Below are 121,278 nucleotides of genomic sequence, written 5' to 3'. Positions count from 1 at the left end.
ATGAAACTCACCCCTGCATTCGACATTTTGTCACATGGAGGGCAAATTCTTCTTTGGGCATGCGCACCGGAAGGCGATAGTACGATGTCACAAACACGACAGTACGATGATGAAAACGCGACAGCACGATGATGAAAACGCAATAGCACGATGATGAAAACGCGATAGTACGATGTTAAAAACACGACAGTACGGTGACAAAAACGCGACATTACGATGATGAAAACACGACAGTACGATACGATGTTGAATATGCGACACCACGAAACTACGATGGTGAAAACGCGACAGTACGATGGCGAAAACACGATAGTTTATCGCATTATCAGTATCGTACTGAAGTATTATGGCGTTTTCGATATCGTACTATCGCGTTTTCATTATCGTCCTGTCGCGTTTTCACCATCATAGTTTCGTGATATCGCGTTTTCATCATCGCTCTATCGAGTATTACGTTTCAGATCGACACATTCACAAGCGGTGGCCCTAACGACATTCCGAAGGAATGCCCTAGAAGCACGCAGCTGAAGTAAAGAGAAGCGTTGGGCGAATTCCAGAAGCAGATGATCCAAAAATGGGATCGTGATAACTCGTTTTTAATACTCCTCCGGTGTATCAGCGGGGGTGTTGGTTCGACGAGTCTGTCGGTCACACAAACGCGGTACAGCCGGCACAATATCGACGGTTTTACAAATAGAAGCAGCCTCCCGAAATGCCCGGCTATGAAAGTCGTCCACCATCTGCCGCTTTTCTTGGAGGGTTTCCTGGACTGTCTTCACTGCTTTGAGAGCACCAACAACACCAAGAGCTCTTGCTATGAATAACAACAGCAGATAAGTGCATGTCATGAGTCTTAGACTTGTATATTAAATGTATGAACACTGTTTGAAATATAAGGGAATATAGTATAGCACCAACCAGTAATGGTTTATAAAGTTTTGCTGAATTCAACGTGAACCTAGTCATCGTCCCCGAGATATATAATATTTGTGGAGAATATCACATTTATTAGTTTTGAAAATAATCTGACATACCATTATCAGTACTGCATCGAACACAAACCGCCAGCTGCTCTTTGTTTGAAACATCCTGGACCTCATCAGCAGATATGGAGAACCAACCACCAGCTTTGTTGATATATCTCACTATTTTTCTTTGAATTTGCTGACCAATGAGTTCTACTACCTGATTTTGGATGGTCTTTGACCGGTAAGTGGCATTTCGTGGCGCAGTTTTAAAATGGTCGCCAAAGATTTTGTCTCCACTGTCTACGCGGAAGTTGAAAAGAGCTTTCAAGTTGCCTGTGTTTTTGCAGGTATTGTCTTAATATTAACTGTCATCGCGATGACCACGCAAAGCAATGTTTTGGCGTCCACAAAACAGCACACACTTCGTCAACGACTCGACAACCTTGCACTTCTTCAGTATTTCTTCCGCCATTTAATTTGCCATTTCAACAACTACATTTGTTTTCTGTTTAATGTAGGAGGAACTTTTCTGCAGGGCACCTGCTATTCATATGTGGCTCGTAACCCTTTCCACTATGCTTCTTTGATTTTAGAATGGTGGACGATGGTCGCTCTGTCTCGTGAAAGTGATCCCGGAAACCTCCTTCGCCTTCTTCCAATGTTGATGTGGTGCGCGTGCAAGCCCAACTCGTTTAAAATCGGTGTCACATAGAAAGGAAACACAAAACTTGTAGAAAGCTCCGTCGGTCTTGGGACTATACACGAAGCCTTCAAACTCACCAATACTTGTTGGCACAAACATCCTTTTCTTTGACCCAAACATTCGAATTAGGCATTTCTTGGGCACCGGCCAGTCGATGGTCAGCACATGGGAGCGTTCCTCTGTCGTCAGTCTGGTGGCACCTGCATAACCACTGATATCGCATGCACGCATTTCTTGTTCCTCAACTTCATCCACTAATACATCGTAAGCTACAAGCATCAGTATATCAGTACATTAGTAAATTAGTGTATTAGAACAACCACTGCTATTGTTTTAACGATTTGTTCAGTATGTTAGTTAGATGATAACACGTTTATAAGAATGCAATTTAATATTATTTTGACATTTACCTGTATTTTAGTACATATATCTTTTTACATATTAAACACACGTTTGTATATTTTAGGTTGTAGGTGTTTGAGAACGGACATCATTTCAATCTGACGGCGAGGGCGTAGGCCTGCTTGAGTCCGACTCGACATTATTAGTCTGCCTAGTAGAGGAAGTGTCAATTGTTGACGATAGCATAAAATTTTGCATAGTCATTTGTTTCATTTTTTCCCGCATCAGACATACTACTACTATCGCAACGCCGCTTCACCACATGATTTGGTGTAAACATTGAGCTTGCATTATCAAAGTTGCCATCTCGGCTCCAAAGAATAATGATCTCATCTTTTACTGTAGTTTCTGTTGTTGTTGAAGATACCGCGTCAGTCACGGGAATTACAGTTCCGTGAAACAGGTCACGATGACACCAGTCGACGTCAGGATATAACGACGTGATGGGCACATTTAAAACAGTACTGAGCGCCATCACCTGCAACATACTTCTCCATCGATTGTCGTTGTTTGTTTTTGAACCCTCATTTAAGTACTCTGTTTCAAGTTGCCCAGATTCAAGTTCAATGTGTCGTCTTCATTGCTTATTATGACCTGATATAGTAAAAGAATTCCACTTTCATCAAGATGTAGTTTTTATTGCAGCGTCTTGAATGTGGGGATGAGTCATACAGTATCTCTCCGCATTCATAACTAACTCTTGCGCAGCCATTTCTCCCAGAATATTGGAAAAGGACTCGTCACTTAATAACAAGTATACACTCTCCTAAATATATGAATGTTAAAGAAATGAGATTATGAATTGCTTCTTTGTTAGTGTAAACCGTTTACTGACATCGCGATTAAATAATATACCTGCTATACAGTTCATGATACGTTTTTGAAAACTAAGGTCTACGTCTCAAAATGAAATATTTATTACATTTAAGTTCGCTTAAACATAACCCAAGGTTTTTAAAATGTCTTTTTTACATATTAATAAAAGAGTTGGCTATAAGAAATATTTAAGTAATGCATCCACAGAAGAAAAATGAAGTAAGTTGAGTAAAATAGTTTTTTTATTAAAACTGCATGTCTTGAGTTTATTATTGTTTAGTCTATGATAATCTAATGGCATACCCTTGATTGCCAATGAACAAGCGTTAAACAAACAGTTTCCATTTCCAGTTGTCTTTGTTGCCTTGTAGTCCGCGACATTGATGTTGCTGCCGTCTGGCCATTTCTGTGGCACCAACACAGCAGATATTTCATCCTGTAATTACAACCATCTACGTAGTCTCAAAGCGACATAACCAAACGTATTCAGCGCATTAATGTTCTCAATATTTTAGATCAATTGAATTGAAAAGTTAGCATTAACTGATATAAGATAAACCCTTCAAAAAATCATGCTGGCTTGGGGAATCGAACCGGGTTCAACAAAATCCGACACTGAGTAAGCAGGGTACCAGACAAAAATATCTATGAATAACTGCAGTTGAACAATGACAGAAAATTTAGAAATGCCTAAATAATTGATAGTTAATAAAATTCAATCTTATCGAAAAGTTTTGAGTACGTAAAACATGCAAAGAAAAGTCCCGAAACGAAAAGTTGCAACACAAAAAAATGCAGCCTATATGCATATTACCCTCCAATCTTTCAATAACAAGCACAATTGTCACTTGCACATCCGTATAGTTGAAGAAATTTGTTCAAGTTTCCGGAAGTATCCAAAGAAATATCAACACAGCGACCCGGTTCACTTAGTAGAGTCTCTTTTAATAACTGTACATAGTGTTTCAACAACCCGATTAAATACATGTTCGATATAAGGATAAGAAAGGATGGTCATCAACACTTGATGTTATTTCTGTTATATAATTGACAATATAAGGGAATGACAAATAGTCTTCATATAAATGATGATAAGAAGGGAAGTGTGTGTTTTTTAATTAAGTGTTGTTAACATTTAGGCAAAAGTTATAAACAATGATTGTAAAAGGCACTGATCTATCAGTCAGGCTTCATTTGTTTACACTATAATAATCTATTTAAAAGATCGTGTCTAGTCAAATTTAGGTCAATGAGTCAAATATTAGGTTTCTTTAAAACATTATTCAATATTTATTCAATATTGTACAAAAAAACATTTGTGATCTGTGAAATGTGATTGAAGTTCGTATTAAACAAGGTAAAAAATGTTTCACTAGAATAACGTTTTTAGAGATTGTTTTAGTGAAGTAAAATTGAAAACCAGTAATGTTTTTCTTCCTGAAATAATTCGAACTTTCAAGTTTGTTCATCCATTCTTCATTTTATTTGTCAAATTGTTTCTGAGTGATACTATCAGACCTCTGAGTCAAGATTGTGTACGAGTCATGTCTGGTCAAACGTAGTTCAAACATTTATATATAAAAATGTCTGAAGATTTTATAATCTGCGGTTTTTAACTTTTTTTATACATATAATCTATTTAAAAGATCGTGTCTAGTCAAATTTAGGTCAATGAGTCAAATATTAGGTTTCTTTAAAACATTATTCAATATTTATTCAATAGTGTACAAAAAACATTTGTGATCTGTGAAATGTGATTGAAGTTCGTATTAAACAAGGTAAAAAATGTTTCACTAGAATAACGTTTTTAGAGATTGTTTTAGTGAAGTAAAATTGAAAACCAGTAATGTTTTTCTTCCTGAAATAATTTGAACTTTTAAGTTTGTTCATCCATTCTTCATTCTATTTGTCAAATTGTTTCTGAGTGATACTATCAGACCTCTGAGTCAAGATTGTGTACGAGTCATGTCTGGTCAAACGTAGGTCAAACATTTATATATAAAAATGTCTGAAGATTTTATAATCTGCGGTTTTTAACTTTTTTTTATACATTAAACTAACAATTTACGTTATCGCTCATGGAAGTGCCGAAATATTTGTAGATCAGCATGTTAACTAACACAACCCGGAACTATTTATTAAAATATTTTATTCCGAAACATTTATTACTGTTTGCAAATTAACTTATTGTCTCAAGCGGTAGCATTTGAGTGATCGTCACAAGTCTTGAACTCCGCCCAATCGACGTAGTAAATTTCAAATCAAGCGCAACATCTATCGCAAGTCAATCGAGTCACAACTGAATTAACCGACTGCCGCCATCAGCGATTTGTCCGATTATTTTACGTTTCATGTGGAACTAACTTCTGAAGAGCCGGACGCATACCGCCACAACGCATCATTGCACGCATTCTCATAAAGATCATATTGTGATATTAGCTTCATATCATTGCGCTGTTTATGTCTATAACGTCATAATGCGAGCATTGGAGGTTCCCATAATAATGAGATTGATTTTCACCTACGGTTTGCATAGGTCTCACTTCAACAAACATATTTAATCGACGTTGTAAGATTCCAAGAACGGCGGTGACGCTGGAAACAGTTTGAAGAGTTTTAACGTACTGTTCTAGCAGTCGATGGAATGTTTCTTCAGTTTCGATTATGTTTAGTTTAAATTGTTGCTAAATTCATAGTTTTGAAACTATACCGAAAATGAAACTTGGTAAAAAAAGAAAGTAGAGCTCTTTTTAACTATTTAAAGAGTCCGGTCTTTTAATATTCGAGACAACTTCGATATGACCCTCGTCAAAATGTAAACAAACCTTTTAATCACAATTCTATCAAAAAATATGTATATGTATGCGAAATGCTTCAAAAACAAGCTCAGTAGCAAAAAGTTTGAATATAAACCCGGTTAATGGCGCTGGGCAAACGCCAAAGACATAGAACATAAAATCAGAAATCAAGAAACATGGAAGAACAGCACAAAACGCCACAAGCAGCACAGTGTATACATACTATATATAAAAAAACTAGGTATGTTTATCAAGGATTGTTAGGTACCGCCTTGGAACGATCAGTAAAATGTAAATTTACTGGGGGATTAAACCAGTTTGTGTGCACAACCTTATTCATAATGTAAAAATCTAAAATCCCTTATACAGAGAGTATCATGTGATTTATCATTTTCTTTCATGCTTTACGATGAAATATGGGGTTTTAACAGTGAAATAACAACAGTGAAAATATCAAATAAGAAGAATGGTTAAAATCCAATGAGTATCCTCATTTGTTTTGCTAACACATTTGACCTTCCAAATTTTCATTCTTTCAATCGCGGCGTAGTAATTTGGTTATGTATTCATGCCCATCTTAAAATAAAAAGTGTTTTCATTATTTTTTGGAACATATGTGCACTAACAATACTTCATTGTTTACTGTTCATAAAGCTTTGCAATAAAAAACGAGCGAATATTAAGATATAAGAATGAAAAGCAGAGAACTATTTCTCAGCAAACCGAAAGTAGAAAAGTTGACAGCTATAATTATGCATGAGGGGCGCCCCGCGGGTAGCGGCGTAAAGCCCACCCTTTTAAAAAAAGGGGGTATTTCAGAAATAAATAAAAAACAAATAAAACTCCGAAAATAAGCATAAAAGAAACAGAAAATTTGTTTTGAGTGCTTCGCCACTCGTGAAAATATGTTTTTCTATGACACCCGTGAAATAAAATACGATCTTACACTGAAATAAACAAATATCCTCTATATCATATATTCATTGCAGAATTTCTTGATTTAATCCTCTACAATCCCCAATGTTTGTCTAACAAAGTTAATACCCCCCAGAAAAGTAAAGACATTTTCGCCTAAATTTGTTTGAGAAACAAACAAATCTATTCGAACAAATCTAGACCCCTTCTTCATCTTATAAAGCTGTCCTTTTGGACAGGCTTTTCAAATCTTAAGTACATGTTGAAGTGAAAAAAATTATACTTTTTTGTTAAAACAAACAATGTTAAGTCACTAACATTTAAACTTCAACCTATGGCACCTATGGCATCAAACATATAGAATGTTAAGGTAAAACGTAATAGATATTGCCACAATGTAGTTGAACAAACAGCCGAATTAAAAAATTGATACACATTTGAAATATGCAAAGTTGAAGAATTTAGGATCACACATCAAAATACTGTTGTTTTAAACGTTCTTATTGAATCATACGGTATACAATATAGTACATATAAAATAACTCAAGTAATCTACACTTCAACTTTAAGCTGTCTTTTAGCCTCTTATTTATAAATATGTTTTCTAAATCAGATTGCAGATATTTTTAACAAGAAATATCAGCTCTGTTTTACTTTTGTACTATTTACTCATAACAAGCATCAAACAATGCCGACATAGAAAAATATCCTCAAAAAGATAATATACACTACGATGTCACTTAATCTCGACGTCCACGGAAGCTATAATAGAAACGCCAACAAAAACCACCCAGCGTCACGTGTAACAGGCTCGCTGCGAAGGTTCTCCGACGTCAACACACGCCATGACGTCACCGGTGACACCAGACCGGAAGAACGAATTCCGACGTTCCTGGCACGCACGTCATGCCGAAGCCATAAAACAAAAAAAACCATAGTAACCTGAAAATTTTAAGAAGGAGTCATAAGTATTTTCATAAATATATCAGAAATGTATAAACAAAAAAACAAAAACATCAAATTTAAGAATTCTAAACGGAACAAAAATCTTGACAGTTACATTTAAAAGAATCCCTCATATTTTATACCAATAAATTATATAATTTATCAGAAATATGCGATATACAATCATGGAAACTCAAACTAACTATCCTCAAAACGAAGTAATAGCGAATACTTCGAAGTATTCAATTACTGTTGAGAAAAGCTCATTTTTTTATAAATAATCTACATTACGCAGCAATATAATGATACAAACTGTTATATAACAGTTTACTTACCCTGGTTTCAGGTGTTTTAAAACAATTACTTTAGCAATTAAATATCTATACAATTGCACTGCAGACATGTGCTATTTTAGCAGCCTTTCCGCCCATCTAAAAATGTTCTCCCAAAGGCAAGTATATACATGTCCAGTGTGTAGTAATCAAACTGGCACATAAATTGGTCATACAGTGTAGATATAATCATAGGAGTTAGTTAAGCATATATTTTAATTGGTAGAATGAGTAGATTAACCACTATACCATATAAGTCATTTTGCAGTGTTTTTTCTTCACTCCAAAAAATGAACCCCACATCACTAAATAAAAAACATAAAGTTTAAAAATAATATTTGTAACATTGATTTTTTTTTTTTATATTTCATAATAGTTGTCCTTTTCTGCAATCAGTGTCTGCTGCATACATAAAATACTGGTTTGACATCTGTATGTTCAAAAAGACAAAGAAAAAAGCGTTACGGAGGAATAACAAAACAAATCACATATAAGTTTGGCTACCAGTAACCATGCAAAACATACATGTTATGTTGGCAAATTAAAGTGTACTTCCATTTATTCTGGTTTCAGGACAGGTGGTTCGAGGCCTAAAGGGGGATTTCTTCAGTGCAAAGGACCTGAAAAAGGGACCGTTTTGGGAGAAATAGCCAGTTTTGGCGACTATGGAACATTAAATCAACAATATTAAAGAGTTGGAACCAAATATGTTAAGCTGTGGTATGATAGGATCATGTTCAATAAATTTCGGGCAATTTAAGAATCGTACATGGTGACATGCAAAATGAGCTACCCTAGTATGATATAAAGCGACTGCAGATTCAGAAAGATTTAAGGTTTAAAGTCACTTTTAATACATTAGTATTTTGCTGAAGACTTCATTTTCTTTTTTCTTTTTTTATTAACTTTTGTATATATTATTACATCAGTAAATATTATACACATAATACTGTTGAACTAGTTGTATGTTATTAATATCCATGTATATATATATTTTACAAAGAAACATATACAGGTTATGTTAACAATATTTAATGCTGTTGAGGAGAATGTTAGATATAGATTAAAGTTAGGTTAATTATAGAAAGAATGGAGAAAAAGAGAAATATAGTCCGGTTCCGGGTGAATAACTGAACAAAAATTATCACAGTCAGCTTTGTACGTAGAACTGCAATGTTCATTCATGTATATACTTTTTTTTAATAATAGAAAGAGGCAGAGGGTATGTTTTGCAAAGAAAAAACTTGAGTTTTATGTAGTTATTCCAAGACCAGTCGATTCCATTTTCTTTTATGTATGTTCAGTTTGATTTTAGTTAAGGCTATATGTGCTTTCTTTCTTTTCTTTCTTTAACGAATTTAATAAAATATTCGTATTTAAGATGAAGTTGGTTCACCTTACAATTGTAGATATAGTATTTTGCTGCTGATATAATGAAGTTAGTTATTACGGAATAATCTGTTTTGGGCTTCATTTTCATCAAAATCGTAAACATCTGTATGCTGGCATTATTTCGACAGATTTATAAATGTTAATATACTGGCATCGACACATCTTCAAATTTGTATCAAGTATTTTTATCTGACTTATCAGCGCATGCTAATCTGATTTAAAACCTTTATCTGTTAAATCGAGTATCCAATATTTGTTTTAGATATTTTTACTGAAATTGATTTGCGCTTTGTTTCTCGCACACGAAATGATACGATATTGATTACAAAGTAAGATTTACAAGGTGACTCTGAGGACAAGAGTGAACAAAGGCATATTATTACGTCGGATACAAAATGTGAAATTCTGAAATATTACTCTTCAAAATGTCGAAAATGAAACAATCTGAGACTCACCGTGGACCATGTCTTAAATTTGGTGAAAGGAAGAAGGCGAAAGTTTATTGTGAGATATGTAATGAGTTTCAGTGTCGCGTATGTGTCCTTGTTCACGACCAGTACGCCCTCATGGCTGGACACACATTTAAAGACTTGATTTCCCCGATGTCACTGATCGAAGCGCAGTCGAAAGTCCTTCTCACCTGCGAGGTCCACAACAAACCGTACGAAATATTCTGTGACGATCACCAACTTCTATTCTGCTCCTTTTGTGCAGTGGAGAGTCATAGGGCTTGTAAACATATCCAGGCAATTGGAATGTGCCAGATTCAGAAAACGATCAACCCATCGGATCTTATTGAAAGCATTAAAGAAGCACACGAGCGTGTTTATAAAACGTTAGAAAGCGTTCATGGTATTTGTGAAGCGTTACAAGGGAAGCTAATTAAAGTATCAGTTTTCCTGGACTCGTTAAAGAACAAAAAACCATTGCATGTTTCAACTTGTCAGGATGCCAAGACCAATAAGCTCCAACAACTTGAAAATACGCAACTTTCCAAGGAAAAAGATTTAACTGATATATGCAAAAAGATGAATGGTATGCCGTCCATGTACAAAATCGTGATATACCGTGAAACCCTAGAGAGGTGTTTTGTTGTACATAAAGCAATCCGTCCAAAATTAGCTGATATGGTAGAGGAAACCAACAAACTGTTGTCTGACTTTCAACAAATCGTTGTTGCAGTATCGCTGGATAATCGTTATTCAAACGTTATCCACGCAATACATGTCTCCAATATCATTCTCAATAAAACTGCACTCAGAGTCTGTGCAAGGAAATCAGAATTCACTCCATTGCAATGTTTAAAAAGTACAAGTGAACCTATACAGTTGAAAGAGAACTTCAAAAAAACTTTTTACAACAAAATCGACTTCTTACGGGAAGGGAGATTAGTATTGACTGAACAATGCAACAATCCCATTTTGGTTTTAAACGAGAACATGGAAGAAATCGTTCCAGTTAAGACAAAAAGGATACCTCTAGACATAGCAACGATCAACGAATGCAAAGCAGTAGTGTCTGTTTTACCCTTTATGTATGATGATACAATTATTGTACTCGACATAGATAACTCAGACAACATAGAATCGTTAAGAACGCTAAGAGGTCACTCCCAAGACTTGGCTCACGAAAACATTTACAATCCCATATGTAAATACACAGACGACACTCTTATAGTTTGTCCTGATAAATCAAACCAAGTCGCACATTTGTTCAATTTTAGTAATGGTCTAAACAGTTATTTCCAGAAAGTTCTACCAAAGAAGAAATGGAAACTGACTGAAGAAACGGCAACATTAGCATTCATTAAGAATCGGAACTTGTTAGTGGTGGCAGAGAGAAGAAAGAGCTTGATTTACATCTGCGATTTGTCTAACGATACTGCCGACCACATCACAGTTACTGATGAAAGAATCCAAGATCCAAGAGGAATGGCTGTGGCATCCAATGAGTGTGTGTTTGTCTGTTGTTACAAATCCCACAAAATCGTCCAGATATCACCAAATGGGCATGTATTGTGCGCATGCCGTCTACCTGGCCTTTTCTACCCTACGGATGTTTGTTTTTCTTCGGATGGAAAGAAAATGTTCATTCTTTCCAGTGATTTGGATAAAGTGTTTGTATGTGAACTTCGTAATTAGGAGCGGTTTTGTAGAAACGGAGTTACAAATATCGTTGTTGGCAATATCGTTTTTATTGTACGTGATCGGCTAAATACCAAATCATTGTGCTACGTGTCATATTATACATAGCCATACATGTATATATATGTATGCGCGGTCAGTCCAAATTTATCGAAGTACATTAAGCGTAACAGGCTTAAGTATCATATTTCACTTAGACAAATAAGTGATTAAATTTGATAAATAAACCACTTGAACCAAACCATATCTTATCATGATTATCATGAAAATTATTTCCTTTCAAAGTCCAAAAACCTTTTAAAACGAGGAAAAATAAGCAACTTCTAACAAAACCAATAATGTGAGCTTATATGGGACTGAAATGATATCGGTCATCATTACGTTCAGCAATTGTATGTATTAGTTAGAAGATATTAAGTACAATCTTATTGGTAAAAAAGGGGCTGAGCGAGCGCAGCTATTTAGTCATTCTTAAAAAGGACGGCAAAACAGATTTACGTTTAATTGAATTTTCTAACCACATTTCGTACTTTGAATGATTGTTGCCTTCCACGTCATTCCATAGGATTTGTTTAATCTACAGTGATTTTAGTTTAAAAAGAAGTTCATTCAAGTCTCGACATGACAAAACAAAACGCTTGATCATCCAAAAATCCAAAACTTGTTTATTTTATTTTTTTACAAGAAAGTAACTTAAGTAGGATCCTTTTAACATGTTTTTTGAAAAAGGTACCTGATTTAGAAGAATTGCTATTTATAAGCTGTCATGATACTATATTTACAAAGTACGTTATTTATTTGAAGATATTTGCCATTATTCGGTCATTTTACCATTCATGTAGGTTCTCAAACACATTATTGTTAAATTGTTGCAAACACATTTTTTATGCATTATTACGTTTAACTCATTTGATTTTAATGATCAAAACAAATCATAAAGCATAATTATTAATTGTGGTAGCTATTAATTAAAACAAAAACATAAATAAAGGCTAATATATATTTATCTGAACACAAATCATATTAACTTGTTTTTGTTTCGATCATTAAAGTCAATTTAATGATTTAAGCGTAATAATGCATTTAAAATTAAAATGTTATTTTGGCATCAAACCATATTGTGCCCCTTTAAGATATTTGCCATTATTCAGTCATAATACCATACTTGTAGGTACTCAAACACCATTGCCATTATTCAGTCATAATACCATACATGTAGGTACTCAAACACCATTGCCATTATTCAGTCATAATACCATACATGTAGGTACTCAAACACCATTGCCATTATTCAGTCATAATACCATATATGTAGGTACTCAATCACCATTGCCATTATTTAGTCATAATACCATACATGTAGGTACTCAAACACCATTGCCATTATTTAGTCATAATACCATATATGTAGTACTCAAACACCATTGCCATTATTCAGTCATAATACCATACATGTAGGTACTCAAACACCATTGCCATTATTCAGTCATAATACCATATATGTAGGTACTCAAACACCATTGCCATTATTTAGTCATAATACCATACATGTAGGTACTCAAACACCATTGCCATTATTTAGTCATAATACCATACATGTAGGTACTCAAACACCATTGCCATTATTCAGTCATAATACCATATATGTAGGTACTCAATCACCATTGCCATTATTCAGTCATAATACCATACATGTAGGTACTCAAACACCATTGCCATTATTTATTCATAATACCATATATGTAGGTACTCAATCACCATTGCCATTATTAAGTCATAATACCATATATGTAGGTACTCAAACACCATTGCCATTATTTAGTCATAATACCATATATGTAGGTACTCAATCACCATTGCCATTATTAAGTCATAATACCATATATGTAGGTACTCAAACACCATTGCCATTATTTAGTCATAATACCATATATGTAGGTACTCAAACACCATTGCCATTATTCAGTCATAATACCATACATGTAGGTACTCAAACACCATTGCCATTATTAAGTCATAATACCATATATGTAGTTACTCAAACACCTTTGCCATTATTTAGTCATAATACCATATATGTAGGTACTCAAACACCATTGCCATTATTTAGTCATAATACCATATATGTAGGTACTCAAACACCATTGCCATTATTTAGTCATAATACCATATATGTATGTACTCAAACACCATTGCCATTATTCAGTCATAATACCATATATGTAGGTACTCAAACACCATTGCCATTATTCAGTCATAATACCATACATGTAGGTACTCAAACACCATTGCCATTATTCAGTCATAATACCATATATGTAGGTACTCAAACACCATTGCCATTATTCAGTCATAATACCATACATGTAGGTACTCAAACACCATTGCCATTATTCAGTCATAATACCATATATGTAGGTACTCAATACCATATATGTAGGTACTCAAACACCATTGCCATTATTCAGTCATAATACCATATATGTAGGTACTCAATCACCATTGCTATTATTTAGTCATAATACCATATATGTAGGTACTCAAACACCATTGACATTATTTAGTCATAATACCATATATGTAGGTACTCAAACACCATTGCCATTATTTAGTCATAATACCATATATGTAGGTACTCAATCACCATTGCTATTATTTAGTCATAATACCATATATGTAGGTACTCAATCACCATTGCCATTATTCAGTCATAATACCATACATGTAGGTACTCAATCACCATTGCCATTATTCAGTCATAATACCATACATGTAGGTACTCAATCACCATTGCCATTATTCAGTCATAATACCATACATGTAGGTACTCAATCACCATATTGTTATATTGTTGCTGTATTGTCCAGTGGTATGTGTTTATGAACTTGACGTGTAATAAGATATAATTTAAGTTCATTTATGTTCAGAATTTTTGGTTACATGGTGTTAAGGCTCTTCTTTTCTTTCTAGTTTCACTAGGAATAATATTGATCAAAGCATCGTTATCAGTGTAAAAATGTTGGTCATTTAATAACTCGAATATGTCTTTAGTATGAATCCTGTTTGTCGAATTATACGACCCACTTCAAAATTTATTGTTGCAATTTAGACAAAAAAGGTTGCTGCAAAACCTATATAATATACCGTACATCTAGTCTCTAGTCACAATGTAGGTCACAGGTACTAAAGTTTCTTTCTAATCTTCTACCTCATTCGAAATGTTAATCTTCATAGATTGACATTTGACGCTAGATTATAAACACTAAAAATAACTTAATTTCAACAATGGGTTCCAGTATGCGATTAACTATGTTTTAGGAATTTCCACAGGGAGTAGAATGGGTTTAAAGGGGAAAACTCTCCAGAGAATTTAGTAAGACTGGGGTTATGTTTGTACGTGGCGTGTCAAATCAAACCTAAGCTTTGTTTAATTTTATTGATGTTTAACCGAATTGGTTTTAAAAAAACCCTCAAAATTAGCCCTTCGAAATTATAAACGTCTTTTTTAAGTTTTAATCCATTCCATGTTGCCCATACGCATGTTTTCCAAATTAAAAGATCATCAGACTAAAGTTCCTGGAGTTACAACGAGGACACCACCAAGTTTGTGTAAATTAAGTTATTTTAGGCCCATAACTCTGACTTTGAATTGGGCATCACAACTTCTCGAGTTAGAGTATGAAGCATCGCAAACCCCTGTACCACCATCACACAAGAGCACAAGAACGTACGTCTTAACAAATTGATGGTGCTCCACATGCATGAGAACAGAATTGATGTACATGACTTAAATCAGGTGGTACATGATTTTAAAAAAGGGTTTCTAGGGAACGTTGTCGTTGTGTGTGTGGCTCGTTTGATGGCTCAAAAATGCAAATATATATATTTTCTCATGGTAAAAATCAGTCGTAACAACTCGGCCATCTCCGGCAAGCTTCGCGATATCTGCTTGATACTAGCCGAAGAGTTCCGATTGGGTAAAAATGTTCTTGCTTATCCATGCCCAATACTTATGTAATGTTATTTACATGTATAGATATGTGATGTATAAACCGTTGCTACATTTCGTACACACTTTTTACTTTCAGTAAATGCTAAAACGAAATAGTCTTAAAACAAATCGCATTTTATGAATATCCCACTAGATTATGAATGAACATACTGCTCTAAAACGTAGCCATTATAGTCTGAAATATGCCTTAAAACGATCGTTCGCGCATCCTCCAAAAACAATTCCCGAAGGAACATGCCCCCTTTGACACCCCATCCTACATGTATATACTAAACACCACTCTTAAAATGCCGACAACAGAATGCAGTAGACGAGCGAGCGGCTTCCTAATTTTGGACAAAGTCCGCCCGTCCGCTGCACATTAATACATAACACGTCTTGTGACGAGTGTAAATATGTCTATATCAGCAAGATACCAAATTGAACTTTACCGTTCAGTTATATATATATTGCTCTATTTCATGCTTATGTCAAAATATGTGAACATCTTATATCAGTATGTATGATAACAATATTATCGTGAAGGCTACGTGCAATTAAGAGAGTATTTTACCGAAACAGAATTGTGAATTGTTTCTTGTACAAAAAGGAGTATTTATATTCAATTAAAAATTGAAACTTTAAACGATGTGGAGACTATGAGGACAATCGTGTACACGTATAACTGTCATATTTGTACGTGATATTTAAAAAAACTGAAATTCTATGATATATCTCTATCAAAATGGCGGATATCAAGCATTCGGAGACTCACTGTGGACCATGTCTTAAAATTGGTGAAAGGAAGAAGGCGGCAGTTCATTGTGAGGTATGTGACGAGTTCCAGTGTCACACGTGTGTCCGTGTTCACGACCAGTACGCCTTCATGGCTGGACACACCTATAAAAACTTGATTTCTCCGATGTCACTCGTCAGAGCTCAGTCAAAAGACCTTCTCACCTGCGAGGTTCACAACAAACCATATGAAATGTTCTGTAACGTTCACAAATTCCTATGCTGCTCTAAATGTGCTGTCGAGAGTCATAGAGCTTGTAAACATGTCCAGGAAATCGGACGCCTGATCCAAACAATAAATCTTAGCCCATTTACCATCATAAAACGCGTTAAGAAAACAAAGGGGCGAGTTTGCCAGGCGCTAAAAAACGTTCAGAGTGTTAGTGACGCGTTACAAGCAAAGCTAGTTAACATATCCGTTTTCATGAACTCGTTAAAGAACAAAACGCCATTGAATATTTCAACTTGTCAGGATGCCAAGACCAATGAGCTCCAAGAACTTGAAAATTTGCAACTTTCGAAGGAAAAGCATTTAACTTACATATGCCAAAACTTGTACGGTATGGTGTCCATGTACAAAAGCGTGATATACCGACGAAACTTAGAAAAGAGTTTTGTTGAACTTAACGCAATCCGTCCAAAATTCGCTGAGATGGTAGAGAAAACCAAAAAACTGTTGTCTGACTTTCAACAAATCGATGTGGTAGTGTCGCTAGATACTCGTTATGTAGACTTTATCAACGAGACACAAGTTGCTAATATAATGCTCGCTAAAATTGCACTCAAAGGCTGTGCAAACAAATCTGAATTCACCCCTTTGCAATGGTACAAGACTACAAATAAACCTATCAAGTTGAAAAATGATTTTAAAAAGACTCTCCATAAAAAAATCGACTGCTTACGGGAAGGAAGATTAGTATTGACAGAGTATTGGAACAATCTTGTTTTGGTGCTTAGCGACAACATGGAAGAAATCGCTTCTTTTAAGACCAAAAATCCTCTAGATATAGCAACGATCAACGAATGTACAATTGTAGTGTCTGTTTCTGACAGCCGAACAATCATTGTACTCGATATAGACAACTCAGACAAGATAGTATCGTCAAGAAGTCTGAAAGGTAACTTCAATGAAAGCTTTTACAATTCCATATGTAAATACACTGACGACACTGTGGTAGTTGGTCCTCTACTAGTAGACCGAGTCGCTCATTTGTTCAATTTTGTAAATGGTCAGGAATGCAATTTCCAGAAGGATCTACCAAAGAAGAAATGGAGTTGGACCGAAGAAACAGCAACAGTAGCTTTCATCAAGAATCGGAACTTATTAGTTGTAGCAGAGAGAAGAAAGAACTTGATTTACATCTGCGATTTGTCTAACGATACAGCCGACCACATCACAGTTACTGATGAAAGAATCCAGGATCCAAGCGGAATGGCTGTGGCATCCAATGACTGTGTGTTTGTCTGTTGTTGCAAATCTCATACACTCGTCCAGATATCACCAAATGGGCACGTTTTGTGCGCATTCAAACTTCAAGGCCTCCTTTTCCCTACGGATGTTTGTTTTTCTTCGGATGGAAAGAAAATGTTCATTCTTTCCAGTGATTCTGATAACGTGATTGTATGTGAACTTTGTAGTTAGAATAGTTGTTTTAGAAAACTGACTTACAAATTTCGTTCTTGGCAATATCGTATTGATTGTACGTGATAGGATAAATACCAATTTATAGTGCTACGTGTCATGTCATTCATAGCCATATACATGTTCATATATCTGCGGTTAGTCCAAATTTATCGAAATACATAAAGCGTTTCAGGTTAAAGTTTCATAATAGACAACTTATCCAATTATTTAAACTTGACTTAATAAACAACTTGAGCCACAAATAATTACACTTAGTTTCCTTTAATCTTAAAACTTATCAATTATAAAAATACACAATGTCTAACAAAACCATAATAGTGAACTTATAAGGGACTTTAATAATTATATCATAATATCGATGTCGTTATTAAGTTAAGCAATTGTACGTAGTTGGAAGATATTAAGTAAAATCTTACCGGTTAAGATGGGGCGGAGCGAGCGATGCAATTTGGTAAATCTTGAAAAGGACGGTCAGCTTAATCTAAGAAATTTAAAAACATTTTAGACTTTAAGGCATTGTTACCTTCTGGGTTCTTCCGTCTTCAGTGAATTTGGTTAAAAGGGGGTTCATTTGAGTGTCGCCCTTCAAATGCTTGACAATCGATCGAGCTGTATTTGAAATTGTAAATCAGTGGTTGCTATATTTTTTCCCAGTTTATTGTTATACTGGAGATTATTTTTTAATGCCAATTAAAAAAAAAATCACCAAGAAAATCGTTCGCGCATGTACTCGTATATCACGAAATAAGAGTATATTTAAATAAAATAAAACAAATTTTCCAAGAGCTAAACTTTGTGTGTGACTGTTTATCTGGCTTTGGTATGATTAAAACTCTGTTACAAAAGAAAGTTGATGCATGGCATCAATGTCGCCGGGAAACTGTGCATTTGTAGAGGTCTTTTTAATAACATTAAAATTACAATTCAAAAGAACTGACTTGAAACAAATACTCAGAATATATTATCTGCGTGTTCCATATACCTTCTGTGTGGATGTTACCCACGTATTTGCCGAACTAATTTGCGCTTCTATATCTACATGTATTCTGCGGTTTATATCAACGACCTGTAATTGATTATTATAAACTATTTAAAATAACAGACACCAAAGTATTATCCAATATATACAATATCTAACATATACAAATATTTTCAAATCAAATACAACCGTTTATATAATGGAGGCAATTAAAGGTAGTTTATTGTATTCTTCTGAATAACAACGTTTCCTACCAAAAGGAAAAGGTAAAAGGAATATAAATAGAGTCGCCGCCTTCTGACCGGCAGAAATTGTTTTCGAAGATTTCTGCGATTTGGTTAATCATTTTTTAACACAAATAATTCTAGGAGTGCGTCTCGCTTTCATGATGCATGGCATAGGTTTAAAAATAGGTGGGTTTCTACGTGGTCCAAGTATCAAGGTGACTAAATGTTTAACATGGACATTTTCAAAATACATTGAATCACATTTTGTGATCAGACTTTTTGCAAGTTTTTTTTACATTTGTCATTCTATTCCATGTTGTTCTAATTCTACACGGATTTATTACATGTCTATGTCTGACAGTAACCTTGTTTTGTAAACTATGAATATGTATAAATGTTTGCGTTTTTATTAGATGCTTGAAATGTGCACTTACATTTAGAATGATTGTATAATATTGTGTTGTCTTCTTGTTAGATATAGATTTATTGTCTATTGAAAATTATTGCTTTTGTGAGGAATAAATTTATATCAGTGACTGTTTTTAAATGATGTTTTAGCATGTGTGTTTGTTGATTCGAATCGCTTCAGCTACATTTGATAATGATTTCTTTATATAACATTTGGAAAATTTGTGAAATAATTTGGTATTCTTTTAAGCTGTGAATAAATGTTTGGTTTACTTTTTACTTTTGTTTATTAAGGGTACATGAAGTTTGCTCGTTTTTAATAGCTAATATAATATCAAGCTGCACTCTCACAGATTGACAGTTTTGTCCTTTTTTAGCTTTTGTCGTAGAACTGGAACCAATAAAAAATCGCATATATAGCGTGAATCATGTTTTATCAATTTGTTTCTTCTCCCTTTAATCCTACTCCTAGCTCAGAATTATCTGATTTTGGTATCATGCAGTGCTTTCAATTCAGCCATATAAGATTACTCACAATAGAATACATCCCAATTGCTATGAAAACTGCCGAAAAATCATTTATTATTAAGCGTTACTAACGCTATTAGCCATAAAACATCAAATTCGAACGGAATAATGAAAATATGCGATTTGATCTTTTGTTAGCAAACTTTCAAAAGGGTTCAAAACAAATAGTATAAAATACCCCTAAAAGCTCTTCGGATTCAAACCTTTTCTATTGCTATTTTCACATGACAAATATATTTAAGGCACAGAAAAAGGCGCGAATGTTTGACAAACGCTTTTCCTAAAAATAAACAGATTAATTTTTAAAATGCCGAGTCTATTGGAAAGCTGTAGAGATGAATTTGGTACAGATGACCTATATAAAGTGTTAGGTGTGAATAAGAAAGCTAAGGAAGGAGAAGGTTTGTATTTGTAGACCTCGACTTAGTTAATTTTTATTTGTAGACATTTTACATGTTTTAGTTTTATGTTCAGGGTTTCCGCCAGCCCTTTATGGCTTGTCGGGCCCGACGTGCCTTCCGCTGGCAAGGCTAATTACCGACATGCGTTAATTATGCCGACATCCTTTAATCCGCTTAGCGACAACCCTTATCAAAACAATCATCAGTTCTGACAATACACAATTTTGTTGCGATTGCAACGGTTGACTGACAGCCAGAAGGCGTGTCGGGACTAATACGGCATTTGTATCAGTCATTCAGGATCGACGACAGCATGAAGGCGTGTCGGTGAGGTTCAACAGTGCAATTAACCAAACTCCTATTCTTTATCAAAATGGGAATGTGTGAAAAACACCACTGTCGTAATTGCGACCTTCATCACTATAATCATCTATGAACACAAAGTAAACAATATCATGTCTTAATTGAGTTAGGTAACATAAATCATGTGTCGTTTTATTTTGTTTCTTAATCCCGAGTCCGTTTGTTAACCAATTATTAAATTATTATTGAGAACCGTGTGAAAATATCTGTTATTATAAACAAGGGTTATGCTATGTCGTCGTATGTAATTGAGTCGCGTTCCCGTCTTAAGTTTCAAAGTGTAAAGTTATATTTTATGTTGCTTATTATTAAACTTTGATTATTTTCTTTTTCTTTTAATTTATTAAGAAAAAAAAAGATAAATAAATCTGAAAATGCACATTACATTCCCTTTAAGTTATTATTTAGCCGACCCGGCTTTAAAAATATTAGCTGTAGCAGCTTTAAATACGAATACACCCACGAGCAGTCGCTTTGCTCCGGGCTCTTTTGTGTTCCAGCATGCAGCGTGCTTTACACGTTTTGCTGTGACGTCAACGGTGTCAATATAAATAATACCCGCACTAAACGAAACATGAGTCGATCGATATCGTCGATATTGTATTGTCGGAAAACTTGAGAAATACCAATAATTAATGAAGAGAAACCATTAAACTTTTTCACAAATATTTTTAATGTTAATCGGACTTGAGTTGGTAATTCTAAATCATAGGAACATAACTGTAAACTTGTTTAAAATGCAGGAAATTGCACCATTTTGGATACGAAAATTAAAAAAAATCGACGTGAGGGGGGTAAAACCCTCCCAAACCCTCCCCTTCCGACATGCCTTATGAAATTCCTGGCGGAAACCCTGATGTTTTTGTGAAATATGATATTTAAGACTATTTATTTTTTATAATACATCGTTCATTACGAATACTCGATCATCGGACCGGTGTCACCCGAAATATTCTAAATATTGCAGTATCTTTTTGATGACAGAACCTTTCATGTAGATAAAAAAGAAATCAAAGTTGTAAACCAGGGAAGTTAAGTAGTCTTTTGAGGAAAAGTGCTCTTGGTGTGGGGCTCAAACCCACGACCGCCGGATTACTAGCATGGCGCTCTAACCAACTAAGCTTATTGGACGGCTGGTTCTAACCCCCACACACTACAGAAGGTGTACCAGGTTTGCCACTCTAACCCATAACCACAGGTACACTCAAAGCATTTTAACTTACTGAGCTAACCGGTCAACAGGATCCTACCAATTCATCTGGGTTGTCATTTGGAAAAATGAAAGTTCAAATGAAATTTATCTAAAGAAATGTTTCCTTTTAATAACTTTACTAAAATTGAAGTGATTTTTTTTTAGGTTCTGCATGTTAAGTCTGCATGCATTTGCCAGTTTTAGCAAAACAATATGACTGTACTCAGAGCTCTCACGAGGGGGGCGACTTGGGCAAAGTCGTTGCCTAAAATTCCCAGACTTCGCCCATTTGTATCATCAAAGCGACATTGACTTCGCCGACAATTTTAGCACATTGTAAATCTGTCAATCAGCGAGTATTTGGCCAATGTCCCATTAGTCAAAACATCGCAATTAGCCATTCATAAAATTGTGTAATTTCCTAATCTGATAATTGGGCCATGTCATCCAATTACCAAAACATTGCCAGTAGGTGGAGCTATTGCAAGTTAACCAATCAGAGTGTACATTGAGAAGACCCTGATCAAATGATATATGTTCGTTTAAATGCTAAAGAAAAGGCAACATAATTATGAAAAATCCTGTCAAGCATTAATCAAGTAAAAAATAATTGATAAATGTATTGAACAAACAAAGCAAGACATTTAAAACATTGTTGCTTTTGCATACATGCCATATCCCCCGGAATTTCGATCCATCCCCCGGTCTCCCGGTGGGAGATAAAAATCCCCCGGAATTTAATTGTCTCGAAAACATATTTTTCCAATGACATATTTTGTTCTGCAAGTGCATTACAGTATGACATGACAGTGTATCATAAAAATATGATAAATCATGACATAAAATAATTCTGTATAATGAAAAAGTTTAGAGGTTTTCAAAGCAAACTATATGTGAATACATTTTTTCATACTTGCGTCTAAAAATCCCCCTGAATACAACCAAATCCCCCTGAATTTCAGCCTTTTGAACAAATCCCCCTGAATGGTCTCCAGAAAATATGGCATGTGTGCTTTTGAAGCAGACGATCATAGCCATCTCGGGCCATCGGCAAGGTGGCGCTAAGAAAACCAATGACATGACGTATTACAACAAATGTTTGATTGGTTTTAGTGAAATGTTCATGATAAAATATTGTTTTGTAATCACAAAAATATTTCTTTTGCGTTATGTAGAGTTTACTGGTTGAGAAGCAGTTTCCGACAGTTTTTATGCGTTTTTTTTAATTATTTATAAGTGTTTAAGTACTTATTAAAAGTGTTCACATTTTAGATAACTACAGCTCAAGCTGCTATTGTCGATATATTTTTCACATGTGTGACATCACATATAGTGTATCTAATAGGGGTGCAAAGAGGGGTACTTACACTGTTCTGATTAGTTTGTGATGAGAAGCAGTTTCCGACAAATTGAATGCGGGGCAGATTTAAGGTGCCTATTGTGTGTTTTTATTATCTGTTTATTTAATATACTAGATATAAGAGTGTAATAAGATAAATATTATTTAATTTTTCAGCATTTACAAAAAATTTAAACCCTAAAATTTATGACAGTCCATTCACACTCGAAATTAGGCAGACACTGAATATCAATGATATTTTGATTCATTTCTGATAGAAACTTGTGTTTGTATACATTTTAATGAATGTGGGTGCGAAATAAGCATGACCTCAGTGTTCACAAATATGTACACAATGATCATCGTTTGTATAAGTCAATTTAGGAAAAACCTTGTAGCTATTCATAGATATGCAAATTAGGTTCACACGCATGCACAATACGCTGTGCGTGCCGATGCCCCACGTGCAAGTTTGTGTACAAAATGAAAAATAAATATTAAACATTAAATAATAATAAAAGTTACTTACGTGTCTTGGAAAAAAATTCAACTTTTGATAGCCTAGTTACGATATAGTTGAATTGCAGTTCATTTTTTATGAAGATCTAAAGAAAGTAGGCGAAAAGGCGATTTGTCGAAAACTGCTTTCCGTCGGAAACTGCTTCTCAACCAGTACAGTATTTTTCTCTTGTTTACGATGTCAAAAAATTCGTCAAGATCGCCATTTTGTCAGAACAATTTTCCGAGTTTATTTCTCAACCTCCCATTATGTATTGGTAATTTTTCTTCAAGGACAGTGATTAAAATGTCAATTGGTTCTTAAATGTCAGCATATTGAAAATTAGTTTGCCCCATGTCAATTACATGTAGATACCAGAGTTATTTGGTGTCATGTTGATTACCTGTTTTTATCAGGTTGTATTTGCATCATGTAAATAACATGTTTTATCAGGTGATTCAGCATCATGTCAATAAAATGTATTTTACAGTCAAGAAGGGTTACCACAAGGTGTCATTGAAGGTTCATCCAGATCGCGTGTCCCCAGAGGAGAAGGAGACAGCAACACAGAAGTTTCAGACACTGGGAAAGGTCTACTTTATCCTTGCTGACAAGGAAAGAAGGGCTGTCTATGATGAAACAGGTTTATTTGAAAACTCTAGTTATGGCAATGAACAGGGGTCTGCACAAAACATTTTATCTTGTTCTTTTAGTATGTGATTAAAGTGCATCACCCCTTCCCAAGTTCACTGATCGCATATTATTTAGTAAAAGATTATAATAATAGTTGATACAATAATATAAATACATACAAATAGTTTAAAGATAAAAAAAAAATGCATAGTGATTGCAAGAAGTTGAAAGGAGTTATCAATAGTTACATAAATGATATATGAATAATAGTTACAAAACACGTTGAAAAGAACAATTCTGAGGTAAAATTCATGTTCCTGTTTCTTTCGTATGTTTTATTACTGGCTACATGTTTTTGAATTCACCTGCTTTTGAGATAAAATAAAAATAATTAAGATAACTGCTATCACTATAGGTGAAGTGGATGATGAAGATGACGCCATACCGCAAGATCGAGATTGGACAGCTTACTGGCGACTGTTGTTTCGTAAAGTCACAATGGAGGATATCAAAGATTTTGAGAAAAAATACAAAGGTCTGTATTGAGGATATAAGTAAAAAAAAATAAATTATGTCGTTCGTTTTTTTTTAACATAAATTGTCTTTATGTATAAAGTTAGTGCTTTAATTAGGCCAAATAAAACTAATGTGGTTTCTGTTACCACTGAAAAAATATCTGCCTAGGTAGGTAGGGAAAACATTTTATTTTGGAAATTACTTAGCTTGGAACAAAGTAATATCCTTGTTTTATTTACATATATATCGATGGCCTCACTTCCAAATGTCGAAGCTACAAAATCCCATGTTTTCAGTGGCAACGTTTTAAGTTTTTCATCTTGATAATTTGATCACACATTTTTAGCTTGACTATCCGAAGAATAAGGAGAGTTATACTACTCACCCAAGCGTCGGCGTTGGCGTCACACCTTGGTTAAGGTTTTGCGTGCAGGCACACAAGGTTAATATCTCAGCAACTACTTGAGGTATTGCATTGAGACTTTATACGATGGTACTCAACCACCCAACCTACCTAATTAACTAAGTTAGATAACTCTAGTTTGCATTTAATGCAAATATTAGGCCTTTATTAATAGACTTAGAAATTCTGGTTAAGGTTTTGCGTGCAAGCACACATAGCTTAATATCTCAGCAACTACTTGAGGTATTGCTTTGAGACTTGATACAATGGTACTCAACCATCCAACCTACTTAATTAACCAAGTTAGATGACTCTAGTTGGCATTTAATGCAAACAATTGCCCTGGTATTATTCGACTTAGAAATTCTGGTTAAGGTTTTGCGTGGAAGCACACATAGGTTAATATCTCAACAACTACTTGAGGTAATGCATTGAGACTTGATACAATGGTACTCGACCATCCAACCTACTTAATTAACCAAGTGAGATGACTCCAATTTGCATTTAATGCAAATAATTGCTCTTTATTATTCGACTTAGAAATTCTGGTTAAGGTTTTGCGTGGAAGCACACATAGGTTAATATCTCAACAACTACTTGAGGTATTGCATTGAGACTTTATACAATGGTACTCAACCATCCAACCTACTTAATTAACCAAGTGAGATAACTCTAGTTTGCATTTAATGCAAATAATTGCCCTTTATTATTCGACTTAGAAATTCTGGTTAAGGTTTTGGGTGTAAGCGCACATAGGTTAATATCTCAGCAAATACTTGAGGTATTGCATTGAGACTTTATACAATGGTACTCAACCATCCAACCTACTTAATTAACCAAGTTAGATAACTCAAGTTTGCATTTAATGCAAAATAATTGCACTTTATTATTCAACTAAGATATTCTGGTTAAGGTTTTGCATTTAACCACATTTAAGTCAATATCTCAGCAAATATATCATGTATTGCATTGAAACTTTAGATATGTATTCCCAACTATCTAATCTACTAAATTAATGAAGTAAGATACCACTTTTTTGAATATAATGCAAATTATGGGCCTTTACTATTTGACTTAGAAATTCTGGTTAAGGTTTTGCGTGCAAGAACACAGGTTAATATCTCAGCAATTACTTGAGGTATTGCATTGAGACTTGATACAATGGTACTCAACCATCCAACCTACTCATTTAACCAAGTAAGATAACTCTAGTTTGCATTTAATACAAATGATAGGCCTTTATTATTTGACTTAAAAATTCTGGTTTAGGTTTTGGGTGCAAGCACACATAGGTTAATATCTCAGCAACTACTTGATGTATTGCATTTAGACTTTATACATTGGTAACCATCCAATCTACTTAAATAACCAAGTAAGATAACTCTAGTTTGCATTTAATACAAATGATAGGCCTTTATTATTTGACTTAAAAATTCTGGTTTAGGTTTTGGGTGCAAGCACACATAGGTTAATATCTCAGCAACTACTTGATGTATTGCATTTAGACTTTATACATTGGTAACCATCCAATCTACTTAAATAACCAAGTAAGATAACTCTAGTTTGCATTTAATTCAAATAATGGCCCCTTTTTTATTCAACATAGAAATTCTGGTTAAGGTTTTGCATGTAACCACTTTTAAGTCAATGCTTCAGCAAATACATCATGTATTGCATTGAAACTTTACACACAGGCTCCCAGCCATTTAACCTTCTTATTTAATCAAGTAAGATAACTCTTTCTTTCATATTATATAATTTTTGCCCCTTAATTATGCGACTTAGAAATTCAAGTTAAGGTCTTGCATGTTAGCACACATAGGATAATATCTCAGCAACTACTTGATGTATTGCATTGAGACTTTATACAATGGTATTCAACCACCCAACCTAATTGAAAAATCAAGTTAGATAACTGTGTTTTGCAAATAATGGCCCTTTATTATTACACTTAAAAATTCTGGTTAAAATTTTGCATATAACCACATTTATGTTAATATCTCCGCACATCATGTATTGCATTGAAATCTAATGATCCATGCATGTTTCGCCAAAACTTTTCAATCCTTACATTGAAAAGCGGCGGAATGGTCGAGCGCGCTGTCTCTATGACAGCTCTTGTTATTTGTTAATGGTTTTGTTTGAACTTGTCTTTCTAATGCACTTTATATTTTCATCAAAAATGAAAAAAACACTCTAATAACTAAGACAAAATTTCTGAATTTCTAATAAAAACTTATACAAGACCATTCAAAGTTCATCTCAATGATAGAATGGTCATATAATTATAACTCCAGGCCCATAAGGCCTAAGAATAGAAGAAATTTGTGTCTGGCAACAGTCTGAGAAAATATAAGTTGGTTTTTATGCCCCCAAAGTTGTGCATTTTAAATTTTAACCGTCTGTCGATCTGTGCATTTGTTCTTCATGTTTTCCTTGTCTTGGTCTGTAACTTTGTCATGCATGGAGGGATTTTGAATTTACTTGGCACATGTGTTCAGTACAATAAGGCAGCATGTCATATGCAGGTCCCACATCCCTGCCTCAAAGGTCAAGATCACACTTAGAGATAAACTTCTTAATTAATCACTTATAGCTATTACTGTGACAGATTTTTTCATGGCAAACAGTTACTATGTTCATTGTTACTCTTTTGAGTTTTATATCCAGCCAGATAAACATAAATATTTGGGTTTTATACTGCAAATTCCTTTGACCTCTGTTTAAACAGACAGGGTTGGTTGGATAAATTAAAATAGGCATAACTGATAGAAAAATCTATTTCACAAAGGTTCAAAGGAAGAGCTTGAAGATCTGAAGACAGCGTATCTTGAGTTCAAAGGCAACATGGAGGATATACTGAGTAACGTGATGTGTTCAACTGAGGATGACGAGCCCAGGTTTTCCGGGATCATCAGGGACTGGATTAAGAAGAAAGAAGTGCCCGATTTCCCCAAGTTTAGTAAGGAGACCAAGAAATCGAAGGATAATCGAAAAAGAAAGGTAAGAGGGTGGTAGTCCAAAGTTTTGTATTGTACCAAATATAGCTCATTTAATATATAAATGCATTTTATGATTTTATACCAGTACCTCCTACAAGTTCAGAGTATTTGGTGGTGTTTTTATCAAGGATATTTGGTTGTATTCACAATGCCCAAAAGTATGGGTGAGTTCACAAATGTTGAATAAAAAATCCCACAAGTTTTAATAGCATATGAACAAATGGTTAAAAAGAAAATTTGAGTATTTAACCTACATAATTGTTATCAAAAAATCTCAATTTTATGATATAAAAATTCCTAATCCCAGGTTGAAGGTCATTTTCCCAAAATATGGAGAAAAAACCTTTAGTTTACGATCCCTCATCTCACAATTTTCTTATTTTACATTGCACATAATTATATGTATGAAACTTTAATTTTTCTGTGAACTTATATTTCTCCAGGCTGCGCAAGAGGCAGCAGAAGCAGAAGAACTCAAAGAAGAGCTTGGTCTCCATAGCAACGGTTCCCTTCAGGCCCTGATCCATGCACGACAACAGTCTCGGGAACAGCAGATGACTGGATTCATGGATGATCTTGAGAAAAAATATGCACAGCCGAAAAAGACTAAAAGTGCCGGTACTGCGAAGGGCAAAAAGAAAGGAAAGAAATGATGGGCCATTTAGATTTTAAAGAATTTTTAATATGAAATTCTTTTGTGAACATTAAATGTAAATGCTTCAAGTTAAAGTTTTGAGGAGATAGATTTGAAAAGTCTGTTTGATGAAGCTTTCACTTGATTTTTTTGACGTCTTAGTTTATAATTTGTTATGCTAGTGTACAGTTTCATTAGCAATTGGTACAACTAAACCTTAATTTGGATGTTACTGCCTTATGCTATTTATAAAACCATATGATGGGGATTTATTATTGTTGTTAGCTCAACAATTTGGAGAATAAGGAGAGTTGTACTTCTGTAGCGGTGGCTTTGGCATAGGTGTCACGCCTTGGTCAAGTTTTGCATGTAGGCACCTTTAAATTATTATCACAGCAAATATATTAAGAATTGCATTGAAACTTAAGATATGTGTTTCCAACTATACGACCTACAGTACTTAATTAATGAAGTAAGGTAAAGCAATTTTGCTTGTAAGCACACATAGATTAATATATCAGCAACTACCCGGTATTTGATGTATTGCATTGAGACTTTATACAATGGTACTCAACCATCCAACCTACTTAAATAATCAAGTAAGATAACTCTTCTTTGCATAAAATGCAAATTATGACCATTTATTATTTGACTTAAATACTCTGGTTAAGGTTTGGCATATAACAACATTGGAGTCAATGTCTCAGAAAATACAACATGCTTTGCATTGAAACTTGTCATATGTTCCCAACTATTCAACCTACTCAATAGAAATCCTGATTAAGGTTTTGAATGTATGGTCACATACATATGTCAATAACTCAGCAACTACTTGATGTATTGCATTGAGGCTTTATACAATGGTACTTGACTATCCAACCTACTTGAATAACCAAGTTCGATAATTGTATTTTGAATATGATGCAGATAGTGGCTCTTTTTACTGGTATTTGGCTTACAAATTTTCGTGTCACCAGATTTTAGTCAATAGTCCTAGCAAATATGTATTGCATTAAAGGGACTGTACACCAGATTGGCACCAAAAAAGTTTTTTTCTGTAACAAATCTCAGGACAATTATCTAATAGAATGTGTTATGCTTTGATATCATAATTGTAAAAAAAGTACCAAAATGTAAAAAAAAAATTGAGACATACCCAGTAATCTTTTTTAATGAAAAAATACGAAATAACTGCTAAACTTAAAAAATTGTAAACTATGTGGTTCTTCAGTTAGTAAGTTTCAATGCATTGTACACATCGATGCCAAGTTTATGTCAGTTTTCGACAATTTTCTCCTTTTTTTCGCTTTTTTATCATACGGAGTACAGCCCCTTTAAAACTACATTATGTATGCAAGGGCTCCCAATTATCCATCCGTCTTAAATAATCAAGTTTGATATCTCTATCTTGCATTTAATATAAATTTTGCTCCTTTATAATTAGACTTAGAAATTCTTGGAAAAGTTTTGCATTTAAGCATATAAAAGTCAAAACTCAGCAACTACTTCATGTATTGCATTGAGCCTTATATACAATCAAGTATGATAAATCTATCTTGCAAATGATGTGAATTTTTCCCTTTTGATTTAGACATTGTGGTAAAGGTTTTCCCTGTTATCTAATATTACAGTGATCCATTTATGTTTCATCAAGACTTTGCAATCCCTAAACTTAAAAGCAGCTTAATAGGCGAACTTGCTGTCTCTGTGACAGCTCTCCAATAGGTTAGCTTTTTACCAAACTCATATTTCTTATTATATTTTGTTTAGTCTTTACCAAACTTTGCTACGTAAGCCTACAGTATTGAAATTTTTATGCCCCCGAAGGTGGGCATATTAAAATCGCACCTTCCGTCCGTCCGTGTGTCCGACTCAATAACTCGTGTCCAGGCTGTAACTTTCCCTTGTATGGACAGATTTTAAAATAACTTGCCACATGTGTTTGGCATACCAAGACAACGTGTCGCGTGCAAGACCTGTGTCCCTACCTCTAAGGTCTAAGGTGTTTGTTCACAATGGAATGCTGCATATAAGGACGAAGAGTATAGGTTGTCGTGTCCGGACTGTAACTTTCCCATGTATGGACGGATTTTAAAATAACTTGCCACATGAGGTCAACATACCAAGACGACGTGTCATGTGCAAGACCCATGTCCCTACCTCCTAGGTCAAGGTCACACTTAGTGTTTATTCACAATGGAATGCTGCATATAAGGACATAGAGTATAGGTTGTCGTGTTCGGGCTGTAACTTTCCCTTGTATGGACAGATTTTAAAATAACTTGCCACATGTGTTTGACATACCAAGACAACGTGTCGCGTGCAAGAACCGTGTCCCTACATCCAAGGTCAAGGTCACACTTACGTATTAGTCACAATGGAGTGCTGCATATAAGGACATAGAGTATAGGTTGTCGTGTCTGTGCTGTTACTTTCCCTTGTATGGACAGATTTTAAAATAACTTGCCACATGTGTTTGGCATACCAAGACGACATGTCGCGTGCAAAACCCGTGTCCCTATCTCTTAGGTCAAGGTCACACTTAGTGTTTATTCACAATGGAATGCTGCATATAAGGACATAGTGTATAGGTTGTCATGTCCGGGCTGTTACTTTCCCTTGTATGGACAGATTTTAAAATAACTTGCCACATATGTTCGGCATACCAAGACGACGTGTCGCATGCAAGACCCGTGTTCTTATATTTTAGGTCAAGGTCACACTTAGTGTTTATTCACAATGGAATGCTGCATATAACGACATAGAGTATAGGTTGTCGTGTCTGGGCTGTAACTTTCCCTTGTATAGACAGATAATAAAATAACTTGCCACATGTGTTTGACATACCAAGACGACGTGTCGGGTGCAAGACCCGTGTCCCTACCTCTTAGGTCAAGTTCACACTTATTCACAATGGAATGCTGCATAAGTGGACATAGAGTATAGGTTGTCGTGTCCATGCTGTAACTTTCCCTTGTATGGACAGAATTTAAAATAACTAGGTGTAATAATAATGTAGGTTGTCAAGTATGGGTGGTATATCTTTATGTTCAGAGGCAATTTAAAATAACTTGCCATATGTATTTGTTTGATCTTTAACTTTTCATGTGCTGACCTTGTTCATAGGTCAATGTCACATTCGGGGGCATTCGTCACATACTGTGACAGCTCTTGTTTTTATCAATAATGCTCGAATAAGAAGGTGGATAAAGTGAAATTAGCATAATTTAAACTAATCAAAGGCCCATATATCTGAGTGAATTTGATTAACAGTTAGATCGCATAATAAACTTTTGAGTTATGGCTCTTAATAAAGAGGACAAAGTGAAATTTGCAAAATACTGACATTTAATTTGTTCTCTTCGAACTTTGGCATTTCCTATCCAATCTTTACCAATCCACATAAATATTCCGACTCGAGTTTGATAAACAGCTAAAATTGTCAAAATTTGACCAAATTCTTGTTGCCTGCTCTCTTTCTTGACTAGTCATTACCCAATCTTTGCTACAATTGGTTACAATGTTCAAGAGCATACTTTCTCAAACATGTTTGATAAACAGCCATATCACACTACAATCTTAAGCGCATTGGCTATAAATGGTAATTGGGTTATTGTTTTGATTGTTTTATATAAACAAGCATAAAGCATCATTTGTTGCAGAGTTATGCCCCAATTAATTGTCAAAACTTTGATTTAACCAGAATTTATTTCAGAAAATATTGAACAAAGTAAATAAGCATTTGAGCTACAGAAATGCATAACATACATACAAAATAAGGAATGGTGAAATACATAGACAGTGAGTAAATCACAGAATTGAGAATAAACCATAAATGGTTTTACTAAGTCTCCCTTCTGTCAAAACTTTACCACATTTACTTTGTAAATTTTAGTAGGCAAACACTATGGAATCAAGACCATGAATCCGCTGTATTCCTTCACCAAGCAAGGTTTAGATTGCACAAATTACTTAGCAAAAGCAACACTATTTTAAATGTTTTACTTGTCAATGTTTCATGCTTTTCATGATATATACAAAGAATAGATGCAATCATTGATTTAAGTAGATATCTTACTATTCTTAACCTGTGTTATTCGTATTGAATATATATGAAAATATCAGAATACAAAATGTACGCTATGGCATGATTTGATATTACTACTAAATTTGGTTGAAAAATGTTGCCAGGTGGGTGCCCCTGACAGGAGTCATAACAGGTTCCCGGAATATCTAGTCTAAACTGGTCTTATAATAATAGAACAGAATGCTACCTTTGGCCATTTTATATTTTAAATTGTTTGTACTAAGCCATGCTTTGAATTTATTGTTGTCATATTGTTTCTGACATCATATGTTAATTTCATTGTTGCCACAGTGTTTTACCGATTCTATACTGCATCGTTTATTGTATTAAATCGAACCAGACTATTTCCATATTTAGTTTTGTACCTCAACTGCATCCTATGTTGTATTAAATCGTGCCAGACTATTTGCATATTGAGTTGTATTAAATCTTACCAGACTATTTGCATATTGGGTCCAGTACCTCAACTCCATCAACCTGTTTCGAATCGAACCAGACTATTTCCATATTAAGTCCTGTACCTAAACTCCATCAAGCTGTATTGAATCGAACCAGACTATTTCCATATTTAGTCCAGTATCTCAACTGCATCGTGTGTTGTATTAAATCTTACCAGACTATTTGCATATTGAGTCCAGTACCTCGACTGCATGATGTGTTGTATTAAATCTTACCAAACTATTTCCATATTAAGTCCTGTACCTCAACTCAATCAAGCTGTATTAAATCTTGCCAGACTATTTGCATATTGAGTCCAGTACCTCAACTCCATCAAGCTGTTTCGAATCGAACCAGACTATTTCCATATTTAGTCCAGTACCTCAACTCAATCAAGCTGTATTAAATCTTACCAGACTATTTCCATATTTAGTCCTGTACCTCAACTCCATCAAGCTGTATTGAATCATACCAGACTTTGTCCATATTTAGTTCTGTACCTCAACACCATCAAGCTGTATTGAATCGTACCAGACTGTCCATATCAAGTCCTGTACCTCAACTGCATCGTATGCAACTGGATCTTAGGCTGTATTGAATCGGACCAGACTTTGTCCATATTAAGTCCTGTACCTCATCTCCATCGAGCTGTATTGAATCGTACCAAACTGTCCATATTAAGTCCTGTACCTCAACTCCATCAAACTGTATTGAATCGAACCAGACTATTTCCGTATTTAGTCCTGTACCTCAACTCCATCAAGCTGTATTGAATTGTACCAGACGTTGTCCATGTTAAGTCCTGAACCTCAACTGCATCATATGCAACTGGATCTTAGGCTGTATTGAATCTTACCAGACTATTTCCATATTTAGTCCTGTACCTCAACTCCATCGAGCTGTATTTAAACTTACCAGACTATTTCCATATTTAGTCCTGTACTTCAACTCCATCGAGCTGTATTGAATCTTACCAAACTATTTCCATATTTAGTCCTGTACCTCAACTCCATCAAGCTGTATTGAATCTTACCAGACTATTTCCATATTTAGTCCTGTACCTCAACTCCATCGAGCTGTATTGAATCTTACCAGATTATTTCCATAGTTAGTCCTGTACCTCAACTCCATCGAGCTGTATTGAAACTTACCAGACTATTTCCATATTTAGTCCAGTACCTCAACTCCATCAAGCTGTAGTGAAACTTACCAGAATCTGTCCATATTTATTCCTGTACCTCAACTCAATCAAACTGTATTAAATCTTACCAGACTATTTCCATATTTAGTCCTGTACCTCAACTCCATCGAGCTGTATTGAATCTTACCAGATTAGTTCCATAGTTAATCCTGTACCTCAACTCCATCGAGCTGTATTGAAACTTACCAGACTATTTCCATATTTAGTCCTGTACCTCAACTCCATCGAGCTGTATTGAATCTTACCAAACTATTTCCATATTTAGTCCTGTACCTCAACTCCATCAAGCTGTATTGAATCTTACCAGACTATTTCCATAATTAGTCCTGTACCTCAACTCCATCGAGGTGTATTGAATCTAACCAGATTATTTCCATAGTCCTGTACCTCAACTCCATCGAGCTGTTTTGAAACTTACCAGACTATTTCCATATTTAGTCCTGTACCTCAACTCCATCAAGCTGTATTGAAACTTACCAGACTCTGTTCATATTTATTCCTGTACCTCAACTCAATCAAACTGTATTGAATCGAACCAGACTATTTCCATATTTAGTCCAGTACCTCAACTCCAGCAAGCTGTATTGAATCTTACCAGGCTATTTCCATATTTAGTCCTGTACCTCAACTGCATCGTGTGTTGTATTAAATCTTACCAGACTATTTTCGTATTTAGTCCAGTACTCAACTGCATCCTATGTTATATAAAATCGTGCCAGACTATTTTCGTATTAAGTCCAGTACCTTAACATTCTATTTCTATATATTAGTCTGGTAGCCATATGGGATATTTTGGCTGAACCTTGCATCGGAGTGTATAGAAAATGTTTTTGAATTTTTAAGTAGTTTAGACCCCCTAGTTAAGGAATCCGTTTGATATCCTCACACCACCCTTTGGGGAAATCGAGATATTCAAGATGGCGTCCAAGATGGCCGCCAAATTTTACCAAAATCAACAATTGACTAGTAATTGTGTATAAATGCATTAATTCCTGTTCGAAGTTATACCATTATGTATTTTTCTTGCAAACTGGTCCATTCTAAAATATTTCATATCATAATAAAAGTATTGCCGCTCCTATTTACGATCTATGGAGTCAATGCCCGGTTCATGTAGGGAAATATTTCGGAAAGGGGAGCATGCGATGCGTCACATTCTTGGCGTTTGGAACGGCATTTCGAGTGATATGTTCATTGAGACAACATTTATGAGATACTGGTATGGAAAACAAGGCATTATTGGTATAACATTAAAATCCGACACACCAAAGATATGGTCACCTGGTCAACACATTTGTAGCAGGTTGGAGGCAGACATCTCAAGCCTTGCAAATAGTGAACAAGTTCAGCCATCTAATGATAAACCCAAAGAGGAAATGAAGGCAAGAATATTGAGTGACTGCAACGATCATAGATCACTGCAGGGAGCGATAAATGACTATATAAATCCATTGGAGCCGTCAAATTACCCTGATGAAATCATCAACTTAGTTACAGGTCAGATAGCACCAGAAACTGTAAATGTTGATCAAGATGTTGAAATTGGAATAAAACAAATGAAGGAATTTGAAAATGGTTGGCCAGGGAGTTTCAATGTCAAGATAAGTCGCAAGATCATGTGCCGCATTCACTTACGTCTTGAGTCTGAGTTTGAGACTCAGGCTAAAAAACTGAATTCTTATAAGTTTGAAAATATCTATAATATAACTATTGACAATATATTCTTATGTTGTAGCATTTTTATAACAACATTAAATGTTCGCTTTTCTGAGCCTGAGTTTCTAACTCAGACTCAGGACGTAGGTGAATACGGGCCCGAACACAAGCTGAAACACGAAAGGGTATACAAACTGGTGATAACGAAGGTCTTTAAGACATAATTAATTTTCACAAGAGTGATCGGCCTTCAAGCGAGCTCACGTGACTTTGATGTGAAAGGTAGGTTGCTGACCTATGAGTTGTCACATGTTCCAACAGCGATGTTTTGAATGTGACTTGCCAAATCCAAATATGTGCTGAAAAAGTATTTGCAAGTTCAGGTGTCAGCACGTTCTGCAACAAAGTAAGTAACATCGATAATTATAGACGGCTACTTATCTTTGCCAGATACAGGCAATACAGCACAGAAACTGAAACACGGGAAAACAGAGGATCACTTACGTAGCGCGTACATCAGTTGTCAACTGCAATGCAAATTGTTACTCAGAAAGAGATCATGTCGGTAGCAACATTTCATTCCCTAGACATGTGAGTGCTTATTGTTATTGGAGATGAAGATTCACCAATTGAAGTTACACCAACTGTAATAATTACGCGTCATGACATGCGCAACACACATAAAGAAGCTGACAACATTGTTGCCCATCAAATTGTTAGTATAGTAAAGGAAAATGATGGAGGCATTTGAGTACTTTCAGACGATACCGATGCTTTGTACTTCTTCTTCACCATTACCTTGAACAATTACGGAATGACCTGTGAAAGACAGATTATTGACAGATATAACAGCCACAGTCAACAAATACAAACGTATAGGTCCAGATTAACTTGCAGCACACGCACTATCAGGATCGGATTCTACTACTTGCTGCTACGGTATAGGTAAGGGCATAGTATTGAAGGTACTGAAAGCGAGCATCACTCGTGTGTGTTTGAGATGAAACATCTGACTACTCGACAGTCAACCGAGGATCAACTCGTTTCATTTCGCAATGTTACAACACGGAAGTTGTTGACGACGACATGTCAAAGGTTCTACAGAAGGTATTAAGATCTAAGGTTAGGAAAGCGACATCGTGTGCACCAAAGCTTGCTTCTCTACCCCCAACAACAGAGGCATTTAATGACAATATCAAGCGAGCACATTTTCAAACGTGTGTTTGGAATTGTGCAGTTAAATCAGACTAACCAAACCTGGACCCGTTTGAAACTGGTTGGGAAAAAAGGACACGCGATCTTTGGTACCAATAATGTTACCAAAACAAATTTCTGTGGCCTCATATGATGTGCTTAAAATGATAAAATGTTTATGTCAGTCAACTACTCAATGCAACACTCTTGCTGTCGTTGCAACAATGCGCATATGTCATGTTCAATATTTAGTAAATGTCAAGCATAAGAAAATTGCTACAATAAGCAAACAAAACGAATATAAATCTTTGAATTAACAAACTAACTTCTCTATTTAAGTTAGAACTGATGTAATAATTGTTCTAAAGCTATTAATACATACCATAAACTACAGTGTAGTTTTAAAGAAAAATGCTATTGTTTTTATACATTTGTAAACGATTGTGCCCGTTTTATTTAGTCTGTTATTTAGTTAATTTATGCTTTTTGGGCGGCCATATTGGACGCCATCTTGGTTAATATATGTCTTTATAATGCTATTTGTGATACCTATATTGCATAAATACATTGTTATATTAAAAAGAGATGCATGTGCATAAAAATTGATGGTATTTGCAACAAAACCTCTCTCAATGGTCAATTATTTTAGTTTGGCGGCCATTTTAGACGCCATGATGGCCTAAATATGGTATGAAATATTTTAGAATTGATCGGTTTGCAATATAAATGCTTTATGGTATATTTTTGCACAGGAATTGAATCATTAAAACAAAATTACGAGTTAATTGATGATTTGGGTTAAATTTGGCGGCCATCTTGGACGCCATCTTGAATATCCCGATTTCCCCAAGGGTGGCGCGAGGCCATCAAACGGATTCCTTAACTGGAGGGTCAAAGCTACTTCAAAACCTCAAAACATGTTCTATACACTCCGATGCAAGGTACTCGACTTCCGCTGCCGGACTATATAATCCAGTCTTTCAACTGCATCTTATGTTGTATTGAATCATACCAGTCTATTTCCATATTAAATCCAGTACCTCAACTACATCATGTCGTATTAGAACGTACCAGTGTTTTTTTCAATATTAAGCCCAGTTCCTCGACTGTATCGTATGCCACTGCATCTTAGGTTGTATTAAATCGTACCAGACTGTTTCCATATTAAGTCCAGTACCTCAACATACTACTTCCATATTTAGTCCAGTATCTCAACATACTATTTCCATATTTAGTCCAGTACCTCAACATACTATTTCCATATTTAGTCCAGTACCTCAACTTACTATTTCCATATTTAGTCCAGTACCTCAACATACTATTTCCATATTTAGCCCAGTACCTCAACATACTATTTCCATATTTAGTCCAGTACCTCAACTCCATCCTAAGTTGTATTAAATCGTACCAGACTATTTCCATATTAAGTCTCGTATTAATCTCCCTTTATAGCCATCTCTCCCAAATAGTTCATGTATAACAAGTGGAGGAGGAAAGAGATCATTGGAATGATAGGTGGGTTAATTCTGAAAGCTTCAAGTGTCGAAGTGCCCGGTGGCGTGGATGCATTGGAATTTTTCAGTGAAACGTGAACGATAGCAGAGAAATAGAAATATCGGAAAGGAAATGTACATATAACTAAACCGATGAATGGTTGTATTGTTTTGTTGCTGTATTGCCTGTTGTTCAATGCGAGTATGCGCAATATAAAATCTATCACGAATCGGCATATAGGACTTGATCGAACTGCTATTGAAAAATTGTAAGGCGTAAGGCAACAGCGCCGTTTTCAGTCACGTGTTTTGTAAGACATCTTTCCTTAAAGGCTTAAAACGGACAGGAAATATAAAGCCAATAGGGGGATGAGTTCATAAAGCTAATTTAGTCTGGAGGCTCCAAAAAACGAGCGACTGTGTGGAGTAGTGGTGAATATGTAGCATTACTGAAGCATTAATTCGCTCGTTAATGGCTACACCACTATAATGCTGTTAATTATTCATCTTAATCCACAAGTGCTATTGGTTAGTGCATGGTTTCGAAGGGGAACAGACCAGGATGGTTCGTGAAATAGATAGCATCACGCACGGAGGCAAGCAATTGGAAATAATGCCCTGAACTTCCAAACTAGCTTAGACCGTAGAGTAGTTGATATTGTGAATGTTCTTGTGTGGTTTGTTTTTTCATGGAATTATAATGTGAACTGCTCCAGGTTTAATAACAAAATATTAATCAAACGGGGCAAAAAAAGTCGTAATTTATCATTGTTATGACTGTGGAGTTAATTGCATGTTATGCTTTCCGCGGACCTTTTCTGCGTCTTGGGTGATCGTGAATGCCGTGGATAATGAGCAGTATGCACGAGCATGACTCGACTAAACGACCCATCTACCTCGCGTCCGAGGAAGTGGATGCCCTCTCTGACGACCCGACAATGGCTGACAATGACCAAACGCCCGTCGTATCGCCAACAGAGACCCTTCCCGTCAAAAGCTTGGAGGACGAACCGTCTTTTGACGAAGAAGACCGAATCGTTCTGAATGTTGGTGGGGTTCGCCACGAGACCCACGTGGCTACGCTAAAGAAGATTGATCGCACGAGGCTTTCAAGGTTAGCGGAGCAACACGAGGACGCGACCAGCCAGAAGGATGTTTATTTCTTTGACCGCCATCCTGCCGTGTTCAACTCTATTATCGATTTCTATCGGACAGGTAAGCGCTTTACAGAAAACACAGATTTGTGACAATGTACCTTTTTCAGAATATTTGCAGACGATATTTATGTATCCATCGCGTCTAGTTTTGCTACATGTACAAAGAAAAGAGGCGGCATTCAATTTTGTTCTCTCCTGAACTTATGCCGATAACCAGATAATACATCTTCGCGTTCTAAAATATAATTGAAAATTTACATATATTACAATACAAAAAGGCATACACAAACAAAATTATGTAAGCTAAAAAATGACGTGTAAAAAGCAAATATTTAGCTTGAGGTGACGATGTTATATTAAAGTAAATGTGTACGTAGGGGTTTCGTACACAAACATTTTATATAACGCCATGGTAACTGTTTTCCCTTGGTATATTAAATATGATAGCTAAAATTCGTACCATGAATTTATACGAAGTAAAATTAAGTAACTTGTTATGTTATGGATATAATAACAAAACTAATCCACAGCAAGTACAAGTTTGCGCTCTTTTTTTTACATTTTGGCAGATTGTTTCAGATCTTTCTTAAAGCTGCACTCTCAAATATCGATTGTGTAGCCAGCTTTTTAAAAAAAAATGTCTACGAACCTTTTTTTCGTAAATGTCTGGAAACCATGACATAAGACAAGACTGTTGATAACATAGCAGATCGCAGTTTCATATTTATGTTCAAGAAATTATGGCTTAAAGCATTGCTTACGCTTTGAGAAAAATGAACTTTCACCAATTTTCAAAACGACTGAGATCTGTTCTAATGTGAGTTATCTTATATGACTGAATTGAAGGCATTGATGCCAACATCAGCTGATCCTGAGACAAAAACAATAAAAAGGTCAAAACTGTCAATCTGTGAGAGAGCAGCTTACAACGTTGTTGACGTTACCATTGCTGTACAAGATACAAGATACAAGAATCTTTATTTTAAGTCGGGTATGTGTTAACAAGAAACATTAGCTCAATGAGCTATTTTCCCAAGAGTTAAGTCATAAAGTTTAACTGCCAAATGAAATTACTACACGATCTACTTGCAGCGGACTTAAACGAACCACCTTTTGAGTATGTTAACCGTCCAAATACAGGTTGTTTTCGATAAAAATGGCCGAGGAGTTCCGAATGTAACCTATTTCACCTTGAAAGGGTAACACTGTTGTCGTAAATAACGTTAATTGTTAACGTTTACTCAGTTATGAAACAATCGGCCAATTGTCAGATGCAAATGAATATTTGCAAGGTCATTAACATCGTTCAATTGAGATAATTGCTTTAGCCTAACATTAATATTTCAAACTGAGAAAATTGTTTGAAAGAGTGCGACTGCATTTGATTTTCTCGTGTTATCCAGGTAAATTGTCTTCGATAAACTGCAACGATTATCGATATTGTCAGGGAGCAGACGAAATGCTGATGCACAGAAAACCATTAATTAGATTTTAAAATGGGAAAATAGCATGATAGTTACTGGCAATGTCGTGCCATTCACCTTGTTATCATGTCCCGCATTTTTTGTTCAGTTTTATTATTCAACCAGTCGTGATAAATTGGATCAAAGTGTAAGTTATAATGGTCTGTATGCATACCTGTGTTTTATAAATTATTAAGTATAACCTTGACGGGAATACAATGACTCAATATCCATACCTAACCTGGATCTCCCCGGTTCTTGCGGAAAACTGTTCGGCCCTTTAAGGCCTGTTTCTTGAGGAAAACTGTTCGGCCCTTTAAGGCCTGTTTCTTGAGGAAAACTGCTCGGTCCTTTAAGGCCTGTTTCTTGAGGAAAACTGTTCTGTCCCTTAAGCCCTGGTTCTTGCGGGTAACTGTTCGGCCCTTTAAGGCCTGGTTCTCGAGGGAAACTGCTCGGTCCTTTAAGGCCTGTTTCTTGAGGAAAACTGTTCTGTCCCTTAAGCCCTGGTTCTTGCGGGTAACTGTTCGGCTCTTTAAGGCCTGGTTCTCGAGGGAAACTGTTCGGCCCTTTAAGCCCTGGTTCTTAAGGGAAACTGTTGGGCCCTTTAAGCACAGGTCCTTGCGGGAAACGGTCGGACCTTTAAGCCCTGGTTCTTGCATGTAAATAGTTGGGCACTTTAAGCCCAAGTTCTTGTTTTTTATGGAACTGTTGGGCCCTTTAAGCCAATGTTCTTGAGCACCCGTTTTTGAGGGAAACTTATGTCTTATGAGCCCCGGTTCTTCAGGAAAAATGTTGTGGTTCTTGAGGGAAACTGTTGTGGTTCTTGAGGGAAACTGTTTTGCGCGTTTGAAGCCCCGGATCTCGAGGGTATTTTTTGAGCGAAAATAGTGGCCATTTTAAACCCATTGTTACAAATTACGCTAAAATAAATAAACTTCTCGAGAAACTTACAACGCAAATGAGGAATCCAAGATATCCTACGAAAAATAAACTATTTCTCAAGTTCTTGGCGACAATTTGCTGAAATGATTTACGCAAATAAGGATTGTTTTCAAGGTACATGTATCCTACACAAATATTTTTTATCATGTTACTGGTTTCATTTTGCTTGGATCTGAAGAGACAAAATTAAGGGTTTTCCAAAATATCCATGCTCCCCAACACTATTTCTCAAGCTTTTGGCGATATTTTGCTCAAGTCTTAAGAGACAAATGAGTTTTGTACAAAATATCCTACTTAAGCTTTTTGCGTCAATTTGCTCAATCTCAAGATAATAACTTACGCAAGTAAGGGCTTCTCAAATTATCTTAATAATCACAATTACTATTGACATCACTTAACTGGAAATACCATATTATCAGTTTTCAATTCAATCGAACAAATTCTGAGTCCTTAGTACCCTTTTTCACAACTTCTAGTTTAGTTAAATAATATGTTATTGCATATGTACACTATATGGTTACCATTGCAACATATACATATACAATATTGTATTGATATACAATTAGGTTTGGCCACCAGTTATAAATAGCATTATAGAACGGCCCTCCCCCAGTGTGTCATTATGACGACTGGATTGAAAAGTTATGATAAATTTTGCATGCGCATACTAGAATACATTTGATACAGTACAAGACGATTTTCATTTTTTGAAAACTGGATAGTATGTACGACCTTGAACTATATTTACGTACAGTCTTAAGTCGGAGTTCAGATTCAAGTGGCAAAACTGAAAATCTCGATTTCATCGTAATTTACCTTATTGTTGAGTATATATGTTGAATTTTTTATGCATCTTCTTACTTTTTGAATCTAACAATTTTTTACATAAATTTTGTTAAAACGACAATGGAATAAAGATGATTTTGTGTAATTTAATAAAAGGTTGTTTGGTTTTTTTTAAATCTGAGTCCAGACTAAGACCTGAGACTGTTCGTAAAAATGGGCTCTGTACTGTAGGAGAAAGGTGGAATAAACAGAGAAGGAGAGTTAAAAAGAGAAACATCTACATTACCTTCTACAAGTAATTTTACCCTAAAATATAAAGCACAAAGGGATCTCGATTTTTGCACAAATCACGCGGTCGAAGACATGTGTGAAATATTGCAAAGTCAGTCTAAGCTTCAGTACTCGTAGCCTTAGAACAATTTAAGACAAACACCCTCCGAAGATTATCACAGTCTTAGACCATAAGCATCTGAACTAAACTATAAGCGGTTTTAATGATATTATAAATTGGATAATTCATAAGTTTTTGCTGTAGTGCACACCGGTTTCTTAACAATCGCCTTTGTTTTAATTTTCCTCCATTTCAAGAGTATTGGATGTGAAGAAGAAAATAATATAGTGAACTATAAGCTTACAGCCCACGAGTTATATATGATTTTTTAAACAGATAAAAAAAATTTGTTAGCGTAACCATGTGAAAAGCATGTCGACTTTTATTAGAACAATAGATATAGTAATACTGACAGTAGCAGGCAATTGTTATTTTCTGCGTCCTTGATTATTTTTTTCATGGTAATTGTAAGTGCAATTTCGAAACTGTGCATCAGATGTTTAAGGTAAATCAAATGAATCATTTTAAATTAAAGATTTGTATCTAAAAATACGAAACTGTCATAAAATCCGTAAACTCAGCATTAAAGTCCCTTGAGTTGACTGCGCATGCGAAATGATGATTTTTCATATCTATTTATAGCACAAATAAAAAAAAATATTTTAACAGTATTAGAAATAAACATGTGAAGCTAACTCTAGAAACGGTATTTTAAATACTTGATTGATTTTTTGGACACAATTTAACCTTGAGCTCCTACACACACAGTCTCGCCGTTTTATTTGTTTGGCGATATTCATCACAAGGATCGAAATAAATGTCGTAAAATTCTGCAGAAGGCTTCAAATGAGACAATAGTGCTGTAATTGGGAGAATATTATTTGGATTGGAATCGGCCTTTATGTGGGCTATTGTTTCGCTGTCAAATAATATAATATTCTTCAAAACCTGGGAGTTTGATCATGGTTTATTGGTCATAATCAAAATAAACTTTAACTATCTAGTTTTTACTATGAATGAGTGTTGTTTATGTGCTTATGTTGGGATAACAGTCGATTGTTATTGACACAAAACAGTTATTGGGTGTTAAATAAGAAAATGCCAGGCACTGCTTATCACTTAGCGTAAATTGGGCCTTATTGGATTGCCCAATCAGGTGCGATCTTCATTAGTTCACAATTTTAACTATAGGCAATCATACGACCTTGACCCCTAGTCTCAGTAAGTGTAAGAATTATTTCCGGCATAACCTGTTCTAATGAGAATATATCTTCAAAAAAACGTAAATATTTCTCCAACCGCTTTCCCTACTAATAGGCATAGGCTATTAATAACACCTAATTGATACACAGAGATTATCAAGGCGCGGATAAATCCGTTGACGTCATTTCCGAAATAACTATTTCCGGTATGAGTCACTCGAGAATGACGTTAATCAGAAAATGACGTCATTTAAAAAAGAAGACTAATGGTGTGCTTTTTAACTTGATCATTAATAATTAATGCTTTTAGTGCTGCTGTTTAATTTGTTGACTAGGGATACATAAATATGATTTGATGTTCAATGGCATATACCCGACTGACTTACTACCAGTAATTATCTGAGTCAATATACCGCTAGTCAATATTTGTACAATGTTCCCTGAACTGTGAAACCTAATGTTATAATATCAAAATTCAAATACAATGTAATTAACATACCAGTGCATATCATAAACTGTAAAATATACAAACACATCAATCGAATACATGACACATTGGCACTACAAAATTCCAATATTGTATTTTATTCGCAACTGCCATGAATAAATCATAAAGCGTCCATTAGAGCAGCGTAGCCTGTTTTCATAACTGAATCAATGTAAAAGCTTTGAATATTTGAAACATTTTAATGAAGGCAGAATGTTTCTGAGACAACAACGCAGAAATCAATTTATGTTTTGACAATATATCGTATAAAATTCATAAAGTTTCGGATATTTTCTTATAGACTCCTTATACAGATCTTCTATGTTTCGACAACTCTTGTATAAACCGATCTACCATAACATTTGTATTGAATTTGAAATTCATCTGTTTGCATATTCGTATATGAACAACACACATACTAATCCATTAATGGAAACATAACAGATATTTGCATAATACCTATTGCATTTATTCATACATTTTAACACACATCTGTTCATTGAACTTGCATATGGCTTATTTAAAATGGTTGTTTGTTAAGAATTTAGTCACCTCTTGATATGGCTGAACTTGTTGTTGACGAATCTCAAGTAGCTCTCCCCCGCCCAGCCCATTTAACAATCTGATAATTAAACACACTTCTGATACAGAACTATTCACTGTTTGCCACTTGGGCAAAACATTTACTGTAGGCATTGCTAATGTGATCTGAAATGTTCTCTGGAAAACTGGAATATTAGAAAACAAGAAAGGGGAGATGAAGAGATTTATCACAGTGGTCTGGGCAAATCAACACATTGATCTTCTCGTCTTGAGACTGCTCCCTTTGGCACAAGAAATGCTTGAACAGCTAAGAAAACTAGAAATAATAGAATCACCCTTTTGATCAATTAGACAAGCAAAATAATTTGAGCAAGACGAAAATTGATACAATGCAATGTGATACGTTCAAGTGTGAATATAAATATATATAAATATATCATAATTCGAATCAGGGTAAAGATATATCATAATTTGAATCAGGGTTAACGTGAGTGTAATCGTTCTGATAAGTGCTGGAATTAAGTAGGGTGACATGAATTGATATACCCCATATAAACATATCAAGAGAGTGCCAGATTGTCAGAAACATATGTAAAAGATTAAATTAAACATATATCACCATCCTCCCGAATGGCAGCCAATAAAACATTTCGAATTAAATGTCTGCGAGACAAATTATGATATATGTGGAAAATGTTCCATAAACATTAGGTCGATATCTGTATTCGTCTATATTCGTAATCGTCTTCTTTGAGTTTACAAATGCCTTTTTCAGTAATCTCATCATTGCGGTAGACCCGAGATTGGTACCCTGTGTTTTTTATCTTTTAAACGTACACGACTGGTATGAATAAGTAACGGATTCAATCACACTGCTTTCACCTGACAAAGAAATAACCAATGCGTCTGGCCTGCGACCAGCCTAATTAAAAAGGCTGCACATATTTGTTGTTTCTCGTTTTAGCCGTCTTGCTAATATTTCTTTATAAAAACATGATTTATATCGGTGTTTTAACTATTCACGAACATCAAAACGGTTCAGTTCCTACAAAGTTCTAGAAAGTAAATATGTTATGGATAAATATTTACTTTTTTACAAACCGCGTCTAATAACGGAATGCTTCTGTCACTCTTATTAAATTTGCAAGATAAATTGAAAATAAACTGCATAACACTATCATGTAAACAATTTCAGGTGATCGTTTTGACATACAGTATTTTAGAATTCGAACGTAAGTGACATATTTTACAAAGTAACAAATTGTAATGTTATTTCGACTATTTTACATATTCTTTATTTGCTAGAAAACTCCTCCTAAAGCTCACCGACATTATACTAGTTGCCTGATACAGGGCTTGTATTTAACTGAAGCCGTTAGTTGCAAAGTTATTATAAAATCGTAAAATTCGCAAGTCGATGGTCATTTTCTATAAAAAAAAAACAACCTTAAAACTATGTGAAATTTACTTCCAAAATGACAATAAAATCTTAAAATTCACAAGTTAATGGTCATTTTTCCTCAAAATATGTGATATTTACTGCCCATATGCATACTTTGTTTTGCTTGAACATTTAAGTTCATTCAAGTTTCCATAACTTTTTTCAAGATTCATATTAAAACCCTGCATATGATTGCTTGAATACTTTAAAAGAATAGAATAGTGATAGCTGATGCAAAACATGTATGAACTATTGCGATATGAATGCTCTTTGCTGTTTGCTTTATTGTCATTGGCCAACCAAGGACAAAAGTTGTAATTTGTTAAGTTCTGAAAATGCAGCATTGTTAAGAATACTTGCTAAATTTGTTTATAATGCCACTGAAAAGCGCAAAAGTGCTTTTATTTAATTGAATTATTGCCGATAATTATCTGAAAAGCTATGTTTATATTTGTTCTTGAACTTATGCTCTTCTCATAAAACATAAATGTCAATAATGTTTTATAGTGCCGCCGTGAATGTATATAATAATTATATGCATTTGGCTACGAACATGTTAATGTTTATGCTTTATAAAAGTTATGTTCTGTTCTATTCTGTTCTGTTCTGTACGCTGTAGTTAAATTTGTGCTCTTAAACTTGAGGTGAAAAGATGCAAATTGCAAGAATGGAAACTTTTTTCAAAAAATCAAACCATTATGGAGTAGCATATCCGAAAGTGCCATGCCATTTTTACCTCATTTTTACACAGTAGAGCTAATGCACTGGTGATAAAGCTTGGTGATATGTCTTTCTCAGCTATACGGCATGCATTATGCAAAACACCATTGCCATTTCTCAGCCCGGGCAAAGAGAAACAAATGAAAGTCAATGACAAAAACAACATGATTTTCTACTATCCTGTGTCCCTGTGCTTGAAAGAATAAAGTGTTATGCATTGTGACAGGTCGTCGCCAGAGCTTCCCACTTTATTTCATATTTCCGGCTCCCATGGGAAAAAAAATGGGGGAAATGATACCAGAATATTTGCACTTACGTTTATGGAATGATACGCCAGTGATGATATCCTCGTATCTTTAAGGCATTTCGATAGTGGAAATATGGGTTTGAAGGACCATAATACAAAATTTTATTAAATACATTTTTATTTTGTTTTAAGCTCAATATTAAGCAAGAATAGTACATGTGTCCTTTCATATATGTGTAGGTGATTTATGAGCGCAGCACAACATGTAAAAAAACGCAATGTCTATGCTGTTTTAAAATCAAAATTAAGCAAGCATAGTACATGTGTCCTTTCATATATGTGTGGATGATTTAAGAGCGAAGCTTGAAAGGATTTCCACAGTGCAAAAATGAGTTTGAAAACCAAAACACAAAATGTAAAAAAAAACAAAAATGTCTACATTGTTTGAAGTTCAATATTAAGTAAGCATAAAACATGTGTATTTCCATATATGTGTAGTTTTTTTTAGAGCAAAGCCTTTCAGACCTTTTCACAGTAAAAACTGGGTTTGAAGGACCTGAACACAACATGTAAAAAAAACAATGTCTATGTTGTTTTAGCTCAGTATTAAGAAGGTATAAAACATGTGTATTTTCATATATGTGTAGTTCCTTTAAGGACTTTCCACAGTGCGAAAATGTATTTGAAAACCAAAACACAAAATGTAAAAAACAACAACAATGTCTACGTTGTTTTAAGCTCAATAGTAAGCAAGCATAATACATTTGTATTTCCATATATGTGTAGTTTTTAAGAGCAAAGCCTTTAGAACTTTCAACAGTGCAAAAATGGTTTGAAGGACGAGGACACAAAATGCAAAAAAACACCTTTATGTTGATTTTAGCTCAATATTAAGCAAGTATAATACATACACATGTCAGTGTTTTAAGAGCGAACCAGATTTTAATAAGAATTTATTAGAATTATGTCCAAAAATCATAACCGTTTTCGAAAAGTGTAACACTAATTAGCCTATTTGTGATAATAGCAATATTATTTATAGATTGGATGCATCAGTTCTTGTTCGTTTTTCAAATTATGAAGCTGATGGAGTAATGGGGTTGTTGGTAAAAAAACAAAAACTGCTCATAAGTCATCATACCTATTTTAATTCAAGCCTTCTACCATTGTATTATCATATTGTTGCTGTCAACAAGGTGCCGGCAAGCCACTTTAATGCTACATGTATACCCCTTAGTAGTAAGTTCCATGTTGATACGCTAAAAATCACGCTCAATCGCTGATTATGGCGGTCAGCTTTTTGTAATGTATGAAGCCGATTGACAGGCTTTAACGAGTTAAAACATTGTGCTACATGGCTACTCATGTAAGATTTGTTTTTATTGCATGATGCATTCGTAGCCCCAAGTAGAGAACTTATTTCGGTCAAAAGTTTGACGCTAAATTAGTAGAGAATTTATTTCGGTCAAAAGTTTGACGCTAAATTAGTAGGGAAAAATGACGTCGAGTTATATCACACAAGTGTTATGAAAGAAAATTCGTTATGGTTGTATTTCAATGGAAACAAGATAAGCCATGTGTTGAATAGGCAATAATGCTAATTGTCCTGCACACAAATATAAAACATGATTGATTGTTTTAACTTGATACATGCATTAACCAATAACGGTTTACTGAAACGATAAAACGACTCATTCCATGGCATCGATATTTCCATGTAGGGAATGACGGGTAGCCGGGTACCAGCGGGCCTGGTACGTTAAGGGTACAATTTTAATACGCGGTACCCGACCAATACTGAAATAAAATCTTACGTTTGGTGCTTGTTATGTGTTACGTCAGCGTTGTCGTCTGCTGTTTGTTGAAGTGAATCAAGGCGATGTTTCTTTCATATAAAGTGTGGGTATACCACGTGATAAATTGTGTCATAAATGCTACGTCGGAAGGCACTATTTTCTTTGAATGAATACTTTAAACTAAGATAACTTACTATTTCTTCACCATTTTAAATGAAACATAGCGCTGTCTACGATTCTTACAGAGCCCCGCCTTCGGTAGTTTGCCAGAGTTTGATTGATAGTTTAGTCTCTGAAAACACTTCGACAAAAACATTAGTTTGGAAACAGGTTTTTCACAGTGTCTGAGAAAACTAATCACCTAATCAAACTCCGGTAATGAAACGAAGGCGGGACTATAAAGCAATATAGACTGTCCTTTATTTAATTTAAAACGGTGCAGAATAAGAAAGGTTACCTTGGTTCCGATGTAGCAAATATGACGCAATTTATCACGTGGTATAAACAAACTGTTCATTCGGAGCTCCTTGGCCATTTTTTTATCGAAAACAAACCTTAAATGTATTTGAACGGTGTACATACTCAAAAAGCGGTTCAAACACTGTTCATTCGGAGCTACTCGGCCATTTTAATCGAAAACAACCCTTTAATGTATTTGAACGTTGTACATACTCAAAAAGTGGTACGTCTTTAAAAGTCCGCTGCAAGTAGATCGCGTAGTACATTGTAATTCCATTTAGCAGTTAAACTTTATGACTTAACTCTTGTGAATCTTAATTATGTTTGCAATAATACACTTCACTAGCAATCAATTTAAACTTAGATCAATATAATCAACTAAAACACACTACATTTAATTAATGATATAATTTAAAAAAAATACGAACTACTTCAACTGATGTACCGGCATACATCCGAGGTTGTTTTTGATAAAAAATGGCCGAGGAGTACCGAATGAAGAAGTTCCTTACTATTGTGACTGAGCTCACATGATTTCACAAACGTAACTGTATTTGCTTTGTTTCGGACGATATGGATACTTCGCATTGCTTTAAAAGGGAAATAAAATGTGTATTTACTTTTCTATGTCGCGTAAAATGTATATAGGAGTAATTGACGATCATGTAACCAGGTCCAAAATTTCTACTCGTTCATCCCAAAGTTCCATCCGGAACTCCTCGGCCATTTTTATCAAAAACAACCTCGAATAGATTTGGACGGTTTACATACTCAGAACTCGGTATGTTTAAGTCCGCTGCGTTTCATTCAAACGCATTCTTTCGTTCTCTTAAGATAATATTCTGCATGTTTTTATTAACAACATATATACATGTAATTGAAATCGTCTAACCTTCTCATTATTCTGCATAACGTGTTATTTAATTCTCACGGAGAGAAACTTTATAAGCTATGCTTTCGTTTCAATCCGATTCAAAATATTAATGCCAATATATAAATTGTATTTAATGTGTACGTCGACTTTTATTATTATTATATATATTTATATAGATATGTTGAATAAAATATGTTTAAACCAAGTCCGCTGCAAGTAGATGGCGTAGTAATTTAATTTAGTAGTTTAACTTCGTGACTTAACTCTTGGGAATCTTAATTATGTTTGCAATAATACACTTCACTGGCACAATCGGTACAACTATTTTGCAAATATGCAAAAATAATAATTTATTCATCTTAAATGGTAGGTTTGGAAGGGATAAGGGCATAGGCAAAAGTACCTATAAGCAAAGTTCCGTTATAGATTACTTCATAAGCTCGCCTCTTTTTTTGAAAAATATACTACAATTTGAAATACATGATTTAGACCCACTTTACTCCGATGGTCATGCACTATTATCTTTAACTGTGACTCTATATACTGCTGTAAATAACCTGCCTGGTGATAAAATTATATCCTCTAGTCATAAACATAAGTGGAACGAAGAAAACACACGCGAATTCGTCAATAAAATAAATAACGGAAAAATAGAACATTTGCAATCACAACTAGACCAGTTCGAAAACAGTGATGAAAAGCAAAATATTATAGATAGCATAGCAAGCACATTCGCCGACCTTTTTAGCGAGGCAGCCACAAATACTTTTTCCGCCAAACGTAAAAGCTCTTATAATAATAATAATAATAGCAATAATAATACGGCTAAGACTAACAAACCATGGTTCGGGCCTCAGTGTAGGAACAAACGAGTTGTTTACAACCGAGCAAAAAGGCAATATAATATTGATAAATCGGAGAATAATAGAATGTTACTCAACCGTAAAAGTAAAGATTATAAACGTACGATGAATTTCTATATTAGGCAATACAAATTTAATAAGGCCAAAACCTTAAGGAATATGCAGAAATCCCAGCCAAAAACATACTGGTCTTACCTTAAAAACATTGAAAAGAAAGTTAATGGCGAAACGCCTAGTATTGAGGATTTCCAAGATTTTTTCAAAAATCTTAACACCACCAACGGTGCCGAAAACCCAGATATCATAACCATTAATATTGATAATGACGAAGAGACACTAAATTCACCTTTAACTTCCTTAGAAATCGAAAATATGATTAATAAATGCAATAATGGCAAAGCTTCTAGTCCATCTGATAATATATGTAACGAATATATAAAGTCAACTAAACAAATACTTTTACCTATATATGTACAATTCTTTAATTGCATTCTTAATACCGGATTTTTTCCGAAATCATGGGCAGAAGGTTACATTATACCAATTTACAAACAAAAGGGATCAACAAAATCTCCTGAAAACTATCGTCCGATAACAATTTTAAGTTGCTTAGGAAAATTATTTACAGCTGTGCTTAACGAACGGTTAACTAAATTTTCGGATAAGTACAGAATTATTTCTGAAAATCAAGCAGGTTTCCGGAAAAATCATTCCACCTCGGACCATATTTTTACCTTACACTTTTTAACAGAATTATTAAGATTACAGAAACAAAAGCTATTTGTTGGGTACGTCGATTTTAAACGTTGTTTTGACTCCATCCCTAGAATTGAATTATTCCAAAAATTAATTTCAATGGGCATAGACGGCAAGATTCTTAGAATTGTGCGTAATATGTACTCGAACATCAAATCTTGCGTTCAACTAAATGGAAATAGCTCCGCAACATTTTCTTGTAACATAGGCTTACGCCAAGGAGAAAATCTTTCTCCAATACTTTTCTCCTATTATTTAAATGATTTGTACGAATTTCTGGATACTAGGAATAATGATGGAGTAACGATTGAGTATTTAGTAGAAGATTTAACGAACTACTTAAAAATTCTCGTTCTTTTGTACGCCGATGATACAATTATACTGGCCAGATCACAAAATGATTTTCAGAAATGCCTTAGTGATTTTAACGAATATTGTCAGCATTGGAAGCTCGAGGTCAACATAAACAAAACAAAGGTCATGATATTTGGGGCGAACAGAAGATCGTGGAGACATTATAGATTTACACTGAACAACGAAGAGCTAGAAATCGTTGATAACTATAAGTATTTAGGAATGGTATTTAGCCCAACTGGGAAATTTAATAAAGCCAAAGAACATTTAGCCCAACAAGCAAAAAAGGCTCTTCATTTCCTATACAGAAGAATTAATAAACTTGATTTACCAATTGATCTTCAACTTAAACTATTTGATCATACTATTGTTCCTATATTAACTTACTCTTGTGAAATCCTAGGATTTGAGAATACCGAAATTTATGAAAAAATTCATCTAGATTTTTTAAGGAAAATAACAAATTCAAGGAAAAGTACACCTGCATATATGTTATATGGCGAGCTTGGCAGAGAACCGCTTAAAATTACAATTCAAAATAGAATGATTGCTTATTGGAGCAAACTAGTACTATTTGAGGACTTATATGCATCAATTGTTTACCGCTCGATGCGACAAAGTAATCTAAATTTTAAATGGCTTAATTATATAAAGTTTATTTTTGACTCCACTGGTAATTCAAATTTGTTCGAAAATCAAATAAATGTAAATGTTAAGTTCACAAGTTATAGTATAACGAAAATATTAAAAGACCAGTACTTACAATTTTGGCACGAAAAAATGAGATCGTCCAATAAAGGAATATTTTATAATAGCTTTAAGCAAACGATTACACAAGAGAAGTATTTAACTATCATTCCACTAAATCATGCTTTAAATTTATACAAACTTAGATCATGTAATTTTAAATTTCCAGTTGAAACTTTAGCATGGCAAGGAATAGAATACGCGCACAGGCAGTGTCCGCTCTGTCAGTCAGACATTGGCGACAGCTACCATTACATATTAACGTGCACAATTTTCCAGGATCAAAGAAAAAGCTTCATTTCACGATATTATTGGCAGCATCCAAATATGATAAAATATAGCGAGCTCCTAAGTACAAGTAATAAAAAAACTCTCGTTAATCTGTCAAAGTTCGCCAGATATCTGATGAATCACGTGAAATTTTAACAATTATTGGTTACTCTACTTCTTACCTCCAGGCTTATATTCCTAATCACGCAGCGATCATTATCTCTACTAAGTCCATTATTCATAACTGGTTAAATCTAAATAATCTCATATTAAATTTGTAGTCCAAGACCACTTACACCATTCATAATTTTCTGCACGTGCTTTTTGTACCGTTAGCCAACGAAACGAGGCGAATTTCCATTCATAAAATATCCCGAGTTTAAGGGACTTGTTTTTACAACAGATCTGTTAGTATACATGCCAAATTTTAAGCTGTACAACTTTGTATTACATTGATTTCCTTAATCATGCCTGTTAACGATTTGTCACTGTACCCGGTGGTAAAATTGCCTCAATTGTTATTTTCCGTCATGTTGTTTACCCAATTGCCTGTATATGTTATTACATGTCTGTTGTAACGATATGTTACCGTGACAAAATAAAAAGTGAATGTGTGTGTGTGTGTGTGTGGCAATCAGTTTAAACTAAGATCAATACATTCAAGCTGAAACACTACATTTAATTAATGATATAATTCACAAATTTACGAACTACTTCAACTGCTGTACCGGCATACATCCGAGGTTGTTTTCGATAAAAATGGCCCAGGAGTTCCGAAAGCCCAAAGTTCCATATGAAAAATAGATATATTCATTGACGGGTTACCTTTATTAAAATATTTCATAGACCATTCGCGTGGTGTGCAAATAGTTAATCATTCGTGTGTTGTGGCAAACACGGTTTAAAAAACAACACAAAAAACAAACAAACAAAAAACATCATTGCCTTTGACTTCGAATGGGTTGCACGTATTCCTCTAATTATATTTTAGAATTGTGATTTCTGTACCTGAAAAAGTGTATGAATTATTTGTGAACCCATGGGAATAGTATTTAAAGCTTCGTAGCCAAATGGATAGAACGCTTGGTCGCTGACCGTGTTTTATTTAGATTAATTTATTAATTGTACAACGATTGTGAAACGAGTTTTAACATCATTATGTTAATCACTCTCGTTCGCACGATGTTACGCGAGAGTGTCTTGTGTTGTGGGAAAACTAGAGTACCCGGGGGATTTATGTTTTAAGAAGTAAATATGGTTGAAAAGGCTAGGGGCTTTAAGGCTTTGGTGAGATTCCAGCCTTTAATGAAATTACTCTTATACGAGTACTTATTATTATATTTAACAAGTTTTCAAAGAAAAACGGCATAGATTGAGTGATGTTTGCGTTATGTTCAAACAGAAACACACAAAGAAATAAAACACTTAAAAAAGTAAGTTTAGTGATTGACAGAACGGAGATAAATTTTCACAGTCGTTTCTGTATACTGTAGTTAGAACATATCTAATTCGCGATATTTTTAAAAATAACATCTTGCGCAATAATGGCAGCTCTAAATAGGGCGGTTTCGGAACATCAAAGCAAGTTCGATTTTAATAATTGATATTTCTATATTTGTTTTACGAACAAAAAGAAATGCAGATATTTTAATAGATAAAATCATTACAGTTGATGGTATTATTTCGTGAAAACGAAATAAAAATTTGTTTTATTCATTATATTTCGTAATACAGAAATATTTTGTAATTTCAGCTTGGTTATCGTAATTATCAATGACAAACTAATGTTTCATTAATATTAACACGGACCTGAAATCCATAGGGCCGTGATATTAATTACTACAGTATTTACCTTAAATTCTAGTGTTATTTGGTTATAATTATGTTATATCACATACTACGTTGCCTTTGTATCTCTTACATCAATTAAACTGTGTCTAAAGCGACCGATCGTTTCTGTTTGATTATTTTTTTTAAAAGGCACTTTTGGTATTATGTAAAGTATCCGCGTAACGCCTGGCCCCTTTATCACGAAAATACTTAAGTAAAATATTAATCTCATACTCAACACATTTTATCACATAAAATCATAGTATGATTCAATATCTTGTATGTTTTCATATTTTTTGAAAACGTGCTTTTTAATGGAATGTGTTGATAAAATGAATGATTAATATTTTAAAGGAAAAATAATTCTAGAGCACAGAATTAACTTGACAAATTGTTTTTTTTTTGTTGTTTTTTTAGATTGTACTCATTGACAAATACGTTTTTGGCTGTTGAATATTTTTTCATTGGACTCTTGACGAAAGGTTTTAACCAGCTACTAGTATACTATGCTAGAATGCGCTCTTATGAAGTTATATGTTGTAAGCACATGTATGAATTTTGATAACTTTTGATGTTATATTGTAAATTGAGATGATATTGAAATTGAGATTTGACATTATAAGTATTTTCGTGATATTTAAGAGCCTGCAGATAAACACTATATCTCTCAGTCAGTCATTTAGCTACCATCAACACATTTGAGCAAAAAGAGAGGGGATCTCTGCCAAAATGAAATGTCAATGGTTATTACGCAACACTGTACTTTAATGTTAGGGTTTGTTCAGGCGCAAACGTTTTAATAAATGAAATCAAAGCAATCCAATAAAGTTTTATGACCAATTTATTGAGTTATATTTAGACGAAATGTTTTCTGCGCATTTTTTGAGGGAAAAGTAGCGAAATATGAAGTTCCTTTCGATGACATATTATTGAAAACTATGAACTTGAAATTAATAAATTCGGTGTTTGGTACGCAAATTTTAACATAAAAAATATTGAATATGTTTCTAATGACATTCAATGCTATTAGTTAAACGATTATTATGTCTAAAGATACACCTATTTGGTGCCACAACGTTTAAAAAATAAACCAATGAAAACAATTGATTTTATTTGAATTCAAACAGCGCGCTTTATATACTGCATTTGATTGGTGTAAAATCTAGGTCAAAAGCGATGTTGGATAACTGTCGCCAAAAACAAGACTTCATTACTGAACGGCATTGCCGTTAATAATGAAAGAAATTGAACATGATATTTGAACCCTTGCAAATCCTTCAGAAATAAATGTGCATCGAACGAGTTGCAGCCAATCTAATTCTGATTTACTGTAGTGTTTAAGACGGCTTGAATCAAGTCAATATCAGACAATCAATGGACAAATATATCCAAGAGGAATAACAACAAAACTCAAGAAGAGCTCTCCTGAAGTGAAGATCATTAAAGAAAAGTTACCACATTTTCCGACCTGCATATAAAATACCATTTAAATGTGTATCGGCATTTTGCGTACTAACAAGTGGTTAAAACGGTCTGGAACACCATAATGCAGTAGATACAACCCATTTTAATGTTTTAACGCATTGTGTGCAACTTAATTATTGAACACCGCTAATGGAAAAGGGTTGTTAACTATGATCGGAAATGTTGATAACTGGACAATTTGACAACAACCTTAGCTATTACCCAACAAACTCTAAAAGAGACGGAAGGTAGCTTGCCAAATGTTCTGAACAGCACTCTTTTTCATAAACATATACAAAACATTACGTCAACTCTCTCTCTTTCTCTCCCCCCCCCCCTCTCTCTCTCTCTCTCTCTCTCTCTCTCTCTCTCTCTCTCTCTCTCTCTCTCTCTCTCTCTCTCTCTCGACTGCCTTGATTAAAAAATAACTTGCTTCTCAATGTTTTTCGTTAATGAGGAGAAACCCCAAAATCCGAATTGGTCACCGAAAAGAGATTCTAAAGTTTAAAGCTATTTAATAGCGATGCTAGAAAAAACGTACTGTATTGTTTGCAAGACAGTGTGGAGAAAACGGTTTCAACAATATATCATGGCTGCGAAACAGTGGCTCCAGCTCTTTTAGGAGCTGTGTATCAAAAAGAGCCAATGACACTTCCGAGCTAGAGCAAAAGAACGGATATCATCATAAAACGTAAGTATGACTCGTTAGTTTATGAGTTGTTTTTTTGAGAAATCGGGGAATGCAGTGCCATAAAAATATGTTTAATCTTCACACGTATTTCGGTTATTTTGTAAACATAATGTTTATGGAGTTATAAAACCGATTCTCCCATCAAACACATGAATGTTTACAAACGAAAGTAGAACATTTTCATCAATTTTCAGCTGAATTTCACTGAAGAAGCTTACATTTAAGATAAAACCAGTATTATCGAGTGCTTTTATTTTGTTGGAAATAAAAATGACCGCCTGTTTTCCGGAATAAGCATGTTTATACTCTTTTTCTGGGTTGAGCTGGAGCCAAAAGCCAGGGAGCTGGAGCCAAAACGTGGAGGCTGAGCCAATACGCTGTATAAAAATGCACGTTTTGATGAGAAATATCGGCAAATTCCGAACGCTAAATTCTTTATTAATAAAGATTACTTAACAAAAAATGTTATATGGAGCCACTGTTTCGCAGCCGTGTATATACTACTCAAATTTTGCTAAAGATTACCTGTATTATTTTGCTATACAAGGATAGCCGTTTTAGGAAATATTAACCGCGAGTACATAGTTGTTTTTTCATTGCATTGTTGTAAAATAAACAGATTGTTTTGTCCATGGGTTAGTATCATGTGAAATAACGTGAAGATAAGCATCTACATTTTCTTGTACGATATACGAGAAAGGAGCATTTGGGTTTTTTTGCTATCGTTTAATGGTCACACATATACACGATAGAGCTAAACATTGCTATTTTATTATTCATAAGTTTAACAGTCGTTCTTGAGTTACGGTTCGTGGTATCATTAATTTATAAACTCATTTAAGTGTATTTCTGGTAAAATTCCTTTTTATCAAGTGGTCGAGCATCCCCATAGATATTTTGATTATTGGTTTGAGTGTGTGATAAATGCTACGTCGGAAGGCAACATTTTGCTTCATATGAAGACTTTAATCATAAAAAACGTTTCTTTTTCTTTACCATGAAACAAAGGAAGTCTATGCCGCTACCGGAGTTTCAATAGGTTTACTCAAACAAATTTTGGGCTTTGTAAGCGGCGTAGACTGTGCCATGTTCCATTTAATATGACGAGTAAATAGTAAAGTTATCTTTGTTTAAAGTTTTCATTCGGAGCAAAATGTTACCTTCCGACGTAGTATTTATGGCGTAATTTATCACGTGGTATACACGCACTGTGTTTCGAGTATAAGCAGCGTATAAGTACAAAAGCGGGTGTAACTCGTATATGTTGCTATTAAACGTTAGAAGTATCGTTTTGCTTACTCAAATAGTAAAAGTCAATATATTCAGTGTCTCGTGGTTCGACATTTCAATAGCAAACAATAAATTTCGTTTACTGACGAATCTTTCAAAATCCCCTTAAACTGTGTAATACCTGATCTCGTACTTGGAGTTGGGGATTTTGTAAATGCATTGTCTGTAAGGTTAGATAGGTTAGAACCTATGATTACAAAGATAGGGTTTGTTTTAATTTCAAGCGGTTGATTTTATCGGCGCCCTTGCAACCACCATAAAATATTTACGTGCGTTCTGAGATAATCAATACATGTTAAAGGCAAATGAACTTTGAGTCGAAGACATGCGTGCTAAAATATACCATAGTGTGTTATGCACCAGTCAATTGTAACCACGGCCCCAGGTCTGGGGGTATACCGGGGGAAATTGGCCGTTTTTTTACCAGCCAGGTGGCCCCGCAGTGCCGAGTGAATGCGGTCGTTTTGTTTTCGCGCCGAAAATAGCGAAAAGGGTCTTGCCTAGGATGTCCCCGGGGTGCGAGGGCATTTGGCAAGGATTTTACCAGCAGTTTGTTCCCGCAGGGCCGTGACTGGACCGAAAGTCAAAGTCCCCACTATTCCGCGGACCGGGGGGGGGGGGGAAGCGTGGTTACAATTGACTAGTGCATCATCATCAATGCCCTTTATAGTAATAAGCGTTGAATCCTCATCCCAGTTGATCGCTAAACTTCCTACATGCATTAAAAAATAAAGTAGTTCAATTAAAACAACAATATGAGTGAATTAATCAGAATCAAAAAGGTAACCTTACGGTTGGTCTTTACATCAATGAAAACTACGGGGACAAGCCCGCTAGCCAATGATTAAACCACTGCACCAGGATCAATTGTTGGTCTTTACAACAATGGAAAGTTCAGAGACAAGCCCAGTAACATATGCCTACCCACGGCACAATGTTCAAGGCCAGACATGCTATATATCTGTTCTATACAATCATGAAAACTATAGAGACATACCCAGTAACATATGCCGACCCACGGCACAATGTTCAAGGCCAGACATGCTATATATCTGTTCTATACAATCATGAAAACTATAGAGACATACCCAGTAACATATGCCTACCCACGGCACAATGATCAAGGCCAGACATGCTATATATTTGTTCTATACAATCATGAAAACTATAGAGACATACCCAGTAACATATGCCTATCCACGGCACAATGATCAAGGCCAGACATGCTATATATTTGTTCTATACAATCATGAAAACTATAGAGACATACCCAGTAACATATGCCTACCCACGGCACAATGATCAAGGCCAGACATGCTATATATTTGTTCTATACAATCATGAAAACTATAGAGACATACCCAGTAACATATGCCTATCCACGGCACAATGATCAAGGCCAGACATGCTATATATTTGTTCTATACAGCCATGGAAACTACAGGAACAAGCCACACTCGCTCTAGCGATTAGAACGCACAAACTTAAACATAAAAAGCCATGTTGGAACTAGCATCAATTTAAAGGCAATAAAATTGAAACCATAAAATTATATCAGCTTCTTAACTAGCTTCAAATGCCTACTGGAGGGTCAACATAGGTATTCATTGTTGTAGAATGTAGCCCAACAATACTGATACAACGCTAATTAGTCTATGTCAACAGAAACTGTTTCAAAAATACCACAAAGATCAAAGTCGCGATAATTTCCGTTTATGAGCAAGTGGCACACATCCATACCATTTACGCCAATGCATGAATTCTATCGGATGCTAATTGTCATTTCTGAAAAATAGCATGGCGTCTGCTTGAGTATGAGAAACTAGTGCTTAAAGAAGTTTAAAAGGGCTAAGACCGCTGTTGAAAGTGAACCTAAAGTCATTAATATTCATTTCTAAGTCATTCCTGCTGCTTTGATTCAACTCTCGGAGCAAACAAAAAATCAGCACTCTTCACAACTGTACAATAGTCTGTAAGTAAAAGCTATCATTCCTGATTGTAAGAAACCTTCGGTGGAATTGAAAAAGGTTATCACTAAAATAGACCAGTTCATGCTAACCAAAGAGCAAACATTCTCAACAGGTATGGTATGTTTGGTTGATGAAAATTCATAAAACAGCTTATTTACATGCAGTGTACCATCAAGAATAAGGTGCGGATTTGAACTAGCCACCTTTCTTACTCTTTGCAATCAGTACCTCTAGCTTACTTAATGGTTCAAATTATATATATATATTTACGCTCTAAAGCATCCTATTCATAAGTGTACTTGAGGATTTATCCCCAGAAAATAAACAGACAAAAACAGGTTTTTAGGCTGGTCCTTTGGGTACTGGACCCGTCTGGTTCTGGAACTTCTTGAAACTATTATTCAAAACTCAACTAAATTCACCAACCGTTGCCAAGAAGTGAACCTCTTATATGACAGTATAAGACGAAATAATGAATGTTGTGCTCTGTTTATGTGTAAATCATTGTTTGTGAGTGATCTTCTTGGTATAAATTTAATAATAGTTTTAAAATCATCCTGTTGTAGATGTCTTTAATCATGGTTTTTGCTCAAGAAAGAAAGGTTGCTGCAGCCTGTCCTACTTGGATGTTCCGTTCTTCCCTCATGAAGACAAGAATGGGTATCATTCTGCATTCGTATAATTAAGTCTGTCTATTTCTTTTTATATTAGAACTTATACGATTATTAAAGTACATACAAACTTAACATATTTGACAGATGAAACCTAATATAACTTCAACTATATACAATTGCATATATTTTCAGTCAAATTCTTTTTTCACCCTTTTCACCATATCCCTCATTTGCAGCAACCTGTCCCACTTCTGCAGCACCCTGTTCCTCTTTTGCATCATCCTGTCACTCTTCTGCAGCACCCTGTCCCTCTTCTTCCGCAAACTGTTCCTCTTCTTCAGCACACTGACCCTCTTCTGCAGCTCACTGACTTTAATCTGCAGCACCCTGTCCCTCTTCTGCAGCACCCTGTCCCTCTTCTGCAGCACACTGAACTTAATCTGCAGCACCCTGTCCCTCTTCTGCAGCAACCTGTCCCTCATCTGCAACAATCTGTCTGTCATCTGCAGCACACTGTCCCTCTTCTGTAGCACCCTGTTCCTCTTCTGCAGCACCCTGTTCCTCTTCTGCAGCACCCTGTCCCTCATCTGCAACAATCTGTTTTCATCTGCAGCACACTACCCCTCTTCTGCAGCACCCTGTCCCTCTTCTGCAGCACCCTGTCTCTCACCTGCAGCACCTTGTCCCTCTTTTGCAGCACTCTGTTCCTCTTTGCAGCACTCTTTTCCTCTTCCACAGCACCCTGTTCCTCTTCTGCAGCACCCTGTTCCTCTTCTGCAGCACCCTGTTCCTCTTTTGCAGCACCCTGTTCCTCTTCTGCAGTACCCTGTCCATCATCTGCAGCACCCTGTTCCTCTTCTGCAACACCCTGTTCCTCTTCTGCAGCACCCTGTCCATCATCTGAAGCACCCTGTTCCTCTTCTGCAGCACCCTGTTTCCTTTTTTGCAGCACCATGTCCCTCTTCTGCAGCACCCAACCCTTTTTAAAAGCTGACTATAGCATTACTCTAATAGACTTTTCTGCAGTAAAGTATATGTTTCATGACTAGTTCATATAGTTCTTTTTTATTCTAAACTGAACGAAATTGCATCGTGATTGTGTTTTGTGTCATTTCTGAGTTGTTTTTCTAAATTATACAGTATGCAATTATGTAACTACCCAGGAAATCGACTCGGGGACACAATATCTAGAAACAATTTATTTTATTTTGTATAGGAACAACCAATTGCGAGAAGGCTTATTTTTTGTTGATACATCGTTTTCTCGGAAATATTTACGTAACTTTTTCCGTTCCTGATTTAACATTTCTGCTCTGATTGACCGGCGTCTGTGTGCATTCAAAAGCAAGCCAGAAACTGTTTTATTGACGTATTGATTCCATGAATGATCGCAGCCAGCTCCAAAGACAGTTTACTCATAAAATATGTAGAAGAACAGTCTCGACATTCGCTGTTTAATCCACAAACACCAACCTTCATCTAACAGTAATGCTTGATTAATTTGATTAATATGGGTACGTACCGTATAAAATGGAAGCTGGATATCTTGTTTACTTCGGTCTGGTTACATCGCAAAACAGACCAGCCTGCGCTGGAATAGATATGGCATATCTGTTTTCCTTCGCTGACCGAATACATAAAATATATATATATATATATATTTTGTGTGTTCGTGTGTGTTCTAAATAAGCGTAATGGTAAATTACACTAAATTATCGCAAGCAAAATGAATAAAGAAATTTAAAGTATAAGATAAAATAGTACGAACTAAATTCAACAAAAATAATCTCGAACTGACGGAGCCCTTATCGACAGGCAACTCCATAAGGGCTCCGTCAGTTCGAGATTATTTTCTATTATTGGCATTATACTAATTAGAAGTGGCCTACCAGACTGTTTTATGTAATGTTTAAGCTACAACATCTTTTTAAGGCTTGGTGAGAAACCGAATGGAATTAATAATTATATATATTCAGACAGTAAACGGACATGTGTTGACCTGCCTTACTTTTCCTACTACAAATAGTCAAAACGCCCTGAGCCAATATCGGGTTTAATTTAATAAATTTTACACTAGCAATATTGCAATGTCTATTGAACAGAATTGTGAAAAAGTAAAATCACGCTTGTCACGCCAATAACTTTTATTCCCTCTCAGTTCTTTCATTAAAAGTAACACTCTTATTTAAAATCAATACATACACATGTATAAAAACATAAATTTTGAGTGATAAACCTACTACTAAACTACTAAAAAACTACTTACTAAATAATTCAATTATGGAAACTATTTATTACTGATAACTAGACTGTAATCGTGTATTTAATAGGTGATAACGCAAAAAATATTAAATGATTGGTGAGTGCTAATAGATTTAGTGCGTTCTTTTATCGTCTCATGAGGTAGAAACACCGTGTTTTATGCACCTTTCTTTCAAATTAAACTCGGTATCCTTCATAAGAACCATGTTTTTACATTTATTCATCCTTTTTGGTGTATCAAAACAATTGTATTAATTTTCGTAAATCTTATTTGGGAGTCAAAGCGCGTCTTTAAGTTGTTCTAACCACCAAGGATATAGTCGGCTTCCGTGGCAGGAGGTCTCGGGTTCAATTGTAACTTCGCCATGCCAAAGACGATTGTGAATTGCTACCAGTGGCTCCCTCGCCTTGCCCTGGTCTTCGAGTAAAGTACTGGGAATCATTGAATAGTCATTACTAGTTAAATCCAGGAAAGTTGTATCCCGTGAATCAGTGCTTTTACCGGGACTAGAACAAATGGACATGAGCTAGGGAAATACACTCGGAATCCCTTGTATCTCGAACTTTCTCTTCTGCTCTGCCAGCCAAAAGGACCCCATTTGAAATACATTGCACTTAATCGTTACACGATCCTAGATCGTAAGAAGTTAAATACAATTGAATGCTCTTTTTTCTCAATTAAGTTCTATGTTGGCGAAATATCAGTTTGGTTTGCTTTTTACTGTATCCATTTGTGGCTGTAACATATCGTACACATCATCTTTAAATGTACACAAAGTATATTCTTTATGGTGCGCATCACCCTTCCCAGTTCCTGATCAATTTCTACTTAGACAGTTCGATTTCAAATGTCTCATTTGATTTTCCTCGTGATAGGCTGTATGGCCGTCTTCCAAGAAAATATTCAGTAATAAGGGAACAGTATTTACCAGAATACATCGTGTGCAAAAGTAATGCATAATTCTGGCATTGTCTAAAGGCATTCTCTCTGGGATTTCTTTGTTTCTCAGTGTCGTAATTGAAGAAATGCTGATGCACATTTTATTCCATGTTAATCATGGTTGGCTACATCAATATTTGAGTGTTCGGAGCAAACTGGCTATGCTACAGTGCCTTTAACAAGGGGGTTATTACTTCTAGACACGCACGTTAATAGATATGTTATTCTTAATGACGTGTATTTTGACGATTAAGTTTGCGTGCCGCCTGAATATTTCAGATACGGGTTATTTCAGATTTACACATGTGTATAAATGTTCTTTATTTTGCATCAGTTTTTATTGTTTATGTGTCTCCTAGGGAAATCTTATCTCATGTTAGTTTATTCTCCTAGGCTAGGGCAAGGTTTAAATACGGCAATGGATTGCTGGTCCAAAGAGTTGCTTTTGTTAAAACAATGGAAACTACAGGGACGAGATCAGAAGCATAAAACGTAACCAAGATCCTGTTTAAAGGGACTATACACCAGATGGTCCTAAATACAGTATTTCTTTAAAACAAGCCCAGAATTATTAAAACGAGCTAGTATGAGGCCGATAATATATCGTTTTACATGATTAAAAGAATATTTTGTCGCCGAGTTCACCTGTTTAAAAATAGCGCATTATGGTTTTCCACCATAATGCGCTATTTTTAGCATGTGAAGTCACGTTACTAGTACAGGATACATACACCGACGCTATTTTTAAATTCGCTGGGATGAACGTGGTAGACAAACCAAGTTCGATTTTCGAATAGGAAAAATACGCAAAAACTGTAAAAGATACATGTGTTGTAAGCGAATTGATACATCAATAAATAAGATTGAATGTATTCTACACAACGCTATCAATTATATGTAAGTTTTTGAAAATCTTGTTTTTCTTCAGTGCAAAAAATGGTGTCTGGTGTCTAGTCTTTTAAAAGACACTATGGGCTCAAGCATGAAGAAGCACTCCGCTAAAAGACATTAAACTGTCAAACTATGGAACCCTATCATAGGTATAACATGAATTCTGACTGCAATAAAATTGGATTTTACATGATATAAATCAGACATTATTGAACACTGGGTACAAAATGAAAATCAGACCACAAAATAAAACTAGATACTCTGTTTGGATTTATATTGGTTATACGACTATACATTTAAGTGACTGCTTCCAAGCTAGTTTCGGGTTCTAAAAAACAGCCAAATGATGGATTCGTTATGCACATGTGTATATAATCTAGGATTTTCTCGTTTTACGAAATATGTCCCAGTTATAATCAACCTAAACTGTGACGTCTCTACAAGACCGATGAGCCGTCGGATTTGATAGCAACATGATCAATACACGGTTTGTGATACGCACACATATTTATGTGGTCGTTTCCCTATTTGTAGACGAAGTTAACCGTATTGGGCAAATTATTGTTATTAACGTCCATTACGAACAATCCACGATCAAGCCCCTCGTTTCTGAGAATTTCCCATCGTTTGTCCAAACACTGGGATTTCTGGTGAGACCAGAACTACTTTGGAGTCTGTTTGACATGTGATAAATGTGTTCCCGCTCGCCACTTAGTCTAAGCGTCTTTCTCTTTTTATTGACAGCGGATTTTAAATTGGAAATGTTGCACATAGAGTCTTGGGTGGTTATTGGTTAATATAGATTCACAAATCTTGTATTGACTTACAAGATCAGAGATGTGCTTCATTTTGTTACATTTATTCCTTTTAAAGTGGCACTCGTATGTAAAATTAATACATACACATTTATAACAAACATATTTTTTTAGAGATAAAATTTTAACTACTTACTGAATAATGCATTTATGGAAAATCTTAATTACTGATAACAAGATTGTGTATTTAATAGCTGAATACGCACAAATATTAAATGACTGGTGAATGCTAAAAAGATTTACAGTGATCAACTATCGTCTCATGAGGTAGAAACACCGTGTTTTATGCTCATTTCTTTCAAATTAAAGACGGTATCCTTCATAACAACCATTGTTTTCGATATTTATTTATCTTTTTCGGTATATTAAAACAATCGTATTTATTTTGGTGTAACTTATTTTGGAGTAAGAGTGCATCTTTAAACGTAAATGCGACAAAAACTGAGAATGACACAAAGTCTAGTTTCATGTTTCAAGTTGTATTTACATCTTTGGCATATAATATGCATGAGATGATGACATTGAAACAAGTTTGAAACAGTTTAAACAAAACAATAAAACATTTATCAGTGATTACGTTATACAAAACACAGTGAAGATAATGTGTGTATCACTCAAGTTGAGATCAAATTGATCAAATAATATTCAAACAAAATACAATAATTTCAGGTTTATGTTAATTAATTTACCGATGTGAGAATAAACAAATGAAATATTATTGTTATAACAAAAACTAAAAAGTCGGCCTAACAGCCTTTTAATGATAATGGAGAATGAGTCAACACAATCAATGAAATTAATGGAAGTAGGCATAATTATCTTACAAAATAAGGCAAGTTTAACTAATTGTTTTTTTGCAAATATGCAAAGAAATAAAGCTGTTGTCGAATTCACAAATATTTCATCAGTGGCATTTGCATTGTTTTCAAATATATTATAATAAGAACACTTTCATTATCTTTTCTATTTATATTTGAACGTGAATTTGTGAACAAATATATTCAAATTGCTTTGGTATTTCGAACGTGCGATTTCGATCGTGCAGTTTTCGTTGTGTGATCAAATATTTATTAGATTCTAAGAGTGATTGCACCATGCCCCTTTAGCAATAAAATATTCACCTCTTAATCAGATATCTTCGGGAAACTGGTTGATCTTGCACGTTAAAGCAAATAAGTTGAACTGCTAAGCAATCTTAATTGCAAAAAACAACAACAACAAAGAACAAATAAAATGTAGACAAGTGGAAAAAATAAACATGTTGAATTAATTAACACATTGTGCAATTGTTTATTGGAAACTGCAGGATGAAACGCAGTAGCCAACAGTTCAAACTATAACTAAGTTAAAAAGCTTAAATGGACTGTGTCACAGATTGGCACCAAAAAAAGTTTTTTTTCTGTAACGAATCTTAGGACAATTATCTAATAGAATGTGCTACGCTTTGATATCATAATTAAAAAAGTACAAAAATGTAAAAAAAAATGGGTCGGAGACCGGCTTCGAACCCGCGTGGCCAAAATTGTAGTACAACGTCTTACCCACTGCGCTACAAAGGCTTATTCCAATCGGGTGACATAATTAAGCTATACACCTACCTCGGTAATATCACGTGTGACACCGACTAGCCAATCACGCATAAGGAATGACTTCTACCTGGTAGACATACCCAGTCATATTTTTTAATGGAAAAATACGAAGTAACTGCTAAACTTAAATAAATTGTAAACTATGTGGTACTTCAGTTAGTAAGTTTTAATGCATTGTACACATCGATGCCAAGTTTATGTCAGTTTTCGACAATTTTCTTTTTTTTCCCGCTATTTTATCATACGTGAGACAGCCCCTTTAAGGCAAGTTGCTTTAAATTCATACACAACGCTAACAAGACAACAGCACAGACTACGTAGAAATTTTAGTTAAAATTTTATTCATTGTACAACGATTGTTAAAACAGTAGTACTAACTTAGGTAACTCTAACAGTAACTCCCGTTGGCACGATGCTGCGCGAAAGTGTGGTCTTATGTTGACTTTGGGAAAACCGGAGAACCCGGAGAAAACCTACTTTCTGACCATCAACCAAAATCACCATCGAAAACAACCTCGGATGTATTTGGACGGTTTACATACTCAAAAAGAGGCACCTTTAAGTCCGCTGCAAGTAGATCGCGTAGTAATTTTATTTAGCAGTTTAACTTTATGTCTTAACTCTTGGGAATCTTAATAAGTTTGCAATAATACACTTCACTGGCAGTCAATTTAAACTGAGATCAATAAATACAACAAAACACTAAATTAAATTAATGATATAATTAGAAAAATAGCGAACTTCTTCAACTGATGTACCGGCATACATCCGAGGTCTTTTTCGATGAAAATGGCCGAGGAGTTCCGAATGCCAAAATCACATGCGCCCAGGCCGGGAATGGAACACTGGACGCCTTGATGAGAGTATGCTAGCCACTGCACTAGCCCGACAACAGAATACACATAGACATTTTAATATCGTTATTCACAAATTTTGGGGCTACCGCCATTGAACGGTCTGTGAAGTCAATGGTTTAAGAGTATTTAACCTCACATATGCGCTTACATGTATCAGTATGAGCACAATTAAACCTATAAGTCTAATCGACATGACTGACATAATCGGTATAATCTTGTGATTCGAAAGTTTCTATCCATTGTTAAAATCAAAACAAAATCAATGATGTTGTTTCTAGAAGCGATCCTAATGATGTGTGAAAGAGCATGATGTAGTTTTCTTGGTCCTTTATCTAATTGTTTCCTTGTCTTGAATAACGTTGTTAAGTTGCAAACTAAAATACGAAATAAACTGGAAATTTTTGCGTTCAGACTAATTGAATAGGCGTTCGCAGTCTTAACATGTCGGTCCTGGTGTTAAAATTGATTCACAGAAAGTTGTAATTTTGTTTTTCATTTAAAGATGCACTTTTACCTCCAAATAATATTTAATACATTTAATACAATTGTTTTAATATACCCAAAAGGATGAACAAAGGTCGAAAACAATGGTTCTTAGGAAGGATACCGTGTTTAATTTAAAAGAAATGTGCAGAAAACACGGTATTTCTACCTTATGAGACCATAATAAATAGTAGTAAATCTTTTAGCATTCACCAATAATTTAATAATTTTGCGTTTTCAGCTATTGAATAGACAGTTATTTTATTGTTTATAGTTATTAATATTTTCCATAAATGCATTATTTAGTAAGAAGTTTAGGGTGAATTACTCAACATTTGTGTTTGTTTTTCATGTGTATGTATTGATTTTAAATAAGAGTGTCACTTTAAAAAAGCACATCTTGGTCTGTCTTTGCTGTTCTGTGACCGTGGGTGTCACTTGTTCAGTGTCTGTTACACCTCATTATTTTACCTCTTAACAGGGTATTTTTATTTTAACTGTTGGGCTTGTCCCTTTAGTTACCATTGTATGGCCATTGTTATTGTTTTTTATAGAGTGATATTTGTTCAAGACGGCACACCCCTTTTACAATGCACTGGATTAAATAATCATATAAATAAGACTTTTCTCTCTTTTTACCCCGCCTTGTATACATATTATGCCAAGCCTTAGATTTTCTGGAGACTTCTGCAGTGTATAAGGATATCTATATTTGTACAACAGACTTCCCCTCCTTTTAGCCAAGACTAAAATATGCCAAGTTTGCGTGCTAAAACCTTGTCAGACAGTGCGCAAGAATATGTGAGTTTTAACACGGATTGACCTCATGATATAGTTCCTTGATTAAAAACTGGATTGCACCATTCTTGGATGTGAATCACTTATTTGAGATGCACACTTATCAAGCATCATTCAAAAAAACGTTGTTGCATCGGTATTAGAAGTTATATACTTATACGATATAAATAAAACATCAAATATGGGAAACAGGATTTTTTTTTTTGCTACCACAAATATTATCGGAATACATAGGCCATTTTCCTTCGAAAACAACATCGCTTGTATGCCAGTGCATTAGTACAAGTTGTTTGAGATAAATAGTATTTACTACTTTTTTGCCGTTTTAACGTGTTGTTTGTATAACAATGTTTAAAAAGGTGTCCAGTAAAGTGTATTATTGCATAAATAATCAAGTTCAAAGGAAAATTCCTTAGGCTTAACTGCTTATTTAAAAATACTACGCGATCTACTTACAACGTAGTTAAATGTAAACACTTCTGACATTGTTAACCGTCCATATACATACGAGGTTGTTTTCGACAAAAATTGGCAACACATATTGCTTAAAACTAACTCATTGAAAACTTTATCATGACGGTGTATGTTATAATTTTCATTAAAATGCATAATGTCTGAAATTAGTTTGCTGCAGATTTTATAATTTAAAGGTAAAACTTGATGTTTCGGTAAAAGCTCTATTGTACTGGTATACATCACTTTTCCTGTCGACCTCATAACAATCGATTGTTTTCTAAGCATTGTAATCCATTGTTTTCAAGACATCGCAATCAATTGTTTCCTTTGAATGTCCATGCAGATAAGGACTCACTAAAAACTATTCCAAAACAAGCAATTGTGCGCGAAATGGAAAATTAATGAAAAAAAAATCAGGGCCTATAATTCAATTGTGGTAAATCTGGGTAAGGCAATACACATTGCACTTATGACATACGTAATGTGCCTCATTTGTCACTTATGACATACGTAATGTGCCTCATTGTCACTAATGGCATACGTTATGTGCCTCCGTGTCACTAATAACGTAAGCAATGTGCATCATTGTCACTTATGACATAAGTAATGTGCCTCATTGACAATAATGACATAAATATTGTGGTTCATTGTCACTAATGACATTAGAAATGTGCCTCAATGTTACTCAGTATTAGTATTGTCCCTTTTTTACAAATGACATTAGTGATGTGCATCAGTGTCACTAATTACATGAGCAATGTATCTCATTGTCACTAATGACAGGAGTTATGTGTCGCATTGTCACCAATGACATTTGTATTGTGCCTCATTTTCACTAATGACATAAGTTATGTGCCTCATTGTCACTTATGACACTAGTATTGTGCCTCCTTGCAACTAATGACACTAGTTATGTGCCTCATTGTCACTAATGACACTAGTATTGTGCCTCCTTGCAACTAATGACATTAGTAATGTGCCTCATTGTCACTTATGACACTAGTAATGTGCCTCCTTGCAACTAATGACATTAGTAATGTGCCTCATTGTCACAAATGACACTTGTATTGTGCCTCCTTGCAACTAATGACATTAGTAATGTGCCTCATTGTCACTTATGACACTAGTATTGTGCCTCCTTGCAACTAATGACATTAGTAATGTGCCTCATTATCACTAATGACACTAGTATTGTGCCTCCTTGCAACTAATGACATTAGTAATGTGCCTCATTGTCACTAATGACACTAGTATTGTGCCTCCTTGCAACTAATGACATTAGTAATGTGCCTCATTGTCACTAATGACACTAGTATTGTGCCTCCTTGCAACTAATGACATTAGTAATGTGCCTCATTGTCACTTATGACACTAGTAATGTGCCTCCTTGCAACTAATGACATTAGTAATGTGCCTCATTGTCACAAATGACACTTGTATTGTGCCTCCTTGCAACTAATGACATAAGTAATGTGCCTCATTGTCACTTATGACACTAGTATTGTGCCTCCTTGCAACTAATGACATTAGTTATGTGCCTCTTTGTCACTTATTACACTTGTTATGGGCTTCATTGTCACTAATGGCATTAGTTTAGATCAGTATTGTCACTTGACATGAGTAAGATGCCTTATGCTACAAATTATTTCATTGAAAGTATGAACTCATTTGAAAAATAGCTCTAGTATAATTATTGTATATAGTCATGTAGTCATTTACACCCATGGTTGCTGGCTTGCCTGTCCTTATGTCATATGACCCTCAGTGGTGTGTAGTGTTTCTTATTTGTTTGTTGACTACTTGAGACTGAATTCACAAAGCCAGGATTTTAAGATTTACTGTATGTTTTATGTGGAACTATATATATGTGTTGTCCAATTGTGTAAACAATATTTAAGATATCTACATGACTTCTAAGTATTGACAGAAAAAAAACTAATGCCTGATGATTATTGAATAGACATTTACAGTAACATACAAATGGTTAAAGATCTGTAAACGACATTCTTCAGGACTATCTTATATCGTTCAAGTTTGACGGAAAAAAATCAAAATTAGTTCAAATTGAGTAAATTCTTTTTTGTAATAGTAAAAAATACAGAACAGTTACTAACATAGCCTTATTCGAAAAAAATATGAAATCAGCCAATTCCATTTATAAAAGCCTTACCTATGTATTTTTGTAGATTCTACTTAACAATTACAAAACACACATTTTAGAACTCTTATTTAATGTTAATCCGAGTAAATTTTCAAAAACCCATTTTCTGATTTTCATTTGAGAAAAAAATGTTACCGTGAAATCAAACAAACCTGATGAAAGTAACAAACGATCGTCTTTATCCTACAATTTGACAACATAGAGTTACATCCCTTGGAAGAAAATCTACCATGGATGGATCTACGCGCAATACACATATAAACGCTTTTTAACAATGTTTTTGAATGGAAATGTTAATAAATTGTAAGATCATTGAGTAGAAAAGTAAAAGAAATGTATCACTACATTACCAGGTTATGTTATAATTGTCGTGTAACTCACTTATTGTAGCTCATGATTGCACGACTAGCATGAAAATACAGTGCTTATTGCAGTTTAAGTAGGTCAAAGTACGTATATACGGTAAATTTGTTAGATTAAGGGAACGTGAGATTCTCAGATAAGCTCATATATCTACCTAAGATGCGCCGGGAAAAATTGATATCACCATTCTACGAAAATAAGCAGTCATGAGCATTCACACAACGCTATAAGGGACTCACAGCTGATGTCAGATTTTAGCTTTGAAAGCTTCTAAACTCTCACATGTGCAATATATGTCTAACTTGGGTATTCAATTATGTTGGTTCAATGAATTTTAGTTTAATACAATTATCGTGTTGTTGTTTTTTAATATAAAAAAAATGCTACATCCATTTTCTTACAAACAACATTAACAACAACAACATCATATGACCTTGACATTAAGGTGTGACCCTAATTGATGATTGCAATTTTGGATGACTAATCCTACAATACGTAAGAAACCCCATTTAACATTATTTGATTAAACAACAAACTTCCGTTACATATTTAATGGTGCTCTTAAGACGACGACATGAGTTCTGTTCGATAGCGTTGCATAACAAACTCATTGTGACATTTCCCTATGCCAATCAAAGCCAGGAACGCTGAACTTTTGCGCATCGATCCGTCTGCATCTTTTGGTTTCTCCGACATTTATATCATTCTGAATGGGACCTGAGCTTGATAGATCAAAGTTTTATTAATCGAACATGATCGATGTTCAGTCTTCTTGTTGCAGTAATCTTACAATGTTTGTACAAACTGACTTGAGATCTATACATCTAATGAAAGAATGTCAATTGTTCCAGCGAATGTGTTTACTTGTCGAATATAAGGGAAATAAGACAATGTTAACCACTGGGACAAGCCCGGTAGCCACACAATTACAAAGGTCCAGGTTAGTCTTATGCCCAATAGATGATCCTCTCAATATATAGAAGAAATACATAAGAGAGCAATCATTACTGTTTTTTCTTTTGCACATGCATGCGTCATCCATGTGAATATAAAACATGTTCGAGCTATCCTGGATTATCTTTGTCTTGTGCATCAGACTACTGAGGAGAAAATAAAACGAGGGAAATTAGCTGCCAGTTTTTGATAAAGTGTATTCAGACAAATGCTTATTCGTAAAATTATATATATATTTGAATGTCTGTCTATAAAAATATGGTAGGATACAATTGTAAAGGGGGTTCAGCCAGGCAGCGTTTCTCATTTTGAGACCTCAGTGAATATTTTGTATTGAATTTCACCAAATTTTGGGCGAGTTTTAACATTAAATATTTTAAGATTCTTTTATCAAAGTTTTTATAAGAATAAATATAACAGCAAAATAAAAGTGAAATACAGAATTAAAATCCAACATTCATTTAAAAGACCACATAACTAACGACGTTTCTGTCCCCACAAGCAGTTTCCAGAATTCCCAACCAGTCGGTTTTCTTTCTTTTCTTTCTTATTCTCTTATCAGTCCTGGTATATCTACATATTGCAAGACTAGTGTCAGTTTGCTTGATTTATGGTCGATCATCTCGATGTTGATGAAATAAAATAGTCGAGCAATCGGACCATTTTCTCTTGCATAATTATGTCCTCATCATGCGAAAATGTGATATTGTTCGGGCTATCATGCATTATCAGATCCGAAATGCTAGAAATGGCGTCAAGATCATGTCTTCTTCTTATATTATCATGTACTTTAATGGTCGCTTGGGGATCTCTCTTATGTGTAAATTACGCTTGAAAGTGTTCTTAAAACTTGTGAAGGGAATAGCGGGGAACTATTTGCAGACAAATGCACAACTGTAAAGACGTATTCATAGACATGTATATGTTTGTGCAAGACTATAAGGTAACATAATAAAACCTTGTTTTTAAAATTTACCAAAAAAGAATTAAAATAAACTTTATAGTTTAATTATAACGCCTTTATTATTTCTGTATTGCCAATGCTTTTGACAACCAGATATATGGCTCACAACAAGCACTATGCAATAACAGACTAGATGTGGACTACTTATTTAATTCAATATAACAATGAAATTATAGAAACAAGCCTAGTAACCTAAACTTAAACCAAGATCCTGTTTAAAGACCAAAGGACCACAGCCGAACAAACACGCAACAAGAGACGTACCGCTACAAGACACCACATTACATAACAAACAAAACATTAAAAAATAATTAAAGATGCACTCTTACTCCCAAACAAGATGTACCACAATTTATAGAATTGTATTAATTTACCCAAAAGGATGAACACATATCAAAAACAGTGGATCTTATGAAGACTACCGTGTTATTTTTTTGAAAGAAAGTTACAGCAAACACGGAAATTCTACCTCATAAACCGATAATGGATCACTGTATTTTTTTTTGCACTCACCAGTCATTTAATATTTGTGCGTTTTCAGGTTTTGAATACACGTTTACAATCTTGTTATCAGTAATTAATAGTTTTTATAAATGCGTTATTTTGTAAGTAGTTGAAGGTTCATCACTCAAAATATATGTTTGAAAGATATGTGTATGTATTGATTTTAAATAAAAGTGTCAATTTAAACAAACACCATTGGTATATGTTGGAGTTAGTCCAACGCTAATTTGAAAGACTATATAACAAACAACGTTTCCTTTCCCGCAAGTGATTTCCAGAATTGCCAAACGAGTCTGTTTAATTACTTATTTTCTTATCGGTCCTGGTGTGTCTACATATTGCAAGGATATTGTTAGTTTGCTTGATTTATGTGTAAACATCTCGAGGTGGAGTAGAAAATATTGGAGAGCAATTGGACCTTCTTTCTGTTGCATGATTATTTGTCCTTCATGCGAAAATGTCTTCTTGTTCGGACTATCATGGACTTTCAGATCTTAAATGCCCAAAATGACGTCAAGACAATTTATTCCGCTTATTTTATCATGTACACTAGTGGTGGCATGGGGACCTTATATTTGTAGATTTTTTTTGCGCTTGCGCATCAGACTATTGAGGGAAATCAGAACGAGAAAAGCTAGCTGCTGGTCTTTATCTTATACTTTTCAATCAAACCATTTCTGTTAAAATTATTTATATCCATAAAAAGTCTGTAAGAATGTAATTGTAAATAAAAGTAGAGCAAGACTGCATTTCTTCCTCCGTGAAGACTTATTTTTGAAATTTACCATAGTTTGAATAAAGCCAATGTTTTACTTATCTATGATTGAAGGTTTCTTCTTATCGAGACGTTTAACAAGGAAACGTATGACAAACAACACCGAATACCTTGTAATAGCAAATAGATGGACCCCTAAAACAAACTATGTCCATTTGTGTTGTTAAAGTGGTTAATCAGGCATGGGGTGTCTACATGTTGTAAAGACATTGTCAGTTTGCTTTCTTTATGTTTAGTCACCTATTTTTACAGAAGGAAACCTTGGCGAACAATCGGACCTTTTTCATTTCATATCTATGTGTCATCCATAATGGACAGGATACAATGGATGTTCAGATCTAAAATAATATAAATGGCATCAATATTATAACTTTAGCTTGTATTGCCATGTAGTATGTCTTTGCTTAGAGATCTCTCTCCTCATTTGCTTGTATATTGGACTGTTTAAGGAAAACAAATGGAGAGAAAAATGGGTGCAAGTTTTGATATGAAGTTTACAGGCAGGTGCATACATGTATCTGTAAAAATATGGTTCATGTACATGTAGATGTTCGTGACCAGTCTTTATATAATGCTGGCGGACAATGCCTTTCTTTAAATGTAACGCGTTTGTAAATGCATTAGACGTCTGTGAGAATGCAATTGTATAATGAGTGGAGACAGAGGGCGTTATAGTTTTTTTTTTAGATTTTCGTGAAGTCTATTTTGAAACTCGTCAGAAGGTTTTTTTCGCTTCAGCGTCAGCGCATCATTCCGACTGAAGGTTATACAAAACTAACTATAAGTTAATCTAACACAATATTACAATACAACATTCCTACGTGTTCTCTTTCTCTTCTCCTTTTCCGCTCCGCCGCTCCGTCGACACCCCTCCCGTCTCAGTCTCGTGGCCATATCTTGGCAAAACGTCACCAACATAACATCATTATTATTTCGCTCTTACAATATCAGTACAGATAATAATTATAACTATATTTTTATATTTTATATATTTAACTTCCACAATGTAGGTCAGTTAGAGCGTCCTTTGCAATTCCAATATCTATTTAAAAAACTCAAAACAAACAAAGTTTCTGTTCATTACCAGTACTTGTGTGTCTACATATTGCATGGAAATTGTCAGGCTGCATGATTTATGTTTAATTACATCGTTGTAGAGACGGAACCATTGGCGAGCATTCCGACCTTTTATCTCTTGCACAAGGATGCTTCATGCGAAAATGTGCTCCTGGTCTGGATATCATGGATGATCAGATATAAATGCCAGAAATGGCGTCAAGATAATTTCTTCTCTTTATATCACTATGTACTTTGATGGTCTCTTTGGGACTTCCTTTATTTGTCGATTACTCTCGGTCGTTTGCATCAGACTTTTTAGGGAGAATTAAACGACAATGCTTGGCTGACTGTCTTCATTATACTGTTGCTTGCAAATGTTTATCTGTTATTATGTGAATGTAAAATAATTCAGGAATACAATTGTAAACAGAAGGAAAACTAGACGGCTGTTTGACCTTTTAAGACCTCAGTGTAAATAATTTTGGAATAGGTTATTTTTATAATGTCTTACTGTACCGATTTCAGATTTTTTTTATTATCAATGCCTTTTGCAACCAAAGTGTGACCCTTAACAAGTAATACACCAAAACAGCAAAACTGATGAGAACTACAGAATTCAATCCTACTTTCAATGAAATAACCGTCTGTCCCTATTAGTGATATACTGACCCTTCAAAGGCGGTACTAAACAATCCTTGATAAACATACCTAGTTTTTTATATAGTATATGTGCACTGTGTTGTTTGTGGAGTTGTGTCATTAAACGCGGTGTATGTTTAAACCTTTGGCTACTGAGCTTGTTTCTGTAGTTTTTCACATAAATATATTTTGAATGGCAATCAAGTCGGTTTTATTTCTTATTCGCTTATCAGTCCTGGTGTGTCTACATATTTAAAGAATATTGTCAGTTTGCTTGATTTATGTTTAAGCATCTCTATGAAGAACATGAAACATTGGCTAGCAATCGGACCTTATTTTCTTGCGTATTATGTTTCCTTAATGAAAATGTGCTGATGGTAAAACAATCATGGGTAATCAGACGTGAAATGATAATTTCTTCTGCTTATTTCACTTTGGTCTGTATTTGTCAGTTACTCGTGGGCTTGTGTATGATACGTTTGAGGGAAAACAGAACAATGAAACTAAGCTGCCAGTATTGATATATGTTAACAGATCAATGCATTCTAGATAAAAATCCTTTTATAATGCAACTATAAACAAAAGTGGAGCCAGACGATTTCTTTTACTTAGCGACTTCGATGAGTACTTTCTTTGGACATTCGGCAAAGTTTAAAAACAAGACTTTACTATGATAAAGTTTAAGATCTCTACCAATCTCAGCGATTTACAAAAATAAATATGACACATAAAAGATAATACGTTATAAAAGCAAAAAATGTGGACTACAAAACTTAAGTCTAACCTTGAATTAAATGACCGCCTAACAAACGACGTTTCTGCTCTTACAAGTGTTTCCATAATAACAAATAAGTATGTTTTATCGCTTATTCTCTTATCAGGCATGGTGCGTCCAAATATTGCCAAGGATATTGTCAGTTTGCTTGATTTATGTTTTATCATCTCGATGTAACGGCCGAGACAATGGCGAACAAGCGGACCTTTTTTCTTTTGCATTATTATCACATGCACCATGCACAATGATCATCAGATCTGAAATGCCTGAAATGGCATCAAGACAATTTATTCTGCTTATATAATCATGTATGTTTAAGGTCCCTTGGGGACTTGCATTATTTAAAGATATCTCTTGGTCTTGTGCGTGACACGTTTGAGGGGAAACAGACGAGGTAACTAACCTGCCAGTGTTGATATACTGTTTGCAGACAAAATGCGCATCTGTGAAAACAAAAGTATGCGCATGTTAATCTGTAAAATGTCTTTAAGCATACAATTTTTAACAGAAGTATAGCTAGACGGTGCTTTTCATTTTTAAACCTCAGTAAAGACTTTCTTTTGAATTCGACTAAGTTCAAATATGTTTTAAGATCACATAAGAATCTTAAGAATTCAATTATCAAATCTTTCTTCAAGCATAAATATAACAGAAATAAAATATGAATGAACACAATAGTTCAAGTCGAAAATCTCTTCAAAATACAAAAACACTTATGACGCTTCCATCCCTTCAAGTGGTTTCGATAAATGCCAACAAGTCGGTTTTATGCCTTCTTCTCATATCAGTCATTGTGTGTCTATAAATTGCAAGACTAGTGTCAGGTTGCTTGATTAATGTTTAATCATCCCGATGTAGAGAATAAAACATTGGCGCGCATTTGGCCTATTTTCTCGTATGTGTCCTCCATGCACAAATATTTCGAAGTCTATCAAGAATAAGTAGATCTGATTTACCAGAAACATTATGGCCTCAACATTATATATTATACTTATATGGTTATATACTTTTATGGTCGTTTGGGGACCTCCCTAATTTCTCGACTACTCACGGGCATGTGTATAAGACTTTTGATGGAAAACAATACAAGGAAAACTAAGCTGCCACTATTGATAGTTCCAGACAATTGCATATCAGTCAAAGAATTGTTTATTCATAAATGGTCTTTAAACATGCAACTGTAAACAAAAGTGGAGCCAGACAGTTTATTTCAACTTGATGCCTTCGTTAGGACATTATTTGGAAGTTCGCCAAAGTTAAAAAAAACTTTAGAGTTTACTTTTCAATACTTAAAGATCTCTTCATATCTGAGCGATTTACGAGAATAGAATACAATGCAATAGGTTTTAACATAAAAAAATATGTGGACTACAAAACTCATGTCTAATATTGATTAAAATGACCGCATAACAAACGACGTTTCTGCTTTAACAAATGATTTTCATAATTAAAAGGTAGTTTGTTTTATTACTTATTCGCTTATCGGGCATGATGTGTCTACATATTGCAAGGATATTGTCAATTTGCTTGATTTATGTTTAATCATCTCGATGTCGCGGCTGAAACAATGGGGAGCAATCAGACCTCTTCTCTCTTGCATAATTATGCCATGCACCATGCACAAATGAATTGTACGTTGTTTTGGCTCTAGTGAATTATCAGATCTGAAATGCCAGAAATGGCGTCAAGATAATCTATTCTGCTTATATCATCATGTACGTGTATGGTCCCTTGGGGACTTTCCTTATTTGAAGATTACTCTTGGTCTAATGTATGACACGTTTGAGGGGAAACAGAACGAGTTAACCAACTTGCCAGTATTGATATGCTGTTTGCAGACAAAATGCGCATCTGTGAAAATATTATTATGTGCACGTTTATCTTCAAAGCGTCTGAAAGCATACAATTGTAAAAAGATGTGCAGCAGGACGGCGATTTCATTTTGAAAATCTCAGTGAACACTTTCTAAATATAACAGAAAAGAGAAGTGAACTTCAGAATTAAGTCCGACGTTTATGCGGAAGACCAATAAGAAACGTTTCCGACCCCACAAGTGGTTTCCAAAGTTACCAACCAGTCTATGTTATGTTTGTTTTTTTGTCAGTCCTGGTGCCTTCATTTTGCAAGAATAGTGCTAGTTTTCTTGTTTATCGTTTATCATCTAAATGCAGAGAAGGAACCTTGACGTGCAATCGTTTTTTTTCTGCTGCATATGTCCTCCGTGCAAAAATATGCGTTTTATGCTTTCATGGATTATTAGATCTTATATGCCAAAAATGGCGTCAAGATCAGTTTTTCTGCTTATTTCACTACGTACTGGAATGATCCTTTGGGAACCATCTCTTTGTAGATTATTCGTAGACTTGCGCATCAGACTTTTGAGGGAAACCAGACCGTCTACAAGTCTTGATATATTGTTTGCAGGTTAATGCATATGCGTTAAAAGACTGCGTATGAATATAGTTGCTCTTTGTTTGAATGACTCACACAAAAATGCCTATCTGCTAAAGCAATTAGAGCAATATTGTTAAAGCAATAAATGTACGGGTATTTATAATAAGTGCACGAGCTTCGAATTTTCTTACTAACTTTCAAACATTTAAAATAGAAATGTGAAGAAATCAAAAAGGCACTGTTCTTCGCGCATGTTATAGAAATCGCGAGGATTGACGCTACATTCAAATGGTTGATATTTTGTTTTTAAAGTATATAACACCAAATGATATAAGGCATAAAACAACAGAAGCAGTGTCATCACTGTTGTTTTGGACGAATTTTAAAACAACCACATGCATTGTTTTATGCCATAAAATTTTACCAAGCTAGGTTTTTGATATTTTTCCGACGACGTCATATTTAAAACATAACTTTGAATGACATCACTTCCGTTTTGGAAAAAAATCCAAACGACCGCATACATTGACAATTGACATGAAAACACGATGGAAAGGTACCCGTGTTTGGTGTGTTTTCAAACATTATGCCATAAACACATAAGGATCATTGGCAGTATGGCAAAAGAGGACATTAGTTTCCCTTACGACCATACACATTTACCATGACCTATGTAACATTTTATCTTCACACTACACAGCACAGATGATGTGTTCTCTTGCACCAACGTTGAGAAATGTCCTTGTAGTACAACGTGTCACTTATATGATAAACTTTTTTCAATTTAAATTTAATTATGTTTCGACACCTAACGTATTTAGACGATTTACCATTGTGTAACTCTTAATGAAATGTCTGTTGAATTTTGTTTTGTTTAAATAATTTCAGGGAATATTAAATTAATCAACCTGGTTTTGATTGACAGCTATTAAAGAGCAATTTAGGTCATTTGTATCGTTTTGAGCAGTAGGCTTTTTTACGAATCAAAGTAATGCAATGACTATAAAATCACTACAGTGTGGTAGAACAATCGGAACTCCTCGGCCATCTCCGTTATTATACGGCGAATATTGGATGTATACCGGTGCATTAGTGAAAGTAGTTCGTAAAATTAAAATGGCGGCGACGCCTATAAAGTTGGCGTCTGTCTGTACGTTATGCTAAGTGTCAGAAAGGCGACTTTTTGCTTGAAAAATAACAAGGCAGCTCAGAGTCAGATGTATTATTCAATTAATTTTCTACGCGATCTACTTTCAGCGTAGTTAAATTTTAATAATTCTGACGATGTAAACCGTAATCATAGATCCGAGGTTATTTCAAAGGTCAATGGCCAAGGTGCGCCAATTGCGTGGCGATTATAATTGGACATGCGCACATCACTTCACAACGACTGCAGAAAATAAAATATATTCAGAAACGTAAGATGTTTACTTACATCATTGATAAAGTTATTGGAAAACTGAACTGATATAAAATACCACATTTAATGACTTCAAATATATACTTAGCGTTTATCTTTTAATACAAGTTCGTCTGTTTAGAATGCTATAGTCTGCAAAAGAAAACAAATCACTAGGATCAAGTTGATTTTAAGCCCTGACTGGTACATGTAAGTTGCAAACGCGTCTCAGCAGCATAATTCATAAATCAAGATTTTCAATTTCCAGAATGATACAAAAGGATTCGTGACCTGATCAGGACAATGTGGGAAAATCTTTCCCAGTCCGCCCATTTCCATCAATCATCCCGACATCTATAATTCATAGTTTAACAGCTTTCTACTCGATCGTGGTATAGTCGTGAAGTAGTCCCACAAATCAAATCCTACGCCACGGTAAATCGGAAAACATCCGGCGAAGTTTGCTCCATTCTTGTACTTTTCACGACAAGCTAAATTGACTCTGTAGCTTTATCCCATTTTCAATAAAGATACTTAATATTTTATCTTTTAGCTCGCATATTTGTTCCCTTGCAGAAAAACAAAATTATAGCCATTAAGTGGTACTTGTCAAAAGCACTTTTTTTACAAGAGTTTCCTTATTTTTTTTTCGTTTTCGTGCAATTTTGCTAATGGACATTTCACACCAAAGAACACGAATTCTGGGATGGAATTTCTGAAAAGTTTCAACGTAAATAATGCAAAAGTTTACTGCGTCCATTTAAAGTATTACCAGCATATTGTGGTGGGTTTTTAAGGCAAACGAATGATTGAATAATCCCTGTGTTTTATGCTGGAGACAAACAGCCTCTAGCAAACTAGTCTATGAATAATTCTTGTTATCTTTTCAAATTAAATTTAGTTCGATTTCTGTTACGTTCCTTACGAAAATGTCAGTTTTGTCTGGAAGATTGTAAATTAGTGATTAAATGATATTTAAAATGGATTTGGAGATCACGTAAATAACTGCACAATTTCAGAATCTGGGATCAAAACAATGTAATAAATTGCAATGAAATCAATAATAAATGTCATAAATTGGCACATGTATTACATTAGGCGATGCTGCTCTGATGCAGCAGTCTGTCTTTGTGCGGAGTTAAAGTGACTCGCTTATGTTGTAAAATGCACCTCTTTTAATTACGAAATTAAGTGTGGCAAATCATAAGGAGTGTTAAAACAAAAATACTTAAAGCTGGAACTATTCAGCTAAAGTTAGAAAAAGATAGTGCCGCGCCCGATATCAACACTTCTATATCAAATAAACTCGGACGTTTGTGGGCAAAGAAACAGGGAATTATTTTTGAGTATCTAAATATTGATAATTCTATCTAGTTGATATCTTTTTTCAGTACAGTATACTAATGTGCATTTGGCAATCTCACTATCACAGAAAAGCATGCATTTAAGCTGGATATACAGCAAATTTTATTTTCTGGGGAATTAATTCCAAATAAAAAGGATTGACTTTTTGGCCTGGACTATTCACTGAGCTCATTATGATTAAAATAAAATACATATCAACTTCATATACTTCACACCATTTGAACAGCTAAAAGTAACATCTAACCGACCTCAAATCTCCTAGATACCATTACGATACCACTATGATACTAACTTTATATGCATCTGGGCGAGAAAGTTTAAACACCAAAAAAAACACACTAAATAAATGCATATGAATTAAAGCATTCTAGGTATGGTATGCTTAACCATTGCCATACCACTATCTTAACCACTAACCTATGGCATGCTTCTGGACGAAAAATTTTGGAAACAGAACATATAACTTCAGAACATGTATATGAACTAAGGCATTCTTGGTATGGAAGACAAGTGCCGCTAATGGGAAACGTCTGTATGCTTGCGTATGGGGAAGGTCATCTGACTCACCTATGGAATTTATCCTTGAACTACGGCTCACAAGATATGTCCCTATGCCATGCTATATGAACTTCCTGTTATTATACCACCGACAGACGAAGTTCAAAGGGGGTATATTGGAGTAACCTTGTGGTGAGTGGGTCGGTCGGTTGGTCGGTCGGTGCAATTTTCCTGTCCGGGGCATACCTTAATCAAAAAGCTTAAAGCGTTGAATGGCTTTCGGCCTGCAACGTTTTGTGAGTATAGTCATGTAAATGTAAAACATAATTATTAACATAAACATCTAAAGATAGCATATATGCTCGCTCATAATTTCCTTCGCAATAACTTTTGCTATATTCGAGCTAATTACATACTTATCGCCCTTTGTTACTTTTTCTTATCCGGACCTTAACTTGACTACCAGATGGAATCTAATAAAACTGCAATCAATGGTCAAGCACACTGAGATAAAGTACAATGTACAAGAACCATAACTCTATGTTAGCAAATTTTAGAGGTATTGCCTTCTGTTTTGATCTTTGTTGTCGAACTATTATACGAACATTTGACCAAATTCTGCTGGGTGGAATTTATTGAAACATTACACAAAGGTGAAGCACAAAGAGGGGACACGCAGAGAACATTAAGAACCATTACTATTTTAGCAAATTGCGCGGTAATTCCCCTTTGTTATTGTTTCTTGTCCGAAGTATAACTTGAAAACTACCGGATGGAATTGAAGAATTCAAAATATGGTAAAGCACAATGATAATAAGTCTATCCACAACAGTCATTTCTAGTTTGGATTTCTTGTCATTTCTAGCTTGGAATTCTAAATATTTTCCTGCCATTTCCTATCAGGGCGGCGATCGGGGATATTAATCACTTTAATTGATATCTCTAATCCATTATCCTGTCACATATTTGTTTAATATTTAGTAAATGTTTAAATGATACTCAATATGCACATGGATTGAGTTCAACAAAATGGACCAAACAAAAGTAAGAAATATTCAACATGCCTTCAATATGATCTGAAATCATTATTTGGACACAGCTCAAGAGAATTCATTCCACATTCAGATACCATTCGGAGCTCCTTGGCCATTTTTTATCGAAAACAACCTCGGATGTATGCCTGTTCATCAGTTGAAGTAGTTCGTAAATATTTTAATTATATCATTAATTAAATGAAGTGTTTTAGAGCAGTATTTATTGATCTAAGATTAAATTGATTACCAGTGAGGTGTATTATTGCAAAGATAATTAAGATTCCCAAGAGTTAAGTCCTAAAGTTTAACTGCTAAGTTAAATTACTATGCGATCTACTTGAGGCGGACTTAAACGTACCGCTTTTTGAGTATGTTAACCGTCCAAATACATCCGAGGTTGGCAGAGGAGTCCCGAATGATTCAGATACACATAGTATTAACTTTTACGTCTATATTTTCTACTTCCAATGTTGAAGCCCGGAGTTATGTATCAGCCAAACAAAGGAAAATGATGTGGCATTTTTAAACGAAACGATCCATACATAAATTGTCGATAAATAACAATTTCCGCATTCCAACAACAGTTTTTCTCAAACTTCTTAATGTACTCTGACAATATGTCTATTACTGCGTCAACAAATGACGTCACCGGCCTTATAACTGAATAAAAAAGGAAGAAATGATTCTGGGTTAGGTAAAGTCATTGGAGTGCACTGCTAGGCGTTGCATGTAATACATCTATTCATGACCAGGCCGATGATTTTGATGACAAATTAATGTCAATTAAAAAAGGTGATATTTCATTCATTTTTATCATTATAATATATAAATATCAGTCAGCAATATCAGTTATGTCAACTGATCTTCCTCATGCACATCTCCATCTTCGATTATGAAATCGATAATTGATCGAAATCGAAATAACCACTCCGATTTTCATCGATTATGGTTTTGTCCGATTTTTTCAATCCGTAGACTGAAGCGTCATAGCTATGTTGCATGTTAAATGCGTTTCCTTGTCCCACAAACTCCTACTTTGCTCCCATATCATGCGATCCGCTCATTAATGCTCTTACATTATTCATAACTGTGGAGCCCCTCATATTCTTTTAATGGCTTTTCATGATGTTTCTTTCTAGATATGTTTTCACAGTTTTGCACAAGAATTCACGAGAAATCATCCGGTACTTTTTGGCGTCCAATTATGCAACAGCTAGCAACGTAAACTTAGAAGAGCATATCGATCACTATAAACAGGCGGAAATCGCTCGCATGTAAGAAGTTAATAAAACCAAAGGGTTGACTTCTGATATTGATTCTTTGTCAGAGATATTCTATGTTGCCAATATATCAAATATTAAAGAGGCATTAATTCGCTTGGATAAAAAGAAATGAGTACATTGCCATTTCCCTCTTCATCCGCAGAGGGAACGTTTCAAAGTAAATGAAACAATCTGTATTCATGAAATTGCAAGTGTATGTAATAGAATGTACAAGTAAACTTTTTCAGGAGTTTTAACATGTGCTTTGATATTATTTACTGTATTAAGGTTATTGTTTGCCACAGTTGGAGCACCAATCCGGGAGTGACTACTTATTGTTGCATGCCTTACTTCGTTAAATTAACACATGCCAGTGGATGAAAGCATGGTTATACCATCTCAGACCATTGGCTACTTTCCATAATTATAGGTTTTGTAGCTGAATGATTTGTGACTTCAGAAATAGGCTGAACATGCTGCATCTACTTGATATACGTTTGATTGTTTACATTTTTACCGCATTGTTTGTCCTCGTACACCGGATATGGTCAATTTACCGACTACACGCTAGTCACGTTCAACCAACTTAAATTTTCTGAGGAGAAACGTAACATTTTTTTTCTAACGTCACTTCATGTTTAGTACACAAGTGGAGCTTTCTCCCCATATGTTGGTGTTGGGATCGTGAATGATCAGTGCATGCTAATTGGTCAATTGGCTATAAAATACATAGGAAATGTATCTAGTGGTGTTTGTCCTTTACAATGACAGAATTCTTTACATTTAACTACGCTGCAAGCAGGTCGCGTAGAAGTTTATTTCTTGGTTATATTCTTTAATGATCTTCCGATGATCGATTATAATCGAAAATTGATTGGTTGTGCCTGAAATCAGCAACAATTGATTCGTTTGGTCATAATCGATCATCGATTCAAGCAGCAAGTTGTTTTTCTTCCTTCCTATCGTTATTTGCATTCAGTAAATGCTGTTAAGTCTAAGTTAGAACTATACCTAAGTATATGGAATATACGTTTTTATTATACTCGTGAAATAAAATAAGATCTCATCCTGAAATCAACAAATACCCTCTATTTATTATTATAATCGTCAAGTGAGATATAAAGGTGACTGAAAATAAAGCAATTAAGTTTTCTTATATACGACGTATGTACCTCAACAACGGCCCTTAGCTATATCAAGTGGTAAACGAATTTGGATGATTTTGTGGTATTTTTTTATTAATTCTGCAACAATTATTTTTAAAAGGTTAAGAAGCATTATATAGGTTTCTCAAGTCTATAATTTCTCCAAAAATGACAATTGTATAGAAGCCTTAGGTGGCCATAAGGAAATTATAAGTAGTATACTGTATATAAGACCCCAACAATGCTGCTACGAGAAACAGTGTTTCCCATATATGTTTGTTGGACCTTAGACAGGGTTTTTGTTATTGTTGTATAAATAAAAGCACCAAGAGGAGTGTATATCACCCATCTGTTTTCAAATACATGTAACTGTAAATAAAGATAAAATAGATAGATGCAATTAATTGAATTACAATCCAACATGTGATAGCCCTCTTTGCGGATCAAGGCTAGGTTAAAACGACATTGTGAAGGCCTACTTCATTTGACGAAAACCATACTCCAAATAGACTATATATGGATGACTGTCAACATTATTTATTCATTTACATGCTATTGTACACATGGTTAAGTATGTAACGGAGACAATTTTGATATTTCCATTTTGTGTTTGCAGTGGGGTTTTTCCGTTTTTGTTTTTTTTCTTGCAATGAAGCTTTATGATTAATACATATTGTTTTTTTGTAAAAAAAAACATCTTTAAGTAAGATTTCGTGGAAATTTGAAATTATAATACTTCAAATATTTCGCAAACCACTATGTCATTAAGTGACAAGCGGTGTATATTCTATTCGTCATCAGTTTTTATATTTTAAATGTCGTCGACAGCATGGATGACGTCATAAAATATTTTTGTGTTCATTTTTATCAATTTTAGAAAACTCGTTGAAAATAAATCCTCACTACTCATGTTATAACCTTCTTTTTTTTTATCTCATTCCGGAATAAAAACGATAACTTGAAAAAAAAATCTCGAAGTAACAGCGTTCTTGCGGGTTATAGGGCTACACGTGTTTTTGTTCATTTGGTTTTTCAATTCGTCACTACAGCTTCAAGAAATGTGACACCATGTTACTCGTGCATTCCTCTCATTTGACATTTTTATTAATAATTATTTAATTAACTTTATGAGTGTAAAGTTGTAATCTTTATATTACGTGGGCGAGCTGTATAAGCTGTGACTGATGGATGTCTGTGTATGACTGTATCGTACCTCTGAGGGGTTAACAGTGTTCCTGCTGGATTCATTCATATGCATATCATGCCTGTAACTTGTCGTTGACTACTTGAAACTAATTAATACACGAATATGCTTTTTCGCTTTATACATTATTGTTTTAAGTTTCTGCTGGCTCCAATGAGGCTCAAAGTTTAATATGCCCCTGTGGAATAATTGTAGGATAATTGTAAGGTTGTAAAATCGCAATTCGGTTGAGCTCCCGGTACTCGTTCAGTATCGGTTATCCGGTAACGCTGTGTGTCTCTCATTCATTGTCGGTTGTCCTGTAACGCTGTGTGTCTCTCGGTCAGTGTCGGTTGTCCTGTATCGCTGTGTTTCTCTCGGTCAGTGTCGGTTGTCCTGTAACGCTGTGTGTCTCTCGGTCAGTGTCAGTTGTCCTGTAACGCTGTATGTCTCTCGTTCAGCATCGGTTATCCGGTAACGCTGTGTATCTCTCGGTCAGTGTCGGTTGTCCTGTAACGCTGTGTATCTCTCGTTCAGTATCGGTTATCCGGTAACGCTGTGTATCTCTCGTTCAGTATCGGTTATCCGGTAACGCTGTGTATCTCTCGGTCAGTGTCGGTTGTCCTGTAACGCTGTGTGTCTCTCGGTCAGTGTCGGTTATCCTATAATGCTGTGTGTCTCTCGGTCAGTGTCGGTTGTCCTGTAACGCTGTGTTTCTCTCGTTCAGTATCGGTTAACCGGTAACACTGTGTATCTCTCGTTCAGTATCGGTTATCCGGTAAGGCTGTGTATCTCTCGGTCAGTGAAGGTTGTCCTGTAACGCTGTGTGTCACTCATTCAGTGTCGGTTGTCCTGTAACGCGGTGTGTCTCTCGGTCAGTGTCGGTTGTCCTGTAACGCTGTGTGTCTCTCGTTCAGTGTCGGTTGTCCTGTAACGCTGTATGTCTTTCGGTCAGTGTCGGTTGTCCTGTAACGCTGTGAGTCTCTCGTTCGGTGTCAGTTGTCCTGTAAAACTGTGTGTCTCTCGTTCAGTGTCGGTTGTCCTGTAACGCTGTATGTCTCTCGGTCAGTGTCGGTTGTCCTGTAACGCTGTGAATCTCTCGTTCAGTGTCAGTTGTCCTGCAAAACTGTGTGTCTCTCGTTCAGTGTCGGTTGTCCGGTAACGCTGTATGTCTCTCGGTCAGTGTCGGTTGTCCTGTAACGCTGTGAATCTCTCGTTCAGTGTCAGTTGTCCTGCAAAACTGTGTGTCTCTCGTTCAGTGTCAGTTGTCCTGTAACGCTGTATGTCTCTCGGTCAGTGTCGGTTGTCCTGTAACGCTGTGAATCTCTCGTTCAGTGTCGGTTGTCCTGTAAAACTGTGTGTCTCTCGTTCAGTGTCGGTTGTCCTGTAACGCTGTATGTCTCTCGGTCAGTGTCGGTTGTCCTGTAACGCTGTGAATCTCTCGTTCAGTGTCGGTTGTCCTGTAACGCTGTATGTCTCTCGGTCAGTGTCGGTTGTCCTGTAACGCTGTGAATCTCTCGTTCAGTGTCGGTTGTCCTGTAACGCTGTGTGTCTCTCGTTTAGTGTCAGTTGTCCTGCAACGCTGTGTTGTGTGTCTATCGTTCAGTGTCGGTTGTCCTGTAACGCTCTATGTCTCTCTGTCAGTGTCGGTTGTCCTGTAACGCTGTGTTTCTCTCATTCAGTGTCTGTTGTCCTGTAACGCTGTGTTTCTCTCATTCAGTGTCAGTTGTCCTGCAACGCTGTGTTTCTCTCATTCAGTGTCAGTTGTCCTGTAACAATGTGTGTCACTCATTCAGTGTCAGTTGTCCTGTAACGCTATGTTTCTCTCATTCAGTGTCGGTTGTCCTGTAACGCTGTGTTTCTCTCATTCAGTGTCGGTTGTCCTGCAACGCTGTGTTTCTCTCATTCAGTGTCGGTTGTCCTGTAACGCTGTGTTTCTCTCATTCAGTGTCAGTTGTCCTGCAACTCTGTGTTTCTCTCATTCAGTGTCGGTTGTCCTGTAACGCTGTGTTTCTCTCATTCAGTGTCAGTTGTCCTGTAACGCTGTGTTTCTCTCATTCAGTGTCGGTTGTCCTGCAACGCTGTGTTTCTCTCATTCAGTGTCAGTTGTCCTGCAACGCTGTGTTTCTCTCATTCAGTGTCGGTTGTCCTGTAACGCTGTGTTTTTCTCATTCTGTGTCAGTTGTCCTGCAACGCTGTGTTTCTCTCATTCAGTGTCGGTTGTCCTGCAACGCTATGTTTCTCTCATTCAGTGTCAGTTGTCCTGTAACGCTGTGTTTCTCTCATTCAGTGTCGGTTGTCCTGTAACGCTGTGTTTCTCTCGTTCAGTGTCAGTTGTCCTGTAACGCTGTGTGTCTCTCGTTCAGTGTCGGTTGTTCTGTAACGCTGTGAATCTCTCGGTCAGTATCGGTTGTCCTGTAACGCTGTGTTTTTTTCGGTCAGTGGCAGTTGTCCTGTAACGCTGTGCCTCTCGGTCAGTGTCAGTTGGCCTGTAACGCTGTATGTCTCTCGGTAAAAGTCTGTTGTCCTGTAACGTTGTGTGTCTCTCGGTCAGTGTCGATTGTCCTGTAACGCTGTGTGTCTCTCGGTCAGTGTCGATTGTCCTGTAACGCTGTGTGTCTCTCGTTCAGTGTCGATTGTCCTGTAACGCAGTGTGTCTCTCGGTCAGTGTCGGCTGTCCGGTAACGCTGTGTGTTCCTCGGTCTGTGTCGGTTTTCCTGTAACGCTGTGTGTCTCTCGATCAGTGTCGGTTATCCTGTAGCGTTGTATGTCTCGTTCAGTGTCGGTTGTCCTGTAACGCTGTATGTCTCTCGGTCAGTGTCGTTTATCCTGTAACGCTGTGTGTTTCTCGGTCAATGTCGGTTGTCCTGTAACGCTGTGTGTCTCTCGGTCAGTGTCGGTTGTCCTGTAACGATGTGTGTCTCTCGGTCAGTGTCGGTTGTCCTGTAACCATGTGTGTCTCGTTCAGTGTCGGTTGTCTGATAACGTTGTATGTCCCTCGGTCAGTGTCGGTTGTCCTGTAACGCTGTATGTCTCTTGGTCAGTGTCGGTTTTGTCCTGTAACGCTGTGTGTCTCTCGGTCAGTGTCAGTTGTCTTGTAACGCTGTGTGTCTCTCGGTCAGTGTCGGTTGTCCTGTAACGCTGTATGTCTCTCGGTCAGTGTCGGTTGTCCTGTAACGCTGTGCCTCTCGGTCTGTGTCGGTTGTCATGTAACGCTGTGTTTTTCTCGGTCATTGGCAGTTGGCCTGTAACGCTGTGCCTCTCGGTCAGTGTCAGTTGTCCTGTAACGCTGTGTTTTTCTCGGTCAAAGTATGTTGTCCTGTAACGTTGTGTGTCTCTCGGTCAGTGTCGATTGTCCTGTAACGTTGTGTGTCTCTCGTTCAGTGTCGATTGTCCTGTAACGTTGTGTGTCTCTCGGTCAGTGTCGATTGTCCGGTAACGTTCTGTGTCTCTCGGTCAGTGTCTGTTGTCCGGTAACGCTGTGTGTCTCATGGTCAGTGTCGGTTTTACTGTAACGCTGTGTGTCTCTCGGTCAGTGTCGGTTATCCTGTAACGTTGTGTGTCTCTCGTTCAGTGTCGATTGTTCTGTAACGCTGTGTGTCTCTCGGTCAGTGTCTGTTGTCCGGTAACGCTGTGTGTCTCATGGTCAGTGTCGGTTTTACTGTAACGCTGTGTGTCTCTCGGTCAGTGTCGGTTATCCTGTAACGCTGTATGTCTCTCGGTCAGTGTCGATTGTTCTGTAACGCTCTGTGTCTCTCGGTCAGTGTCTGTTGTCCGGTAACGCTGTGTGTCTCATGGTCAGGGTCGGTTTTACTGTAACGCTGTGTGTTTCTCGGTCAGTGTCGGTTATCCTATAACGCTGTATGTCTCTCGTTCAGTGTCGGTTGTTCTGTAACGCTGTGTGTCTCTCGGTCAGTGTCGGTTGTCCTGTAACGCTGTGTGTCTCTCGTTCAGTGTCGGTTGTCCGGTAACGCTGTATGTCTCTCGGTGAGTGTCGGTTGTCCTGTAACGCTGTTTGTCTATTGGTCAGTGTCGGTTTTGTCCTGTAACGCTGTGTGTCTCTCGGTCAGTGTCAGTTGTCCTGTAACGCTGTGTGTCTTTCGTTCAGTGTCGGTTGTCCTGTAACGCTGTATGTCTCTCGGTCAGGGTCGGTTGTCCTGTAACGCTGTGAGTCTCTCGTTCAGTGTCAGTTGTCCTGTAACGCTGTGTGTCTCTCGTTCGGTGTCAGTTGTCCTGTAACGCTGTGTGTCTCTCGTTCAGTGTCGGTTGTCCTGTAACGCTGTGTGTCTCTCGTTCAGTGTCAGTTGGCCTGTAACGCTGTGTGTCTCTCGGTCAGTGTCGGTTGTCCTGTATCGCTGTGTGTCTCTCGGTCAGTGTCAGTTGTCCTGTAACGCTGTGTGTCTTTCGTTCAGTGTCGGTTGTCCTGTAACGCTGTATGTCTCTCGGTCAGGGTCGGTTGTCCTGTAACGCTGTGAGTCTCTCGTTCAGTGTCAGTTGTCCTGTAACGCTGTGTGTCTCTCGTTCGGTGTCAGTTGTCCTGTAACACTCTGTGTCTCTCGTTCAGTGTCGGTTGTCCTGTAACGCTGTGTGTCTCTCGTTCAGTGTCAGTTGTTCTGTAACGCTGTGTGTCTCTCGGTCAGTGTCGGTTGTCCTGTATCGCTGTGTGTCTCTCGTTCAGTGTCGGTTGTCCGGTAACGCTGTATGTCTCTCGGTCAGTGTCGGTTGTCCTGTAACGCTGTGAGTCTTTGGTTCAGTGAAAGTTGTCCTGTAACGCTGTGTGTCTCTCGTTCGGTGTCAGTTGTCCTGTAACGCTGTGTATCTCTCGGTCAGTGTCGGTTGTCCTGTAACGCTGTGAGTCTCTCGTTCAGTGTCAGTTGTCCTGTAACGCTGTGTGTCTCTCGTTCAGTGTCGGTTGTCCTGTATCGCAGTGTGTCTCTCGTTCAGTGTCGGTTGTCCTGTAACGCTGTGTGTCTCTCGTTCAGTGTCAGTTGTCCTGTAACGCTGTGTGTCTCTCGTTCAGTGTCGGTTGTCCTGTAACGCTGTATTTCTCTCGGTCAGTGTCGGTTGTCCTGTAACGCTGTATGTCTCTCGGTCAGTGTCGGTTGTCCTGTATCGCTGTGCCTCTCGGTCAGTGTCGGTTGTCCTGTAACGCTGTGCCTCTCGGTCAGTGTCAGTTGGCCTGTAACGCTGTATGTCTCTTGGTCAAAGTCTGTTGTCCTGTAACGTTGTGTGTCTCTCGGTCAGTGTAGGTTGTCTAGTAACGCTAATGTACCATTTTCTTCTGTCATTATGTGACATTATGTACCGTCTGGTGCCACTTCCAAAATCTTTTGACTTTATCGATATCTGTCATCCCTCTTAGTGTCAACCTATTTTCTAAACCATGAATTTTCCCATAGCTTGTTATGTCAATTTCCATTATTTCTTATGTCTGTTGTTCAGACAATTGTGATAAATCTCCTTTTGTAAAGAAAAATATCGTTCATGTACTTTTCAAAATGGATGTACAGTGAACGAGTGCTTTGTCTAAGTCTAAGCATAGTAATAAAGAATATTTGAAATATAGCCATTTTGACGTTTATGCAGATTTAAGGGTATTGACCTGTTGCTTAAGTTGACATTGTATTACTAAGTCCAACGGTCACCAACTACACATGCATCAACATATCTGTACTGATAATGCTTGGAAAAGCCATCGAAACATCAACATGTCTCTATAATAAAGCTAGGATCGGCCATCAAAACTTATGGGTGGGGTGGGGTTAAGCCTCAAAATCATCACTTTTCAAAAATAACATCCTGACAAAGAGTGTACGTCTTTATTAAAACCTTAGAAGAAAACATGCTTGCACTTATACTAGTTCACCATCTTTCCCAAATTAAATGTCCTTACAATAACTTTCAAGGTTTAAATCAATCAAATCGGGAAGACTTTCAAACGATAAAAATGATGTCAAGTTTGCTCCGTCGACATTTGAATCCTGCATATTTCACGAAGTATCTTTGTATAATTGCATTGGCATGGCAAACTTTTAGACAGAAAATGACTGAAAACTTAATAATGTAGCATTCCCACAGAATTGTTCGCATCCTAATATATGTAAAAACGTGACATAGAAATGCACGCTTTTGTCTCAATACAATGATGTTAATCGATTACTGGATATTTGAGTCATATTCATTTAGTAAGTATTTAATTACGCGTGGTTCCGTATATGCCCTGTGGCTGCATCGGTACAGAATACATTTCATTAAACGTAGAAAGTGAAACTTTGTTTCGTATTCCAGGCTACACCAAAGACAGAAAATGATTGTCGTTTTCAAGGAACATCGCAGAATAAAATACATCACGAAAACAGATACGTTACAATGTGCGATGATCCATTGATCTGTATAAAAGCCTTTATTGCACAGACTGGGTAACTATTTTTGACAAGACAAAAACGCCTGGGGTGTGCTCGATATAAAACCAGTCACTGTCCTAGAGAATAAGGTTCCATTGGGACCAAGCTAGTCATATTTCAAAATGCATTTTATCCGTTGCCATGAGCAACCACGCCATAGCAGCAAGCGAGCTGGAATAGTACTCACTGCAAATAACAATGATTTTCTATACAACTTTATATTCAGCTTGACATTTCCATTAATTAAGTTTTCTGTTTTCGTGAAACAAAAAGCCATTTGCATACATATACATCATAACATATGCAATGAAATGTGATATTTATAAAAGAAAAAAAATAAGCGTTTACTATCAAAGTTCGTACATACAAATATGACGGTGTTTACCTCGTATCAAATGAATACAATATTTATGACAAAAGTCAATGTTCGGCGCTTTTAACAACAATGTATATATTTGCATGTTTAATGTCCAATTGTTCCATCAAAAAGAACCACCGGGAACGCCGCAGGGTCAAATTTTATGTCCTTTGAAGGAAGAAAATACCAATCTTACTTCATTTAAAGCTATCGATTGAGACAGCAAGTTCCAGACAGTGATTTCTGTCTGTCAAACGCACTTGTTGATTGTCCTCTATGTCTGAATGTGCGCAGAAACGAACGATTTGAAAGGAATTGCCTGCAATATAAATGTTTAGAAATGGTATGTCTTTACGTATGAAGCAAGATACCTTAATACTTTTAGAAGTGGCAGGGGTGTAGCTATACCAGAATAGATGTGATGGCCTGGTTGTTAGGGGAGTTCGGGCAAGCTATTTTTATGCCAGATGCGCTTATGTGTGTATTTGTCTCAGTCTTGGAATAAACAACAACAACAACAACACACACGCATAAAATCAAGCGTCTTGTATTTTTGAAACCAGCTTAGATCTTAAAACTGACTACAAACGATTGTAATTATCTCCCCGCTCCCAGCCCATTCAAAATGCTATGATTTCCATTCAACATTAACTTCTTAAGTTAGGTTAACTACGTATGTTAGTTCTGTGGTCTGGATTGCTGTTATATTCTAAAATGAACATTAATAAACGGTAATATTATATAATATATCGTTATACCGTCTGTGCATGATTTGCAAACGCTTCATCGAGGTTTTAACTATGAACATTTTTAAATAAAAACACGTGCTAACTTGATACAAGATGAGATAAATCAGTAAATACCATTCACCTAGTCCTTTGTTGACACACGCCAAGAATTATGACATATTTAGTTACCTCAATATTGCGCTCCGATTGCGCAACGTCATTTAATCAATAATAAACGACGTTAAACATATCAGCTATTCGTTTATATTGACGTATGTTTTCGGTTACATTTCTTTAAGAACAAATACTCGATTGCAGACGATACTGTTAATTCTTAATCATAATGCATTATTATTTAAAATGTAAATATAAGTATTGATCGAATTTTTGCCCTACTGCGTTCATACAGCAATCCATACAATAAACATTGTTTGCGACTTTTATAAACTTATTGATATGTACTAAAACTTCATATTTGTAACGATTAATTTCAACATGTGATGGGAATTATGTATGTTACGACAATTTAAAAATATATATTCAAAGCAAACCAAAGGAAATGGTCTTAACCAGACTGCATTGTTAGTTTATGGCTCATAACTAGGACAAATGATAATCTTGACAAACAAGAACTTAGCCATATCCCTTATTAAATCAGTAAAACTACATTATTGATATAATATTATTGTTACCCTCCAAAGTATAATTACAATGGTCAAAAAATACATCGTAAGTTTATGTTTCGTAACAAAACCAGTTTACCGGTTATCTTGACAAACAAGAAGTTGGCCATTAACGGTATGAAATCAGTGAAACAACATTATGGCTTCATTAGAATTGTTATCCTTCAGAGTATAATTACACCGGTCAAAAAACACTCATGTGAATAATAAAATATTGTACAACATAAAATGTAATTTTGTGGGGTAAGTAAACAACGAGAAAAAAACATTCTGTTTAACATTACATAGATGGAATATGTAATTGAGAGTGGGTGTAATAAATGGCATCACAGAGCGGTATGTCTTATAAATAATGTAAAATTAGCTTAGCTCTTAGCTCAGATAATGCTTCAATTATGATTGTTGTTCTCCCTTGTACAATAAAATAATGCTATAATTCTTCCTTAAGACCTTATTTATTATTTGTCTGACCATTTGAGGTGAAACTATGTTAATGTATATTGTATAACGAATACTCTGCATGTTCTGTTTAATACCCAAGCGCCTTATATATATATATATATGTTAGCACACATATCATAATGGAATATTCCCATAATGAAACATAAATATAGAACGTAGAAAGCTATTTGATAAACATTTTCAACATAAACCAATAATGGCTTTTACTTGAAATGTGTACGTTACTTTGCAAAGACGCCATTCTGCTAATGTGATCTGCCCTGATGAGCATAAAGCGAAACCGGTTAGTAAATGAAATCGGACAAACTCATGTAATGTAATTATATATGACATATCAATATACATATAAGAAGTATAGCACACCACTTAGGGCCGTTAGCCGAGGTTTATTCACCTTCCGGGGAAGACTGACAGGCCCTTATAATGCCATACGGCCCGAATTGGTGTGTTATATTTCTTAAATTATACAAAACATTTCATATAACCTTTATCATTCAATATTTTAAAGCGATTTTGATGTGCTTTATTAAACAAAACAAATAATGTTATCTTTGGACAATGTATATTAACGCCGCAACCGGCAATCGAATCCGGTCCATTCATTGCATATAGTTATTTGTCATATCACAACGAATTTCCATTCTTTTTGAACAATAATTATATTCATTATAACAAATAAAATCACTGAAAAATACAATTGAAACTACAGGGACAAGCCAAGTAGCCAATATATTAACGATAACTCTGTTGAAAGGCACATGGCTAAAGGTTACACACCACCATTGTTATTCCCTATATAATTCAATGTAAAATTATAATTTTCAGACAACATTTAAAAGCATTTCGAGCGAATGCAGGCTATGATAGCCACATATATTCTTAAAGTACAAGCTTTAAATTACCTTTTAAACCAATAAAAAGGGGGGTCAAGTTATTCCTAAGAAAAATCACTCCACTTGAAAAACAAACTCTAAAAATTACACCGTCCGCCATGACAGATCTTCCAAAATGACCTTTCAACTATAGGGCAGCGGTTTATGCTTTAATCTCTACTCTAAATGATAAATCAAGCAAGAATAGATACTTAAGGTATAAATGTTTCAGGAATAATGATAGTTTTGATTTACAGTGTATTGAGCATGTGAAAACATGTCTATCAATCATAAGAACATTTTTTTATTGAGAATTTTCCACACAACGGAAGTACATATGACGTAATGGTGACGTCATTCCTAAAGCTCAAATCCACGCAATATTACCTCCCTTACAATACAGTTATCATTAAATCATTAACTTATCACTGCCACCATGCAAAACACGTGACCATTACTCATACCGATTTAAGATTATAAATTATCTTTAGTTTTAATATTTAAAAGGTTTTATAACCTCAATGCATCTTGAATTATTGAAATTTGATTTAAACTTTCCAAAAACAGAGTGAAGAAAAACATTCAAAAAAAGTTTATATAGTTTATTTATATAGCTGAAATCCAGCTTTTCTCGCTCATGATGGCAGAGATCCTTATCTGCTTGTCAGGGGAGAGCATTGCGTAGGAGATTGGGCTAAGGCCACGCGAGACCCACAGCGTACCATACTACACAGACTGACCAGACACTACATTTAGTTTAATGATATATTAGACAAATGCTACACGAAAGAATAAACAATAAAATCAACTTTGAAATATATACACAATTATGTACCACTTTTAAAGGCAAGACAGACTTAATTGATTTAATCAGATTAGATCAGTCATCACCACAACTGCAGATTGTATAATTATAAGTTGTCTCTGTGTGGTGAAACCAACGTGGTAAAAGAAAACTGAACACGCAAAAGAGGTGTAAGCTCTAAAATAAGCCTTATGGCCAAATATCGAATGTAAAAAAAACTTCTATGACAAATATCGAATGTAAAAAAACTTTTCTGACAAATATCGAATGTAAAAAAACTTCTATGACAAATATCGAATGTTAGACAACTTGTATGACCAAATGTCGAATGTACGACAACTTGTATGACCTAATTCCGAATGTGAGACAAATCGTGTGACCAAATATAGACAAATGTTATGACAAAATTTCATATGTAAAACACATTCTATTGCCAAATATCAAATGTAAGACAAAATGTATGACACATTTTATGTCCAAATATAAGTTATATTTTAAGACAAATTATCAAATATAATCGAAATAGATTGTATATCCCCACGCAATGAGTTTGCGAGGGTCAAGCGTTAGGCCTTAGGGGATTGTTATGAAGTTTGTGACGACCATTTTGTCCTGAAATTTGGACCAAACCTTAAAAAAACTATGAATGCGTCTGAAATATTCGGATATTTAGTGACATAATCTACAAGTAAGTAATAGTAAGCTACCAATCTTAAATCATAATGATATGCCCCAGGGAAACATTAGAATGTCAATATATTTCAAATTACCACATCATACATGGCACTGTGCTACCAAGTAGCATTTTTCCAATTAGCCACTTAAAGCTCTAATAACCACATAAATGACGCATACATTCATTTGTACGTAGACCTTCACCCCTCGTTTCTGGCCTATTTGACACGTAGTTCTCAATCTTGCCGTGTAACGAGCACTACCAGGCCTGTCCCATGTTATTAACTGCCATTCAATTCACCTTCCCCCATGAATAATTTAATAGTTTGTCAAATCTCAGACATTCAATTTTTCAAATTCCGATACAAATAAATACTATTCTTTTCTGAAAGATATAATTCACATATATACGACATTTGTGATTTAGGGCCTTTAAACTGAACTATTAGGTCAACTGTATGTTCTCCTCTTAGAACGTTCGATTCCGTAAATTACTTTTTTGCGATTTATAAGCTGGTAATGTTTACCACTTTTAATCACATTTTGCCACCTGAATTATGTATATTCATTATTCACCTAGGATTTTCGTGATGTACAAGGTGTAATTCTTTATCATATTTTAAAGTCGAAACGACTATTAGACATCAGAGCTGGTATTCATTATTAATCTTAATTTGCTCTAAGACCATAACATAACACAAATCTTATTTTGATTTAAGCATATACAGCGTTTCATCATATACATAAATCATTAATTCATAAATGCACAAATAATGAAATAAAACTACCTTAAGTGCGTAACATGTCACAAGCTACAACAGAGAAGGAAATGCATTACAAGATATATTCTACTGTTCAAAATTGATAATATCAGCTCTTAGGTTTTGAAGCTTTAATGATATACAATGCTAGTTTATGTAATTGGTGTTTATTTCTGACATTGAGATGTTGAATAAATTTGACCATGCTTGGCCTTTTTATATAATAAGAAGGAATATACTCTCTCCTTAAGTCACTATATACATTACGTACAATCATAGAAATGATATTCATCCTCTACCTCATTCAAATTGCAAAGTTCATAGTTTCTATCTTGTCTCTTTAAGAACGATGTAGCTAATCGGATTACTTGTTATTAATAACGGACAAATTCAATGATGATAATGATTTATGACCATAAGATGAACTTAAGTTGAGTATTGAATACCACCACAGAGTAACTCCTGTTTTGTGATTGGACAATTTACGGGTAACAGACGACACTTAACTTTTTATATAGAATTGTGTATCACATACTGCCAAAATACAAATCTTGAATCCTTCGGTATCTGGAGTCATCTAGGTGTAAACGTTTTAGGCGACTAGATTTTAATCCCCGCCCGTCCCCTCGTTTTTTTCCCCGCCGCCCCTTAAATGTCACTGACTTAAAAATATTGTTGAACTTAGTAGTAAAAGCCGTTCCCGGACAATACCGGACCGATACTCAAATAAAGAACTTAGTAAGGGTCTGTATTTGAGTATCGGTCCGGTATTGTCCGGGAACGGCTTTTATTCATACCTACGGTGTTAATGTATGTCATTCACTTGTAAAACAGGAGAATTGTTGCGATAGTGTTCGTGGTTCGTCTAGAAACACATGTATATGGTCCATTATGCAATAAAAAAGAGCATGAACACATTTTCAACGGTGAAACAGTGATCTAAGAAAAAATGTCTACCCCCGACCCAATTTAAGAAAAGATTTGGATGAAAATATACCAATTTAGTTATATTGGCCTTATCATTGTTTAGCATGTCAATACAGGCTTGCTATGAGGTTTTTCTATATCACTGTTTGCAAATAAACTGGAAAAAGTGCATTCAGTTATAAAAAACACGATCGCAATGCCATTTTTCACCGAAGAGACGGAAAATTCGTCAGTCAGTTTCGGATCTGCAAAGAATTTTGTTTGTCACCGCTTTGTTTTGGCGAAGGTAATTTTATGCTACACTTTAATTGGTTGGTTGATGTAAAAGCAATGCCAACTGTACACGGATGCTCTAGGGGGAATGAGTCGGCCTCCGAAGTAGCTATTTCCTAGTGATTCGTTAAAGTATATTCTAAATCGCTGGTGGCTGCAGTCGGTTTCTTTGATGTGGAAATTCGATCAACAGGCTGTATATGTTGCACTTTGAATAGCATTTGAGTTTCACTTTATGTAAAAGAGCAGACTTCAATCCACAGTCATTAAATGCTTTAAAAACTTGAAATGCAAAGCTCATTTGCAAACAAAAGTAAGATCAAACAACTCATGGTTGTCGTTCTTGAGCGCGTGCTATATACAGACTGCTAATCTATTTTGTGCATGGTATGTTTCTCTTTAAATAGTTTGCCTTTTGCACCCAGCAGCTTAGCCACATTTTTTCAGAACTTGTTTTCAGTAATTTGACAGAACGCCAAATATTATGATTCACTTGATCCCAAGTACCTAGAATTTCTAGGAGAAGACAAATACATTTCTTAGGAATTTCAATATATTGTTTTAAGATAGAATAGATGCTTTATTACAGACTGGGATGCTTGCATGATGAAATATCGTCTCCATCTTTTTCAAGTTATTTTAAATGTATAATAATTTGGTTCGATAATATACAATATTTCATAAGCATTATCAAGTCAAGTCATTTAAGATACTAATCCGATGGAAAGGTGTGCTAGTTGTATAAAATTTGTCATGGCGGATGACATTAAAGGATTGATCGCATTTTTCTTGCGTTTATTATGGAATGAATTGCGGGGGTAATGTCATTATGGGTGTATGAACGCAGTTGGGCTGGTTAAATTGAGTGAAGGACTCCACGCGTACTTTAACCAGCACAACTGCGTTCTTATCGCCGATAATGACATCAATCCCGCAATTCATTACTTATATTTACACCAATAGTTCATTATTTAATTCAAGAATTGTTAAAAAATACTTCATTTCGTTTAAGAAAAACTTACAGTAAACCGTTCTCACCCATTCTTTAAATAGAATGACCCGACCGTAGCCGGAAACAGTTTATCAAATTTCATCACAATATCGCGGGAAAATATCAACCACTTGAACTTAATTTCAAACGAAAAATATAATCACTATTGACAATAATACATTTAACATATCATAAATAAACACTTTCTAAAAGGTTGAGTTAAGTGTTTCGGGGCCTGCTGACACAATACAATGTTAAAAATACGTTTACATTTCTTCTAATTTGACTATGAACATTAAAAAAAACTCAATATAAAAATTGACTTTAAAGGCTTTGAAAATACGGCCCAGGCAGGTTTCTACCAACCATCTGACTCAAACGAGATTCAATCGGAGTTGAATTAACCAGTATAAACATCTCCAACATGTCCACTGTATGTATTAAAGTTGTGTCAAAAGGCAACAAAAATCTTTTAGATATATGCATTACAATTAAGTGGCAAGTACTCTACCAGATTAATTAATATGGGGAAGAGTGTACCTTATTTTCATTAAGAATTCAAAGGGGAATTCTAAAGCGCATATTACATCGTATTTCTGGTATCTGGTAAGCGTCAATATACCATTCATATATACATTTAATTAATTTAAACCAGTCCTGGAAGCATGTGTTCAGACAAACAACGGAGAAATGCCTTGCATGATGGGCGTCAGATTGATAGATAGTTAAGCTACACGATCTCCCTTTTAGTACCTATACTGGTTGAGAAGCAGTTTCCGACAAATTGCTTTTTCGCGTTCTTTCTTTAGATCTTCTTTGACAACTTTTTTTTTTTTTTTGTCTTGGAACGAACCATTTTTTTGCGAAAATACATGGAAACCAGTTATATAAGAATGTTGACAAAAATCGCAGGTTTTTATATTTAAGTTCAAAAATTGATGTTTCATGCATTTTTCTTAAACCGTTAGTTACGGTTAAGACATAAAACATTAATTTTCGGACAGAACTATGAAAATCTGCGATCTGATCTTCTGTCAGCAATCTTTAATCATTGATTTGCAGATATTTACGCATAAAATTGCTCTTTCCATGACAAAAATAAAAAAAGGTGTAAAAATGGTATATCTGTGAGAGTGCAGCTTTAATATGGTGAATAAATAGTTAAGCTATCTTTGTTTAAAGTCATCATTTCAATCAAAATATTGCCTTCCGACGTAGCATATATGACGTAATTTATCACGTGGTATACACACATTGATAAAATCCGCTGCAAAATCAATTTTTGGAAACTGTTTCTAATCACCAGCAAATGAGAACGGTGTTAGTAACTTCTTGGCGACCCTGTCAAATACACTATGTTTAATGTCACACATTAGAAAATTTATTGACGATAGCAGCTCTTTTTTCAAAGAACGACGGATCGATTTTTAGGATGAAAACTGATCCCCAGCCGTTTATTAATGACCCCTCGTCGATTGAAGAAAAGTTGACGCTCGTTGAAAACTGATCAAGGATGATATTCAATGTTAACCTTGGTCAATCCTATGGTCAAACTTCATTGACCTTTATTCATTGCTATAAATCAATCTAAGACCACCCCAACTGTAGTCAAGTCGTTTTCAACTTTGAAAACTGACCTCAATTGTCGCATGCATTTCTTATAACCATGCAGTACAAAATTCAGATCATATTTTGGAAGATATTAATAAAGTAATAAGCTTTTAGTGGAACGTACGCCGCGATCTGATATTACTAGTTGCTATAACTTTTGCTTAGTCATGTGTCATAACTCTTCCGATACTAATCAGTAAAAATACTTGTTGATGCTGTTAAACTTTTATCACATGGTGATTTGTAGCACGCTAAAATGGTAAAACAGACCTTACTGATTGTATCATCGACCAATAGGAATGGCCCCAAAGTGTTTTTTTTTCATATTGGTATCATACTGAAATAAGAACCGGTGGCGTTCCTGAAACCTTTCTGCATTCTGTGATTCCAGGGTTGGTGGATTCCTGTGCATCTAAAATCGGTGATTAAAACCGATACATGGAGTTGTAGGCTCGACCTGATGGTTCAGCACTGTGTGTAAAGAGGCTAGCCAGTAAGCTTGCGGAACACGTTGGTTCTTTCAAAAGACACCTAGATGTCTACTTTTCTGACGTTCATATTCAATTTTATTAACCGTTAAAAAATGACCCCAATAATGAAAAAAATAACACTGATCTGTTTTCAACTATTGATTTGATTAAAATTTAATATTTTCAGGGCAACTTTTAAAAATGACCATTGGGGTCAATTTTCAAGTTTTAAAATTGACCATTGAGGTCAATCTTCAAGTTTTAAAAATGAACAAATTTTCAACTTTTACAAAATGACCATTGAGGTCAATTTTCAACTTTTAAAAATGACCATTTGGGTAAATTTTCAAAAATGACCATTGTGGTCAATTTTAAAAATGACCGTTGGGGTCAATTTTCAACTTTTAAAAATGGCCATTGGGGTCAATTTTCAATTTTTAAAAATGACCATTGGGGTCAATTTTCACATTTTTTAAAATGACCACTGGAGTCAATTTCAACAGGGTCAAAATGTAATGTTTCACCGGCTCATCGCAATTATACTCTTGCTTATTATCTGAATGTAAACGCTGAATTATCATTTAAAACAACATAGAAACCCTTGAGTATCACATCACTTACAGCTCACATGCAAAGTGTTCATTGTTAAACCAACAAGACGTCAAAATGGTAATAAATCCATTTAAGACAAGCAAAGAAGCCGTTTTGAAATTTGATGAAAATAAGCTGTCTACTTTTTTTCTGGTTTCGCGGCTTTTTCCCCAGAGATATGTTGCTAATCGATCCGAGCTTCGATACTGTTTATACGTCTGTAATTGTTAATCTTGTTAGAGCGACACATTACGGTGTACTGTATCCTAGTAAAGAGAAGAGAAATGACACATGTGCTCTTAACGATGTTCGATATGTTCCTGCTCCTAAAATGTTTGCTTTCGGGTTTACACGATTAAATTAATTTGTGATCTACTCAATGAATTGTTGAACACCCTTAGATTGACTGGTAACACTGTTGACGATATTTTCATTTAGGCAAATGCTAGGAAATGGTTAAAGGGTATTTAATTATCCTAGAACAGAAGAGAAAAGAATATCTATTATGACGTTAGCATTACGAGCTCCTCGTCATACAACCAAATATACAAACAATGGCATGGCATATGACATATGTAAAATATAAAAGTAATAAATTGTTTTTCTTTAAACCAAAAAAAACAAAAACTGACCCAGCCACTAATTAAGTTCACCGATGCACCTGATTAAAGTAGCACGGTTGGCTGGTGATTTACCAAATTGGAAGTAGGGCAGATTTGAATAATAAAAATAATAAAACGTAATCGATAGTTAGAAATAAGAACACTATCAGAATTAACTGCATTCAGTCAAAACGTCTTTTGAAAACATGTCTAAAGAATTCACGAAGCCACAATATTCGTTATTTGCAGCGCTTGAAAAAAATACCTAACAAAATTCATGTAATCTTCCTGACCCATTCACCAAGTTGGGAAATTCTCTGCCTCTTTGCAGGCAAAATCCGATGACACATCATCTGTATACAAGACCCCGTGTTGGGTTTTCAGAAACAATAAACCTTATTTCCCATGACGCCATTCTGATGTGGCTATAACAAAGGTCCCATGAATACTTAATGAATAGAGTTTATAACCATCTGTTTAAAAGGCAATACCGTAACATGGTAGGTCATAAGTTTGCGGTTTGTTTATTCCGATTCGGTGTGGATTTCAAGTCCTGAAGATTAACAACTCTTTGATATGAATAATTTACTAATCTTGTAACTTGGTGATGATCAGAACAAAAGAATACAATGATACCAAGAAAAGTATGCAATGATAAACCATGGATTGCACATTGATTTCGGAACGTTTTTGTTGCCCTAGTTTTCATGGTTTTGTTTATAGAGATAAATAGACGTTCATTTTTCATGAAACAGTCGGCGATATGACGTCATTTTGTATTTGATTACTGCTCGAGGTCATTTGACCAATGGGAGATAACGCTTCAAATATGCCTTTTCAGACATAAGATGCCGCTAAAAGAGTTTTATTCTTAACTTTACCTGAAATAACTTGAATCTTTGATTTGAAACAATTTAAATAAACACAGGAAAATGTACATATTTTGAGGGTATTTGTAGAATTCAGTGTAAAATCGTACCATTTTTGTGTACAAAATAGTTTCACAGTTTGTGGCACAATTAGTGAACATATATTTTTTCTATGATCACGAGTGAAATAAAATACGATCTTACACTGAAAACAACAAAGTGTCTGTTTCTTTTATTCTGTTTTCGGAGTTTTAGAAGTATCTCATTTTTTTTCGTTATGCCCCTTTATGGAATATCCTTTTCAAACCCGGTCAGCCGTGGGACGCCCCTATTACGCACAGATTTGATCGCCGATATTGTAGACTGCCATTCGTAAGCTGGCTTGTGGTTCTCCAAGATTTTTTGTGTAGTATTTTCGCGTGTTCCAAGGCAAACGTTTTAAACGTTCATCAATTAACTTTCATTTACATATTTATGTTCCGAATAAAAACAGTTAATGCATGAAGCAAATTAAATACGGCATGCATACATTGACCAAATTACACTGAATGAAATATTTGAAAAGACTCAATTGTATTTTTTTTTATAAACATTGAATTTAAACATTCTCAAGAATTTGTTTCATGATTCGTGGGTATTCAATAATTCAGACCAGTCTCAGACTAGAGTGGAGACCACGCTTCGTTTATAACATTTGACGTGTTTTAGATTAGGGTGGGCTATTTTGGTTTTATTTGAATATCAGTAAATTGTTGCGTGAATTTTCCACGCATTTTGTATAACAAAGTCAGACAGTTTGAAAAGATATAATGTAGATGATATAATGTCGAATGGTCCAGCATATGTGTTTGTTAGTGATGTTTTCTACGAAAGATTATGTTCGAGAACCCCGCTTCAATATTTTTTTTAAACATATGATTTTCTTAATATCAAATTATAATTTTAGGTTCATAATTAACTGGAGCATAAGTGATCTAACCAGTTTTTATTAAAGGGAGGTAACAACAATTGATTTTAAAAAGTAGTTTCTAACATTGATATTTTCACTCCTTAGTTTCTAGTGAAATTATTTTCATCGTCGTTCCTCATTGATAAAACACAATATTTCACCGAAAAGCATTAAAAAGAAAACGATTGAGTCGTACTTTGTGTGAGATCGAATTTTTCCGAAATCACAATTCGCAATTCGCACCAGACCGGATATACTGCATGCACCAGACCGGATATACTGCATGCACGAGAAAATCCCGAATGATACGACAATCTAAATAATATCCTTATCATAACCAGCCACAATATATTTCCATTCAGTTTAAAATTAATATCAAACGTTTTCGGTAAATGCTATTATGTTGACCTGTATTATGTTTTTTTTAAACTTTTGACCATCATATCACGTGGTCTTCGTGTTGCGCGGACCGTTTGGACATTCATGCTTTGGCATAAATTACATTTGTTTCGGGTTACCCGACGTTACCTATGAAATAGATCGTCATTTTCCTACCGCTTTATAGTCAGATGTTTCTTTTTATTTTTTTAAGTGTGCGTTTTAATATGTAGTTTAAAATCTTTTAAGCTTCATGCTGAAGATTAATTTAACACCATTGATGACACAATTGATGACAATAACGTTCTTATATAAAGCCTAATATAAAAACCTACTTACCCTACCTGTTTTTAAAAAGGATATTACCCTAACCAAACTATTTATTTTGGCCTTATACATGTATATGTTTTGTGGAAACGTTGTGTATAATCGGTATACACCCATGTAAACAGACGAGCGAAAAACTTTCTCATTCTATTTCATAGAAATGTTTGAAGCGGTTAGAAGTTGTTGCCGAACGGGATATGGGGCCGATTCAACAAGAATACTAGGAGCGATTTGCATCAGTACAGTAATGCTGTTGAAAATCCCTCCTAGGAACGAAATCGCTCTTAAATGTCTTGGTAAAACGACCCCCCCCCCCCCCCCCCCCGGATAATTGACGCATAGTGTTCTTGCAATAATGCGATAAGTTGTATGTGCATTCTAGAACTCTAGACGTAAAGTTGAATCCCTAACTTTTAGGCCAAATGTCACCAAAGAGGTATGGGGATTAATTCCAAACGGAGAATAGTTCGCTGCCAGATGAAGAAAGACAACATCGAGTCCGACACAACTGTTGGTCACATTCATGTCCGTACTAGGCCAGCTTACGACCTTAACCTTCTGTTTCAGGCGAGCTTCACGTCCCTCTGGAGGTATGCGGGGCGGTGGTAAAACGGGAACTGGACTACTGGCAAATCAACGAGAATCACATCAAGTCCTGTTGCTGGCGGAACTACCGATCCTACATCCAGAACAAGATGATCCTTGACTCCTTCAATAGAAGTATTATCAAACAGCAGATGAGCATTAAGACGGACGACATGCAAGGCTGGGAGAAGTTCCGCACCCAGTCGTGGCTACTTCTGGAGTATCCGCGCACCTCAAGGGCCGCTATGGTAGGAAACAAACCAGTTACACTATTGGTTGAGCCGTGTTATTTTAATACTTACCTACGCGTTTACCTTGAAATGATATCCATTCAAAATTCATTCGGTTTAGCAAGAAGAGTAATACAATCAAACAAGCAATGCCATCATACCAACAATGTCTCAAAGGTATTGAACGAAAGAAATGCTGATATAAGCTGTTTTTGTATTTCTATATAGAGACCATATGTTATGCATTCTACAAATCGATTTGCAACAGGTTTATTCTTCGTATATGTTAGCAAAGTGACACAACCATGTTGTTGTTCCCTTCAGTTATTCCATTTGTTTTCTCCCTTTACACGTTCAACCTAAGTAATGAAGAATATACGGCGGCGGAGATGTCACATTGATTTTTCTTTTCATTTCGTAGCCACGACATAATATATCGATTTACTATATCGTGGCCACGACTTAGTTATCTCGTTATCACGGTTTACTATCTCATGACAACGACTTAGTTATCTAGAGGTCACGAATAAGTTATGCAGTGGCCACGACTTCCTACCTCGTTCTCACGAGATAAATAGTCGTGGGAATGAGAAGTCAGTCGTGACCACGAGATAAAAAAGCACATGTGACCTCAACGACACCGTTAGAATATATTAAAGTTTATATTTTGGTAAAGACATAGCTAGAATACATTGTAGTACTACGATACTGGTCCTCGCTCTCCATATGTTTCGGACAGCACGTAGTTAGTGGTGTTATAATTTGTGTTTGATAGTGCAAAAATATCATTGCTCGTACTTATGTTACACTATCTGCACAAATATTGCAAAAGTCACTTGATTTATTTAAGGATTGGTCGCATTTTTGCGTTTATGCTGTATGAACGCAGTAGGGCACGCGAACTAATTCCAAAAAGTACGCTAGCGCTTCCTTTGCTCGCTTGCCCTGCTTCGTTCATACAGAATACTCGCAATACTTATATTTACATTTTAAATAATTACAATTAACAATTTAGCATTATCTTCTGCACTTGAGTTTTTGTTTTGAAAGAAATGTAAGTTTGTATAAATGATAAGCTGATATTTGTAACATCGTATATCATTGGTTATTAAAATGGCGTCGCGCTATTCCAATCGGATCACAATATTGAAAATAAACAATGACGTCGTAACTCCTTGCGTGTTATACAATACAAACGTCAAGTTTCATCTATATAAAGGAATAGGCGAATGTAAATATTCCCATTTAATAAAGGTGGATAGTGCATGTTTTCGTTGTCTATGCATGATGGTCAGATGAGTTTGTACTCTTACTGGCAAAGTGAACTGCATACTGGAGGAAACAGAAGTTTCCTAGTATTTGAGTTAACCTGGAAGTCCGTTGGACGTAATCTGTTGTTATCCCTGTATTAATTTTGATATTGTTGTTAACATCGCCATTGTCCACTTGCAGGTATACGGTATCGTGTCTCTGATGTTTGTGGTAACGTCCATTCTTGGATTCTGTCTAGAGACGCTGCCCGCCCTGCGGCCACAACAGATCAACATTACGGCCGACAACACCACCACGTGCGACGGCAAAATTCAGACGGGTGTCGCTACTATAATGCAGCCAAATAAAGCCTTGAACTTCCTAGATATCATCTGCACCACCTTTTTTACCGCCGAGCTTATTATCCGTTTCATCATGTCACCCAATAAGTTCGCGTTTGTCCGCTCCGCCATGAATATTATTGACCTTTTGGCACTCGTGCCGTTGTATATGCAACTTATTTTAAACAGTGACGCTTTTAAATTTTGTTATGGCAACGAAAGACTCATTTTTGAAATCATGTTCATTTTGCGTATTATTCGTATGTTCCGCATTTTTCATCTCGTAAAGCACTACCAAGCTTTGCAAATTTTGGTTTACGCGCTCAAGGCTAGTGTGCAGGAATTGCTCATGTTACTGATATTCTTACTCATAGGGATGCTCGTCTTCGGCACAATGATATACTATTCAGAACGAAAGGACGCCATGAATTCGGGTGACATGTTTTCAACCATTCCTTTGGGATTCTGGTGGGCAATAATTACTATGACAACCGTCGGATATGGTGACGTTTATCCGACGACGCCGATAGGTTATGTCGTCGGCACGTTCTGTGCCGTTAGCGGTGTTCTTATGGTTGCGTTAACGATCCCAGTTATATCGAACAACTTTACGCTGTTCTATACCCACGTTCGTTCGCGTGGTGGATCAGATTCGAAAGAAGACGCCGGGGATGTCAACAGTGACGTACAATTCCATTCCGATGAAGGGGCAAGGATTTATGAAAACGCTCGACGAACTTCGAATGGTTCAATAATAATGAACGAGAGAAGTTTTACTATCAATATGAATCGACGAGGCTCTGATATTTCTGCGTATACCCAGGATCCGTACACGAACAACGGCAAGTGTGGTCACAACGGAGATATTCGTTTTGGTCGTCTGCTCGGGGATACCAAGCCAAATTCACGGTTCACTGAGCCTTCGCGGTTCATTGAACCTGTTCGGTTCACTGAGTCGTCCTCTATGAGTGATATGGCAACCAATAAAGCAGCGGAAGAAGTGGACTCCTTTATCACTACTTCCGGTACGGTGAAGGCGCATTCGGATGACGGCGTCATGTATTCAGGTGATATGCTCTAGATATTAAATGCCCGGACACTAATAAGTCTGTTAAATAGCAAAACCTATGCACTATTTGGGAAAATAACAGTGTTTCAAAATTGTGTATTACTTTCAAAAGGATGGTTACACGAATAATAAAGATGAACATACCATCTAAAATCCTTGTAAATTGAATTAAGTGTTTCATATACTGTAGAACTGAGATTTTGTTTTCTTTTTTGTTTGATATACTCGATTCAATTCAATTCAATTCAAAATGCATTCAACCTGACCCCGCTTCATATGACAAAAAAAAACATTTTTTTTAATAACTGCGTTGATTAAAACGCACTTTAATGTCAACTTTGAAATCAGGGGTTCACATTAAAGTTCGAGCCTCCCATTGAGATAATCCAGTGTTATTCGTTCGATCCAATAATACATTTTTAATTTTTTTAACAATATAGGGTATATTTAGAGAGAAAAAACTTAGTTCCACAATACAGTGAAACACACAAAAGAATGACATAAATAGGATAAAAAATGGTACAAGACAATAATTGTCATTTGTTTATGGATAAGTAATATTAGGAGCAAGAGCTCTAGAATACTAAAAAGTGTGTTACGAGGTCATTTTTGCACCATCAAGATACACTAAATGGCAAGATTTCTTTCTGTTTTCTTTTTATCAATTCTTTAATCTTATCAAAATCGTGCATGTATCCCTCACGCTGTGATAAACATGGGCAATCTCTTACGCAGTGATCTCCCCTGACAAGCAGAATAGCAATTGGAGCTCCTCTGCCATTTTCCATCGAAAATAAACCTTGGATGTATGCCGGTACAAAAGTAGAAGTAGTTCGTAAAAAATAAATAATAGTAGTAGTTAATGGTAGTGTTTTAACGTGTATTTTGTATTACTAAGTTTAAATGGATTGCCAGTGACTTACATTACTGCTTAAATAATTAAGATTCCCAAGAGTAAAGCCATTTAATTTAGCTGCTAAATTGAAATTACTACGCGGTCTACTTGTAGCGCAGTGAATTGTAAATATTTCTGTCATTGCAAACCATCCATATACATCCGAGGTTGTTTAAATGGAAAATAGCCGATGTGTTCCGAATGGCAGAAAAGATCGGTGCCACCATGAGCGAGTATAGGTGGAACTCAGTTATATAAGCTTTATAGATCTATATTAAACTTCTTCTTTTTAAATGTTTTCTTTTTTCTTTTTTTCTTTTTGATAGTTGTTATCAATTTTCCAAAATTTAAGATGCATTGAGGCTAAAATTAAAAAAAAAAAAAAAAAAAAAAAAAAAAAAAAAAAAGATAATTTACATAAAATTAAGGACCTTAAATCGATATAATTTATGGTCACGTGATTTGCATGGTGGCAGTGATTACTGTAGTACAAGGGAAGTAACGCTGCGTGGAGTTTGGAACATGGCTGGCAAACTTCACTTTGCTTGTGATATAAATATATGTGTTTTAAAACTGTTTGTACGGCATTTTTAATTAACATTGAACGGCTTATATTCATATTGATAGTATGTTATATTGGCATAATGTAATTAATGTAACTCATGAAACTCGTGTTTCTACGTAAAAAAACTTTAATGCAAAAAAGGTTGAAACATTTTGACAAGATTGCAATTATAGAATGTTTAAGCATGCAGTTTGCCAACAAAGTTTTATTCAAACAGCCAACCGAAAATATCCATTTTAGTTTTTTGATAACTTCTTTGAGTATTTTCTGGTTTCTCACTTTGGTCTTGTGTTGGAGTTTCTAAATTAGACAAAAATATGCATGTGCAATGCAAGGGCGGTTCCTGGATTTGGCTTATGCGGAAGTGCACATTCGGGGCTTAACTTTGGACGCGCGCCTCCTCTCCCCAAACTTAACATGATATTGTATTAGTGGTCAACATCTTCCTTTATCTAATGAGAAGGCACTATTTCTCATTTTTCCATTACATTTCATTCAGTAAATCTTCAGTCACATGTATATAAAAGCATGTAAGGGAATATATATAAACAGTGATGGTCCATTTAAAAGGTTGTTAACACAAGAAAAGGCTTAAAGTATGTTTCTATTTACTTCAAGCTTTAAGTTTTATTGGTAATATCGGCAGAACACAAAAACCTAATGCAATGCAATGAACAGTAACATAAATACATTTTAAATGTGATGTACACAAAAAAAACAAAGTTTTTAATAATACATTAAACTATTTGATATTACCTAATACAAAAATAACCCTGAAGGTTTTAAACTAACAAGCAACTGCATCAATGGAGACAGAACGCCTTAATATAGCAGTGTTAATATTTGAGTTGAGCCAAAGATCTTAAAGGGATATCATTGTATGATAAGAGTAGCTTTACAAATTAATTCAGTGTATTCCATAATCTTTAAATATATTATTGTTAACGTTTTGCTTACCCAAAATAAATGGTTTTGCAACTGCCTGCCTAAAGTTGAAAGGGCTTGTGGTGGTTTTCACCAAGAAAAAATGGCTATTTCATTAAAATGGTTTATTCTGGTTTATTCTATCATATGTTTTGCTCAATAAATTACCCCCAAAAAGATAACTTATAGGTTTAAAGGGTAATGGTGGGTCTTCCCAAGAAATGGTTCATTTTGGTTTATTCTGTTATATTTTTCTTTCAAAAGTTTACCTACCAAAAAATAACTTTTAGGGCTGGGGTGCGGGGGAGGAGGCGGAAGCGCTCGCCATAGTTAATCATTACTTTTTGAACACAAGTTAAATGGCATGTTTAATATTTTATCTCTATAAGTGTTTGTTAAGTGTGTGTTTATTAAGGCAGTGATTTTAATTAACCTTAATGTGGTGACGATAAACGTTTAACTATAGTAAGATATAAAGCACAGTACTTATTTTTTTGGCAAAACTAATAGTCATAGATATTTCAATGTTATACGATCTTAATATTTATACAGCCTTTCGAATTCGTAATAAACAAAAATAGTTTGTACATGTTTTATGTAACAGGACCAAACGGATATATCTATTATTGTGTCACACTATATGTCTATGTATTTTCAACATTGTTCAACCCGTGTGTACGTTTTAATACATTTGCTCTGTCTACAGTTTAGAGATATTATTGGCTTTCAAAAAGCGTTGGTGGTCTTTCATTTCATGTTTTTTCATGTCACAAAATATTTGTTTATATTATAGCACTGATCTTCCATAGACGTATACGTGGTTTTGTTCATGAATGAAGCATTTTTATGAATGGTTGTGTGAATGTTTTTGCAGTGAGTGTGTTGCAGTTTAAGACCAATATAACGTGTTGGTATTGCTCAGTATATACCCACCTTGCACACATTATATGGAATTGTATTTGTTTAAATGGGCTCGTTCACTTTGTTTATTAAAGGGACTAGACACCAGATGGTCATAACAATCTGAAAATACAGAATTTACCCCAAAATAAGCTTAAAGTTGTCATTGCGAGCTGGTAGGATGCCAATAATATATTATTTTAAATGGTTAAAAAATGCATGCAACAATAATGTTGCTGTCTCATCTGTGTTTCCCCGTTTAAAAATAGCATAAAATGGTTTCCCAGTTTAAATTATATCTGTTTATAAGTACAGATAAATATGCCGAAGCTATTTTTAAAACTAATGGGATTTACGGGTCAGCCAACTCCCAGTTAATTTCGAATTGGAAAATGCGCAAAAACTGCGAAAGATGCATGTGTCGCTACATGAGTATGAAGGATTTAATGCATTGTACACAACGATGCCAATTGTATGTTAGCTGCAAATGTATCATCTGGTGTTTAGTCCCTCTAAGGGTCAGACATAGAAAAAATGGTGTTGGATGTTAACAAAATACGATGGTATAAAGATGGCTTACGTGTTCTTTTTAGCTCTATAAAACGACTTACGTTTCTCGTTAAACGTCATACATATCTCGTTTAAGCGACTTACGTGTTTCGTTAAAACGTTTAAACGAGATACGTAAGTCGTTTTAACGACAGAAAAACAAAAAGTTCGACACCGCTATTGCAAACTTAACCAAATCCATGTAGCAATGATAACATATCAACATAAAATAAAACATTTTGTTCTATTGATAGCAGTTAATTAAACATATAGCAGAAAAATGCTCTTTTTATCCCCCAAAAGCGTTAGTAAAGCTACTGATAATTGACTAACATCAGCATTGGATTAAAAAAGATGGTAAAACGAGGAAGAGCGGTTGATGTTTCGTGTTTGTTGCTGAACGAAAGTTAAATACTTAATTTGAACAAAAAAAAGGTTGGTCATCTGCGGACGAGTCCCCTTTTTTTTTAAAAAAAAAGCTTTATGTAAAGTTCCTGCACATGGGCTATGATAATTTCCAAATATAATTGGCAATGTCTTTTTTTTTAGTTTTACGATGAAACATTAATCTAAACTGTATATTTAGTATGATTGTTGTAATAAGAGTTATGTAAACGAGCTGATAAAATGAGAATTTTCACATAGTGTTTGTATATTTGTTTTTATTACATTTTTGCATTATTTATTATTACTTTGATTTTTATATTTCACAACATAAAATGCAATAAAATGTGAAACAATGCAATACTTCTGTATATCATTCTGTGTTCCCCAAAGTTTGTCATGCACTACCCTCAACCGTTTAAGTTTCTTTCACATCCAGATCGGTTAGAAAGCACATGTTGTCAGAAACCAGTCAACTCCGCCATATTTTGTGCGGGACTTCTGCACGCAATGTAAGACCGTTTTTGATTGGCTAAGAAAAGAAATTAGATAAATACGTAGATCATTTAATATTTGTATTCAAAGTAGAATAAATAGTTTTAAACTGTGAAATGACAAGCTCATTTATGTAGGTTCTATGTTTATTTTAATAGATTAAATTGAGAATATTTGGTAAAAAAATAATAATAAACACGAACTCACACACTGGTGGCTGATGATAATAGTTGCACGTGACACTCCTTATATTGAAAGCGCGAGGTTTCCCAATCTTTCAGTTCATCACTTTTGCACGAACTGTTCGGAAGATAACCTCTTTGCATGTGAGTATTGTTCCTGATATTTCTTCACTTTAGACTTTGTTCCCATTTGTTCCATTTATTTTTCCGATCATTAAATCAAACGTTTCTCCATTAAAAAATAATTATTGTTCAGTTGCTAATGCGATAGAATTAAGTGGGTCTCATGTTAACGACTTGAACTAGAATGTTTTTTTTCTTTTATTTTCAGATACGTCTTATTTTTCAGATACAACATGCTGATAATATATTTAGAAGGAAAAGTACAGTTGAAAAACAATGCAACTGACTGAGTGAGTTAATTGCATAAAGAACACTATCTTCGTTGTTTATCACAATGCACAACGTCAAAAACAGAACAGAACTGAACATTTATTGACCATGGAAGGTAAATTTAGTCAAACTGGAATGAACAGGGTTTGATGTATCAACGGTTGTATCTCGGTCTTGTTGAATTCAAGAGCAGTTGTTACCATGAATGTATAACGCCAAACGGCGTCATAAACTCAACGAGTTAAACTATCCGGTTGCAGTGATTTTTCTTGGTGAAATTTATTGCGTGCTTAAGGTTGTTTCCCCTTGCAAAACAGTTTTCACTTTTTCCCAAAAGTTCATAATATTTTCCGAATTCGATAAGTAAAGTTTCCTTTCATGTTTCAAAAAGCAATGTTTTTCTTGAACAATAAACATAATCTTAACAAATTTGGTCTTTTACAGCATACTTTTTGCATTAAAGAGTAAAAACATACAATTTCCATTATATTAGCTATTTTCACATGATTGCATTTTTTCCAAAGTCGAATATGTTTCCCAAATTGAAAGGCACAGGCGATGGAAATAATTCCAAAAGAAATCACCGGGTTGGCTTGTTTACTGTTCTAACTTTTGTGTCGGACTATATGCAATTACAGTGCTGTTTATTTCTTTAGTTATTTATGTGTTGCATTAAGGAGTTGTTATCACAATAAAATATTCAAGTGACGCCAAAAAGGTAAACAATTAACATTAGCCGGTTTTGGTTTTACCGGTCAATCTCGTATGCCGGTATATGGACAGCAGTTGTACATATTAAGTGTTTGGTTGGTTATTTGTGGTAACAGGGAGCAGCACGTTTCATGTTTGTGATTTTATAGGTGTCGCTTGTCGGGGATTTGGAACGTTTTTCATGGGAACAATTTACTTATACGCTACATGTACATGTCACACAATACATGTTTAAACCATTTTTGATACAAAGTGAATCACACAGTCCGTATCAAACAACAGATGAGGAGAAGGGCACAGTTATATTTAATTTTACAGGGTACAATTGTTTGTCTGAGATATTCAGGTTTTATTTTGTGTGTTATATAAACTTGTAGTTGATAAACCATTTGTTTTTTGAGTGTTGCACATTTTTATAAAATATATGTTATTTGCAATGCGCAGTTTGAATTGCTTTGTACAGATAAATACACTGATACAAAAACCGGTGTTGTTTTAAAATGTAGTATGTGTTTTGTGGCTTGTGTTAAAAAATAAAAAAAATGAAAAAATAATTCTCACAGAATATAAAGAGTACACGACAATGACGGCAGTGTTCGTCTGGTAACACTGTGGATAATGGGGCGTAACTCGACAAACAAAAGGGTTTATGTGTTATGTGTATTAAAGCTGCACTCTCACAGATTGAACGTTTTGACAACTTTTTTTTGTCTTGGAACGAGGCAATTTATGCGAAAATGCATGTAAACCAGTTATATAAGACTGCTGACAAAAATTAGATCGCAGATTTTTTTATTTAAGTTCAGAAATTGATGATTGATGCATTTTCTTAAACCGTTCGTAATGCTTTTAGCCATTAAACATTAATTTTCGAATGGAAATATGAAAATTTGCGATCTGATCTTTTGTCAGCAGGCTTTTATCACTGGTTTGCAGATCTTTACGCAAACAAATGCTCATTTCAAGACAAAATATTAAAAAAAGTTGTAAAAACGGTAATTCTGTGAGAGTGCAGCTTTAGTGAAAACAAAAGTCCAAAATAAAATAGTACTCACATAATACACGACAATGCCATCAATGCTCGTTTGTTTACGCTTCTAAATAAGGGGTGTAACTCGACAAACGATTTGAACCAATTGTCATGGCAATACTTTATCTGCTTTCAGGTAATGTGCTGTCAACTTCTGAACATAAGGTTGTTGTTTTTTTTTAAACCGCCGCCACCCACGAAGACAATATATTACTGGCGGCGACAGTCCGTATAACGTTTGTGTGTGAAGTCGAATGACCGGCCGAAGATGTTGCATCTGATTCGAAATTCACTTGATGAAACGAAGGGCAAATACTCTGAAACAGCAAAGTCAAAGTTATGGTTACTGAACACTGTTATTCATCTCAATAATGAAAATATGTATATGAAGTCAAGTCAATACCTCAAAAGCCTTTTGAGTTTTGTTCTAGATAAAAATGAAGTGTAAAAATGAAAAAAGGCAACACATCTTAAATTTCAAAGATTGAGTTGATTGTACACGGAACTCAATAAATAATATCTATCCGCATATAAAGTTTCAAGTCAATACCATTAAGACTTCTGGAGTTATGATCCGTATAAAATTAAGTAAAACATGGGGAGGGGGATGCAATTACTCTAAAAATACGAAATACAGAGTTATGGTTATTGTACCCTGTACGTCTCATTAATAAGAATTATCTTCATATGTTTGAATTCAATACCACAAAAAAAAGAAATATGTTCTGGATACAATAGTGAGACGGACACACACGCATATGCACGCAGGCCTACCACGCCTATATGGACAAAATAAATGAAAAAGTCAGAACGTTAAGATCACTTGCATAAAGACATTGACCTGTAGGGCAACGATTTTGAACAGCTCAAGTCTGAGATCTTTCATGTTGAGATTTGGTATTGAAATTTGCTGATTTCTTTTTTAATATTCGAAATAGTACAATTATTCACAATTAACTTATAAAACGAATGAAATAAAGATGATTATTTGTAATTTAATAAATTGCAGCCTAGACTTTGACTAGGAATGTTCGTTATCATGGCTCCCGGTATACTTTTATTGCGAAAGCAGCATGCCTATGAATATAGATTTCTAACAAACATAAATATTAATGTATGTTGCTAAAACCATAGGGA

The 121,278-nt window shown here is 35.3% G+C and overlaps 2 protein-coding genes across 2 annotated transcripts; both read left to right on the top strand.

Annotated features, from left to right (window-relative positions):
- Positions 1-20,230: 20,230 nt before the first annotated feature.
- Positions 20,231-33,470, top strand: LOC128214832 (dnaJ homolog subfamily C member 9-like). Its single transcript, XM_052921506.1, has 5 exons — positions 20,231-20,389; positions 24,273-24,425; positions 24,831-24,950; positions 28,126-28,337; positions 28,780-33,470. Exons 1-5 carry the CDS (start codon positions 20,296-20,298, stop codon positions 28,987-28,989), a joined length of 789 nt encoding a protein of 262 aa, XP_052777466.1. The 5' UTR covers positions 20,231-20,295; the 3' UTR covers positions 28,990-33,470.
- Positions 33,471-39,635: 6,165 nt separating this feature from the next.
- LOC128213114 (potassium voltage-gated channel protein Shaw-like) lies at positions 39,636-118,630 on the top strand. Its single transcript, XM_052918641.1, has 4 exons — positions 39,636-40,254; positions 110,205-110,470; positions 111,905-113,111; positions 118,339-118,630. Exons 1-4 carry the CDS (start codon positions 39,879-39,881, stop codon positions 118,368-118,370), a joined length of 1,881 nt encoding a protein of 626 aa, XP_052774601.1. The 5' UTR covers positions 39,636-39,878; the 3' UTR covers positions 118,371-118,630.
- Positions 118,631-121,278: the final 2,648 nt, after the last annotated feature.

This window comes from Mya arenaria, chromosome 13 (assembly GCF_026914265.1).
Source record: "Mya arenaria isolate MELC-2E11 chromosome 13, ASM2691426v1".
Lineage (NCBI taxonomy): Eukaryota > Metazoa > Mollusca > Bivalvia > Myida > Myidae > Mya > Mya arenaria.
Note: the sequence above shows the minus strand (reverse complement) of the source record. Positions and strands in the feature narration are given on the sequence as shown.

Bases quoted from the DNA above. Each gene is read 5' to 3' on its own strand.
- LOC128214832 (XM_052921506.1), top strand. From the start codon at position 20,296: ATGCCGAGTCTATTGGAAAGCTGTAGAGATGAATTTGGTACAGATGAC. The intron at 20,390-24,272 runs GTTTGTATTTGT...TGTATTTTACAG, and splicing joins GAAAGCTAAGGAAGGAGAAG to TCAAGAAGGGTTACCACAAG. The intron at 24,951-28,125 runs GTCTGTATTGAG...TATTTCACAAAG, and splicing joins TTTTGAGAAAAAATACAAAG to GTTCAAAGGAAGAGCTTGAA.
- LOC128213114 (XM_052918641.1), top strand. From the start codon at position 39,879: ATGCCGTGGATAATGAGCAGTATGCACGAGCATGACTCGACTAAACGA. The intron at 110,471-111,904 runs GTAGGAAACAAA...GTCCACTTGCAG, and splicing joins GCACCTCAAGGGCCGCTATG to GTATACGGTATCGTGTCTCT. The intron at 113,112-118,338 runs GTGATATGCTCT...TTTTATTTTCAG, and splicing joins TGACGGCGTCATGTATTCAG to ATACGTCTTATTTTTCAGAT.